General features: G+C 37.5%; 1 protein-coding gene and 1 long non-coding RNA gene across 4 annotated transcripts; one reads left to right on the plus strand and one right to left on the minus strand.

Moving 5' to 3' along the window:
* Positions 1-29262: 29262 nt before the first annotated feature.
* kcnc2 (potassium voltage-gated channel, Shaw-related subfamily, member 2) lies at positions 29263-97998 on the minus strand. 3 transcript variants are annotated; one of them, XM_066724124.1, is made up of 5 exons: positions 96800-97998; positions 42361-43294; positions 40436-40600; positions 32335-32428; positions 29263-31302 (listed from the first exon to the last, which is right to left on the minus strand). In XM_066724124.1, exons 1-4 carry the CDS (start codon positions 97364-97366, stop codon positions 32367-32369), a joined length of 1728 nt encoding a protein of 575 aa, XP_066580221.1. In that variant the 5' UTR covers positions 97367-97998; the 3' UTR covers positions 29263-31302; positions 32335-32366. The 3 variants fall into 3 exon arrangements, with proteins under 3 accessions (XP_066580221.1, XP_066580220.1, XP_066580219.1); XM_066724123.1 differs by having other exon boundaries at positions 29263-32428; XM_066724122.1 differs by lacking the exons at positions 29263-31302; positions 32335-32428 and adding an exon at positions 32497-33273.
* A 27251-nt stretch (positions 97999-125249) lies between these two features.
* On the plus strand, positions 125250-127272 carry LOC136771553 (uncharacterized). The gene is made up of 4 exons (XR_010822341.1): positions 125250-125403; positions 125938-126010; positions 126309-126374; positions 127145-127272. It is a non-coding gene; the product is annotated as an uncharacterized LOC136771553 (long non-coding RNA).
* Positions 127273-129171: the final 1899 nt, after the last annotated feature.

A 129171-nucleotide genomic window follows, 5' to 3' on the forward strand; every position in this document is an offset into this window, starting at 1 on the left:
CACCAATCCGGTTGTAAGAAAATCCTGGCAAATCCAGATATGACAATATTGGATTTACCCAACCAATGAGTGTTGATGTGAGCGCACGAGAGAAAGAGATTGCTCAGTTAATGACTGTGTGTAATTCTCAGCATGTAACGGGCAGAATAAAAACAATTATTGATATATATATATATATATATATATACACTCACCTAAAGGATTATTAGGAACACCTGTTCAATTTCTCATTAATGCAATTATCTAACCAACCAATCACATGGCAGTTGCTTCAATGCATTTAGGGGTGTGGTCCTGGTCAAGACAATCTCCTGAACTCCAAACTGAATGTCTGAATGGTAAAGAAAGGTGATTTAAGCAATTTTGAGCGTGGCATGGTTGTTGGTGCCAGACAGGCCGGTCTGAGTATTTCACAATCTGCTCAGTTACTGGGATTTTCACGCACAACCATTTCTAGGGTTTACAAAGAATGGTGTGAAAATGGAAAAACATCCAGTATGCGGCAGTCCTGTGGGCGAAAATGCCTTGTTGATGCTAGAGGTCAGAGGAGAATGGGCCGACTGATTCAAGCTGATAGAAGAGCAACTTTGACTGAAATAACCACTCGTTACAACCGAGGTATGCAGCAAAGCATTTGTGAAGCCACAACACGTACAACCTTGAGGCGGATGGGCTACAACAGCAGAAGACCCCACCGGGTACCACTCATCTCCACTACAAATAGGAAAAAGAGGCTACAATTTGCACAAGCTCACCAAAATTGGACAGTTGAAGACTGGAACAATGTTGACTGGTCTGATGAGTCTCGATTTCTGTTGAGACATTCAGATGGTAGAGTCAGAATTTGGCATAAACAGAATGAAAACATGGATCCATCATGCCTTGTTACCACTGTGCAGGCTGGTGGTGGTGGTGTAATGGTGTGGGGGATGTTTTCTTGGCACACTTTAGGCCCCTTAGTGCCAATTGGGCATCGTTTAAATGCCACGACCTACCTGAGCATTGTTTCTGACCATTTCCATCCCTTTATGACCACCATGTACCCATCCTCTGACGGCTACTTCCAGCAGGATAATGCACCATGTCACAAAGGTCGAATCATTTCAAATTGGTTTCTTGAACATGACAATGAGTTCACTGTACTAAACTGGCCCCCACAGTCACCAGATCTCAACCCAATAGAGCATCTTTGGGATGTGGTGGAACGGGAGCTTCGTGCCCTGGATGTGCATCCCACAAATCTCCATCAACTGCAAGATGCTATCCTATCAATATGGGCCAACATTTCTAAAGAATGCTTTCAGCACCTTGTTGAATCAATGCCACGTAGAATTAAGGCAGTTCTGAAGGCGAAAGGGGGTCAAACACAGTATTAGTATGGTGTTCCTAATAATCCTTTAGGTGAGTGTATATATCAAACATATACCAGCGGCCCACACAGGTCCAATCAGACCGGCCCACCGGGGATTCTCCGGCACTTCCCGATTGCCAGTCCGCCCCTGCGTATGATAATTCTCTCTAAAAGTAACCTAGTTTCCAGTTCAATTGTACTTTTTGTTTTTATTATTCATAAAATTGACAATATTGGATAATGTATGGGTGCACTTTTTGTTATTGGTGTTTGTTTTCTTCAATATAATTATTCTTACTGTTTAAATGTTAAAGTTACTTACAATAATTTGCTAGACTGCCATAAAAACTAAAAGGTTACCAGCATTCCCTGTAGAACCAAAACCTGGATGGCTAAAGGCTTAGTAACTATTAATCTAAAGTGAATTTGACGGTTTCTGGCAGCCATATGATGTACAATTACTTCTTTATTACAATTTACACCAATTCAAACTAAATTATATAGGACCTATAACTTTTTTGTATTTAAACAACCATTATCATATGCTAATGACATTTGCAAACACCTTACACTTATCACAAACTTCTGATTAAATATTAAGTCATATTTTTACAAAGAAATACCACAAAGAAAAAAAAAAAGTTTGTTCCTATTAATTTAGAAAACATTTGCAATACTTTTTGTCAAGCAAACAAGTTCAATAGGTAAAATAACCTCTATGTGACAGCAGTTTGTCATCTCTGCATTACCTGATAGACTGGTCTCGCTAAGTACTAAAGGGAAAACTGTCAGAAGACATCAATTTACATCTAATCAGGAGAAAGAGAACACTTTGCTCAGAGATTGCAGCAGACAAAAGTGCACATTGAACATCCCCTAGCTTTCCAACCATCATGCACAGCACACTTCACCCTCTAGATGTTAAAAAAATAAAAAATACAAGTCTGATCAATTGAAGTTGTATGATATTTAAATATTACTATTCATAGCTTAAAAGAAACTATTTTGATGCAAAACAATTAAGATATATTTTCATACCTAATGCCATTCATAAGATTAATGAGATAGGTGCAGACTAATCTACCTCATTAAGAAATGTGTGTACTGTGGATACCAAGAGATGAGAAATGTGACCACTTAAAAGATGGGAAGATTAAATTAAACATAGCAGGAGTGACATGGAAAAGAGAAGCTGTATATCGAGGAAGTGAAAACATCTTGGGGAGCATTCATCAAGCAGTGGATCACCTCCGAGTACACACAGCCCCAATAGAACTACAAACCCACTATACCAGAAGACCCGTTCCCTGCCATGCAGGGTTTGAATGCTTTTCCAAAGGGAATGACATCAGTGGAACTGGCTAATTTTAAACACTATAAGCTTTATTACATATATAGTTTACAAATTAATAATGAGCCTTACTTTAAAAAAAAAAATACTTCTCATATCATGCTAATGATTCATGTATCGTCAAAAAGTATAACCTATTACGCAAAACCATAAAATTGCGAACTGAGAAGCCCAATTTTATTTTCTAGTTAACAAATACAGAATATAATGAAGCTACTTTTAACTGCCAAGGATCTAAGGTTAGATAAAATCTTCTAAGCTACCGTGACATTTTCAATTTACACAGACCAAGAAAAACAAAAGGTTGAGAAGGATCACATTACTCAACACGTCCAAAACATGATTTTACTTTTTAAAACTAAAATGTAACCTATCAAATTAATACTAGTAGTATGGCAGGGTGAAAATGTATAGTTTTAAATAGTTACAATATCTCTGTATAATTTTCAAATTATATCTGTAGGATTAAGAACACTGATAAAAGTATGTATGTCTTTTTAACCCACTTTAAGTTTATTCTCATCTTATAAGTAAACATTCTGTAAACATGAAACCCTAACTCTTACCCTAATCCTAGCAAGGTCCTTATAAAAAAAATGAAAACTATCCAAACAGGGTAAAGTTTTCAAGCAATGCAAATCATTAACTGATTGCAGGTTAACTTATTTATTTATTATGTATTTGCTTGGTTTTACATTTTATGGTAAACAAATTTAGAGAACATGTTTTTATGAAAATACAAAAAAAAAAAGGTCAGCATTACTCTGTACAAATAGGGTAGGAACAGCAAAACAAAATTAATGAAGTAAAATCTCAAAAGGCCTAGCAGCCACACATCTAAACATCACAGTTTGTCTTCAAAATGAAGAAAAATGTGTCAGTAGCTTGAGATGTGTTTTCCCTTTTGTCTGCTGGAGCTTTGATTGATTCAATCTTTCTTTTCCCCTGAAGACATTTTCCCATTCACATTAGATTTTGTTTCACTACCAAAATAAGGACTGATACCAGAAACCAATGAACTGTAGAACATTTAGAAAAGTCTGAAATAATAATATAAAGTATGTAAAGTTCAAAAATACTGCCTGTTATTTATACTATTATGGTCATATTCTGACAGGGACATGTCAATGTGCTGATAAAATACTACATACCATTACATTAGCATATGTAAATGAAGAACCAGATGTTTAAGGAAAAATCTATTTATTATAAGTAATTGAAACTAGTCAAATATTGGCAGCAGCTAGTACACATTTTCAGTTGTTTTAACCCTAGTAAATATATACAAAACAGTATACAATACAAAGCATTCTACATTGTTACAAAATTAAACACATTGCCAATTGAAGTATATAAATATTGAATCAGACTATCAGTAATATTTATTAGGTCAGTTTCAATACCAAGGTCAATATAATTGACTTTCAGTCTTGTTTCCACTTGTTCTGTGAGCTGATTTATGTCAGAACTGAAGAGTACTAATAATATCAATAATTAAGTCTGCTTAAAAAAATGTCTTTCTTCCTTGATTTTTATCAGTTCAAATACTAAAGTAAATCATTATAAAAGTTTAGGTAAAGGTAAACCTTATTCCTAAATATCTCATCCGCTCTAGTAATTGTGTTATTCTCAACCAGACAATATTACCCTTTTGGTTTTGTTATCCTCTTTTTTATCTGAAAATTCAATTTGCCATGTTATCAATCAAAACCAGCTAAGTGTCACTTATTGGAACTGCCCGGGTAGCAGTGAGAAGGATGACATTCAAATTAAAGTTTAAATGCTAAAGTGTTCTGCCAAAGGCAAATTGCTCATGTATATAAATAGTTATTGGATGAAACTCCTTAAGGCAATATTTTAAGTCTTAGCTGCTCTTTTTTATTTATTTATTATAACATCATATCTGTAAACCCTTACAGACATAATTAATAACAAAGCTTAAGTTAATTAGGTTACATTAATGTTTGGTAATGAAAATAAATACTGAAATACTGAAACTAGTTTGCACTGACACAGGAAACCTATTTTTATTGAATTCAATAGAAAATAGCAAAATAGTACCAAACGTGAGATTTATAAACAGTTGAGAATATGATTAACTAAAACCAAATCCACATGTTCTATAATAGAAAAGCAAAATATACATACACATCAGAATGTACTCCAAATTGTGTGCCTTCATGTTACACCTACCATTCCTATTTTAAATGAAAAAGAAGCACCCAATGGTACACAATGAAAATCATAAGAACATAAGAAAGTTTACTTACAAGTGTAAGTAAGTGGTGTCCATTAATAACTAAGTGATCCAAGGATCCTATCCAGTCTTGTTCCCAAATTGTCGGCTTCAACCACATCGCTGGGGAGTTTGTTCAGATTGTGACGCCTCTGTGTGAAGAAGTGTCTCCTGTTTTCCAGGGTGCCGTGTGTCATTGCTGATCTGGAAAATCTCCTCTGGTTTGATGTGGTCAATGCCTTTCATGATTTTGAAGACTTGAATCAAGTCCCCACGTAGGCTCCTCTGTTCCAGGGTGAAAAGGTTCAGTTCCTCAGTCTCTCAGTAGGACATTCCCTTCAGACCTGGAATAAGTCTGGTTGCTCTCCTCTGAACTGCCTCTAGAGCAGCGATATCTTTCTTGAAGTGTGGAGCCCAGAACTGTCCACAGAATCCAGATGAGGTCTAACTAGTGCATTGTACAGTCTGAACATCACTGCCCTTGTTCTCTATTCTGCACTTTTGACAATATATCCTAGCATTGTGTTTGCCTTCTTTATTGCTTCCCCACACTGTTTGGATGGAGAAAGTGAGGAGTCCACATAGATTCCTAGGTCTTTCTCATGCGATACTTCATCTAGTTCTATTCCTCCCATAGTGTAATTATAGTGGACATTTTTGTTACCTGCATGTATTACCTTGCACTTGTCCACATTGAATTTCATCTGCCAGGTGTCGGCCCACAACTGAATATTATCTAAGTCCCTTTGAATAGCCTGTGCTGCCGAGATTGTATCTGCTGAGCCACCTATTTTAGTATCATCGGCAAATTTGACAAGTTTGCTAACTATCCCAGAGTCCAGATCATTAATATAGATTAGAAAAAGCAAAGGCCCTAGTACTGATCCCTGTGGAACTCCACTAACAACCTCACTGCAGTTAGAAGCAACTCCTCTAATCGACACCCTCTGTTTCCTATACATCATCCACTTTATAATCCATCTACTTATATTACCATGAATGCCTATATCATATGACATTTAACCCTAAGAAACAGTGAGACATTCAGCCGAGACCTGGTAAGGCCCTGCAAACACTCTTAACACTTCCCTCACATTCTCAAACTGAACTGCCACGCAGGAACCAGGGCACCCCAATTTATGTCCTTGTGCCCCTTGATTAACTCCAATCACAGCGCCCCCCGTCTTCCTGCGTGGGGCTAACCCTCGATCCAGTAACAATAACAGTAATAAACACAACCATAACACATGAACTGGTCGCCCCCAACACACAGATAGACTGACACAAACACAGCCCCACATGTTCCCCAGTCCCAGATCGCTACAATACATTTTAATATACAGTGAGGGAAAAAAGTATTTGATCCCCTGCTGATTTTGTACATTTGCCCACTGACAAAGAAATGATCTGTCTATAATTTTAATGGTAGGTGTATTTTAACAGTGAGAGACAGAATAACACATTTCAAAAAAGTTATAAATTGATTTGCATGTTAATGAGTGAAATAAGTATTTGACCCCTTCGACTTAGTACTTGGTGGCAAAACCCTTGTTGGCAATCACAGAGGTCAGACGTTTCTTGTAGTTGGCCACCAGGTTTTTTGTCCCACTCCTCTTTGCAGATCCTCTCCAAGTTGTTAAGGTTTCGAGGCTGACGTTTGGCAACTCGAACCTTCAGCTCCCTCCACAGATTTTCTATGGGATTAAGGTCTGGAGACTGGCTAGGCCACTCCAGGACCTTAATGTGCTTCTTCTTGAGCCACTCCTTTGTTGCCTTGGCTGTGTGTTTTGGGTCATTGTCATGCTGGAATACCCATCCACGACCCATTTTCAATGCCCTGGCTGAGGGAAGGAGGTTCTCACCCAAGATTTGATGGTACATGGCCCCGTCCATTTTCCCTTTGATGTGGTGCAGTTCTCCTGTCCCCTTAGCAGAAAAACACCCCCAAAGCATAATGTTTCCACCTCCATGTTTGACGGTGGGGATGGTGTTCTTGGGGTCATTCCTCCTCCTCCAAACACGGCGAGTTGAGTTGATGCCAAAGATCTCGATTTTGGTCTCATCTGACCACAACACTTTCACCCAGTTCTCCTCTGAATCATTCAGATGTTCATTGGCAAACTTCAGACGGGCCTGTACATGTGCTTTCTTGAGCAGGGGGACCTTGCGGGCGCTGCAGGATTTCAGTCCTTCACGGCGTAGTGTGTTACCAATTGTTTTCTTGCTGACTATGGTCCCAGCTGCCTTGAGATTAACAAGGCATTAACAAGATCCTCCCGTGTAGTTCTGGGCTGATTCCTCACCGTTCTCATGATCATTGAAACTCCACGAGGTGAGATCTTGCATGGAGCCCCAGACTGAGGGAGACTAACAGTTATTTTGTGTTTCTTCCATTTGCGAATAATCGCACCAACTGTTGTCACCTTCTCACCAAGCTGCTTGGTGATGGTCTTGTAACCCATTCCAGCCTTGTGTAGGTCTACAATCTTGTCCCTGACATCCCTGGACATCTCTTTGGTCTTGGCCATGGTGGAGAGTTTGGAATCTGATTGATTGATTGCTTCTGTGGACAGGTGTCTTTTATACAGGTAATGAGCTGAGATTAGGAGCACTCCCTTTAAGAGAGTGCTCCTAATCTCAGCTCGTTACCTGTATAAAAGACACCTGGGAGCCAGAAATCTTGCTAATTGATAGGGGATCAAATACTTATTTCCCTCATTAACATGCAAATCAATTTATAACTTTTTTGAAATGCGTTTTTCTGGATTTTTTGTTGTTATTCTGTCTCTCACTGTTAAAATACACCTACCATTAAAATTATAGACTGATCATGTCTTTGTCAGTGGGCAAACGTACAAAATCAGCAGGGGATCAAATACTTTTTTCCCTCACTGTACGTATATGTGTACAAAAAATGTTGTGTTGTATATACTGTAAATACTTAAAATCCTGTGGAAACTCCTCAGTATCACCTTTTGAGATAAATATCAAGTGAAGCGCTATACACGTCATTCTTTTAAAAACCATTAAAGACAGTTACATAAGCATTTTTATTCCCATAATCCAGGCAAATATGACTGCCTACTCTGACATTTTTTTTGACATTCATCTTCTTACAATACCTACTGGCAGACCACCAGAATGCTTGAATAAAGCCCATGAGAATTAATGAAGAATTCAAATGTTAAATTACTGACTTAGGGCTAACGGGGAGAGGACATGGCTATGTTTCAGTCATCTCCCATTTCTTCTTCACATTAGCATTGGTCCCTTCTTTGGAAATAATTAAAATTTTGATCAAGTGTTTTATTATTCTCTATAACAAGCTTAAACAGATATTTTACTATGTGATAGATACCGATTTGATTAAGTATTTCCACTATGAGAGGCCAGTGACAAGGGAGTGCACACGTGGATTTATTGAGGTGCTGAAGTTCAGATCTGCTTATATTTGATTCTATGAAATGGAAGGGAACTTTGTGCAAACCCAGCACCTTCATGGAATTAATTTTTGAAACCTGAAAGAGAAAAGAGTCACCAATATGATCTGATCTGATATGATATGGTATGGTATGTGACATTATATCATGCAGGTGGGGGGTACCTAAAACTTTGCCAAAGTCTGATATTTATAGGTATATTGGGACATAGCAGACAGTCCACAATATACCTATCAACAACAAAACACACAAGAAGCAAATAAGTGTTCTGGAAACCAGAGAAGGGGTGTTAGCCAGCTCCTACTGTAACCTCAGTGAATGCGGCAGTAACTCAGTATCACCTTCTCTTAAGGTTTGATAGAAAAGCTCTGTGCTCATCAACACACATAACCTTCGCCCACAAAGCTAAGAAGCAAAGGAAGAAATGGCTTCCAGGGGCTGCACTATCCCACTGAAGATCCTATCAGTGGTTTTGTCATCAAGTCTCAAATACCTCCCACATACCTGACACAATATCATAAACCATATCACATCATATTGGGAACTTGAAAGAAACTGTATTATATTCACATGTGCATAGTGAGTGGAAATGATAATGAACATGTGTCGATAGAGATATGGTATTTGACAGCTGGTATTTTAAATATTATTTGAGGTGCACGGCAGCCACAGAAACCGCAGTAGCAAGTGTAACCACAGGGCATATGGAGGATCTCCGCCTGCCAAATATACAGGATATATTTTCAGAGTGGGTCTCGCACTGAGAAGTCGAAAGAGAATGTTTTCCAGACTAGGTTGATTTTAACGCCACTTGACCTTCATATGTGCTGCGATATTTCTGTTTATTGATGCCACTGATGCATTTTAGACTGAGACAAGTTTTTTTTCCCAAAGCAAAACAAAGAGAACACATTTCTTTCTCCTGACTGATTCACAGCAGAGCTGCAGGGATTTGAACAGATTAGCATTGTGTACCAGCACCCTCAAGGGTTCAGGCATTAAAACAAAGCATTAACTGCATTACTGTTCTTTGTTTAAGACAGTATTGTTTCTAATTAAAAATACTATTGACAACGGAACGATATGAACTGAATAACTAATAAATAAAAGTTTGACTCTTAACTAATTCTCTTAACTCTGTAATCTCAAAATATGTTTTTCTTTCAAATTTCACACATATAATAGCATTGGGAGCTCTGATAAATGTTGAGTAAAAAAAAAAGATTTCCAGCTGTTTGCAACATCATACTTCTGGATATAAGACACAATTTGCATGTGCTTTATGTTATTAAGCAATCACACAATCCCTCCTTTTGATTTTTTTTAAACTTAAAAAAAAAACCTTTAAAAATGTGTTCCCTTAACTTCTAAGTGGAATCTAGTTTATATTCCTGTTCTTGGATGACATAGGCATTTTTGCATTTTGGTATTTAATGAATTTGCTTAGTGTAGTTAATTTACTAAAATATTATTCACCTGAATTGATAATTAACTGCAATGTAAATAGGTATGCCTTTAGAATGAATACCATTACATTTTATTCAACCTTTTTTTGGCAACATAAATTATAAAATAAAATGTAAAGATGTCTTGTTCTAAAAGCTTTACAGGTCACTTCTTTCAAACTTTAAGGAGAAAACTATGCCCTTGAATCCATTATGATTTTATTAATTTATGTTTTTTTGTTTTTTTGTTTTTTGTAATTGATTTGCTTTGTATCATATACAGAAGTGATTACAAGCCTTAGCAGAAACCTTTTTTTTTTCTCAAAAACATATTTGTATAATGTGTCCTTGATCCTTTAATATGAAAACAAGGTTATTGTTGAGTTGATTAGATCTCTTGATTGATACTATTTGCAAATCATAATTAAGTTCGCCACAATTATAATTTTGTTTTGTTACTTCCACAGGGGGATACAACCCCCTTTTTTCCCAGGACTGTAAATCAGCACATTTCGAGGATAGAATACTTAGGAAGATGAAAATGAAAGCTGCTAAGAATCATTCTCGTCAGCATGTGGCTAATCCTTTCGATGTGCTTGAAAGCTCTATTTCCTTCTTCATTTGGTCTGAAATGCTCTGCTCTCAGCCCTTGCTCTGACCTGGAAATGTCCACCCTGGTGTGCGTGGGATGATGAAAGTCTAAGAAGGCTTCTGCAGTGACTCAGAAGCACGGAGCAGGTTGCAAGCAAAAAAGGAGCTATAAAGAAGTTCTATATTGAATTGAACGCAACATGGGAGCACCTATGAGTCATACTAGTGGATACCCTGCAGGATTTCTGGGAATGAGATAAAACAAGTTGGTCACTACATCACACAGAAACAAACAAACAAACAATCAAACTAAATTGTATATATATATGTATATACAGAGAGAGAGAGAGAGAGAGAGAGAGAGAGAAAGAGTGTCCACCATAATGTTTTGACAAATCTAAATTGGAAAACTACTCTTGAAATCATGGTCATGTATTATGTATTATGTATTATGTATTATGAGAACTGAAACATGAAAAAAATCCTTACACTCAGACACACGTGGTGGTACTGGTACCAGGTTTCCCGCTATGAAAATGGTATGGTTTCCCTTAGGACCAGCCTTAGGCACAGAATATGCTGGCATGCATCCAAAAAAGAAAAACGAAATAATATTTTAAAATATTTAATTTAACGTTCACTGTACAGCAGCTCTTTCTTAGATGCATAATGTTTACTGTTTTGAAGATACAGCCGACAAAAATGTTGGCTTATTTTCAAAGCAAATCCAAACAATCGACACAATAACATGTAAACAAACACATATTTCCTGGTGAGTACCCCACCATGAAGGTGCAATTATGGAGTAATGTTCAAAATAGGAATTGTACAAATTGAAGAGGTTTTGTAGAAATGCAATACTAAGACTAATTTGATTAGCTGCTGCCAAAGAGCATGGACAGCTGTAAGGAGTACTTACTAGAGATTGAGCCCTTACTCTAAAACAGCAGTAACTGCAGGTTAGTGTCACATTTCGGTTATTGGTTATTATTGCTTCCCCCTTCCCCATGTAGGCATCTGGGATGGAGCTGAGTTCCAGTTGGAAGTCTGAAACATAATGATGCTTAAGAGACATTGAATATGTATAACAATCATAATACCAATAATAATAAAACATGGAAGATCATTCCCAGGACAAATACAAAATAGCCAATTATCCATTTTCAATGACCACTTCTTCCAGTATTGAATTTAACCTGGCAGACGCAGGGTGCAAGGCAGGGTGCACCCTGGAGGGGACCCCAGTCATATACACAAACCAGACAAGCAGCATGTCTCGGGATGTAGGTAGAAACCAGAGCAGCCAGTGAAAACCAATAGGGCCAAAGCCATGGGGAGAGCATGTAAACTCCACATAGTCAGACCCCCAAAACTGGAATCAGACCTGGGTCCAGGAGCTGTGAGGCAGTAGGGCTAACTCAGAGCACCACACCACTGTGATGCCCTTGAGATGTATGTATGTATGTATGTACACTACCGTTCAAAAGTTTGGAGTCACTTAGAAATGTCCTTGTTTTCCATGAAAACATACATGAAATTAGTTTGAATAGGAAATATAGCAAAATGTATAGGAAATATAGTCATTGAAAAGGTTAGAAATAATGATTTTTAATTGAAATAATAATTGTGTCCTTCAAACTTTGCTTTCGTCAAAGAATCCTCCATTTGCAGAAATTACAGCCTTGCAGACCTTTGGCATTCTAGTTGTCAGTTTGTTGAGGTAATCTGAAGAGATTTCACCCCATGCTTGCTGAAGCACCCCCAGCCTATCATATTGCCTCCACCATGCTTGACAGATGGTGTCAAGCACTCCTCCAGCATCTTTTCATTTGGTCTGCGTCTCACAAATGTTCTTCTTTGTGATCCGAACACCTCAAACTTAGATTCGTCTGTCCATAACACTTTTTTCCAATCTTCCTCTGTCCAGTGTCTTTTGATCTTTTGCCCATCCCAGAGTCGCCTCTTCACTGTTGATGTTGAGACTGGTGTTTTGCAGGTACTATTTTATGAAGCTGCCAGTTGCGCTGTTCTGTGAAGGGAGTAGTACACAGCGTTGTACAAGATCTTCAGTTTCTTGGCAATTTCTCACATGGAACAGCCTTCATTTCTCAGAACAAGAATAGTCTGATGAGTTTCAGAAGAAAGTTCTTTGTTTCTGGCCATTTTGAGCCTGTAATCAAAACCACAATTGCTGATGCTGCAGATACTCAACTAGCTTAAAAAAGGCCAGTTTTATTGCTTTTTTAATCAGCACAACAGTTTTCAGCTGTGCTAACATAATTGCAAAAGGATTTTCTAATGATCAATGGCCTTTTAAAATGATAAACTTGGATTAGCAAACACAACGTGCCATTGGATCACAGGACTGATGGTTGCTGATAATGGGCCTCTGTACGCCTATGTAGATATTCCATTACAAATCAGCCGTTTCCAGCTACAATAGTCATTTACAACATTAACAATGTCTACACTGTATTTCTGATCAATTTGATGTTATTTTAATGGACAAAAATGTAGCTTTTCTTTCGAAAACAAGGACATTTCAAGTGACCGCAAACTTTTGAATGGTAGTGTATGTATGAATGTATATATTTATGCCCTTAACCAAATACTGTAAATGTGTCAGGATTAAATGTGTACCATGCACAACGTAATTTACCATGTCTATTATTTGCAGATGTAATGTAGCAGTACAAATTAGAAATGGGGATATATACCATCACCGATCTCAACTATTTCAGCAATCAGTTTGCAGTTTGATGGACAGTTTGCATAACCATTAATACTGAAGCTAAAGCATACATGTATTATAAGCCATTTGAGATATTTATCATAATTCATCTTATTTTGGCCAATATATCATCCCATGATATGACTGACAATGTCAGTTTTTAAGCAAAAATGGCTGTTTACTGTTACTCATGACTGTTTTCTCTAATGTTTTACTTAGTATTATCAAACATATTTAAGATTTAGAAATAGTCACCTACACTGAGTGAACTAAGCACAAGTACATGCCATAAAATACAAAGGAACTCAATGTCAAATTAATTTTTTGCCTGTGAACATTAAACCACTTAGGTTAATGCGGACTGTAAATCAAGTTGTCATTACAGATGTTTAAAACCAATTAACTTATTTTAATGTTCTGTAATGACTGTAGAACTGCCAACCGCCATTTGATATATTTAACAAGTAACAGTAAGACAAACAGTAAAACATTATGGTATAATAATTATTATATAACTGTGTATTTTTCTAATGATGCATATCCAGGTAAAATATTTATGTTATCTGACAGTTACATGAATTACACAGACCTATTAAAAAAGCATGGGGGAGGGGGAGCATGAAACCAATTCTTAGGATGTTTTGTAAATTAAAGAAATACAAGCTGCATTACTATAATATATTTTTAATCAATTAATATTATTAGAAATAAAATATGCACATTTTATTTAATGGTAGGAAACAATTGACAAGACAGATTATTTATTGTATATATGTATATATTATTATTTATATACATTTCCATTTACATACTTTAAATTATATACAAACATTAATATATAGATACATTAGATTGTATTTCTGCTGAATGTTATGCCTCTGTTGCTCTTAGCTTTTTTTAAGATACTAATATGTAATGGAGCAGAATTGTCTGTAATGGAAATTCAGGTTTTTACATCATTTTCAGGTAGGGTGTCACAGGAGATCGAATGACTAACAGGGACATGCAATTTAAAACTTAAACTGCTGGAGCCAAGATTTGTAAGGGCATCCAAGGTCATCAAGCCTATCACTCATTCTGCAGTTTCACTTTCATAGTTCTCCACCAGAAATATTGGTGTTTGGTGGGCTCCCTGCAGCTGCATTATTCACAGGTAATTAACTGTAATTACCTGCAGTACATTTTAGTTGGCAAAAAAGAGCCCATTTATAAAAAATGTGAACTGTTCATGTCATGCATTCTCTGTAATCGTGATCACAGAATCCCTGCGAAAAGGTGGCCAATTAAGACAGTAAAGACAGTGGTATCTTTGTTACTGGCTGAACGTATTTTACTGTACATGATAACATTAAATCACTCTGATAATATACATTACCTGCAAAATTTGCTATGTATTTATTTGAAGAGTATAGGATTAAATCAATCATAATTAACAAGTAAGCACATCACTTTATAGGAGTAAATGTACTATATGAAATACTTGTGTTCTTTTTGTGAAGCTCGGGCTTTAGTTTCCAGGTTGACTGCCAAAGCTCTGCTACTCTCTCTCTCTCTCTCTCTCTCTCTCTCTCTCTCTCATGTGCAAATCCTGATTTATCCTGCAGGGAGGACATTTTTCTAATAATTTATGTTATTCATTATAAAAAAGTAAAACCCTGAATGTGAAAAAGCAAACAAATATTGCAAATATTTTACTATGCATTACGATATCAATGATTAATATGTATAGTTTAATTAACAATGTTTTTTCAAGTAAATTACTAAGCTGAATTATAGTTTCAAATGAACTGTAGTTAATAACATTCAATAAATAGTGATTTTATTTACGTAATATATTATACTTCAAAGATCAACTGAATATAATCAGTATAACTATATAACTATATATAATCAGTATAACTATATTAAAATCTGCATCATAAAACACAAATACCAACAAATGGTGCTTTATACACATCTAGTTAAAACTGTTGAGAAGACCAGAAACAATTATGTACTTAGATTGTTTGATCTTCATTTCAATCATTACTTACATTTTGTGGCCATTGTTGGAACTAGCAAGTGTGAAGAATTGCGTCTGATCTTGATCAAGAAATCTGAAAATAAGTCTACACAGGTAGCGTGCAGTGCTACGCTCTTGCTGGCTGTAAATTCCCCACCCCCTTTGGCGTTTAAATGGAGAGATACGGACTATAGGAGTTTTTGCAGTGAATTATATTTTTCAATGGAAAAAGCACATACTTCATCAGGAAAGCACACAATATTTCAGTGACAATTGGAAATCCACCACAAACCAGCCTGGATTTCATAATTCTGCAGTGCTAGGATAATCCTTTCCTCTGCATTACTTGCTGCTAATAATGTGCAGATGAAGATTGCTATAGTAATAATAGCTTTCAGCCTCTGGGGCAGTCAACATAAAAAATGTGATTAAATACTCTGATGGTAACCTGGAATGCTGTCATTTAAAAACTGCAAGTTCATATAGTAAGTAGGACCATGTTTAATCCATCAGTGGGATATCTGTATGGATGCATGTTAAGCCAATTGTTTGATGGATGTTAAACTGACCTTGTTTTCAGACAAAATCTTCTGAGTTGCAAAGCATGTTTTCATTAACAAGCAAGATGTAGAAATGAATGCAAGCTACAGTGGTATAATGTTTTAATAGATGTTAATGTCTTGCATAACTTTTTTTTCTGCATTTTAGTGCATTATTGTTATTTATAGAATGGTTGATCTGGATCTTATAATCCAATAATATGACAGAAGCATACAATCTGGTACTGGGTGTGGAAAATGCAATTAGTAAATGTTTTATTTTGAATTGTGTGTGATGATGTCTATCCGTATGCTACTTGTTGGAGAATTAATCAAAATCTGCAATCGATGCTCTTAAAGACATGTTATATATAATACTGTATATATATAACATGTCTTTAAGAGCATCGATTGCAGATTTTGATTTTGAGCATATATTTATATATACTACTGTTCAAAAGTTTGGGGTCAGCACATTTTTTGTCCATTAAAATAACAACAAATTGATCAGAAATACAGTGTAGACACTGCTAATGTTGTAAATGACTATTGTAGCTGGAAACGGCTGATTTGTAATGGAATATCTACATAGGCGTACAGAGGCCCATTATCAGCAACCATCAGTCCTGTGATCCAATGGCACGTTGTGTTTGCTAATCCAAGTTTATCATTTTAAAAGGCTATTGATCATTAGAAAACCCTTTTGCAATTATGTTAGTGTAACCCACCTCTGGTTACTTTTCTTCCTAGGTCTGTATGAGTGGTCAGAATAATTAGAAATGAAACAAATTGTGCAACAATACAGTTGTCTTAAACAACCAGCACATTTGTTATAGTATATTGCTTTATCATGGTACCATATACCCAGTACTGGTAAATAAAATGTATTGTGTAAATAAAAAAAACAAAGTCCCAGTGAAATAATGTCCTTGTGGCTGTGTGTGTAGTGTAGCTCAATACTCCTACCACTTGTAGAGATCAGAGGACTGTTGTTAATGTCTTTGAAATCCAAAAGGAAAAATCCAGGAAAAAAAAAGAATGTGAATCGTCCAATAAGTTTGGCTCGCCACTCCTTTGCGGGAGACTCTCACTCCATCAAAAAAACCAGATCTAAGTCAGAAAATTGAGAATCATTCTAACAGTGTCCAAATTCAATAAAACACTGCATCTCAACCAGCATAGAAATCAACATTCATGCACACACATACAAAATGCAACGCATTACCATCTGTAAACTTAAGAACCACTATTTACATTCAGACCGTTGTTTACTACTCAACAACCTGCATCCTTCTTGAAATAGAACTACTGCACTGAGTTTTAAATTAAATGTCAGTTTCTCTTGCTTTTTACTTCTCATTACCTCATACATATTTTCTTTATATAAAATGCAGCACTTTAACAACATACTTCCAATGCTGTGTTTAAAACAGCCTTCTTTTTAAAAGACATGTATTTTTTCCTTACCATGTGCACTGCAGTTATTAGATATTTTATTTTTATCCCGTTTATAAAATTAAACTGCTTAAGATCATTTGCTCTAAAAACAACATAAAAATCTAATTACAAAACAAAGAAAATACATCCTTTAGTTTTTTTCCCATTTCTTTCATAAACACACAAATATGCAATGCCCTTGCAAGTATCAACATTTTACACATAAATAAGTTTTTTCTTAATTATCATAGAAGTAAAACAATTATTAAATACTGTTATCAATTTTGCTTTAGTACTTTCAATACTAAACATTCCTGAATTTTAGCAGGAAATGCTCCCTTTTACATTCGCTCATTTCAATTTAAAACACAGATATCGAAACTCACCAGCTTGAGGTGGTGCGAGTGCATCCAGGCGGAAATAGCAGACAAGCAGGAAGAGATGCGAGAGGGGATGAGAGGGTCAGAAGAGGGAAAAAACAGGAAGATCTGGGCATCATCAGCGTAGAAGTGGTAGGAGAAACCATGGGAAGCGATGAGGCGGCCCAGGGAGCGAGTGTAGAGACAGAACAGGAGCGGGCCCAGGATGGAGCCTTAGGGAACGCCTGTGAGGAGAGTTTGTGGGGTGGATGAGGTACCTCGCCATGTCACTTGGTAGGACCAGTCACTGAGGTAGGAGGAGAACCAGGTGAGAGCAGTCCCAGAGATCCCAAGGTCAGCGAGGCAGGAGAGGAGGATGGAGTGATCGACGGTGTCAAATGCTGCGGAGAGGTCAAGGAGGATAAGGTCTGAGGAGAGGGAGGCCACCCGAGCACAGCTGAGGGAGTCAGTGACAGCCAGGAGAGCCGTCTCAGTGGAGTGAGCTGTGCGGAAGCCGGATTGCAGAGGATCAAGGATTGAGTGTTGGGACAGAAAGTCAAAGAGCTGATGGTGGACCACCCGCTCGAGAGTCTTGGAGAGGAAGGGGAGTAGGGAGACAGGGCGGTAGTTCTGAGGAGAGGTGGCATCAAGGGTTGGTTTCTTGAGCAGTGGGATGACAGCAGCTTGTTTAAATGCAGAGGGGAACAGCCAGAGAGGAGTGAGGAGTTGAGGAGGGAGGAGATGAAGGGGAGCGGTTGCTTGGAAGAGACGAGAAGGGAGAGGGTCCAGGGCACACGTTGTGGGTTTGTGACGTAGGAGGAGAGCAGAAAATTCAGCATCTGAGAGAGGTGAGAATGAAGAAAAGGAAGCTTGATCGGTGGGAGGTTTCGGTGTGATGAGAGATGAGGGTGGAGTACTGAAGAGCCTGCGGATGTCTACAATCTTGGAGGAGAAGAAGGAGGCGAAATCATCAGCAGTGAGAGATGGGGGAGGAGGAGGGGGAGGGGAGGCAAGGAGGGAAGAGAAGGTGGAGAAGAGTTTGCAGGGGTTGTTGACAGTGGATTCGAAGAGAGATGTTGGATGTTGAAGTCTCCCAGGAGGATGGTAGGTGAGGACAGCGAGGGGAGAGAGGAGAGAAGAAAGTCAAGTTCATCCAGGAAGGAGGTGAGTGGACCAGGTGGACGGTAGAGAACTAGAAGGAAGAGGTGAGAGGGAGAGGTGATTTCCACTGCATGGAATTCAAAGCTGTGGGGGGGATTGAGGAGAGGGGGGGGACAGAGAAGAGGAGAGAAGGGGAGAGCAGGAGCCCTGTTCCTCCTCCCCGCCCGGTAAGAGGAGGGGAGTGGGACAGGACAAAGAGAGAGGATAAGGCAGCAGGGGTGGTAGAGTTGTCTGGGGAGATCCATGTCTCGGTGAGAGCGAGGAAATCCAGAGACTGGTGGGAGGTGAAGGCAGAGATGAAGTCGGCCTTGTTGGAAGCTGAGTGGCAGTTCCACAGGCCTCCAGAGAGTGGAGTAGCGGGGAGGGAGGAGGAGGAGGAGGGGAGAGGCAGAGAGATGAGGTTGGAGGGATTAGGGAAACAATGGCATGCAGGTGCACGCCGAGAGGAAGGAGAGAGCAGGACAGGAATTGGAGAGATTGTCATGGTTGCCTGTTGTTGCTGTTGCTCTGCAGCGTCTCCTCGCAGTCTTCTCCTCGCTGGAGTCGCCGCAGCTAGAGTCCCTGCCCTTAAGTGGGGCCCTTCAGAAGGGGGGCACTGAAGGCTGCTGGTGCTGAAAGGCTGGTCAGGATGGCCCTCCCTCCCACGCAGGACTGCTAATAGCACAATTAATGGCCGCTTAATATCTGAATACAGACAAAGACAGTGCCAGATACACGCAGTTACATTGAACAATAGCTCGTAGTAATGTTAAACAAATGCTAAATAATCACAGCCTACACAGTGTAACGCTTCTGTTTGCAGACAGGGCGTGTCAAGTGCGCTAAGTTACTTGCTGAATTCACTAACAAACAGTCGCTGCTCTTCCTACAAAACAGGTGCAAGATATACAATTCGTAGCTAAACAACAAACCACGTAAACAGTCAATGTTACTTAACTAAACGAGGAAACGCGAGAGAAAAGCGATACTTAGCTGTGGCGACTTGAGCGACTTCTCAGCTGGCTTGTCCGAGAGTCCAGTGTATCCAGAGTTTCTGGAGCATCAGCAATTGTGGGTTTGATGACAGGCTCAAAATGGCCAGAAACAAATAACTTTCTTCTGAAACTCGTTGGTCTATTTTTGTTCTGAGAAATGAAGGTTATTCCATGCGAGAAATTGCCAAGAAATTAAAGATCTCGTACAACACTGTGTACTACTCCCTTCACAGAACAGCACAAACTGGCTTTAACCAGAATAGAAAGAGGAGTGGGAGACCCCGGTGCACAACTGAGCAAGAGGACAAATACATTGGAGTGTCTAGTTTGAGAAATAGACACCTCACAGGTCCTCAACTGGCAGCTTCATTAAATAGTACCTGCAGTCTCAACATCAACAGTGAAGAGGCAACTCCGGGATGCTGGCCTTCTGGGCAGAGCAAAGAAAAAGCCATATCTCAGACTGGCCAATAAAAAGAAAAGCTTAAGATGGGCAAAAGAACACAGACACTGGACAAAGGAAGATTGGAAAAAAGTGCTATGGACAGACGAATGTAAGTTTGAGGTGTTTGGATCACAAAGAAGAACATTCGTGAGATGCAGACCAAATGAAAAGATGATGGAGGAGTGCTTGACACCATCTGTCAAGCATGGTGGAGGCAATGTGATGGTCTGGGGGTGCTTTGATGGTGGTAAAGTGGGAGATTTGTACAGGGTAAAAGGGATCTTGAAGAAGGAAGGCTCCATTTTGCATCACTCCATCACTCCATTTTGCAACGCAATGCCATACCCTGTGGACGGCACTTGATTGGAGTCAATTTCCTCCTACAACAGGACAATGACCCAAAGCACAGCTCCAAACCATGCAATAACTATTTAGGGAAGAAGCAGTCATCTGTTATTCTGTCTATAATGGAGTGGCCAGCACAATCACCGGATCTCAGCCCTATTGAGCTGTTGTGGGAGCAGCTTGACCATATGGTACATAAGAAGTGTCCACAAAGCCAATCCAACTTGTGGGAGGTGCTTCAGTAAGCATGGGGTGAAATCTCTTCAGATTACCACAACAAACTAGAATGCCAAAGGTCTGCAAGGCTGTAATTGCTGCAAATGGAGGATTCTTTGACAAAAGCATAGTTTGAAGGACACAATTATTATTTCAATTAAAACTCATTTCTGAGCAATATTTGATTTCCATTGTAGAAATAATACATTGAGACATTAAACTGCGTACATTTAAAAAAAAATGGAAAAATGTAGGTGTTCTAAAACTTTTGACCGGTAGTGTACATCTCATGTACTGTATATCATTGGCGGCGGCAGAGTATTTTTTTTTTGCTAAACTACGGTGGTCAACGTCTGAATTTCATTGTGAATACACACACAATGGAATAGCACCCTTCTCAGTAGCTAGAAATACCACACATTATGCTATGGGTTAGATCAGGGGTTCCCAAACTCAGGGACCCGCTTTGCGCCCAGATTTTGGCAGGGTACCCACACCGCATTTTTGGATACGCTTACCACAGTTTGACTACCAAGGGGTTAGATGATTGCACTGACTGCTTTTTTCACATGCAAAATTACATCGAGAACTCACTACTGAGTTTAGGCAATATTATTTGTGCTATTTCAACTCGTTCACGTTGTCTGGCAAACCTGTCCGCTACAAACCCAACGCATTCCACATCACACGTCACACTCCTCACACACAGAGAGAAAGTAAGAGAGACACACACACACAGAGACACACAGAGACACATAGAGAGAGAGAGACATTGAGACAGAGAGAGACACAGAGAGAGAGCTACAGTAGTTAACAGAGAACAGGTGGCCGCCCCCAGTCCACACAAAACGCGACAAAGTCAGCACAGTTTCCAAATCAGCCCTATTATTTAAAATATATTCAAACTCACTATTTACATTTTCAAAGGAGCACAATCCGCCGGTTGTTGTGGTTTGGCTGGCGCTTATTCTGCTTGGTGATATTCCTGGTTGTTCCATGGTGGGGCTAACATGATTCTTGGTGGGGCTGTAGCCCAACCAAGCCATACCCTGCCGCCACATATATATATATATATATATATATATATATATATATATATTCCTGAAGTTAAACAATAACAAAAAAAAGTATAAGGCGTTTAATAAGGCTTTTACACAGCTTCTCTTAATTACACAGCTTCTCTTCTCTCAATTAACTCATTGATCTCCAGTTAGAATGGATCCTTAATCGAATTCAGCAAAACTAAATGTAATAAATAAATAAACAAATAAATAAATAATAGGACATCCACTGAATTAAATAACATCACTTAAGTAAAATAAATAAATAAATCATCCCCTTTGTGCACTGTAAATACTGTATTTTCAAAAGATAAAAACAAGCTTACTTATGGAAATCAAAAATGGCAGATATGGCAGCTACACAGCACTGCAGTAGGTGCTACACACCTGTTTTGGACACACAGCAACAGTAATGTACATAATAAGATTATGTTTGAGTCTGTGACGACCACCATACATACAGACAATTATGAGTATTGGGTAATATTTATTACTACGTCCACTTCAATTAGACAGAAATTATGTTTCTATTGAACAATCTATCATCTTTGTTTTCTATATGGAATTAGTGCTAGAGCTCAGACCTATGTCACTGTCTATCCAGGATGGATATACCTCAGAGATATTCCTTTATCATAGAGTTATTTTCCTGAATGTACTGACTAAAGTATGAATCCACAAAAATGAATATCAAAGGTGGCTGCCTTTTCAGTTGAAGAAAAACAAAGAGACAGGATTTTCTAAATGTTAACTAATTTAACTCATTCAGAGCCCATTTTCATTCCCAGAGCTAAGCTTTCTCTTGATCATAAAATGAAATATGACACGGAATATGGCTCAGTGTTTTAGTTCTTGACCACACTGTGTGAGTAACATGGAATTTATATTGTTGTCACCAGGAACCAGAGCTCATTTTAAAGAGGGTTGTGCCATTTAATAGATTAATTATTTAGAGAATAGCACCATTTATTTATTTATTGAATTAATTGCAGATATCCCTAAATTAATATCTCAAAATTATTTCCTGTATGCTGCCTGACAAATATCACTTCCTGTTCACTAAGGCATTCATTTCTAAACAGGAAGTGGGAGATATTTCAAAATGTTTCTTAAAATTAATTTGTAGCGTTAAATTAAATATCTCAAATTCATTTTGAGGTATCTCTGAACGATTTAAAGATTGAAATATTTCAAGATATCTCTAAATATCTATACATTTTTTTATTCAGCACATTGTCATATTGAATTGGAATAGTAAGATTACACTGAAATATTGAAATTAAGTAGAACGAAATGAATAGCCTTTCTATTTCTATGGTCCTAGTAGATAATACTTAGAGAGTACCATAATAGTTCAAACTACTTAAAAAAAATGCATATCATATTGTTTAGTATCACACAAGCTCTTAGGAAAACAGTGTCACATGCTGAGGCCTGGTCAACTGGGATAATGTATTTTTGTCAAGCCTGGGAAATGTACATGTACAGTTATCTTTTAGTGTTAACTATTTTAAAAGCAAATTATTTTAAATTATTTCTACTATTCACATTTATATATGAAATCGATACATGTCCATTTAAATAATAATGATAATTATAATGGTTTGTGAGCTCCTATCTTGGAAAATAGACATGTAGCTTGAGGGTACGAACATTGGTTATTTTTTTAAACTGATTTATCTTACCATCTGGCTAATGTGAAACAATCCAACACCAAATCTTTATGAAACAGATGTTGCCACGGACACCATCAAAGATTATGACATTCGACACTACCTTTTTATTTGTTTACTTTACAAGCCATTTGGCATCATTAAAATCTAATTAACCTTCAGTACAAGGAATCTAACAAAGGACTGTTATTTTCCACTACCCTGTGTTACCTGATTGACTGTAGGTGCTTACTCAGAAGATGTCTTTCTTAGTTCCCAATTAAAACAACTTGTTTTCTGATGCCCATAGGTTAAGACCTATTTAATATATAATTAAAACCCTCTACCAAAAGGAATGCATATTCTTTATATGCAATTTATAATCCCCACACCTAATTTCTGAATAGTAAGCATTCTGAATAATAAAATAAAACAATGTATATAGGGTCTGTGGGCTCCAGAGGCAATTTCCATTGTGAAAAATATTGATTGTTTTTTTAAAGTGTAAATTATAAATAACAAATTATGATTGTTGATGTTTAGTATTTGGATTAAACAAGAACTCACAGTGCTGTAGGTGCATCAATGGGGGAGTTCACATGCAGTGTTTTTAACTCGTGAAGTGATGGTGCACGTGCACATACAGTGGGGGAAAAAAGTATTTGATCCCCTGCTGATTTTGTATGTTTGCCCACTGACAAAGAAATGATCAGTCTATAATTTTAATGGTAGGTGTATTTTAACAGTGAGAGACAGAATAACAACAACAAAATCCAGAAAAATGCATTTAAAAAAAGTTATACATTGATTTGCATGTTAATGAGTGAAATAAGTATTTGACCCCTTCGACTTAGTACTTGGTGGCAAAACCCTTGTTGGCAATCACAGAGGTCAGACGTTTCTTGTAGTTGGCCACCAGGTTTGCACACATCTCAGGAGGGATTTTGTCCCACTCCTCTTTGCAGATCCTCTCCAAGTCATTAAGGTTTCGAGGCTGACGTTTGGCAACTCGAACCTTCAGCTCCCTCCACAGATTTTCTATGGGATTAAGGTTTGGAGACTGGCTAGGCCACTCCAGGACCTTAATGTGCTTCTTCTTGAGCCACTCCTTTGTTGCCTTGGCTGTGTGTTTTGGGTCATTGTCATGCTGGAATACCCATCCACGACCCATTTTCAATGCCCTGGCTGAGGGAAGGAGGTTCTCACCCAAGATTTGACGGTACATGGCCCCGTCCATCGTCCCTTTGATGCGGTGCAGTTGTCCTGTTCCCTTAGCAGAAAAACACCCCCAAAGCATAATGTTTCCACCTCCATGTTTGACGGTGGGGATGGTGTTCTTGGGGTCATTCCTCCTCCTCCAAACACTGCGAGTTGAGATGATAACAAAGAGCTCAATTTTGGTCTCATGTGACCACAACACTTTCACCCAGTTCTCCTCTGAATCATTCAGATGTTCATTGGCAAACTTCAGACAGGCCTGTACATGTGCTTTCTTGAGCAAGGGGACCTTGCGGGCGCTGCAGGATTACAGTCCTTTACGGCGTAGTGTGTTACCAATTGTTTTCTTGATGACTATGGTCCCAGCTGCCTTGAGATCATTAACAAGATCCTCCCGTGTAGTTCTGGGCTGATTCCTCACCGTTCTCATGATCATTGAAACTCCACGAGGTGAGAACTTGCATGGAGCCCCAGACCGAGGGAGACTGACAGTTATTTTGTGTTTCTTCCATTTGCGAATAATCGCACCAACTGTTGTCACCTTCTCACCAAGCTGCTTGGCGATGGTCTTGTAGCCCATTCCAGCCTTGTGTAGGTCTACAATCTTGTCCCTGACATCCTTGGACAGCTCTTTGGTCTTGGCCATGGTGGAGAGTTTGGAATCTGATTGATTGATTGCTTCTGTGGACAGGTGTCTTTTATACAGGTAATGAGCTGAGATTAGGAGGACTCCCTTTAAGAGAGTGCTCCTAATCTCAGCTCGTTACCTGTATAAAAGACACCTGGGAGCCAGAAATCTTGCTGATTGATAGGGGATCAAATACTTATTTCCCTCATTAACATGCAAATCAATTTATAACTTTTTTGAAATGCGTTTTTCTGTATTTATTTGTTGTTATTCTGTCTCTCACTGTTAAAATACACCTACCATTAAAATTATAGACTGATCATTTATTTGTCAGTGGGCAAACGGACAAAATCAGCAGGGGATCAAATACTTTTTTCCCTCACTGTATTGCCCGAAACCTCTGGAGAATCTCATGTGGCCATGAAAACAGACACAGAAAAGGACAGGGTCAATCCCAAATACTCGAGTAAATGGTGTAAAAATTACAAAAACACACCCATTTCCACATGTAAACCCACATTCACATGTTAATGCTACTGAGCTAATCATATATATCCATAAATTACTGCATTATAAAAGTGCAAGATAACTGGTCAGTTTATTGTGGGTTTTAAGTTAAAGTAAGTTTCTTCTGTAAAAACCTCTGTGATATACTCATTTAGAACATTTGCCATCTTGTTAGTTTTCCAAGATACTTCCATTTTTGCCCTTTATCTGTTTCACTTCCTCCTTGGTTATTGACCTCTTGCTGTTGTAGTATTGAAAACAGCTCTTCGCATTAGTTTCTATTTCCCCCCCTTTTCTCACCTGTACTCTCCTGTGTCTGTCTGTAGCAACTTGTAAATATTGTTTTTTATTAGAATTTTTTGAACATGCAACTGCAGCTGTAGATCAGCTTTTGCTTTTGATAAGGTTCCACATAATGTTGATCCTCAAACTGGAAGCTGTAGGCATTCAGGGTAATGTAAGTAGATGGATTATGAACTGGTTGATGTGTAGGAAACAGAGGGTGTCGATTAGAGGAGTCACTTCTAACTGGAGTGAGGTTGTTAGTGGAGTTCCACAGGGATCAGTACTAGGGCCTTTGCTTTTCTAATATATATTAATGATCTGGACTCTGGGATAGTTAGCAAACTTGTCAAATTTGCAGATGATACTAATATAGGTGGCTCAACAGATACAATCTCGGCAGCACAGGCTATTCAAAGGGACTCAAAGGGATAATATTAAGTTGTGGGCCGACACCTGGTAGATGAAATTGGGAGGAATAGAACTAGATGAAGTAACACATGAGAAAGACCTAGGAGTCTATGTGGACTCCTCACTTTCTCCATCCAAACAATGTGGGGAAGCAATAAAAAAGCAAACAGGATGTTAGGATATATTGTCAAAAGTGTAGAATTGAGAACAAGGGCAGTAATGTTCAGACTGTACAATGCGCTAGTTAGAGCTCATCTGGATACTGTGTGCAGTTCTGGGCTCCACACTTCAAGAAAGATATCGCTGCTCTAGAGGCAGTTCAGAGGAGGAACCAGACTTATTCCAGGATTGAAGGGAATGTCCTACTGAGAGACTGAGGGACCTGATTCAAGTCTTCAAAATCTTGAAAGGCATCGACCACATCAAACCAGAGGAGCTTTTCCAGATCTCCTATCTGGAGTTGTGTTGCTGAGGCCCCTGGCGGTCACCGTGGAGCAGGCTCCCTCATCAGCTCCCTGCAACGGTTTTGTTATAAAGTAACCCCTCCCCCTTGGGCAGTGCTTCCAACTTTAAAGATAATGATAGGTTGCGAATGCAACCCCGGTTACCTGAAAAAGGAAGCACTACCCAAGGGTTGCAAAGTGGCTCAGGAGGTCAAGTCTCCCAGCAAAAGAGGAATTGCAGACATCACTTCTTATACAAACAGGAAGTAGGAAGGGACCTGTTTTGACTGAAGTGCATAGGGGCCAATGGTAGCTTTGATATAGAGATGTTTCAATTGGATTCCAGTGGAAGTGCGCTGTAACCCCTCCCCCTTGTGCAGTGCTTATTTTTTCAGATAACTGGGGTTACATTCTCAACTTATCATTCTCTACACTGGGGAATGGGGAATGTCTAGACATACAGAGGGTTGTTTTCAGAAATGAATAGTGACATCTGCAAATCTAAGAAACAAGTGAGTGAATAAATACCTGGGACATTGCATTGGCTCCACTAGTAGAAGGCTGTGTCGAATGACCTTGGATGACCTTGTGGTTCACATGTAGGTTCCTTCCTGAGGTATTTCATTGGTGCCATTGTTGATTGACAGAGACCAAGGAAACATTGGGATTGGCTAGGGATGTAGATATGCAATTCTTGTCACGTGAGTATTTTCATCCAGTGATGGAAACCCTGATATCCCAATAAGTTGTCCATAGCCCTGGTCAAAATTTAATTGCGTAGGTCTGACCATTAGCATACCCTCTTATGAGGTGTCTTATAACAGCCAGAGTCATGAAAAGGCAACATTAAATGTTATTATTATTTTGCCAAATCTATATCTTTTCATGCTTGCCTAATAATAATATGTCCTCTCAGTAAGCTGGTAGTTCATTCATATGTATAATAATTTGAAAGTTAACTGCCAGTTTGGTTTCACACAGGAATATGTATTTGTTGGTATTTCTTATAAGTTGGGTGCTTAATCAGTACCAGAAATTGAATTGAACTTTCTACATTTGAAATGCATATATCTTCACTCTTTATGCGTAGGCTAATGTTTTAGGTTTGTTTAAACCGATAAAGTGCTTGTTTTTATATTCAGTCTCATTTGTTAGATGATAAACTCTCACAGTTCATCATGTGAAAATATGTTGACTTCAGTTTGATACTCAGTATCAACCTATGAAAAATTGGTTGAGAATACCATTATCCTTCTCGAGCGTTTGTGTTACCGTAAGACTAAAAGGCCCCAATGATTAAATGTGTAGTTAAATATTACAAAAGTACATTTTTCTTTTTACTCTAATAACGATCAACATGGTATCTAAGGAGAGTGGAATTCCAATTTTTGTTGTTGTTGATGATGATAGGAAAAAATGCATATTATTTGCAGTTGCTTGGAAGGAGATCAAAAAGAAAACTGTGTAGATTAAATTTGCATATTTTTGATTCACTTACAGGAAAACATATGATTTTTCAGCAGGAGTCAGTGTGGCACTATGTTTTTTTTTTTTTGGTGATTCAATATTCATGGTCACGACTTATGTATTTTTAAAATACCACCCCCTGCCCGAGTGTGTTTCCCAGAACACCCATGGAAATCAGATGTGTTAATCTCATGAGGTTTCTTCCCTGTAAAAATACATTGCATCCCCAGCTGTTTACATCTTCTTGACTTGGGAACTGTTACCATGGCAACGGGAATAAGGATAGTCTGATACAATGGCAAGGATAAGATGCCTCTGAGAAATTATATGTATTAAAGCACACAGGGAAACAAATAGAAGAATCAAACTGGGAAGAAAAGACACATGATATAACATGTAAATTTGATAAACATGACTGCGAACTGACAACAATCAGGGACTTCACAGGACAGGATCAATGTATTCCCCAATTTATCTTTTTTTTAAAGATGTAAATCGACTATCATGTCTGCTACTACCTTGTGCAACCCATTCATTTTTTAATAAAGCATGAATGAATTAGTAATGAAATCACTGGAAATCAAAGGATAGACAATTTTGAATTATATTTTTAAATTTTAAATGTTTGTAATATTCAAAATAACTATTACTTCCATCATATATAAATGTTTGTATGTGTGTATGTAAAATATACCATAGTATTCATTAACTATAGCCATATAAGACAGCCATCAGTGTGTTTTTACTTCTTGGCTGCCTTTGGGATCTGAAAGACATGTGTTTGAATTTTTTGTGTACCACTGAAGATTTTCATGAATTAAGTTATTTCATTGTTTATTTATAAATGTATTTATTTCAAATGTATTGTTTCTATTACTGTATTTTACTTTCAGGATTATGGGTAATATGTTACATCCCCAGCAGCTGAATAGATAAAATATCTCTACCATATTATTTCCCAGATTGTATTTGTTTTATTCTTTTTTTTATGATGGAACTTTTTTTTCATACATTTTGATTTCATATCATCAGGGGTTGTGCATGCACCTTGGAATGATAACAACAGGTCCACAATACAAAACTGCAGTTGGGATATGCCCCTACATTTATGGTACCACGCCACACAAATAAGTCCGGGATATCAGCTTCTGAAACAAGGTGGAACATAGAGAAGCAGCACAGCATTTGACTACAATGATATCAGAAACAGACAAATAATCAGACTACTATCTCCACAACACATACATACAAATGTTATTGTTTAAGAGAATATTTTCTTTTTGCAAAATATACATGTTTCTCTTAGATACAAACATTGTATTAATCTGATGTGCCCCAATGTTGTTTCTCAAAACACAACCCGTTCATGATTAACTTGAAAAAGCCACTGTAAGACCATTTAGTGAGCACAATGATAGAATACTAACATATTTGTGTATTTAATTCTAAAGTGATCACTGATTTGAAAGGATATGAATGCCTCAGATGAAAGGAATTAATGTGGCTCCATCTTCATTACAAAAGAGTAAATTATTACTTGAGGGTCTTAGGAAAATCCATCTAGAGAAATTGTGTGTGTGAGGGAGGACATTAGTATCAAGTGTTGATTTTTATTTTAGTTTGCCACAATATTTAATGATTTAAAAATCTGAAAATGCAGCACCACTATTCCTGATATTTTGCTAGGGACACGTAATCCACCCATGATGTTCACTTTATGCAGACAGACCTGAAAAACAACCCCAGGAAACTAGCTTTTACCTGACCTGAATTGATCCTCTTGTAAGTTTTTTGACAGTGTTCTTGCATCTTTTCTGAACTCCAGATTGTGGAGACAAATTAGAGACCAGTATGTGACATTCATCTAAGTAAATCATCAAATAAACTGGGACCATAGTAATTATGTTTTTCAATGTCTGTGATGTGGTACTTGTGAGATATTTAAGTTGCAATGCCTTCAGGTATCTGTTGTTTTTCCATGTGATTTATGGTTGTGTTTGTGTGAATTACAAAGCAAAAAAGTCAATTGTTTTGAAATCGATTAAATATAGACAGCCAGATCCTACAAAATGCATGTTGGACAAGAAGAAATGCAGCTGTTTTACTTGTCTTCAACTCTAAGTGGACAAAAAGATTTGCTTTGTTGATAGAGGCTTGAAGGCAGGGGGTACCCAAATTTAGTGTAATATGAATCTAAATAATAATAATAATAATAATAGTAATGGGAATTTAACCTAATCCAGGTGAGCTCATATGCAAATGAGCATTTCTTAAATACACAGGAGCAAACTAGTCCCTATCCTTTTTTTATCTGCAAGGAACATGGACTTTTGTACTGTTCACCAAAGGAAAATCTCCTGCATATAGCAGATCAACCAGTTTGGTATTACATACTGGGAACAGAAACAAATACAACAAACAAGGGAGAACAATGAATTTACCAAAAATGCTAAAGGAAATTAAAGAAAGTATTGATGACCAGTCACATTTATTAATCTCAGCACATTTTTAATATATATTTTTTTTCATTTTCTTGTTCTTCTAATGATGTGCCTTATTTATATCTACAGCACTACAGTGTAGACTTATTGCAGGGGTTTCATGGATAGCAGAGTTAGATATGTGGGTTTTGCACACAGTGTCAATGATGACTTTGAATTCCACTAATTGACTTAACCTCAAAACAGAGATAGATTTTGGTAGCCCATGTGCAGGTTGTTATATACAAATGTGTATATATATAGTTGTTGTTCAGTGTATGTCCATTTATGGTGTTGGAGTTTGATCTTGACTGTTGCAGCAGTGGTCAGATGTCTGATCCTAACTAATCTCCAACTTCTTTATTTGGGTTGGGCTTGATCCATCCATCTTCATGTGATGCTCTGTTGAGGCGATTTCCAAAAGTGCCTTTTCCTCTGGGTAGAAGTCTTTCCACAACAGTCTTGGTTATGGTTTTAATCCAACATCCATTATGACAGCTGTTTTAATCCATGATAAATACTGTATAGCACTGTAGTCAATAACAGCAGCACCAATATTATATTAATTCCATTGCTAATGGCCTTATTTTAAAATAAATATCTCTGAAGATGTCAACAAAATATAAACAATGCACATCTCTAAATATCAGAAATGTATATCTGGAATAATTTGTTTTATATTACAAAGGATTTATGACATGCAGATTCATGCTATAGGGTACAATTATATACAACTATCATATCATTTAACAGTAACATATATGTATATATTTATATCTCTCTCCTCTTTCTCTCTCACTCTCTCTCTATATATATATATGTATATACATATTTATTTTATTTGTATTATTTATGTAAATGTAAACTTTAAATTCCTCAACATCACATAAGGGGTAATTCAACAATTTAAATAATATTAAACAACAGTTTACAAATGTTCCCTTAGAAGTATTATTTATTATACATTATGAATTGATGGTATTCATTATACATTACAGTTAGCAATCACTGACAGCAGAAACATCTCACTGATTTGAAACGAGTCTCTGGAGTGAAAGACATATTAAAGAGTGTGCCAGTTGCTAAGCAACCATGTTGCTGTTACTACAGGTAATGGAGAGGACAGATTTCAAGTTGGGGAGGCTCAATATGATACATATAGTTGAACTTAAGTAAAATGAGTGTGAAGGATAGCTGTATGGTTAATACAAATTATAACCATGATATCTTACATGGGGATTAAACTCACTACCTTTTTGGTCATTGTCTGAATTTAGGAAAGAAATACCTACTTAAACTGTCATCCTTTGAATCATATTTGACCTACTTCAGTTCATAAACGCCCCCTAAATAAACTGGTAAAAGTGAGCACCATAACAAAAATGCAGCTCTTTGATAGGGTGCTAAAACCTTTATGTCATTAAACTAGACTAAGTATTGCCTTAAGAGATTGCAGCAAAAGTGTTGAATTACCCCTCTACACATAGAACATCATTAACAGCTGTATAGCACACATAATTGTCTATGTCTTGATAAAATGTATACCAGGAAGTCAGTGTTACCTTTATGTCATGACTGTGCCTTCCTCAAGCCATTAAGAAAGAGTGCTGGCCTCTGCTTGCGTGTAACCAGTAAAGACAATCTCTTTGCAGTTATCTGCATATAAACAACCGGAGATACTCAGTTCGATAACCCAGCCACAGCTGGAACTGCAGAAGTATTGCATACCAGCCACACACTATTCTCCCACATGCAAAAACAGCTGGCCAATGCATTTTTTTTTTTTTTTTTTGTTTTCAGCAAATGCTACAATGCACACACATGTCCAGTGCCATCTGCGTCCCAGAATTATTGTTTTGCAACATTGCTTTCAGACGATGAGACAGGATGATCCATGCAAAAAATGATGTGGCCCAGGTTTGTGAGGCGGTTTGTGTGATTCAAGACAGGATCCAGACATCTTCAAAATGGATAAAAGTCACAGACATGAGGTCCAATGGAGTGATATAATTTGGAAGCACATTTTTTTCTCTCTAAATATAGGTATATACATAATCTCCCTGATTAAATACATGTGTTATTTAATACATTGGCTGTATAGAGAGCCACTAAAAGTCCTTTTATTGCCATAAGTAATGCAGGGCTATAAGGAATTAAAGATGAAGCACTATGCTAATCACATTAAAAGCCAAAGATAGGCATCTTCCATTAACAAAGCAGTAATTTCCTAATATTTACATTTTACTCCATGCACAATTTATATTAAACTAGTAGTGTCTAGACTTAATTCTACATTTAATTATGTCCATTATGCAGTTACAATACTCAAATGGATTTTGCCAGGCCCATTGATGAGGTCTAGGTTTACAAGATTGATGGAATGGGAGATCGAGAACGTCTCAGTGGACAAGGTGAGCTGTAGGGGGAAGTTACTGGAGACAGTCTCAGAGCATTACCAGCCAAGCCAGCTATGTTGTTTAAGCTTCTGGATTTTTCATATCCTTTATGCAAGAAAATGCACAAGACATAAATTTGAGTCAGCCAAGGAAATTAAACAAGACACAAGACACACAGTGCAACACCGTAGTTCATGCTGTTATCTTAAAAAAAAAAAAAAAAAAAAAAAAGTTTATCAATGCTTCATTTCCAAGTGTCCATTAATTTAAATGATTAAATATAAACTAAATTGTATTGGGAAATATATTTGTTTAAAGGAAATAGTTTCAAGTTATTGCATTTTATACTGAATTTTTAGTGTGCATCTCAATCAAAATTCACCACATGAAAAAATTACATTCATCTTAATTAATGGACAGAAATATTGTATAAATTATGCATATAAATCATTTGCATTCACAAGAAAATTTAAGTAAACATATAACATCAATAATATTGTAATAATAATAATAATAATAATAATAATATAGATTAATTGTACATATTAATTTTAATATACACATAATATGCAATAACTGAAAACCATACTTGAAATAATATATAGAAAATGTAATTATATACATGAATACTTTATTCTAAGTATCTAAATCCATCCTTGTTATAAGTATAGGTGCTTATTTACATAAGAACAATATTTAATTATCTACAACTTACACCAAATGCCAAATACACCAAAAAACATTGTAGACAAAAACGATATTGCTTGTTTATGAAGTAGATATTGTGTAGATTAAGGTATAGTACGTTATTACATTAAGGAACACCAGAGATTTAAGAAACATTTAATATTTGAAATATACTTCAAATAGATATTGATAGTTGGAGCTAATTTCTTCCCACCCAATAAAGGGATTGGAGAAATAATGCAATAACAATAATCTGGTGGAACATTACAATGTCACAGTTATACACCAGTGCATATCTGTCATGTTTGATATTATTTTTATAACATTCCATCTGTGCCTTTTTATATTCACTGTGACAATGTACTGTTCTAAAAAAATATATAAAATTCAGTTCATGATGAACTTTAGCAAAGGGTAAACTATTGTTTCATGGGTTAAAATCTGTTGATTAAGTTATAAAAGGGAGTAAAAACATAATGGCTGCTAATAATCAAATTAAAATAAATAATTCTAGTGAAGTATTTCTCTAGGGATTCGTAGCTCAGTTGGTTGGATTTATCTTTTGAGTCGAGGATATTACCCAAAGGTGGAGCCTATGTAATTACTATGGGAACTCTGTGAATGTATTTTTGTATAACAAAGCTGCCACTTTTTGGCACTGTGTGCTGTTATTCAAGCAGTCCTCCACCACATGTGTAAATACTTTGATGCACAGTGACCCAGCCTCTTTTTGCAGTTCATCCTCTCTTCAGACTCATGAGCGAACAATTTTGAAATGTATACAATTAGTAGTTATATTAGAGCAACCTGCCACAGTACAACATTTAGGCATATTTGAATTTGAAACTGCAGCTGCTGAGTAGTGCATGGCCCTGCATGACACAACAGTTGTCCACTCCAGGGCAATCTGATGTCCTGGCACAGATCATCATGCAACGTCCCTGCAGAATTAAGGGGTTTGCAATGTGGTGCAATTTGCAGTGCAAGTCTGTGCAGCATATACAGCGGTGGAGGCAGGGCTTAATTTGTACTGGAATACGCTGGAGCAGAGCTCAGGCACCTTTAAATTTGAGACTGTCCGCGCTCCGGGACCTCTAAGCACAACTCCGGCACCTCCTCAAAACATGAAAAAAATAGAACACGCACATTTATCATGCGGGACTAAGCAGAGTGACAGGCCAGGAAGTCTCTGACATGTTAGAATTATTTGAAAAAAAAAAAAAAAACGGGAGAAATAACAAAGTTTCAAAATGTTCTGGAAGCAGCAACCAGCTGTAAGATCTTCATCATGAAACCGTGAAATATGAGTTAAATATACTGATCAAGTATAGTGCAAATGCTGTGAACACCATTCAATGTGTTCATAATCACCAAAATGTGCAGCTTATGGGGGTCCAAAACGCACCATTACAGCAGGACGATTGGTCTTGATTTTGTCCCATCAATGAATGGACTGATGACAGTTAGATCGGGTGCACTGTTGCAAGTGGCAAGTGCAGCGTTTCAAAAATCCCGCCAGGCGGGACATCTTCACTGGTAATAATGTACTTTTGCTTTCCTGCTGTCTGGTGGATGTTTTGGGGGGAGTTAGTGTACAAATTAGAATGATGTCTATATTTTGTCAAAGCAAATATAGATAGAATCCAGTTTAAGTTTCACAGAGTCAGAGACGTGATTGTTTTGTTAAGCCTTCATGGTCAATGGCTGTACTGCTAAGGTTCTCGAATGGTGTGTCGTGTTTTTTTAAGGAACCACCGGGAGGGGGTGGCTAATTGTGCTGTCGCTTAGGACGCAAAAATGGCCAGGGTTGGGGCTGCTGTATACAGTATAGTTGGGAATCTCAGTGGGAGATTTCATTTCAGATTCTGAAATCCCATGGACCCAACGACAAGTCCTTGAGAGTTTAAATGTTTAAAATATAATCTAGGCCTAATAGCATATGATTATGGTATTTGTTTCCTTGCTAGCATGTTATCTACAGCGGTGGCTTGAAAATGTGTTGAAAGTGCATTATATTGATTTTAAGCGCTCCAGTGCCTCTGCTCCGCTCATACCTCCACTCTGTCCCATTCACACTGTGCTCTGGCACCTCATAATTTACAAATTAAGCACTGCTAGCCACATGTGACTGAAGTGAAGCATCTTGGTGGTTAGAGTGCCACAGGTATCCAGGGGTCCACACTGGCTGGTGTGTGCACTCCCACATGACCTGAGTTGCTTAGTGCACAGAATGAACTCTTCTTGCATTGACGGCCATCTTCAGCATGCTAACTGGCGTCTGCATGCACACACCTTTTCAGTGGAGCAAAAATGTCTCCCCATCTCTCACAATGGAGCACTCAAGCAACAACACTTGCCAAGGGTCACAGGACAGACTGGTTCTAAAGCAGCTCCTGCACCTCAGCCTTGTCTCCGGGTTTTCGACTCTCCTTAACTCCTCACTGCCATCCACCCAAACTGAGCACTTACGCATAGCACTGCACAAAGAAGACCCCACTCTCTTGGCACACCCACGACTAAGTGAAGATCATTCTGGTGTGCTGGAACATTCAAAAGGTCTCCTCTATGTGTTTCCTAGGTCAAACTAGAGAAGACCAGCTGTAAGTAAGCAACAGTGTTGCTCCCTGCTGAGCGGGGGAACCCTTGGCAGTTTCCCCTTCAGGAAGATCTTCTGATGCAAGCTCAGGGTGTGCCGTGACAATTGAACCCAGACCCTTTGCAGCTCCGAGTCTGGCCACTGAGCAGGACCACCTCACTGCTGCTCTAGGGCTGTCTGATGCCATTGTGGCCACCATCCAGTCAATGAGAGCTCCCTCCATGGCAGACATTCCAGATGTGGTGTCTGGACAATGGACCCTCTCACCTGCCCTATAGCAGTGATTTTGCAGTTTCTGCAGGAGCTGTTGGATGAGGGCCAGACCCCATCCACTGACATTTTTGCTTCTCATGTCTAGATTGATGGTGAGTCGCTTGGAGCCCATTTCCTGGCCTCACAGTTTCTGGAGGGAGCATGCAGGCTCCATCCTTCTGGCTCACTTTCTTTGTCAAGGCACCATGCAGGTAAAGAGCTGGATGTACTTTCCAAGGCCCCCTTTGAGCTACTTCACTCTGCTGAGTTGAAGCTGGTTTCCATCATGTCTGCAAATTGTGTGAGTGAGCTACACACTACACGGTGAACCCTTTGAGTGTGCTCTTTGCGGGTCATGGCTCAGGGGATAAGCTTCGGCCTAACCCTGCATTCCTCCTCAAAGTCATCTCTCTCTTCCATTTGAGCAGGCCGGTAGTGTTGATAGCATTCCACCTTCCTCCATTGCCTTTGGAGGGACACAAAGTCAGGCACTGCCAAAACAACGTTTAAAAACAGGCTTCCTTACCAGTCCACTGCTTTCCTCCTTTGCGACGGCTTTGTTATATGATAACCCCTCCTCTTTTGGGTAGTATCCTCAACCCCAATGATAACATAATGGATACTAGCCAAAGGCTGCAAGGTCACATGAGCCTCTTCGCTTCTGCAAAAAGTGGCTGAGTGACAGCGCACAGTGGCCAATAGGCAGCCTTGTAATACAACAATACATTCACTGACATCCAATGGTAAGGCCCCTCCACCTTTGGATAGTATACGCTCTCTCAGATAATCAAGGTTGCATTTGCAACATAACGTTAACCTAACATTTTCCCAGGTGACAGGGCAATACTCTGTCACATTCAATTTCTGTCATATTAAAGGTGTGTTGGTCTGATTTAATGCTTGGTGCGACTGGACTCACATTCTATTAAGTTTGCTTCTGCTTTCCATTATATCATTCAACATTCTATTGAGTTCCCATTGCCTATGGCTTTACCAATAGCAACATTCTAAATCACTATTTAACACAAAAGCTAATTTAAGATTTCTTCCTCACAGGACTGATGTAGATCCTAAAACATAAAACATTTCTATGCATATTTTGGAGGTTAATTGACAGTAGATAGCAATAAATATCAGTTTTTATGTAATGTTTCAATTAATCTTATTTGAGACTTTGTGCTTAATGTAAGAAATTTGAACAGCAAGTTTTTCAATTAGTCATATTTGTAAAGTGTGTAGTAGATTGTTTGAGAGTGATCCAAGTTGAATCAACCAGAGTTCTTATGTAAATAATACCAAACTATGAATACCATAGAAACACATATATTGTATATTTACATATTTTTTCAGACTTCTACACGGTGAATCCCTCTATGACTGTAGTTACACTGCTTAAGCCTTTTGATGAAAAATGGACATTATTCAGTTAAATATTTCAAGTGAAGTCCTTTTCTTTTTTCTTAAACAAAGTTTGTTCCTTTTTTGCTCCAGTTTGGCCTATTGATTCTGCAGTAGCTTGCACTGATCCAGCAGAACTGAAGAGTAGAAAGAATATGTATCAGAACACTTGATTCTTTTCCCACTGTGAACGGACACAGTGGAGGTTAAGTACCAACTGGAGGACTGGCACAGCCACCACTGATACTGGAGGGCTCTATGGGCAACTGGCCAGCAACGCGAATCACTGTTGCGTAGCAAGCCAAGGATCCCCTAGTTAACTCCAGCTCAGCCAATCAAAGTGGCACATTCTCTACCACCACTAGGGACTCCCTGCCAAAGTCAGCAAGTGTTACTGCTTGGATAGTATCCTGCAATCTGTGACTTCTGCTGCACTCCAGTTGGCTTTTAATGCAAGAGTCAGTCAGCTTCGATTGCAATTTCAGTATCTGGTGCCCAGTAATATATCATCTGCAATACAACAGCACATATTGTACACCAAAATAAATTCTGTTGCAAATCACACTGACTGAAAGAAGTTAATCTGTGTAAAGTTTGTGTTGTCATAAATATATATTCTCATCTATATCAATATTTATTTTCATGGATGTATGCACACCTTAAAAGCAATATGTCTCAGATTTAAACGGAATATACTCTCCATTAATATTTTAGTAAAGAACCAGGATTTACATATTGTAGCTAACTAGCAATTATTTTACAAATGTATACATCTAATTACTAATATTCACAGATTGTATTAATTGTGTTGCTATACTGAACACTTTTAGAATGTCATGGCAGAAGTCTATTTATCCAGTACTGAATCTAGGTGACATTGTGAATTAGTATGACTAGTTTGCTCATTTATATGAAGTAACTGGAATACTATGAAAACTAAACTAAATCTAAATTAAAAGTGCATAAGCAACACTCAATCATCTTCCTACAAATTGAGTCCTGTATTCACCTGAGGATCAATTCATGTGAGCACTTTACTTCTGCCAATGAGAACACAAGATTTAGATCACTAGCTTTACAAGCAATTAGTAAGCAATTAGCAAATATTAAATGGACTCTGATATTGCAGTAAATGTGTAATTATAAGTTAAATACTGAGATACCTGAGATAATGATTAATTACAACTTAGCTAACATTTTCTTAATGTTGTAGTTTTGATGACTATTCTAATTGTCAAATAATTACAAAAAATGAAAGTGTATTCTTTAGTCATTGTATTTATTTGAATTAAGAAGACAACTAAATAAAGTATGTATTTGCTTAAACCTCGAATATTAAAACTGGCGCTGCCATAAATAGAGGAACTGTATAAATTCCCCCACATTTGAAATACCAGCCATCGGCATGATGTTGCACAAGAAGTCCTTAATGATGCATAAAGCCAAAGTACCAAGTTTATGTGTACTGTTGTTGACTTATTTTTTTCCTCTGGTGTTTTGTTACACTTATATCTCTCTGGACATTTTTATATATCAGATTAATTAGGCAATGTATCTTCTTACATATGCTTTATACTGTTTGGGGTAATTTGTTCCCTCATTATTTGGCATCACGCTGTATAATGTAAACATCTTAAAACAAGCAGGAAGGTACTGATTACAGAGCATTCAAAACATGTCACCATTCCTTGTAATTCTAGCAACCTCAATATTCAATTGTAATATGCAAAATATTATAATTGATTGAGCAAAATATTCAATGAAATGTCCATTTCTCACCCATATGAATGTTCATCTAAGCTATATATATATATATACTATAAGCAGTGTTGGACTTTCAGTCTAATGCAGTTAAAGCATGTTAAAGCTGTGCCTAAGGCAATTATGCATTATTGACCACCAGACACCAGAATGAAAGCATTTTATGCCAAGGGTAAAATAGCATCCTTCTCAGAAAGCTGTGCTATTTTTCATGTTCAGAGTCTAAGAGATTCTTCTCTCAACACCCTAACGATAAAGAGCATTCCTGGGTTTTACAATAACAATAATGCCTTTCTTTGACATTGTTGTTGCCCATTGCTGAAGTATAGCATAACTAGCAAACTAGATACACTTTTATTTATTGTCTATACGCATGACAATGCCAGTACAGAGACATGCTTTCTCGAAAATACTGAAATTGTATCCCTGATGCCAATTTTGTGGTCTAGACTACAGTTATTGATTTGTATTCATACTTCCATGAGTATATATATATGAATGACCTAACTATGCTCTTGCTAGGGTGAGGCTATTGTCATTGATGTAAATGTATTCGATAAAAGATACCCATACCTTTCCTGATCCCTCCATCTGCAGAACATGTGTAATCGCCTGCTGCCAGTAAGAAACATGTCCCCCCTCTTCTGTTTTTGTCTCTGGTACTAGATCTCCTCATTGGGAGTCTTTCCTCAGGTGACATGGGGTGGTCACTTCCTCCACTGTCTTCACCTGACAACACTGGTCAAAGCACCACGCCATTTATGGACAGTAATGATACGGACAAAGAGTTACAAAGAGTTGTGTAATTTCTGCACAGTTGAACACAGCAAACAGCAACATCAAGCTTGGGGTACAAAAGGCATGAAGGCAATAGCACAGTGATTAAGGGTTGCAAAAGGAATTGAAATACATATTTATTTGGATAATTATATGTATGATATCAATGTATGATCATTCTCAGAAACCATACTGATATACAACATGGAAGTTTACATAAGATTTCAGATAAATGCATCAAAATCATACACAATATTCAAACTACTATGTGAATCTTGCCTTACCTCTTACCCACTCTAGTACAGTTAAACCTGGTAGTTTACTATAATTTGTTTCCCATTTTTCCAGTGTACTATCAATTAGCTTTGGTTTGCACTGTATTTTATCATGGTTGACCATAACTATCCATGCTGCCCAGTTATTTATTACACTTAACTGTGCTTTTACTACTATAATCCTTTATAAGATAAACAATGTAACACTGGAAACTGATTGGCTAAATAGGTATTTATCTAATTCTAGATGGCTGTCAATATTTTAAAACAAATACAGTTTCCAGTAACCCGTTTTGCTCAAATTGAACCAACTATTATCTCAAACCATGACCTAAAAAATTAAGTAATTGTTAATATTATTTTTTTCTTTGTATTATGGAAGTTATGATCTGACGATGTTATAACCTTTGAGGATGTCAATGTTGTTTTACATTGCTGTGATTTCTTATCTGGCTATACCCTGTTGTTGTATGTTTTCTGTGATACTCTGAAGATTCTTCTGCCTACAAAATATACGAACTCCCTATTCCAATAAAAACTGTTTTTGAATATACATATAGAAACAAATTGCCCAGAGGTAGTTAGTGATGAAGCCAAAATATAAACTAAACTACAATGTAAGAGTATTAAAAATAATGTTCATCTTATTGCAACTCTCACTTACAATGTATACTCCCAATAAATGTATTTTAATACATTTTTTCTGAAGCTATTTTAAATAGAAATCTTAATTATGACAGCTTAATTAGAGACAACAATTTAACATCATTACAGGGATATGCATTACTCCACTGACACTCCTGATTGTTTTCTAAACAAAAATGTGCTCAAACTTTTTGATCCAATCTCTTTTTCAATCACATGAGTAATCAGTTTTATGATAACTGTACCACATGGGAGGACAACACAGATGCATAGTACTGTGCCATGTCATAATGCAGCAAGCCTCATGCATCACACCAAGCACAGCCACATGCAACTTTAGCTTTCAGCAAGCAAAACAGGAACAATGCATACATGCGGAATTGCCATCCATTTCAAACACATCAGAAGTAACAGTGAAAACCCTTCTAGAATTCAGAGACTGGGTGGGCAGAATTAAGTGAGCGCCAATTCAATTAAATACAAACTCAACATGTAAAACAAGTCTATAATAAAGTAAAGCCTAAATCATATCTTTGCATAGTTTTTGTGCCTTACACATTCAATATGTCAATTTCCCTACAAACCGGAGGTGAACAGCTTATTTATATTTCACAAATGAAGAAATAGAAAGAAAACCCCCTGAATCTCTGATTCCACGATTAACATATTACAGATATATATATATATATATATATATATATATATATATAGCTATAGCTATAGATATAGATATAGATATAGATATATACACTAAAACAGGAGGTGTGCATGGGCCTTATTTTGATAATGTATACACCTTACCTGATCTTTTGCGTTCCATCAGCCTGTTTTCTTTGCCATGACAGATGTCACTTTGGGTACTATTGCAAGCCATGTTCAAGTCTGTCTTGCAGTATGTGGGTGAGCCTCCCTGAGGGGCTTGTGGGATATGCTTCTTTCTCTTGCGTGGAAGCTTCTGCTTTGCCATGGCAAGTGAGTAGTACATTCCAAAGTTATTGACAATGACCGGGACAGGCATGGCTATTGTGAGCACCCCAGCCAACGCACACAAGGCGCCCACCAGCATCCCTGACCACGTCCGAGGGTACATGTCCCCGTAACCAAGGGTGGTCATAGTGACAACTGCCCACCAAAATCCAATTGGAATATTTTTGAACTGCGTGTGATCACTAGCAGTTGGATCATTGGGGCTGGCTCCTATTCTTTCGGCGTAATAAATCATAGTGGCAAATATTAACACTCCCAGCGCCAAAAATATAATAAGCAGCAAAAATTCATTAGTGCTAGCTCGGAGTGTGTGTCCAAGCACTCGTAGTCCTACAAAATGGCGGGTTAGCTTGAAGATTCGTAGGATCCTGACAAACCTAACGACCCTGAGGAAGCCCAACACATCTTTAGCAGCTTTGGAGGAAAGTCCACTGAGAGCCACTTCCAGGTAAAATGGCAAGATTGCCACAAAGTCAATGATATTCAGGAGGTTTTTAACAAATTCAAGCTTATCAGGGCAGAAAACCACACGCACAAGGAATTCAAAAGTGAACCAGAGTACACAAATGCCTTCCACATATGTAAGTGCCGGGTCCGTTTCAATCTCATATTGTGGGACCTGTTCCAATTGGCTATCGTTCCTTATAAGTTCCGTTTTGTTTATAATCGTATTAAAAGCTTCATGAGTCTCCAGGCAAAATGTTGTGATTGACACGAGGATGAAAAACAAGGAGGCAAAGGCGATAAACTGCAAGAGAAAAAAAAACAGAGTTAAGAAGCTCTCCCCCCCTCTGGTACCCTGCAGAAAATTCATTAACACCTGCTACTTGTCAAGGCAAAGACATATATGCTTATTTTACATGAGCTACAGTACCAAAGCTGAGTTGAGTTTTTTTTAGGTAATGAGGATAAATTAACATTCATTACAGTTACATGGTGATTTTGTTCCAGAATAACAGACAAATTCTTTACCTGGTCAAGGAGTAAATGTAAACCTTCAAGGGCTTTCCACTTAAACTGCAGCTGTAAGTCCATTGTTTTAATGCACCTGATATGTTGTATTGTGCATCTGTGCATTTTACTTTTTAATCGTATTCACACCTGAAGCTGTCATTCAAAAGTTTTGCAAGACTGAATTACCATTATTCTCAGTCACGCAAAATTATACATACATTCAACCAAAGAAGAAGCGTGCAAATAAGCAGAGCAATTCAGATTCAAGCATTCTGTAAAACCTTGTGACAGGAACATTTATCAGTCTCAGGAATAGTATTATTTTTTGAAAGCCCATCTCAGCAGCTCTTAGGAGGAACACAGTCACCAGTTCCTTATGCTCATGAATTCTGATGAGAGATATATCTCTTAATAATATTCCTGAGTCAATACCTATGTAGAAAAATGTCTTCCCTAGGCCTACCTTGTCTATAATGTCAAACAAAATGCAAATGTATAGTCAAATCAATTGTCCTTTCTCAGTAGTATGTGACTGAGGACATCAGAGTAAAACAACAACAAAATCTAAATGGTTAAAAAAGGCTTCCATGATGTTGTTTTTGACCAGTGTATATGTTAAGAACTCAAGCTGAAATGCAACAATACCACATGGGGTGAGTTTAACTGACATTTAAGCCATTTTGCATTCAGCATCTTGCAAATGATTCCACCACAATGGAGAAAATGCACTTTACCCCAGGCCGATCTGAAGAAGAAAATCTGATTATTTCTTTTAAATTGAAACAGAAAGGTATGTGTTAATAACATAATAGAGGCACTCCCTGGGTTACGTAACACCTGACTTAAGTAAATTTGACTTTACGTTAAATGTTCCCATTGGCCCCATTATGAAAAATTCAGAGTTAATAAATGTTATGTTAGATACATGAAGAGCAAGCAGTTCATTTTCGAGTTATGGAAAAAACTATTTCTTTAAAGAGTTGTGCAATGGACCCCTTATGTAAATCTGGGAATGTTTGTATTGTTGACATTAAGAAATACATTGTATCTTCATTCGTATTACCCTACAACTTCTCAGAACCAATCAAATTGTGAAATTCTCTAATTATATTGAAAAAATATAGTTATATATATATAGTTCAGTGCCATGACAAACACTTTTTTGCTGTCTTGTGCATTCCATTGCTTTGTTTTATGCAAAAAATTCAATGCACAAAATTGTTGGCCAACATTTGAAACACAACCTTTGTTCTTGTGGATTTATGTCAGTACATAACCAACATTACAACAGCAGGAAGGAATGATGAACATGTTGGAATAAACAAACTGTGCCCCTTAGGGCCAAGAATATATGTTGGCAAAGAGATGGAAGGATTTGTGGGATAATCAAAACATCCAACAAACCTGAGAAATGACCTTGTACTTTATAATCTCGAGTAGTAAGTGGAGGACATATTGTTTCCAGACAGTTATTATAAATAGTCCATTTTAATGGAAACAGGGTACACATTAAATTAAGTAGTGTATTTCACCTCCCCAAAGTGTGACATTGAACACACCATATAATTTGTAGGGCTGTAACATTTTCATCATGACCTTGAAAGGTGTAGGAGGGAGGTTCAAACCTTTGATCTTGCTAATTTACATAATAATACATAATTTACTTGTGGCATCACCATCACAACATTTACATGCAGTTTAAAAAAATGTATAGAATAATCCAGTAATCAGGTTTTTTCACATACTTTAAATAATACAAATACATTGCTCTTGGTGATTTGTTGCGTTAGCAGTTTAGATGTTTCTAGGACAATGAACTGTTTTCTTGGACTTTTACTCCTTGCCTTTAAACTTTAAAATATAAAATATTAGCAACAATTATGAATTTCCTTAGGCCATTATAATTTTAAGATAATTTAAGATAATCGGTCTGTACATTTTAATGCTGACATCATCATTAAAGCATTATCAGCAAATGGAGTTACATCTGGTAATGACAGTCTTGCTCTCATAGTAAATGCAGAAACTAGATTATGAAAGTAAGAGTTACAAAATTGAAATTATTAAATATATATATTTTTTTCAAAATTAAGTAAAATAATATAGCAACATATTCTATGTTTCGCTTAAACCATCACCACAGTATCGTATTGATCCGTTGCTGGATGAAGGCGTCCGCAAGATGTTTCCACTTGCTTCGATTTTGGTTTGTTCTTCAAACTTCAAACGTGGAGAGGATCAGATGAGTTTGATTGGGAGACCTGTGATTATTCTTGCATTGTTGGAAAGTGGTGAATGCAATCTTCAAAGTATTTGAATAACATTTCAAATGCATTTGACCCCAAGTCTGGTTGTAATACAGACATATACTACAAATCAACAGGAAATTCACAATATTAGTTAATCCATTATTATTTTAACAACTATTTTACTTAAACACATGCATATTTTAAACAAGAGAAAATAATTGCAATTACTGTACAGGTGGTATAATAAATGGGTAACCCTTCACAATTAGTCTCCCAATTAGAATAAGAAAAAACATATTTACAAATGTTGTTACAAACGTGTGTGTACTTACATATACCGTTAATCATTTTCACATATTAAGTACATTGTGATAATGCATAATTACACTGTTCTAATGAGTAATTACAAATGTAGTTACTGAGTACCTACAATGTAAATACACTGTAACTGGGAGACATATTGTAAAGTGTTATATAATTAATTAACAAAACTAATGGTATTCTTTAGTATTACATGGTAATGATTATTAGGTGCAGGAGTAGATTCTGTCTAGCTTTCAAAAACCATGTGAGAAATTATAAATGTACAGAAGTATGTCCTGTATCAGCTGATGCATGATGCACTTAGAAGGAGATATTATGCCGAAGCAGAGGACTGAATTATGAATGCCAAGGGGACTCCGGCTCCTTCTGATGGATTGAAGGACCTGTTTAATAACCTTTGATGTTAAAAGGGAATTACATCAATGGGATCTCTGTATGGTGTCTCATCTAATTCAGACAATTTCACACCCAAAGATTAATTCCTACAGATATGTTGTAACCACTGGAAAAGTCAAATATATTATTTTGTATGTTTACCAAGCAAAACACAATTTACTAAATTAAACCAACTAAATGCTGAACAGTAAAGTACAGTTAAAGTATAGTTTAAAATGCCTATTCATATTTATAGGAGAGGCTTGACCAGGTTTCTAATGCTGAGGCAAGATTAACCATGGCTAAACGTTTTTTTCTACAGGACACTCTGACAGCAATTGCAGTTACATGACTGTAATACTAATTTCTGCAACTGTTTCGCTACAGTGTACAGCCCTAATAATTTAAAAAACTTTATTTTATCTCAAAGGCAGTTGTTGTTTGTGAAATGAGTCAGAGCTATGTAAGAGAATGTCATTTTTAGCATTCTGTCACAATCCAGGGCTAACCTACACCACACTGCTGGTTTCTGCAAATAATCAGTGGTTTATTTCTGCTGATAAAGTTACAGAGTTGAATCTATGCTTTGAGGCAGATGCAATGCATTTATTCTTACACATATTTTTGAGCTGCTGAATAACAAAAGCACTATGCTTCAGTTCCTTCTAACAGTAATAATTGGTAGTTATCGGCCCCTGTTTTCAAACACACTTTTGAACGGTAACGGTAACGGTAACACTTCACAATAATGGGCATTAATTCCTCATGAATTCCGATAGTACAACACAGGAAAAACACATGAATACATGATGTAATTCTTGTGAACTCAGATGAAATTCATTTGTAATTCAAGTATGTGAATTCATAATGATTTAAAGGCTCTTATTCATATTGAATTCATTTTTAATAAATTAAGTTGATCAGATATATAAATCATGTCTTCACACATTGATTCATGTTTTTCACAACCCCCTGGCGAGCAAGTAAGAGGGTATGAATTCATTATGATTCATGGTTATTAAGGGTCTTTTTTTCTCCAGTATGGTCCTCATTAATTCATGCGTAACTCCCTTGCAACAAATGGTGTTAATCGGTACTGGCTATATGAATAAATGCAATCAAAATTTATGGATTCATCTCAATATTTAATTTTTAAATACATTTTATTCATGTTATTTCCTAATAAACAGTGCATGAGCAGACCATTATAGTAAACTGAAATATGTGGGTATATGTGCTTCATGTTATGCTATAAGGGTATAGTTGAACGCCTGCTTGCATAAATTCCAGTTATATTTAATTTGTATTATTATATAAAATAATTATTTAAAATAAAAACCCTGGAAGAAGTAATACAGGAAACTGGAAACATTATGCAGGCAGATCAGCTATAGGAGCTTCATGATGAAATATCAGTAAATTATATTGTTTGATATATTAATATGTTGCATATAATTAATACTGCCACTGTTGGTTGGTTGTACAGAAGAGATATATTGATAAATATATGCGTAAACATTTTTTAAACATTTTACCTCTGTTTATAATGTCTGTAAAGAGCTCTGAGCACTAGCAAAAAAAGCACTGAATAAATAATGGTATTATTATTATTATTATTATTATTATTATTATAATTATTATTATTATTATTATTATTATTATTATTATTATATTATACCATGGAATGCGTTGATGATCACCCAGCGGACCCGTGTGTGAGTCGATTCACAGTCACATCGGGGCACCGTTTGTAGTAATACATCCCAAACAGCATGAAACCCCTATAGCCACATATTTCAGCATACATTATTGCCCCTAGACTAAGGACTTAGACTACTTAGACCCCTAGACTACACTAATGGTCTGCTCATGCACTGTTGAATTACAAATACATTTCATCTGAGTTCACAAGAATTACATCATGTATTCATGTGTTTTTCCTGTGTTGTACTATAGTAATTCATGAGGAATTATTGCCCATTATTGTAAAGCATTTCTGAAAAGACATCAGTAAAGCAAGGCGAGGCAACTCTGTTGGAGCTGTAGCCTTTTTCCTGGGAGACCCATGGCCCAGTGGCCACAGTGCAACATACCTGTGAATTGAAAGGTTGTTCTGTGTAAGGCCTCTGCATGAATGGGTGATAAATGTTGTCTCACTTTTATATTACAATGTTTAGCACTATGAATTGAAAGATATTTGGAGAGATATATCTGTAATCAACCAAACTAGACAAAGCAAAGCTAAAATGACAGGTTCTAGCAATGGTCACCAAACAACAAATCGAGATCTCTTAGAGTTCCCTGTCATGCCAAGTCCTGACCCATGAATCTCTAAAAAAGTATTTTCTACACAAGTACAATAAAAAAAATTAACAAAACAATGCATGAGGAATGCAGCAGGAGGAAGACATGATGCATGAAAAAAAATGTTTAGCAGGTTACTGGAGAACATAACTGCAAACTCTAAATCTAAATAACTTAGCAGATCAGGTATGTCAAATGCCAACCAGGATTCTTGGCTTGAGACCTAAGGAAAAAAACAGGCTGGGATGGTTCCAAGTGTTACATATCTGCCTTCGGTTTCTCCCTGTAATGTAGCCAATTTATGTATGTCCACAGCTATGTACATATATAATGTTAGTCGTTGCTATGTGGTTAGAATTATACTCTGTTTTTAATGTAAAGTCCAAACAGAAGAGTTTGTTTTCAGTATAGTTTGTCTCCATTTCTATCACTAGAAGAGAGAAACAAATGTTGGAATATTGGAAGTGGTCGTAATTATTAATTATGGTTTATCAATGGTAATGCATAAATCATTATAAAGCATTAATAGTGCACATTAAGGAACATGTGTATGATATATCGCAATGGAAATACTATTGAGTGGAAGTGGGGAGCAAAGCTAAACCAAGAACATCAACTTACAGACATAATTGAGTTTGCCTCATTTACCTGTCAGATTGACTTTCCTCACATTCTTACAAAATTGTATAGACATTACTTTTACATAGCAGAGAATTGCATAGTACAAATAAAATAACTGTGTATCTGCTTGTTTCTCGAAGGTTAAAAATATAACATATCCATAAATACAATTAGGTTCAAAACCATAAATCTCTTAACAAATACAGATCTTAAAAGTAATATCTGGGAACATGAAGAAACATGGAAAATAAAAACGAATTTGTTACCACGTGTGGCAAGTAAAGATGTAAGTGCCATAGATACAATTTGAAGAAATGTTTAAGATGGTACATTTATGTGTTTAGATTTGAATCACATGAGCTCTTACTGGAGTGGTATGCTATGTAGATTATAACATGAGTGAGCATAAAACATATGTGGTATAAAAGTGACTAATGCATTTATACACATACCAGGGGATCCTCTGTGAGCTAGTTCAACCATGAGCCAACAAGTCTTATTTATAGTCACAACAAATTGTTATTATTTTATGCTTTATGTTATACAGACCAATACAACAAAGATGGATAGACTGTCTACAGATCACAAAGTAATGAATGTGAAGTTTCCTCTACCTGGCATTGTTTCAATATAACAATGAAACTTTACACTACTTAAATTGGTCCTACACATATAATCTTGAAAAGTAGCTTGTTCCATGTCTCCATCTAACATATTTCAAAAGGGCAAGCTGTAACTTCTCTTTGCACAGCCCACAGCGCCGTCAATGTGGTGGCTTAATTGTTCCATTACCATTTAGATAATGACTTAGTTGTTTAAATGTCAAGATCATATTTTTTAATGTCAGACAAAATCAGTGAAGGTGCCCCATGTGTCAAAAGACATATTAATGAAAAACACAAATTTAATACATTGACATAAAGTGAGATATGAGTTATATTTCCGATCTGATTTGAAGCCCTGGAATCTTGCAAAAGAGAATAAAAAATAAATGACAGCAGACTGAAACTGAACATAATATGAGAGAGTAATTTAATATAAAATATGTGAATGCATTGTATACAAATATAATGCAGGATACAAGTTAATAAAGAGTTCCATTACATATTGCTACGTTTTACAATGCAAGGAATCGGTGCATAGTTCGGTGTGTTAAACCTTCAAGTTAAATGTGTTAATGAAATGTGATACAGTCTTTGAATTGGTCTATGACTTCTTTTTTTTTAATCAAGATAAACATATGCAATTATAAATATACTTAAAAGTCTTGGTTATAAGCCAGAATTCCCTTTCTGTAGATTTTACTAACATTTAAATGGTGTTACTTTGCCTTAAATAGTAGCTTTTGAAGTCTTGGAAGGGGAACAATCTATTTTCATAATCCTGGGAGATGTACTTAAACAGAGCTTCGCTTCAAATATGTGGTGCTTTAAGAGCTGTTCACTAGTGACATGAATCAAAATTAGATTGCTTGAGTCTCAAAACAGAAAGCCAAAAATGTTAACCACTGTTTAATCATTTCATTAAAATATTAGTAATAATAGTAATACTGGTACACTAATCATGTTTTTTTGTAGATTTTGTTTTGATCAAAGTTACTTAGTTTTATTAAATAACTGAAATAAAAATACAAATTAAAATAAACATAAGTACATATTTTATATATATTATATAAAATATATATTATATTATATATTATATTTGTGCTTAAAGATTCATGTATTTACATCGGAGGCACAAAAAATTGACTGTTAGAGTCAGTTCCAGGGAAGTCTCCAGACCTCCAGAAGCAATTTCCCATTGTGATGATTTTGGTAGTATGACTCACACAGTTTCAGAATCTGTTCAGAATATGTAGGTCATTCTACTCTAATGGCTTTCCTATTTTTCTGTGTGCATATGTGTGTGTGTGTGTGAGGGGGGTTGTTTTATTTACGCTGATGATTCAATATAGACATATAAATAGACTGACAGAAATAAAAAGACACAGAGTAATGTAAAAACTGTCTGGTAACTATTACAAAAAACAAGATTACTTTATTTTTTGACAAATCAATTGAAATGTTCCAGATCTATATGAAATATTGTGTAGTTGGGAGTCCATGCATGTACAGTAAAGCTGCTGCAAACTTTCTGGTAACTACTACAAAAAATATGACTTTTTTGGAAAAATCAATTGAAATGTTCCAGATCTATATGAAATATTGTGTATTTGGGAGTCCATGCATGTACAGTAAAGCTGCTGCAAAGTCCTTGAAGTACGTTTCTGACCAGGAGCCATAGTGATGTATTCCCTATTAGCAGTCTCCTCAGAAGAAAGTTCACTGAATGCATAATTCAGCTGTACTTCTCCACAAGGAACGATCAATCAGCAGCCTATCAGTACATAAACATTTGATGTTGAATATGAAAAAAGTGGCAGAGCAGACAGAGCATTTACTTGATAAATTACAGCACTTTCCAGAGGTAATATTGCAATGCGTGGCCTATGAGGGTCTATCTGGAATTCTGCTTAAAGACATCATAAATAAACCAAAAAGAAACAAATTTACAGATCACAGCAAAATAATAAAAAAATAATTTACAAAGACACGCCAAATCTAAGTAGATTTAAACCCTTTGATCCCAATATGAAAAGGGCCGCTGCTCAACCAAATCACAGGATCTGTCAGCAGTGCAAATGTGGTGACGGCCATATAGCAAATGTATTTTATTGTGGAAGTTATTTTAAACTTGTTTAAAAAAAAAGTTATTTTAATGATGAGGCTCAGAAAGTTAAAAAAAAAAAGTTAATTCTCTTCCTTTTTGATGAAGTGAGAAATACACCTCCTTTTCTGTTAGGGGATTCTTTCACTCTTTCACACATGGAGATGTGACAGGTGCCTTGCAGTATTTAGATTTCTAATAAATGGCTTCACTTACATTCTTATATTCATCATGAGTTAGCACATTCTTCATTTAAGGGAATGGCAGTTGGTAGGATTGTTGCATCTGTCAGACTGGGCCTTGGGTACCCACTGGTATTAGTTTCAGATCATGTGGTGGTGAAATAGTTGTGCTAGCAAGTTGAGAGTGGTATGAGTAGACATAATAATTGAAGAATAGTATTACAGAGAATAAAATATAGGAAGAAAAATGTTCAAAACTATCTAAGCAGCACTGCAATAGCATTGTAGTCATCAGAGGAACTGATTGATGTCAAGGTTGAAGAATTCTCATATAGTATTCCAGCACTGAGCTACCACACACTGCAGTAGAAATTAATCCATTACATGACCTGGTAATTACAATTTGGTGCTCAGTTATTCTTCCTATTAACTGAATGCAAATATAAAGCATTTCCTATTAGAAACCATTGGGTATTTTGAGATAGATCATTTCCCATATTACCCAGATCAGTGCTCTAAACAAGTAGTGTACATACTGTGGTCATACAGAGGTCTCTTGCTAACCCCCAAAAAATAAAATCCCATTTTGAAATATCTCTAAATGTATGTACAGAATTAAGAATCTCATGGTTGTTTTTTATGATGATTATTATTTATAAGATGCGATATCAGCTAAATCATGTGCCAATGAAAATGGACTGAACTGCTACAGGAGTTTAATAACTTGGAATCTGTCTTATTAAATTATTTCATAGCAAAGCATTACAAAGAATGCTATCAAGACATAACTGTGACACTTTGTCCCATTGTTAAGTGGCAGTGGATTAGAAAATGTGCTGGTGGCTACCCAGCTTTCTCTTGAGCTTTACTCAAAGGCAACAATAAACCATGAGGCATTTCATTCATTTATTATAAAAGGATTCATTTAGATTTCTAAAGCTGTAGGATTTAACAATCTTAGGTCTTTTGTGTGTTTTTGAAAACATGGAATATATTTGTAGCTGTCTTTCATTCAACATTTATTGTGTCAGTGAAAACTAAAATGGAGGGAAGGACAGTGAAGACAGTACTCTACATGTGGTCAAGCAAAATCTTTCATTTAAATTCTATGAGCGTATTCTCAGACCAGAGTCTATGAGAGTCCTTTTCTAAGCTTCAGAGTTACAAAAGAGACCCATTTCTCTTCACTCAAGATTTGGGACTTTATAGCCGACATCAAGGTTTTCACATTTTCCTTTCTGTCCTTTTTCTTTTAACAATTACCACAACCAAATTCGTAGTAATAGTAATAATCAGCCAGGACTTGTGTGAGCTGGAATTCACACTGAGGAAAAAGGTCATTTCTTTCTATGCACAGCAGATGTACTTGGACTTGCCGCTAATAGGAAAGTATACAAAACTCCCAAGAGTGAGAGTACAGCTGCTGCTAACAGTCTGAAATGACTGGCAAGATTGGTTTATCTCCACTGTCTGACACACTATATGGTCATGATGTTTTAGTGCTATGCATTTCATACAAAAATATCTAAAATATCCGAGATGATGTAGACCTATGAATGATATTTACAATCCAGATTAAATTAAATATCATATGTTAAAATGTAAAATCTTTATGTATTTAATTATAATTTTTGGTCATTAAAACAATGCTGTGCCTTTTCTTCTCAGCTTTGCTTTCTATCATTTGATTTCCTTGGTAATTATACACTTGGAAATATGTGCTTTTCACTGTTTTATTCAGTTCATATATATGTATGATATAGACCACTAACTTTATGACCAACAATTAACTAAATTCTCCTTAAACTAATTCATAAATGGCAATGACCTGATTAAGATGTGAACAATGTATTTTTCTTTCATTGGAACATATTAATAACAACAACATACATCTGAAAGTAATCTTACAAACCTAAGCATTTCACTCCAAAGTATTTTAGGGTAAAAATGAATAATAGTGACCATGATTTACTGCCCCTGTTCGTTTCTTCACATTATACTTTTCCAGAAGTAATTTCTCATGCAAACTGGCAGTCATAAAAGAAAAACACATAGGATAACACATAGATGATATAGTGTAATACAATATAGGGATATAGAAACAAACAGGAATAGCAGAAGATACTTGGCCCTTCTTTAAGGCTTGTCATTTTTGTAATTAAATAAATACACTTTTCATCTGCCATTTGACATATTTCGTAGTGCTAACCTTAAAATGACTTAAAAATCATTTTATTTCTCTGTTTGGCTGGGCTTGCTCTGAACATGAAAATAAACATGGAAATAAAATAAATAATTCCAGGTTGAGTAGCCAAAATGAATATGCCTTTTGGCACAAGTCGTGTTTTCCTTTGATATATTCTTTATTTAGTGCAGCCACATTAGCATCAAATTGCGATCTCTTTATAAAGAAGTAAAGAAGCTGAAACCAATACTACCACTACTATTATTACTTCTAAAACTAATACTAAAATAATAATAATCATAATAATAATAATGATAATAAAAGTGGTTTATTGTCTTTTTTCTAAACTAATTATTTCCCTTTTAGTTTTTTGTATCCCTCATGACAGCCGACTCGCTTGGGGAAACCTTTCAAATCCACAGCTTTTGGCAACCAACCAGTGGCATATTTAAAAATAGGATTGCACAACACACTCAGGCTTACAAATTTAAATTATTCATTCCAAAATTATAGCTAAGGAAATAAAAAGGGAAAGAAATTATGTCCATAAGACATATTGCTCTCAGACACATTAATTAATCACAGTTTTGAGGAAAGTGGGAGATGGATTCTGAGTTAGCTATCTTCATTCAGAAAACTTGCACTTTCATTTTTATTTTTTGTTAATGTGATTTTCCATTTCTAAACCATCTGAATGTCACTGACACGTGGCTCCCTCTGAGAGTAGTACAGTCACCATGGGATCTCCCAAAACAGTCGGGGATGTATATCAATATCATCAGCAGAACCAGATGTCTCATCACAAGCAACAATAATGCACAGAAAGACCATGGTGATAGCTGCGGGAATTCACTCTTTCATGTAACATATTGACAGGCAAGGGAACTAGCTATACATTTCCACCTACTGACAACAGCAGACAGCCTTTTCACCAGTATTGGCCGAGAGTGTTGACATGTACGTACATTCAGAACAAACTGAGTGCTGATTCAGACATTGCTTAAGCGGCATGAGCTTGGTTATGTAATATTTTTTTAATCCAATCTCCATCTTGCAGAGAACTCCGTACGTCCATTGTTGCATCCTTTGAAAAAAAACAATCAATATATATGCCTTCAAAATTAATGAAATGTTATCATTTAGTTATATAGCTCATAAATAGCTATGTATGACACTGCATCTGTATTGAGTTCCTTACCTAGCTCTTCAGTTTAAAGTTTGTGAACAGTGTCCATTAATACTTAATACTTTTTATATTTTTTATATTTTTAATACAATCATTTGGTATTCATCTCTCGAGTCGAAGACACTGTCTATTGTGCCGTGTGGGGTCATGCACTACTCGGCATGGGAGACACCAGAGTGTCCGTGTGTCAGGCTGCCCCCAGGGGGGGTGCTGAAGCAAAGCCGAGGCTGATTTAGAGATGAGCTCAGACTGTGCAAGAGAGCAGCTGAATCTCAACTCCTAGAGCGCCAGGAAGAGGCAGATCCAGCTATGCAGACCCTTGGATCCAGGCGGGTATAGATAGATTATCTATAATAATATTAATAAGACATAAATAGTGATAGCCACATGGAGCCCCATGGGTGTAAACAATAATATTACTAAAATTATATTGTGTTTTACTATATATATATATATATATATATATATACACTCACCTAAAGGATTATTAGGAACACCATACTAATACTGTGTTTGACCCCCTTTCGCCTTAATTCTACGTGGCATTGATTCAACAAGGTGCTGAAAGCATTCTTTAGAAATGTTGGCCCATATTGATAGGACAGCATCTTGCAGTTGATGGAGATTTGTGGGATCCAAACCAAGGGCAAGAAGCTCCCGTTCCACCACATCCCAAAGATGCTCTATTATGTTGAGATCTGGTGACTGTGGGGGCCAGTTTAGTACAGTGAACTCATTGTCATGTTCAAGAAACCAATTTGAAATGATTCGACCTTTGTGACATGCTGCATTATCCTGCTGGAAGTAGCCATCAGAGGATGGGTACATGGTGGTCATAAAGGGATGGACATGGTCAGAAACAATGCTCAGGTAGGCCGTGGCATTTAAACGATGCCCAATTGGCACTAAAGGGCCTAAAGTGTGCCAAGAAAACATCCTCCACACCATTACACCACCACCACCAGCCTGCACAGTGGTAACAAGGCATGATGGATCCATGTTCTCATTCTGTTTACGCCAAATTCTGACTCTACCATCTGAATGTCTCAACAGAAATCGAGACTCATCAGACCAGGCAACATTTTTCCAGTCTTCAACTGTCCAATTTTGGTGAGCTTGTGCAAATTGTAGCCTCTTTTTCCTATTTGTAGTGGAGATGAGTGGTACCCGGTGGGGTCTTCTGCTGTTGTAGCCCATCCGCCTCAAGGTTGTACGTGTTGTGGCTTCACAAATGCTTTGCTGCATACCTCGGTTGTAACGAGTGGTTATTTCAGTCAAAGTTGCTCTTCTATCAGCTTGAATCAGTCGGCCCATTCTCCTCTGACCTCTAGCATCAACAAGGCATTTTCGCCCACAGGACTGCCGCATACTGGATGTTTTTCCCTTTTCACACCATTCTTTGTAAACCCTAGAAATGGTTGTGCGTGAAAATCCCAGTAACTGAGCAGATTGTGAAATACTCAGACCGGCCCGTCTGGCACCAACAACCATGCCACGCTCAAAATTGCTTAAATCACCTTTCTTTCCCATTCAACATTCAGTTTGGAGTTCAGGAGATTGTCTTGACCAGGACCACACCCCTAAATGCATTGAAGCAACTGCCATGTGATTGGTTGGTTAGATAATTGCATTAATGTGAAATTGAACAGGTGTTCCTAATAATCCTTTAGGTGAGTGTATATGTACATGTATATATATAGTACTGTGTAAAAGTTTTAGTCAGGTGTGAAAAAATGCTGTAAAGTAAGGATGCTTTCAAAAATAGATGTTAATAGATTATATTTATCAATTAACTAAATGCAAAGTGAGTGAACAGAAGAAAAATCTACATCAAATCCATATTTGGTGTGACCACCCTTTGCCTTCAAAACAGCATCAATTCTTCTAGGTACACTTGCACACAGCCTGGGGATTTGCTAGGCATATAGTCAGGTGTATGATTAAACAATTATACCAAACAGGTGCTAATGATCATCAATTCAATATGTAGGTTGAAACACAATCATTAACTGAAACAGAAACAGCTGTGTAGGAGGAATAAAACCGGGTGAGGAACAGACAAACTCAGCTAACAAGGTGAGACTGCTGAAGACAGTTTACTGTCAAAAGTCATACACCATGGCAAGACTGAGCACAGCAACAAGACACAAGGTAGTTCTACTGCATCAGCACGATCTCTCCCAGGCAGACATTTCAAGCAGACAGGGGTTTCCAGATGTGCTGTCCAAGCTCTTTTGAAGAAGCACTAAGAAACGGGCAACGTTGAGGACCGTAGACGCAGTGGTCGGCCATGGAAACTTACTGCAGCAGATGAAAGACACATCATGCTTACTTCCCTTCGCAATTGGAAGATGTCCAGCAGTGCCATCAGCTCAGAATTGGCAGAAAACAGTGGGACCCTGGTACACCCATCTACTGTCTGGAGAAGTCTGGTCAGAAGTGGCCTTCATGGAAGACTTGCGGCCAAAAAGCCATACCTCCGACGCAGGGCTGGTTCTAGACATTTGGAGGCCCTAGGCAAATTTTATGTTGGAGGCCCCCCGTCCTGGTTGTCTCTGGTGAGAGGGCTGGGGAGGCCGGGTGCTGACGGAGTTTTCTCCGTGAGAGCCAGGGGGGGGGAATGTTCTCTCCTTGGGGGGCCCTGCGAATACCCAGAGGCCCTAGGCAATTGCCTACTCTGCATATAAGTAGCGCCGGCCCTGCTCCGACATGGAAACAAGGCCAAGCAACTCAACTATGCATGAAAACACAGGAACAGGGGTGCAGAAAAATGACTGTAGCAGAAGGCAGTTTGTTCACTGAAGGGCTGGAATGGCACACGAATGAGTGTCTGCAGACAACAGTGAAACGTGGTGGAGGTTCCTTGCAAGTTTGGGGCTGCATTTCTGCAAATGGAGTTGGGGATTTGGTCTGAATTAATGGTCTCCTCAATGCTGAGAAGTACAGACAGATTCTTATCCATCATGCAATACCATCAGGGAGGCATCTGATTGGCCCCAAATTTATTCTGCAGCATGACAACGACCCCAAACATACAGCAACAGTCATTAAGAACTATCTTCAGTGTAAAGAAGAACAAGGAGTCCTGGAAGTGATGGTATGGCCCCCACAGAGCCCTGATCTCAACATCATCGAGTCTGTCTGTGATTACATGAAGAGAGAGAAGCAACTGAGGCTGCCTAAATCCACAGAAGAACTGTGGTTAGTTCTCCAAGATGTTTGGGCCAACCTACCTGCCGAGTTCCTTCAAAAACTGTATGCAAGTGTACCTAGAAGAACTGATGCTGTTTTGAAGGCAAAGGGTGGTCACACCAAATATGGATTTGATGCAGATTTTTCTTCTGTTCACTCACTTTGCATTTTGTTCATTGATAAATATAATCTATTAACATATCTATTTTTGAAAGCATTCTTACTTTACAGCATTTGTTCACACCTGCCTAAAACTTTTGCACAGTACTGTGTATATTACTAGCCTGTCTCTGTCAATCAACTATGCAGTTATAAACTGTATCAATATGAGTATAAAACCATCTTTAGAAAGGCTTATAATGGCTATTTGTGCTTAGAGGTGTGAATATAGGATCTCCCAGGATAGATGGCAAAAAGAGGCAGTTCCACTGTGCGTCAGATTCTTTATAAAAGCAGGAGAGGGTTACTTGAATGACAGCACATTCACTGAGGTTGCATGTTAACTATAGGCTCCTCCCCCTTTGGGTAGTATCCTCTCTCAGATAACCAGGGTTGCATTCGCAACTTAACGATTTATTTCCATACTCCCTTTGTTTAATTTGAGTAGAAAAAATAAACCTGTTCACATTTTATTTTACTGTTTCCTGTTGCTGCCTCTCAGCCCAAGTGCAGCTCAGTGGGATTAATGAACCTCAAACAGTTTTCTTTCTTCAGTCCACAAAAGAAAAACCACAGGAACAGTACTCTCTATGGGTCTGCAGCCACAATCACCAGATCAGCACAGTAACACAAATCAGCATGAAATAGAATTACTCGGATGGTACTTCTACCTTATTGAGCCACTGAACAACCTTTTCCTGATGTTTTAAGTAAAACAGCATTAATGTGGTGGGGGAAAAACTGTGCTAGTGTATTGTTTCTTCAAATTACTATGATCACCTAACATTACTGTGACATGGTGTAACTGAGGCCAAAGAGTCAATTTTAATGAGGCTTGAATTTACCATGTTTGAACTGGTGATCAAATGTTCACTGCAGGTGAAAACAAACAAAAAAACTTTTTGCAATTAGAATATCAAAGTGATAATTTCTTTGAAGTGTCCCCCTTATCATGTTATTTAATTTCTGACTGCAGATATCTACAGATTTTATATGTTGTCTGAAAGCTGACTTATAGTGTGCCGCTTTGTTTCTGCTTTCAACCAAAACATGCAATGCAACTATACCACTAAATTATTTTAATTTAATGGAAACCAAATTGCATTAGTCAGATGATTTTCCTCCCTCTATATAGACATGAATTCAAATTTTATGTGTGGCTCTTCAAGTACCAACCCTACATTAACGTGAAATGTGCAGTATTGCCTAATATTGTGTGTAAAATTATAAGCAATATGATGTGCTGTTAATTAATTGTTGAAAGAGGACAACAAAGTGAATCTCTAAACAACACATTTAAAGAGAATAATATGTATAATAATAATAATAATAATAATAATAATAATAATAATAATAATATTTTCTTAGCATATGCCCTTACCCAGGGCAACTTTATGAAGCAAACTCAGTTCACTTTATTATGTGTAAGCGACTAATGCCTATCACTGCCTATTGCAATCTAATCACTGTGTACAAGTTGATTTGGTTTAATTAATAAGAATTGATATAAAGTTGTGATTCTTTGACTCTTTTCCCTCTCCAGATCTCTGACACTTCAGAGTCTGGTCAGTTCTATCAGGCCATAAAATGCATCAAACATGCTGTGTGCTGTGTTGTCTCTGAAGTCCACAGTTTAGGGGGGGGTATGGACATCTTAAAAGAAAGGCATTATTCAGGAAAAGGGACTTCAACCAGCTCTGCGTCAGCTTCACACTTTCTCACACAAACGAAACCTACGATTCTGTTGTGGAAGGTGTCAAACACTACCACCACATCTCACCATCACAGACGACATGAGGTTGTAGATCCTGTGACCGCTACCTGATGAGCAGCCAATCAGCAGGTGATGTATCTATCCCATGTGGGATCTACCAATAAGGAATGTAGCATGAGGGCCTAGAGTGCGGCCCACTGCTGGAAGTAAACCAATCAGTGTTTGTATTATTTTTCCTTAAAATGCGGGATCCAAAATTATTCAGCTGCTCTGCATGCTCTACACAGGTTCTCCAAATACACAGACACCTGGGACTACACCAAGTACTCAGCTCCCTTCAAGATGCAACAAGATGTCAAGATGTCTGTGTTTCGTGCTCCTTGAATCTCAGAACGAACTCTGAACCCAGTCAGCAGTCCATCCTCAGCCATGGAGACCATATCAACAATTCTTCCCAAAGGCATTATACTTTGTGTATAACACATTCCTCAAGCTAGCATTCTTGCCTGAGAAACGGCACTGCTCTTAGTTTAAAAATTCTGGAGCATTTCATTGAACTGAAATAATTCAGTCCAGTAGCTACTCACTCTCCACTAAAAACTATCTGTCCTCACTAAACCAGCAGAACAATCATCCTGCCCAGAGTACTGTCTTCAGATCCCCGCCAGAGACCTGTACACCCAGAGGAAGAGCCATCACTTCAGTGGAACATGTAAGTGACCAAACTCCTTATTTGCGTAATTTGAAAGATCGGAGGAACCTGGCATCACCGGACCATCATTCCTCACAATTGATAAACTGCTTGATTCCCTGCCTGCATCTTTATCAAGCTGCTGACTTGGGTGGCCAACCTATTTGGAAATTTTGATTAGTATCTGATATTTGCTATTCATGAACTTGAGAAAAATTGCAATATAAATGATTAAGTGTTGCCAATACAAATTTCTGTATTTTTGCATAATCTTGTTCTTTTAAACAATTGAATGTTTGTTATACATATATGAGTGACTATCTGGCAAACATAGATATGTGTTTGCGTATCAAGAGAGATCTTCACCATTCTGCCATTAGTTATGTTAGACTTAATTTAATATTAGCTAATAATATAGAGGATTGTTATCTAGTCTATATTTAACGCAGTGTGCCCAATCATAAATTGAAAGGTTCCCTATCGGCAACCTGTGAGTGGCATTGTGAGCATCTCTCCCAAACCGGTGTTTGAAACTAATAATATTGAATATTAAGAGTAACCTTCCCCTTACGTAGGATATTGTCACTGTTATATTTTATCCTTTTATCATACAATTTATCTAACTTTGTATTTTATGTAATGTTTTATTAATTTAGCATTATTAGTGTACCTTTTTTATAATAAAGAGTTGTTTTTATCTTTTGATCTTTTGTTTTGTGTTAATTGAGCACAAATTAATTGAGCTCTACTTGTCAAGCATCTTACAAGAATTATTTAATTTGGGAAAACCAACTATGTCAAAGCACTACGCTGCTGCTTATTTATGTTTAATATACTTTGTATTTGTGTCTCACTGACTTGTGAGTCTACTTACGATTAGGAATGTTTTATGAATTACTAGATGACACTGTTGCATTTGGACTGCACAATGTAAACACATGCCATGATACACTCAGTTTGATATTAACTTTTATATTGAATAATAATAAAAAAAAAACATTATAGTATTTAACACACATCACTTTGCTCAGTCAAACAATATTGAGTGCCAACACCTTTTCACATTCAGTTCTCTCTAATTCGAGTGTGTAAACATTGAACTTTCATAAATAATGTTGTATATTGTACACAGTAGGTTTATATTGTGCGTTTGTATCTGTGTTCCCTACAGGCAAATACCTTTTAGAAATTAAATCAAGTAGTCCCCCTCCCTTCTTTCTTTATATACTCCTAGCTTAGACAATTGCTGGCAAGGTTTTCACATGGCTTTCGAAATCAATGTATACTTTACATTCAGTTAAACTACTTATGGTTTGTATGCTTCTTGGGCAAGTTGGCAAAAAATACAACCTTGCAAATGTTGAATAGTGAGCAAACTGACATTTTTTCAGATTACACAGTTAATAATCTACAACAAAAAAGTGACTGCCATCTCTCCTCATACCGTCATGAAAGAGGCAAGAGGACTGGGCTTCAACTGATTTCACTGTCTCATTTCATCACGTACCAACCTCTAAAAGTCATTTAGTCGTAATGGCACTCAGAACACCTACCATGAGTAAAGGCTGGTGGGGTAAATTACATGTCTGCACTGTCGACAGCAGTCATACTCCAGATAGAAAAACTGTACCACCTTTGGATCTAATACATAAACTATAAGGAATAAAAGTCTTTCAAAGCACAATTAGCTGGAGGGCAATATCATCTAGAACACAGATACATGTTTTAACATTTCTGAGCTTAAATGTTATACATTATGAGTATCCTATATGTGTTTCTTGGTAGATTGAAGAAAACTGGTACTTGCATTTGCAGACAAAATTAAAAAATAAAAACACATGTTTTCAGGTATGTGCTGCAACTCCATATTATGGTCAAAAGGAACTTCCAAAATGAAACAAGGCTCTTCAAACAATAGTCAAGTTAAGCCTCATAGCTAGTGTACTAAACAAAGCACCTAGCCGATACAATTTGTGACAGCACTGAATAAATTAGCATCACCACAAATCTGATTTACTAAGACGAGCCTGTCACTTGTCAGAGAGCTTCACCTCTCTGGCACGTGCCTTGTGTCAGTGATGAACAAGTGGAATAATCCCTCTAGTAAAGTTAACAAGATTGATATTCTATAATAATAATACTTATGGAAAATGGTATTGAAGTCATTTTCTATATCAGAACTTTCTGAAAAAACTTTATATATCAAATAATGTAAAAACTATTCGATATTCACTGTAGATAGGCATATTTTCTAGAACATTATTATTTCTTATCAATATCATCTTAATCGTTTTCTCTGTACTGTTAAATACTGGTTGGTTATTTCTTCATTACACCTTCCTCTAACCATTTGCATCTTCTGGAGTGCTGCACTTTACTGTCAAATATGTAGGAGCATTTTCAGTGCAAATCATACTTTATTCATAAAATATAACCAGATCCAGCTCAAAATAAAAAGGGGGAATTAGTATAATCGCAATGAACTGCTATTTTAATCTGCTGTTACATGTGTGGCACTATAAATAAGACCTTCTTTCATTCATAGCTCTGTAAATTAATATTTCCTTGCCATGGTTTGTAACAATGTTTTCACTCATGTCCTTCAGGTAAGGATACATTTACAATTCACCTGAAATATATTTTTGTGTTGGTGGCAGTGGATTTTTGATCAAATGCTTCAAGTTAGAGTACAGTTAATCTTCAAGTCTAGTGCATAGGCAACATAAATTAATGGAGCATATCATGACCTGGAATATTCCTTCAACCTGGAATATTAAGATGTTGAATGTGTGGCTACTCTTCATGTATGAATTGCTGACATGGGATAAATGCAACACATTTTCTGGTGGGATAACTGTCTGTTTCACATTATAAAAGAGCTGCGAGTTAACTATTTTAAGGGGCAAATCTGTTTCATTACCAGCTGAATTCACATTGGTTTTGTACTGACAGAGTTTGGCTGACAAATTTAGAAAAAAGAAAAGCATAAGGCAAGTGCATCCATCCAGGGATGTGCAGACTGCTTGTGAGAGCTCTGCTACTACTGAAGTGCTAAAATTAACAATATTGGTTGCTGCCAAAACAATATTTTTATGCTAATGCAGATTTGAAAGGAATCCTGAAGTATGAATTTGCAGCAGAAATTCTCAAATGTTCTTTAATCACCTTTTTTTTCCTGCACATAATCTGAATGCTGCAGCCCACTGATATGCTCTGTAAAATAATAGATTCAGCTGTTGCTATGGAGATGGGAACTGCAAGGAGTTACATAAGTCATAATAAAGTGTAATCTGCAGATGAGTGATCAGATGAAGACATAAGGCGTGACAAGACAGTGCCTGTTTAGTTTTTGTTGTTGTTTTGTTTTAGTTTTTTTTTAATTATGTAGAATTTAATGTTTTCAACAACTGGAGCTAAGACACAGAATTGTGTTCCTTTGTCATCTCATCAAGAAGAGCAGTCTGAGAGCACACTGTTAATATTAGATGAAGAAGCAAAATCTCATCCTGTACAAATTTGCAGAGGGTTTGTGCAAGTAGCAGAACTAGTTTGTGTCAACTTTCAAATGACCTTGTAACTGTTTTACTGTATTTCAGGATGAAATAACGATAGGTTGCGAATACAGGCCAGAAAGAGAATGCTACCCAAAGGGGGAGGGTTTAACTGACACTATAAAATTCACTGTAGCTTATTGAAACAGCATTCAAAACACTTAGTTGACATTGTGGTGGACCATGTGTCAGACAGTTAAGAACAAGGAGAACTACTGTCAAAAAAACGTTTTGGGACAAACAGCCAAAATCCAGAACAAACAAATGTGATAATTTCACTGTCAGCACTCAAAAATAAATAAGCTAAACTAATCCTTGTAACATGTTCAAAAAGGTAAGGATATCAGTCTTCAGCTCTCTCTACTGACCTCCTTGATCCCCCTTATATACCCTTTTGTCAGTCTAGCCCCTCCCCTTAGACTCTACCATTAGCCCATAGGGACAACAAAAGAAACATTAAAAACAATTACCAATATCCCCCTAAGCTATCTACTTCCAAAATATATTATTTTCATGAAAATAACTAATCTAGAATTCTACCTCACCTCTACACAAAAAAGATCTAAACTATAAATAACAAAAATAAACCACTGCAAACAAAGTAACACATTAAACCCTTCCCCATAGTAAGGCAACTCCAGGTCTATAAAACCCATTAGCAAGATGGCCTCTGTAACCTCCTTTTCCTTCACCAATATGGCTGGTCTTCAATCACACCCCAAGCCAAGTCTTTGATGGTAATAGTAAAAGTAATAGTAATGAAAAGAAAACCTAATCAACCCCTTCTGAAATATGCTTTATAATAAATCACATTATGGTTTTGCATCCTATGCATATGGTCTATAATGGCAATATAATAATACCTAGAATGATACCACCAAACGTGTTAAACAAACATATCTAATACAGGGATTGGCCTTGCTTCATCACAGACATCAATAAAGATTAGTCAGTTTTTAATTAGTAGGTATAAAAATCACTCATGACCATGTGTTCTAATAATTGAGTCAATATAGGCATTTCTTTAGTAGAATACACCAATAAGAAGTAAACATACATATTGAATTAAAAAATATAAAATGATGAGCACTCATCAACATGCCTGCCATGCTGCCACAGTGTCTGTGATGTCTCTCTCTCTTCTTTCCAAGTACCAGAATCACAGTGCTTAAATAAGAACTTGACAGTATACGCCAGAGATATGAATCCAAACAGACCATGATTACTCTGCCAATCTAGCTAGTAGTGGTGGCTTCCCTTACTCATCGTTTGTTTAGCCCCACTTGATCCAAACATGAAAGAGCACTTGATTCTGTTATTTAAACAGCCACTGCATTCTGCACAAAGCATATGTACTTTTTGGTTGCCAATGCTATAAAATCAAACACCTGTGAGAGTCATTTTCCTGTGAACTGGTTGGTGTCACAGGGATAGGATACTGAATGAATGCTTTACTAATGTTCATTACAAAGTGTGTGGGCAACTATGTAGTATATGCAAACAAAATGAGAGCTGACATATTTAGAGCAAAGGTTGGTATATTTCATTACATTTTTATCTCACTGTTTTTTTGTTTGATTTATCTTAATACAAAATTCTCAAAGTTGTTTCCAGGTTAACAGCATGTTTGTGTCTTTGGAGTATGCAGGGCCTCAAGCAGGTGGTATACATATTAATCTTACATATTAAGTATATTACAAGGGTTGAAAATTGGTTATTTCTTCACCTTACTATGGAGTTAGTGACATTCTATTAGGGTAATAATATGATAATATGATTTATTTTCTGTTATATGATTGGACAGAGAGAATAATCATATACACTTATTGTTGAACTAAGTATAACAACAAGGACAAATATCAAAAGAGGTATTTTGTTAGTCCTCCGACTACAATTTTTTTTTATGCAACTTTCTTGTTACAGTATAAAGTATTTGAGTTTAAAAGAAAATGTCATTTGGAGTCTGCTTCCTCAGACAAGATCAAAGAAAACTGAAAGACAAGTTATTGCAGTTCATTCAGAGCAATGATTTATTTAGCAGGTATGCATTATACATTGTGGCACTGTTCATAAACTCATCTGGAAGAAGCACTACAAACTTTAAATAGTTCCCTTTGATTTAAAAAGTTATGACACATTGTTCAATGCAGGCCATTGTTTTTACTGTGTTTGTTCTCTGATCCTATTTCTTTGATTGAGGCACTCTTTCAAAACCATCCATCCAGAAACGTTTAATCATTCGAAATTAGCTCATTTGCATACGTCTGCAAGAATCACTGGTTTAAAAATGTGTTAAAAAGAGGTGCAAATTTCATGGTTATATGTATTACAATTTCAAACAACGGCTGCACTCCTAACAGCACTAGAAAAAGGTTGGATGTCAGATTCTCTCAAACAGTATAAAAATTAAGTCTCTCGAAGGGCTCTGCCATGTCGATGTTTTTATTTTGCATACATCTGCATTAATGTGTGTTCTAATCAATTAATTTAACTATAAGTGGTGAGATTAGAAGGTGAATTGTGGACATGGATGTTTAGTGTTCTTTCAGGTGTGTTAAATGTTGTTCCCCCACTCCTGTTTGATATCTGCAATGTATCCAAATATTTTAAGTCATCACACCATACAGACATTTCTAGTGTCTTAATTGCAATTTACATTTTATGAACTTTTTTTAAATATTGAAAGCAGCTCTTGAATCATTTATCAGATTTTCTTGAATTGAGTGCAATTTGCAGAATGAATATGGATGATAAGAATATTTCCATTTTTATTACATTATTAAAACAGAATTCGATGATAGATTGTTTGGATGACTTGCCTAAACCTCAGCTCTTTAGACATTTATAATTCACTCTCATTTATTCTGGATGTCTCTAAGTCTTCTTGTAGCAGAGGTGTATTGGAATACAATTAAAATGATTCTGAAGTCTCTACTTAGAATTAAATACTGCATTTCTCGTCTCTCTTTTTTAGATATATTAATGTTCATTAGAAAGCAGGCTACATGGTGGTGGTGGTGGTGGGGAGGAGGGTTATGTGACAGTTATCTGTAAAGGATTTAATGACAAAATAATCTCATCTGTGAAATCCTTGCAGTTTCAGTCACTGCTTGAGGAATAATGAGATCCAAACAAGGGCAGCAGCACATATGAGACAAATCTTTAAACTAGGGCTGTGATCAAATCCAAATTGAGAACTATCTACCAGTCACACGATATAATTCCAATATTTGTTCACATTTTTTTATCTGACAGAAGATCTGTCCTCCACCTGGATGTGGAGGACAAATTGGCAAATTAGCCAAGTATTGAGTTTTTCATTGAGATTAAGGAGTGGATAAAAGTTTTGGAATATAAGGAAGAGTTAACAATTTGTTAAAGACATTGGAAAACTGTGAGCTGGAGAAGAAAAAAACCTTTACAGTATAGCTATATTTAGATCAGGTTTATATTATTCGATACATTGACACAAAGACAAACATCCAACAAACAATGTGTATAGCAAAGCTACATATAAATATACACCAAACACAGTGACTATAATATGTCATCCAAAATATACTGAAATGAAGATTCGAAGTGACATTTCTTATATTTCACATGGAAGCTTACTCCTTAACCATAGATAGCAAAAAGAGGATATGCTTTCATGGGGTACTTTAAATTATTTTCACTTCTAAATTTCATACGTTACCGTATCTGAAATTCTTGGTTAGTGTTGGTGCAAATGTTGTTATGCACTGTGCCAAGAAACTATTTTAGCAATCTACTCAATTTTGACAAACATATCATGGCTGCTTCTGTGAAACTAAAGTGTGAAGGTAAAGTGATACAGCAAAATATTCAGTAGCCAATCGGGATAACACACTGAAAATCCTGCATACTTTCCTAGACAGATTTTTGATTCTTAGAAACTTCTGTTCATCCTCGGGACCCTGCTTGAAGCATTTGTTTTATGTGAATTGAACTCGCTATGGTAGCAACTTATGTCGCCTTATGTTTAAATGTTTTCGAAGAATAATACAGCAAGAAGTATTGAGCCTGACCATTTTTTTTTACTATTAAGTAATGGAATGATGTGCAATCTGTTAATAAGACATCACTGACACTACTTTTGGACATTAACAGATGAGCCAGCTCAGTTTTATGCCATTCAATTACACCACGATCCATGGTATTGGATCCACCACTCAGACCCAAACAAAGGCAGAAGGGACACGGAGCCAAAGTTTGCAGTCTTCATATGCCACGGAGGATCCTCAGTTCCCTGAACACTGCAATTGTAAACAAGCAAATCACAACGAAAGCACGTCAAACTTTTTAACAATAGTAATACTTTCATAAGTGAAATGCACAGAAAAACACATTGGAAACATATTACAACACAGTCAAAACAAAAGGTGTTTGAAGTGTTTCTGAAATGCACTGTTAAGGACATTAGCTTATCATTAGCTGCAGTAATGATTCTGCCAGCAATTACCATGGGAGGTTTCAACACACATTTCTCAGTTCAGCCCCAGACTCTCCCTAGTTATTGAGTTCTGGGCGTCTGCCAAGCGAAACAGATTTGGAATCGAAAGACCCCCATACTACTTCTACAAACAGCCTTAACTGTACATGTATTCAAATCTTCCACATTCGAAAAGACGAATGTATTTAGTCAATGTGCCCTTTAGCCCAGGCAAAGTATTTATAAAGTCATCGTGATGAGCCCAGACCAATCTGCCTAGGTTTCTTGAGATAATTGTTATGACAGGTAATGTGGTATGTATTGGAGAAATATGGGGAAAGCATTTTTTTAAGTTTTGTGGTTTCAGTGTTCACAAAATTACATCATGGAACAATCACAAATCATGAGAAAGCCAGGGTAGAACACATAGGAAGAGTATTCCCACACCAAAAATTGTTATTTTATAGAGATGGAAACAAATATATCATTTTATTTCTGGATTTTTTCCTTCAGTATGCTTTTCTAAGAAAATAAAAAAAACATGGTCTGGAAATAAAGCCAAAAGCATATTTGGTTTAGAGTCTTACCGAGACTCACAAAGCCAGCCAAAATCATATACTGTATTTATTTCTTCTGCACATTACATAAATTAATACTGTAATATTTTGTATAGCTTTTGGCTAGCTAGCTACATTTCAGAATCATAGAATGTATATTATTTTATGAATTAATTAACCTTGACTTAGTCCTAATATATTATTGTTAGGATGAACAGACTGAAATACAATTTAAATGTGTAGTGAGGGGAAAAGGGAATAAAAAAAAACATGTAATATATTCTGTACTTACTATACATTCAAAAGGTGGCATAGATGTATTTTCCACAAGTAAATCACAAATAAATGAATTTTAACATTTCTATGCTACATGGAAATAGCTCTTAATTAGCACACAAGTGAACTGAACCAGAACTCAAGTAAATAGAGTATATGCAAGAAGGAATGAAACCATTTTAAGAGAGAAAAACACATACAAATACAGAGGGAAATCAATTTGCATCCTATTACGTGCCAAAGCTTTATATCTTGGTTTGCCTTTGCCCTTGAATATTTGCTAAATATCACCTCCTGTAACTGAAGCACAGAATGTCAAGCCTTTGTACCTCCCCAATGACCACTGAATCGTTTCCCTGTATAAACGGCTGTAATGAATCACCTAAAATGCTTGATCAATGCCACCTCTACAAAATGGAGTTTCCTTTTTATCTAACACAAGGTCATGGTCTCAAAAAGTCAGGGAGACACACGGAGCATCATTCTGTAAGACTATCCTTCCACTGCGGTGCTCTTTATCTCCAGCCTTTTCCCAAATGCCAAAACACAGTCATCTGTCACACTATCACTCAACCTGTACAATGGACTCCGGTCAATGGAAAGTTCAGCTGCAGAGTAATTAAAACACATTTCCACACACAGGAATATTCAGTAGATAACATAAAACCTCAGAGCTAAAATTGTCACTTTTAAATTGATTTTGCAGCCCTAGGATTTCCCTAACAGTACATTTTGATGAGCTTTGCTTCCAATTAATAATTGCGTCTAAATTAAATGTATCATATTTAACATTGACATATGTCAATTTGGTTCACTTTTGGAGTCCCGCATCAGATTCATTATAGAATTTACCTAGACTAGTTAACGGTATACAAGTCCGGCATCATGTATTTTTATCTTTCATTTTTTTAATGGTAAGATCCATTTTGCATAAAGATTTGTAGATGTGTTTATTGTAATTAAAACAAATACAAATATTGGTTTTGAGAAACAAGCTCCTGTAGGTTTTATAGGTACCTTTCAACTGTTAAACACCTGGAATCAACAGGTGAATGGACTTAAGCAGGACAAAAAAACGAACAAAAAATCACATTAACCACTGACATCTGGAATTGCCTGTATCCGATATAGAAATGTACCAGTCACCGTGGTTCCAGATACCAGGTTTACAGCAAACATACGAGTATGCAGTTAGTTACAGCTATGTAGACAAATACTTAACACAGCTGTGGCTGGAGGCAGATCTGTAGACCCCTGAAAGAATCGCCAGCCCAGCAGTGTTAAGCACCTACTCAAGAACTTCATTTCATTATTGAGACAGAATGTTACATTTTTCTTTCGAGAAGCAACTCAATCCATTTTGAAAGCAGTGGAAGTGAGGGACATGCCCAAGGTCTTTGCATTTGCGATTAAGAAAGTTATATTTCACGCAGTCACTGCCTGCCGGATATAATCGCTGAATACATTAATTTATAATAATGCCAGACATCACAGCCAACACTTGCAAGAAAATCGACCATGGTGATAGTTAATCTTCCTGAGCTTAAGGCTTAGTTTGCATGAAAGGAAATCCTATTTCAGTCAATTTAAAGGGAACGGTAGTGATTATTTCAGCATTTAAGAGGTAAAACATATCATATGCACATAGTTTGTAGATCGATGTTGCCCCAAAGACATATCCTTAGGAGACTTTATTGAAGTTAAAGTGCCATGTGAACTTTGAAGGACTCACAATAAATCAAAACTTAAAACAAAAGGATGGAATAGATAAGCCCTTACATATATTAATTCTAATTTCCAATCATCTGTACTATACAAATATATAACTTGCAAAACACATGTTTAGGGTTTAACAAAAATATTTATTTCTAAACAAAATATTTTGTAAACCCCAGATGTAAACAGCAAAATCTTGATTACATAAATAAATGTTTAATTCATCAAAATCTACAGATTTATTTTATAGGCTGGATTTAAATATTATGATTTCCTAAATTTTTCAGATATTAAAATTATATCTGGAAGTATGCATTTACACATTTATAAAGGTTTTTCAAAGAGTATCAACCTGGAAAAAGAATTAGAATATTGTGTATTTAATCTGGGAATAAATACAAGATTAATGTTAAATCTGGGGATAAAAGACATTAAAATTTGGCAACCCATATATTACTTTCTGTTTGAGAAAAGGTAAATGGTTTATACCTTAAATGGGGATGAATTGTAAGTTATGAATAAAGAAAATAGACTGTTTTGACAGATTGTCATTTTGAAAGTATTTGCTTTTTTATTATTCTTATACCCATTTTCAATCATATCTGCCTACAACGAATTTTGAGGATGACCCACTTTTCCCTACTGACAGCTGAGATGGTTGTTTAAATATATTTTGAAACAGGGGCCTGGATGAAATCCAAGCTTAAACCAATCACAACATATAAACATATTACTTAATGCCAGGTTTGAAATATTCAGGGGAAAGAATTCTCTGTCAAGCAAAAGGCACCATCAAGTGATAGATCTGAAGTTTGCTATAGGCAGGTTGGTCAAAGTTTTAGTCTGGTACAGACCATATTTCCACTTGATTTGATCTGTAGTTTGGCATTTTCTGCCTCAGTGATGCAGCATTGTCTTTGTTATGGACACTGTTTTTCACTGATTTTAGATTTCAATAAAAAAAATCTATAGGAACAAGAAAATTGCTTATTTTTCACTCAAGATGTGTTGCATTCTGCTTGATATTTTAAGAGAACTCCACCTATCAGAAAAGGCTGAGGGGCCTGAGGCAGCTTCTGTAGTGTTAAGAAGGTCAAAAAAAAATGACGTCAATAAGACCAGAGCCTCAGTAACCTAGACAACAAACAGGACTAGAGAAGGCAGTCCTGGAAGACTCCGATGCAGCTTTCAACTGTACAGAGATCCCTTTTCACTTGCATACATTTGGAATAATGCTGAATTCAAAGTTGCTTATTTTGTGCTTGATAAATCCATAATAACTAATAAAATGTAGTAAGAGCCCCAAAATGGTCTTCTCTCTCTCTCTTTTATTTTTTTTAAGTTAATTCCAATTACATGTAGACTGTTATATGTATCTAAACCCTTTTAATAAATCACAAGAGTCTTCAAAAGATTATTAACATAGTGTGTCGCTGTGTTACCATTATTCATCTCATCCTTGCATTTAATACCATAAAAACCAAAATGCTAAGAAAATCCAAATTGTTCACAATACTCACAAAATAAAAAAAGAAAGAGCTTCTTCTGGGAAGGAAGAAACTCCACTGCGTGATCTGCGAGGATAAAAGAGTTACACTATTTGCCTTATTATTTCAAGCAACAGCATTTCACACAAGGTCATTCTTAAATTTCCAGATTGACAGTCATGTACGTCTGGAGTGAAACCCTATATGCCTGAAACCTAATGTCAGGACCACAGCCGTGTCCCATGGAGAACGCATTTGTACTCTAATTGCATCCAAGAAAATAAATAGTTTTGGATGACTTTCCATGGGAACCTGCATACGACTGTGGAGTCAGCCCTTAAAAACATCTTGACCTTGGTGGCACAGTTTGATTACTGATTATTAAAATACAACTATAAATATCCAAAGGAGCTCCTTTTTCCCATCCATATCAGAAATATTTGTTGCCTCCTCCCTCCCAAAGCCATAGCTGTAACTTATGTGATTTTGTGTTTTCCCACTGATACTCAGGTGACCTGACTTTAAAATGGAAGCATGTATTCAATCCGTAGAAAAGCAAATAGTTCTGCTTGTCACCTGCTTGTTAATCTAGACCATTGGAATAGGCCTGGATGCATTGTCATATTTTTCACTTTACCCAATGACTGGTTCTAAGGGGTTTGTCAACTGACACAACTGACAACCCCCAATTTTAGGGGCTCCATTATGTTAGTTTGTTCAAATTCTTTTCAGCCCCTAAAATTGGGGGGACCACATATACAAATGGGTGTTAATCCTACACCATTCACCCAATTTGGATGTACTACCCTAAAATTAAAGATGAAAGTCTGCACTTAAAGCACATATTGTTTTTTTTCCTTTCAAATCCAATGCGGTGGTGTACAGAGCCAAAATGGTCACAATTGTGTCTTTGTTCAAATATTTATGTATCTCTAACTATGGGGCACAAAATATAAAAAACACACTTTGTGTGTCTTTTTTCACACATTTAACTTAAATCTTTTGTGTTTTTCCAGATTTAAAAATGATTTAAGGCTTTTTTGTATAAATATTTTGACCTTTAAAATAAATACTTCAATAAATGCAAAATCTCTACCTATAATACTCTACCTTTCTATGTATAACCATCCTACCTACAAATAGCAGGGATGGATATCATTTGCCAATAAATTAATTCTAGACTTGCTTTTTCATGCTTTAGGAATACGTTAGCAAAGAGTGTAGTCTCCTCTTCATTAATAATACATGTGAAATGGGACATGCAGTGACTCAGCCCAGCTGTCAGACAATGCTTTTTCCACCTGAAATCTTCAGATAGGAACAGTGCTTCCTGACTTCTTCATGAAAACTAAACTCTACCGTTAGCTGAAAGAATCTGAGAAGGTCAAAGTGAGACATTAAAGATCCAAAGTAAAGGTTCTTAGAGTTTGAATTCATATATCCCATTCTTATATGAATATTGGCAGATTAAGACCACACAAGAAGTGGCAAGAAAAGAATATCCTCAACAAACAATCACAAGTGACTGAGGAGTAATCTCTTTGCTAAAGATTTAACTGTTGGCACAATGATGTTATGTTAGGTGACTAGACAGGCATGTCTACAATGTATACCATTCACATATATGTATTGGGACAGCCCATCTGTTTGCTTGTAATATCGTGTATATGAAGGGCTTAAGGTGAGCTACAGAACAGTAATACTGTATAAATGTATTGTGACATGTTTTACTATATTATGCTGCCTGCTCATATAGTTGGCAAAATTGTATTGTGTAGGTCTACACAACATGTCTGCAAGCATCATAAAATCTACCAGTAAGATGCTAAGATGGTGAGACAGTAGTATGGATAATAATATTGACAATTTTGAGGAATCTGCCAAGAGGGTTTATCCATTCAAATTACTCTGCAGTGCCCTAGAATATAGTTGTTAGGTAGAAGCTATACATAGGTCTAAATATCCTGAAGAACAATGCCAAGTATTGTCAAGATAAGGTACAAGCTGCAATGGTAGCCAAAAAGATCCACAAACTTACAATCTTTATTCTGTTGCATACAAATTAACTGAGGTTTGTTCATAAAATGCATTGTAATTTAATACTTTATTCCACCACCAGTGAGTGTTTGTTGCAGCAATAAGGGGAGATGAATTATCTTGTGATCTTGAGAAAAGAGATCTGAAATCCCCAATTCCTTACGGAAGTTATCTTGTGATCTCAAGAAAATGGCTTTGAAATCCTGAAATGCTGAGAGAGATTAACTTGTGATCTTGAGATAACACCCTCAACATTGTTGTATATCAAGATACCTGTCGTATCTGAAGACTAAATGTCTTCCTCCCTTTCCTTAGTTCTGTATTAGCTGGCTACTTGCTTATATTTAAATGTGCCTGTGTGAAATTCTCTATCTTGACAAAGAGCTCTAACAGATCGAAACATTGATCTCGTTTCTGGGTTAAATAAAACTTTCAGTCGCATGTATGTAAGTGTCCTGGTACTTTTCTATTTTTACTTATCAGACAGTAACACATCAGCAAGACAGTTTTATGTCAGATTTTGTTCCACCAGTCTAACTACATGTATAAAAAATGTATCTTTATTAAGCTATAATTTAAGTCAGGTGACTAACAAGTTATACACCTTCAAGAATCATAGAAACACATTACATTTTCCATATATCACAATGATTATTTTTCTCCCCCGTTACTTATATGAATTAAACATTCAATACACATTATACATTACATAGAAGTGTTAGAAACTACCCTTTAGTCTAACAAAGTGCTGTTATAAATATTTTAGTATTATAAAAGTGTATCTTTACCATACATTGGCAGCAAGAGTGTAAATGCCAGGCTGATGAACAACATCCATCTTGTCAAACCCTTTGTGGATGGTGGATGTAGTTTTTGTGTGTCTGCATATACTGTAGTTTAATAGCGTTAATACAAATAATAAGATAATAATTTAAAAGTGCTTTTTTAACAACAATAGACTTAAAAATATTATTATAATGTGCGCTACAAACAGTATATTAAAGCACGTATGTCTGACACAGTAGACACATTGACACATTGTTGGCTGATAACCACAGTGAAAGCTGAATGTCACATGCCGAAAGTGAGGACATTTAATGAAAGCCCAGGTCAATTATCAGACCATAAGGCCCACTGTGGATGGCAACAATGCTATTGTTTCTGTTGTTGTTCTGTTGATGACAAATTACATTAAGACTTTGATTTCTCCCTGCTTTCATCTGAACGCTGTGGGCGGCAGCTGTCTTTAACTTTCACGCCGCCTTCTGGGATTTGCTGGGGCTTTGTGGTTATAAGAAACTGTAAAGGATTCAGATCCTGTCCCAGGCCTTATATGTCTAAGTAGGTGTATATATTTGAAGAAAGCTCTTTGCATATCTTCACGTACTAATGCCGAATGCTTCAACGCCAGTATATGTCTCCCAGGAAAACAAGTCCCGTAACACAAGGGAGCTCCTAAACACAGTACAGTAATTATCTTTAACACAGAAAACAACAACTCGGGACAGTGCACCAATTATCAATTATCACAAGAAGAGTCATGCTTGGAGGTTCAGTGTAATACAAAACAAAGTCTGGCTATATTAGAAAGCCATAGTGGATATCTAAGAGATGGGGTGCAGAAAACAATCTGCATCGACCATCACCTGTAATTTGGAAAACTGGCCTTTTTATTGTGCATTAAATTTAAATTAGAGCAAATGTGCCATGATTGCGGACGTTTTCCTTAACTTGCTTTAGTCATATGTGAAGGTTTAATACCGGCTTCTGCATCTCTGCTACTGGATTTGATACAACAAATTAATTGTCAGCCAGTTCAAAATGCAGAACCTGACGTGTTCAGTCAAGTAAACCACAAGTGCACCTCTGGACTGACAGAAGGGATTAGGCAAATGCCCAAGGCCTCTTTTTCTTCTGACTTCCCAGCAATATAACTCTTAGTATTTGGCAAATTCTAACTCTGTATTCCTCTAAGGGTTAGTGGATGGTTTCTATAATTGGCACTATTTTATCCACCAGCTTTTCAGTCTGTACACTGAGCTCACTGAAGGGCAGGCACTGTGCAGATGGTGTCCCTGCTGGACTTAGATTGTACCAAACCCCCTGTGGAACAAAACAGAGACTGCCATTTTTATGCAGGTATGCACATTCTGCATTTAAAAATACTCCAAATACCACAGAAAAAACATCTGGTGGAAAGGTGAATTAGGAGCTTTTGTTTATCTAATTAATCCCATAGAAGGTTAAATGAAAGGAGATAGACTACGTAAGGAAAAATGGAGGACAGCTGAGGTTTACATTCCTAGATTTATGGCAAAAGATTACCATCAATGATGAAAAAAGAACAAGGAGGATGTTATACTTGCTTTATTACAAGGAGTTTCAATTACAGCATTGTGACAGAAACAATAATAGTAACAATAATAAGCATGTAATAACCATGCAGAGTAATACTTGGATTATTTTATAATACTCGGAGGCCATTGCCAAAGTGTGGTAAAGCTTGAGCAGTTTACGTGACACTAAAAGACCTTAATGTGCAGTGCAAGACAACTGAAAAAATGAATTTATATGATTTATTTAAGTCAAATATAGAGAAAAAAGTATATTACTGTGCTTTTATTAAGATCAAATAATGCCTTTTACAAGTTTAAATGTAGTCAATATTGCAGGTAAATAATAGAATGTAAAATGTTTTAAATGTATTCATTTTTTTATATAAGCTGATTCATGGCAATAGCTGCCTTCCTCTTTCAGTTCAGAAAACTTAACGTATATAGTAGTTTTAATGTCATACAATGACCACTGTTAAAACAAAATGAAAACTGATAGTAATAACATACCATCAGGCAAATGTGCAATTAGCCAAGTGCTTTTATGTGTTCCTATCACTGAACTCCACTGCAGCACTTTCGCTATTCCCTGATGAAACCTGACTCATTGTAAAGCATATTGTGATGGTACTCATCATGAAAAGGTTCTCCACAAAATAAAGTGTAAAAGTTGATTGATTTTCTCCTGCTGCCCACTCACAGTAGACTAGGGAACTTCTGTCACACAGATAGGATGTACTGTTCCAAATATGCCTCAAATTGACACTTGAAACTATTGTGCGTTGCAGAAGTTAATGATTAATTAACATGGTTTCAATGAAGGAAACAATGCAATCATCATTTATTTTATTTTAATGCCTTAACTAAAGTGATTCCATTTGCTTCAAAACAAAGGATATTCTGCAAGGAAAACTGAAACAGATATTAATGTTTTACTTCTTGGAGGACATCAAAATAAACAGAAACAGCAATAAAAGTTTCTGAGAGACAAAATTGGAAACAACTAAAAGAGAAGACTGTTCTAATTAGTCCACAAACTAATTTCTCTTACACATCAAATTATTAAAAAAAGGAAATAGTAAAAATATTTGAGATGCTGGTACAATTGTATAACAGAGCTGGTTTACAGAGCATTGGATAAAGGTTTTTAAGACCAAAGCTTTACAATTGTAAGGTCTGAGGGGAAACCATTTATGAAGATATACGGATGAGGGATTGACAACATGTTGTATAGTGACTTCATACAAACATGGGGGTGTAATGTTAAGGTTGTGTGCAAACAAGAGATAGTAAAGGCACAAAGTATTTTAATTAATCAGCATCACGCAATACTCTAAACAAGATCCACTTGGTTTATTTCTTTAATATGATAAAGACCCTAAGTGCTTTGCCAGTTTGCATCTAGATTACTGTTGTCCTGACCTTGTCAGTGGTCTAGCCTTAATTTGGTTGAAATGATGAAGGAAATATGACAATGGGATGTTAAACGTGTGTTAAAGAATGCCTACAGTGATTGATAACAATAGGGCTAATTTAAGTTTTCAGACAAATACAGTACCAGCAAACCATGTCCACTGCTTCATTTTCTTCAGACAGTATCCTGCAAATCAAGTTTATTCTGAATATTACAATATATATATATATATATATATATATATATATATATATATATATATATATATATATTATATATTATATATGATGATATATGATGAGTGCAGCTGCTCCAGGACTGCTTTTCTTTCTTCTCTAAAGATGTTTTCTTTTACCTAACAAAATGCTTCTGTGAGGTGTATGTATTAAAATATAACTATTGGTCCATGGAGACTTGGTTTAATTGCCCTAGCAGTAACCTCTACACTACTGAAACTAAAGTCGTGTTAGCTTGATTTGATTGATTCAGCATCAGCATGAATGTGATATCTTTGGTCATTCAGATAAGAGACTGAAGGTCAATGACTTTGCCATTTTCATCTGACTAACTTAACTTTCAGGGCTCATAATGTTACACTCAGTGCAGAGGCTGAAGATATTTCAGGACTTTCTTTAAAATTTAATCTTGTTGAGAGATGCCCAGTTCCTGAAAATTGTCTCAAAAAAGACTTATCTCTCACAGGTCCTTCATGATTGATTGCTAAAGATTGAAAGCAGACAGCCAGTGGGAATGCAACAGATTGCAGACATTACAGTTATTTAAATGTAAATTTAGAAACAGATGCTGTTCTTTTCAGATATTCTCAATTTAACTAAGTTAACCAGCATAGTGGTCAGTGATTCACACACACATCTAAGCCAATAAACAGAAAATAATGTGCAGGCAAAAGTATAAGAGATGATGTAGCTGCAATTAAAAAGGCCCCTGGATATAAAGGACATTAGGAGTGTAGACAGAAAGAAATTAGAACAGACAGGCAGAGAAAAATACCTTGTGCACAACAATATCACCAATGTGTACAATTATTTCATTAGAATTATGTGGCCATTATAAAACCAAGAAAATCCTGTGAATTGAATATTATCCCCTACACAACTGAAATATATTGATATTTAATAATAATAATAATAATAATAATAATAATAATAATAATAATAATAATAATAATAATAATAATTGCAGCATGAAATCATACACCGATCAGCCATAACATTATGACCATCTGCCTAATATTGTATAGGTCCCCCTTTTTCTGCCAAAACAGCCCTGACTCGTCGTGGCATGGACTCCACTAGACCTCTGAAGGTGTGCTGTGGTATCTGGCAACAAAATGTTAGCAGCAGATCCTTTAAGTCCTGTAAGTTGCGAGGTGGGGCCTCCATGGATCGGACTTGTTTGGCCAGCACATCCCACAGATGCTCGTTAGGATTGAGATCTGGGGAATTTGGAGGCCAAGTCAACACCTTGAACTCATGATTCATCAGACCAGGCCACCTTCTTCCATTGCTCCGTGGTCCAGTTCTGATGCTCACGTGCCCATTGTAGGTGCTTTCGGCAGTGGACAGGGGTCAGCATGGGCACCCTGACTGGTCTGCGGCTACGCAGCCCCATACGCAACAAACTGCAATGCACTGTGTGTTCTGACACCTTTCTATCAGAACCAGCATGAACTTTTTCAGCAATTTGAGCTACAGTAGCTCATCTGTTGGATCGGACCACACGGGCCAGCCTTCACTCCCCACGTGCATCAATGAGCCTTGGCCACCCATGACCCTGTCGCCGGTTCACAGCTTTTCCTTCCTTGGACCACTTTTGATAGGTACTGACCACTGCAGACCGGGAACACCCCACAAGAGCTGCAGTTTTGGAGATGCTCTGACCCAGTCGTCTAGCCATCACAATTTGGCCCTTGTCAAAGTCGCTCAGATCCTTACGCTGCCCATTTTTCCTGCTTCTAACACATCAACTTTGAGGACAAAATGTTCACTTGCTGTCTAATATATCCCGACCACTGACAGATGCCATGATAATGAGATTATCAGTGTTATTCACTTCACCTGTCAATGGTCATAATGTTATGGCTAATTGGTGTATGTATATGTATTATTATTAAAGAATGACGGTTCTTGTTTAAACTCAGTTCTGAGGGATAATGTTTTCTTTGTCGTTTCAAAACGTTTCAGGACAGAATTTGGTATGTTTGCTGTCATTGACAAAATTGCAAAAAAAAAAAAAATATGTACGAATAGTTAAAACCCCCTAATAAGAAATATGTATTTTTCTTTGCACATGCGTGTTTAGTTTTTTCCATAACTTTGAAAATACAATTGCACTTGGGTACTTGGGTCAGAACGTTGGCCTTATTGCATGTTATGAATGAGCTGAGACACAGTGATCACACACAGTGAATTGCAGTAAAGCTTTGCAGTTTGCCATCCAACACTATTTTATTCAGTGCCGGTTTTCATAGTGGAAACAGTGTGTCAAGAAACCAGTCTGTACTACAGATAAAGAGTGGAGACAAAGATTACAGAACAGGACTCAGAAGTAATACCAATAACACATCACCTTAGTAACCCTTATATTAAGTATTTTATATGGAATATTATGCAGTGAGTTGAACTGCAGGAAAGATTGTTAAAAGCAATCTTCTAATTCTGCTGTGATACACTTCTGGGATTTTCAAACATTTCTGGTTGCAGGACTTTATTTTAAGCTATCAGTCTCAATTAACAGCCCTTTCAATACATCAAAGTAACCTGAAATACACGTCACACTTATAATTATAAAAAAAATATTATCACAATTGCGGGTGAAAAGATGTACCATAACCATTTTCTTTGTATTGTATGAATAAATCAAAAATAATTGTGATTTATATTTTATTATTATTTAAAAATGTACAATCTTAAGTGAAAAGGTTCTGTGTATTTCTGGGGGACCCTCAGGACTGTCCCCAATGACCCCCAGGGTCCCCTAATTTGCGAAGCACAATTATACGTCATAAGTGACAATTAGTATCATAGAGGGCACTGCACTAGAGCAGCTCCTTCTGAGAAACCTTCATAATTACAATAACGTTCCCCTCAGAAGCGCTCCTCAAAGCAATAGAATCTATCCCCCTGAAACCTGACAAGATCAGATTCAAGAACATGCATGCATGCAATCCCTTTCCACACATGTTAGGGTGATTAGAGATGGGATCCCCAAATCTTAGAGGTCCACATATTTTTCTCACACTTTTGCTTCTGCTACGCACTACAAAATACCAACGACTAAAGAAGTGGCAGAACATATTTAGAACATATTAAAGCTTTCAACACTTATGTTATAATGTAAATCCTTTCACAAAAAATGTCTGACACACCATGGCTTGGAACAGAGAACATGCATTTTGCCAAGGGTATTTTTTACACCCCAATGATATTCTGATAAAGCCCTCAAACTGATCCAGCCAGAGTAAGAAGATGCAGTTTAAACCCATCCTCTTTTAACCTTCCTTTTCATTAAATAATGAGAAAATATTTACATTTCCAGGAAACATAAATTGTACAGAGAGAAAAAGATTTAGTCACCATAGGCTGTTTCTAAAATGTCACAGGAAACACATATGACAGCATCATTATATCTTAGAACTTGACTACCTTCAAATTAACAAACTTATCTAACATTTGAAATGTTACATGTAACAACAAAATTGTGATGTATATTTAAATCCAAAGGGGCCTTCTCCCAAACCTCCATTATTATGGAATAGCAATCAATTTTGTTATCTATCCCTGAATTGCTAATTTAAACATGAATTTCAAACTGAATTTAGCCTATTATAAATAACCTTCCTATTTTATGGTATTTGCATTATTTTGTGAAGAAAAAAAATACTCTGACCGCCTACCTATGCATAAATTACCAGCTTATATTAACACTTTACAAATCTTTCCCTCCGTGAAACCTTTCATGGACATTTTTGGTACACAGTATGAGTAACACTAGAGTCTTTTCCTGCCTTCCCTCCTGCAAAGGAAACAGCATGATATCTCCATCCATTACACACTCCTTTAGTCCCAATACTGTGCAAAAGCAAAAGACAAACAAGTCTTCTGTAATATTATATCTAAAATTACCTTTTCTAATTTTACACTAGACAGATACCCCCTGTGGCTCATCATTTGGTGTTTTATTTAGGCTCAGCTCAATAGCATGCTATATAAAACCTCTCGCATGTGCCCTTTCCAAGATCCAAGCCAAAAGGTCATATCGTGCTGTGCTTGTGTGGCTGCCAAATTCCATGGAAGGCAGTGTAATGGTGCCGCTTATTTAACTTCACTAATCATCCCTCTGAAAACGAAAAGGCTTAGGATTGAATGCAGTCTACGATAACTCTGTAGTGTGATGTCACCATGGGATATCCCTTCAGTTGTAATAAACAGCAACAGATGATCAAAAGCATTACACAGCTGCGCTCCACGCCTTCACCAACTGCCACCTAGAATCTCGGCATCCCTGTTTTTGCTGTTCATTGCCAGTCTTTCATAATCTCACCAGTCAGGGATTTTGTTTATTTATTTATGTATTTGACTAGTATTTTTTTTTATTAAGATGTGAATGTGATATTAAAGAGTGACCTTGCCAAGAAGATGATGTTGTATGAATCACATCTCAGGAAGGGAACATCCATTCGTTTATTAATGACATTGATTTACTTTGATGTGTGTGTGTATGTGTATGTGTATGTGTATGTGTGTATATATATATATATATATATATATATATACACTCACCTAAAGGATTATTAGGAACACCATACTAATACTGTGTTTGACCCCCTTTCGCCTTCAGAACTGCCTTAATTCTACGTGGCATTGATTCAACAAGGTGCTGAAAGCATTCTTTAGAAATGTTGGCCCATATTGATAGGATAGCATCTTGCAGTTGATGGAGATTTGTGGGATGCACATCCAGGGCACGAAGCTCCCGTTCCACCACATCCCAAAGAGGCTCTATTGGGTTGAGATCTGGTGACTGTGGGGGCCAGTTTAGTACAGTGAACTCATTGTCATGTTCAAGAAACCAATTTGAAATGATTCGACCTTTGTGACATGGTGCATTATCCTGCTGGAAGTAGCCATCAGAGGATGGGTACATGGTGGTCATAAAGGGATGGAAATGGTCAGAAACAATGCTCAGGTAGGCCGTGGCATTTAAACGATGCCCAATTGGCACTAAGGGGCCTAAAGTGTGCCAAGAAAACATCCCCCACACCATTACACCACCACCACCAGCCTGCACAGTGGTAACAAGGTATGATGGATCCATGTTCTCATTCTGTTTACGCCAAATTCTGACTCTACCATCTGAATGTCTCAACAGAAATCGAGACTCATCAGACCAGGCAACATTTTTCCAGTCTTCAACTGTCCAATTTTGGTGAGTTTGTGCAAATTGTAGCCTCTTTTTCCTATTTGTAGTGGAGATGAGTGGTACCCGGTGGGGTCTTCTGCTGTTGTAGCCCATCCGCCTCAAGGTTGTACGTGTTGTGGCTTCACAAATGCTTTGCTGCATACCTCGGTTGTAACGAGTGGTTATTTCAGTCAAAGTTGCTCTTCTATCAGCTTGAATCAGTCGGCCCATTCTCCTCTGACCTTTAGCATCAACAAGGCATTTTCACCCACAGGACTGCCGCATACTGGATGTTTTTCCCTTTTCACACCATTCTTTGTAAACCCTAGAAATGGTTGTCCGTGAAAATCCCAGTAACTGAGCAGATTGTGAAATACTCAGAACGGCCCGTCTGGCACCAAAAACCATGCCATGCTCAAAATTGCTTAAATCACCTTTCTTTCCCATTCAGACATTCAGTTTGGAGTTCAGGAGATTGTCTTGACCAGGACCACACCCCTAAATGCATTGAAGCAACTGCCATGTGATTGGTTGGTTAGATAATTGCATTAATGAGAAATTGAACAGGTGTTCCTAATAATCCTTTAGGTGAGTGTATATATATAACCTATTTTACCTGTTTACCAACAACTGCTTCAGGAAGTTGATACAAATGATGTACATAAAGTAATAAAACTCACTTATCACTTAAGGTAGGCAGTGGGAAAGCATTTACATATTTTTCTATTCATTAGGCAAATGCTGAATATGTAGCGAGGGGAAATCAGCTGATCAGCTGAGCTGAGACGACCTTCTATAAAAAAAATTAAAAACAACATCTGGATTGCTATTCACTGCCATTTTACAAAATAAGTTATAATTCTAGTTGAATATGAATACCTAATTGCAAGGCAATTACCACATGCTCAAACTCAATTGTCATTGTAGATAATTAACAAATTGGCAAAAATTTGATTTAACAACACATTTTGACCTGCCTATACTTTTTGAAAGTAATTATGGAGAGTAGAGGAAACATGGAATCTGGCTTGGCCTGTGTTAACTTTATGCAAAGCAAAGCAGACAGAAATAAATACTTTCTGACTTGCTACACTGAGCAAAGCCTTATTCATTCCATTGCAAATGTCTTCCAGGTTGTAAGCAGTGAAGCAAAAGACGCATTCAAGCTTGGCCCTTCTAAGGAGCTGTCATAAAGAGGTAATCCAGGAGCGAACATGCTTCATCTTGCTTAAAGTGGATGAACTCTTCAAAGGGTTGTTTAATAGCAAACATACTCGACCTACAGTGCTTTACCAGGTAACTTAACAAACTGCAAGTTGAAACTGACAATTGGCAAGTCTGAGATCTATGTTTAACGCAAAGGGGATTGACTAAGACAAAACCTGTGACCTCAATCATTTTCAAAACTGTTTACAGCAGTGGTCTTCAGCCCTTGTCCTTGCGAGCCACAGTCTAACAGATAATAGGTGTCTTCAATCAGTGACTAAAGATAATGTTAACCTTGACCGCTGGTATGACAATAACTTGTTGAATTATGTAATCGTGATACCAAAATTCAAACAGAATACCCTGCTGCTTTGTAGCACCAAGATGTTAGCATATGTTTGCCCTCCCTTTTCAGTATCAGCATGGATATTTCTGTGGAAATGATTATTCCTGATTGTAAGGAACAAAGCAAGCATTTTCCATCATCAAGGAGGTGAGAGGCTGCCTATTAGCAGAAAATAAGACTGTCTAATAAAATTCTATTAAAGTCTCTTGGTACCAAAGAGAGTTTGTAGATCTCAGATTCATCAGACAGAAGGGTCACCCCTCTAACTTTGATGGGGTGACTGGTTGTCTTCCGGGAGATGGGTTGAATATTAATTCTTTACAGGCAAAAACCTAAAGCTTTGAGTGGTTACAAAAGCTAAAAATCCTACTGTAAGAACCTCTGCACAATCAACTGCAACACTAAAGTATAAATGCTTCATAGAGATGCCAAACGGTGTGATGTAAGATTGGTGTATCAGTGAACACGGTTTGTCCTCTTTCTCCCATTACATCATGTATGTACAGAGAAATTATATGTATCAAAATACAAACTTGCAGCCTTGTAATAAAAATAAAACAAATACATAAACACCGAACAGTCCATGAGTATAAGCTCTTTTTGAGTCATTCAAAAAACGATTGCAATGGCTATGAATAGCAGCACAACAGCCCCTTGGCAATCATCTGTATTATATTAAACTAACCCATTACCTAAGCGATGTAACTCCTTTCAACCATCCTGTACGAAATGCATACCCTGTAGCATACTCATTACAGAAGAGTTATTTTGTTAGTGGCACACACTGGAGCAAGTTGTAGCCGTAATTGTCGAAACCAGTACCTGGCATAAGCATGCTGAAATACCACTATTGTAGGGGAGTCTTTTTAATTACTTAAAGGACAGCATTGTCTTTGTAGTAATCTGAGTCAAAATATTCTGAAAAAGGAAAAACAATTCTCAAACAGCAAGATTAAAAGACTCTTTGTTGTAAACAGAGGAACACAGAGAACCAACAACACAAAAACAAAACAAAAAAATAGAACAATCTTCGTAGATTTCTCCAACAGTGAAAGTGAAGGTTGAATAAAACATTATTTAAACCCATATTGCAAAAACATATAATTTAAACATATTATAGAAATGTATGATCACAATATTTTTCATATAACAGAATTGGCTCAATTGTTGTATATTTAAAATACGTGAGATATATTTTTAAATATATTAGTCTGTAATCAATATATTTATTTCTACCAAATTTTTTATAACATATGGATTAGACTAGATCCCATATATTTTAATTATGCTACAGGAAAAATGTAGGACATATAAGACATTTCTACCATATTTGTGTTCCATAAGAGAAGCTGTCTGGTTTTGTGTTTGTTTTTTTATCTATGCTATATATAGAGAGAGAATGTTTAATATAGTTAGCCTTCAGACATCATCTACATAAGCTGCCCTGTTGCAAATGTCTGAATGCTGGCTGATTTGTTAAGGTTTTCAGTAGTTTTCAAATTGATTGATGTCCACAGGGAGAAAAGCCCACATTAGAGATGTCCTTGTTTTCATGAGCGGGGCTGTCCGTGGATATTAATGATCAGTTTGCCTTTTTCCATCAGTATGTTCTTCACTGTTGATGGACATTCTGTATTGACCACAAAACTTACATCCAAAACAGTAAATCAGCCTTCTTAGCTTTCTCTGTATTGTTCATTTATCATCAGTGGCATGCACAATGGAGCAGCAAGCATTATGTCACTCTTTCTAAACGCAACCATTGACCCGTAAAGTGTTTGTTTGTAAACATATGTATTTATATTTATATTACTTAATTTTATTAATTGTAGTAGGAGGAGCATTCTTTGTATCCTGGAGGGAGAAAATAATACAAGTTTGTGTCAGAAATTAATTGGCAGTTTATTTATTTATTTAATTAAGGTAAAAGTTAAGAATGTTATTTCTGTGAAAGTGTAGTAACTGTAAAGTAAAATAATAAAACACTCATTAACATCTAGTATCCAGAAATTAGTGCAACAGCAGTCATTCAGTAAATTGAACCAGATATATTAAACAAGATAGTAGAATTGTACAATACATACTGCGACCAATGTGTCAGATTTTACTGTTCCTGAACTTTCTCCACCTTTTACAGGTAAACTTGCATGATTCAAACCAACTGCATTGTGGTTAATGTTTTCTGTAATAGAGATACCTTAATTAAATGTATTGTCCATTGGTTCACCGCCTGTCAAAGCATTATTTTCACAAAAGAATTGCATTGATAATTTGATTGGAAAAAGGAAACTTCAAATGGCATCAGTCATCAAGAACAGAGAGCCCCTTTATCATTACATGTTGAAATGACAGGCCTCCTTTAATGATATTAAATGAGTGTAATTGCATTACTGCTCCCACATTTGATGTGTGTCATCTGGCTTCTGTTACATCTGTGAGTTAAAATAAACTAATTCCACTCAAATAGCTTTGAGGGATTAAATATGCATTTTCTATTTTACTCAACATGGCCACTTACCATGAAGACAACAGAGACTTGATTAAGATGAGACAATTGTTTGTGGTTATCTCCTCCACTCATTGCACAAACAATACGGACCAATCACACTATATTAATCTGCACACAATGGCATCAGCTGAGACTCATCTGAAAGATTATTTTGGGATTTACAGCAAATAAAAGTACTGAGCCAAATACCTTATTACAGTATGCAGGCAATGAAAACTATACCCAAAATGTAGCAGGGAACATACAGTATATGAACGTGACATATCTATTATTAAATAAGTATTCTAAATTATAGTATTTTAATGTTTAGTTTTTTGTTTTTGTTTTTATCAGACACCCAACTTGCCTCAGTTATGAAATCAGTTTTTAAGGTGTAATATGTTACCCTTCTACTTTGTTCATCATCTTGAAGGCTGTTATTTATTAATCATTATTTTGTCTCTGGAAAATGCTTTTTTCCATAAGAGTGAATAATAAAACATTCATAGTAAAGCTCCCTCCCAGACAAATGGTATTTGATTAAATAAAAACTAATGTATGTAAGATACATCGTTGTCTTGTTGGTAGTCATCTAATCTTGTCATATTTGGTAAAGTAATGCTTGGCTCAAACCTTTTGTGTTGAAACTCTTAGGCCACGTTGAAAGATATTCTAAATAAATGCGCATACAACATATACTGGACGTGATCCTTGGACCACTTAGTTACTATGGACATCTAAGGAGCATGATGGGTCAAATGGCCTCCTGTCGTTTGTACATTTTCTTATGTTCTTATGTTCTTATGCCATGCATTTGAAATTTAAAAGGGTCTACTGTCCACCAGTTGATCACATCCTCAGTCACTGATGTGGAACAAAGACAACACCACACAAGACTGTGCTGATTTGTTGCTCCATTCCTCCTTCATATTCAGCAATTCTGTCATGTTAGAAGTCAAAAGAGTTATCTGAGATGTAAAGACTGCACATGACCCATAACTTTACACCTTCCCAACACAAGGTCTAATCCCAAAACATGAAGAAAACAGGCATTGTCAGCGAACGTCACAGAGCTTCTTGTTTACTCCTCTGCATCAGCCACGGATGGTAATGAATCTATTATAAGGCACCAGCTCTGTGATTCAGCTTCACCTGACTAAATTAATTGCCCTGTAAGGAATGTTTTTCTTTCAGAGTACTAAGTGCCCATCACACATAATACTATTGGGACAATGCATTTTGGTCAGCCTCTATTATATCTGCTTTGACTGCTTATATCCGGATCCTGGCGATGCAGGTCATACAGTCAGATCCAAATCAGATTTATCCTCCTTGTGATGCTTATTCTTGCAACAATATCTGTTCTTCCTGATTGCTTTTGACCAATGCCTTGAGTCATAAAACTAGCAGAGTACATTGCTGAACAAGGTCCTTGAAATCGGGCATAGTAAAAAATCATGCAAAGTGTGCTCAGTGCTTTTAAATAACTCTTTCATAGGCATGTAACTTGCTCATGCATATGGTAATTCTTCTTCATTTCACAAACATTTCATGAATATGCTAATATGGAGTAGCTAGTAAAAGCTGCATGCTTAAGATAAAGCTATGGTCAAGGAAAATTAAAATGTTGAAACTCTCAGGCCATGTTGCTAGATATGCACGTACAAAATAATGTCACTCTTTCAAAATGCATTAGTGAACCTTTTGAAGACCTTTTACTTAAAAAAAGAAAGCATTTCCCCCATTTAAAATAGGAAGTGATTTTCAACAAGCCATTGGGTATTTTACACAGAAAAAGTGATTCCATGTCAAAGTATCCATACATGTTTCAGAACATGCATATGTTTATGAAATGGATACAAAGGATTTGTTTGCTTTTTTAAATAAATTACTGTTGTAGTTTTAAGGTTTGGTGTCTAGCTGTTGACCTCCATAATAAAGGCATATATTACATTAAACATTCAACCTACAATCCTATCAAAAATAGCAAGGACAATGCTTGATGGTAGCTTCCCATTGTTTAGCAGCAAGAAACCCAGTGCAATGTAAGTCTGGAAGTGTTAATTTGCATTTCCAATCTAAGTTTGGGCAAAGAATGGATTCACGTGTGTCCTGTGACTTCTATAAATGATCAGAAACACAGTGGAAAATGCCTGACATAATGCATGAAACAGCCATTGGAAAACCCCATTGGATCAAACTTTTCATCCTTCATCCTGTGAAAATCTAACAAGTAGCAAATTGAATGAACATTAGAATAGGATTAGTTTGGGAAATTTCAACGACAAAGTTTATCTTCTATGCTTTTCCACCTCCACCACTTCTGTTTGCATAACTACCAGTTTTTCTGTATCATTTGATATGCTCTGCATTACATGATGTGACAAATTTATTTTCTCATGATTTATTTTCCAGAATATTGCATAATTTTCTAATAAATATTAAACTTTTTTTTCTTAAATTAATATGATTGTTTTGCAATAGTCAATGGTTCAACTGTACTTTTCCTTTCTTAAGAGGATTTCAGTAAGATTTACTGCTGGACTGATAATTTATACCACCAGCATAACACATTTTTTCATTTTTAGCATTCAAAAAAGTTCATTTTTTTAAGAAATATGAAAAGTACTATACTATAGCATACTGCAGTCTTTTTTATTTGAGAAACCACTTTAAATTTAAACTTTTATAGAGAAGTGGTTTATATATAATTGAGTCAGCATCCCTGCTGATTTTTCAAGTATGTGGCTGACATGGGAGTACGCACTGAAATAACCTGCAACTAGACTAGCAAATAAACAAGTACATGGAAACTTTTTAGGTAGTTAGATGGGACAGAAAGCATTGTATAACCATATTAGGGTATCTCATTCCATACTATATAACTATTGTGGACAGGTTTCATTATACTGATACAAATAAAAAGACTAAAATAAATACTGTCTAGGCAGACTTGTAAAAATATTCAAGAGCACACTGTTCCACAGATGTGAACCCCTGCAGCAGTTATCTCAATTTAATAAATTTACAGTGAAATACAGACAATCATTTTTTTTGATAACATCTGAAACACTTTATAGAAGTTGAATGGAAAAATGTATGTGCTTATATATACTATACTACATAGTATATGTGCATATTATGTGTGTGTGTTATTTGTTAATAATGTGTAAAACCAACTAAATCAAATCCAATGATTTATAAATGCCAATTAGTGTTCAAATGAATATTCAAGCATTGACAAATCAAATGCTATATGTAAAGGGATAGAAAGTGAAATGAATGGTTGAATAACTTCCTGAAATCAATTGGTTTCATAGACCGGGCAGTTTTCAATGAAAACAGGAAGGCATGAGCAAACTGTTACCATGACAACAAGCACAGCCTGCCGAGGTAGAATCTTTGAACGTGCAGAGACATCCAGACAGCAACATTTTAACCTTTTAAGTGGTAAAAGCAGGCTCAGTATTAAAATAAAAAACAATGACAGCAGACAAAAAGGAAGATTTACCATCACAATCCAACTGTGGTGAACTACAGAAATAAAAACAAGTAACAGTTTACATTTGCAATGGAACACAGACAGAGACTTCACATAGTATTAGGATAAGCAGCTCCCCTGGTTGCTGATGTATAATTACCCAAATAATTGAAAAATCACTGTGATATTTTGTTTCTGTTACAATTTTATTGCATGAATGTGTATGTGCAATAAGACTATAGAATGTCTACATTGTTGGGGATTATGGCTTTAGATCAAACGAGGAAGAAAACCCATTGGCAAAGCAGGTGATTCATACCGGTATAAAATAATTTTGTACACTGAAGTATAGCAAGGGGATAAAATAATCACAATTATTGTTATTTCACAGGAAACACTTAAGACCATTGTAACTGAGGTACCATGAAGAGATGGTCGCCACAGACCTTAAACTTCAATTACCTGGGAAGTAATGCACATGTACAATAGTCAAATAACAGCTATTTGACCATTTCAACATTGAATCCATGTTGTGATATGTTCTTCATTGAATAATCCCTAATGAATCCAACATGTGTTGCAGTATAACACAATGCCTCAGAAGAAACCACTGAATAAAAAAAAGAAACAAAATGCAGTCTTTAAAGCCTCTGTTTCCAATGGAGAACACATACAACACCTTATAAATAAAACAGAGCATGAACAGAAGCTGATGTAACACCTTACCAAAGCACACAGACACACATTTACCCCAGGAGCTCACTGTTCAAATCATTTGCTTAGAACTCTCGATTGGATCATGAGGCGCACTGTGGGAAAGATGTGATAGATCTATATTAGCCGCAGCTATCTGATCAACCCTGAAGCCTTGCAGAACAATAGTTCCTGCCACCAATCGTGAAATAGGGCAGTTGCATTCCTGAATGTCATTTAATGGCAGAGAAAATGCACAGTGAAGAAAAAAAGAAAAAGTAAAACAATGAGATGAAGAAAGAAAATGTTTTGTTTCAGAAGCATTATAATTGATTCCCGAAACAGCAGAGCTGCAGGGTATAGCCAAAATGAGAAGTTTGTTTTATAAATTAACTTAATCAGGGTCATTTGGAAAACATTTTGCACGAAGTAAGGAGGGGAGTAAATCATGGTAGCATGGCCAAATTTAAAATGCATATATTTAGCCTACCTAAAGTCCCACATACTTGTACTTGATTTAACTTTTAGATTAGATTTAGGGATTCCTCTCTGGACTGTCTTCTGTGCTGGTGCAAATATGGCTTCCAAAAGTCTAGCACAGGCACTGAGAGCAACCTAAACCCTAAACATAACTGTTATGCATGACTTTTTTTTTTTTTGGAATGCATAAAGAACAAAAAAAATGTTCTTTCTTTACTAGATGACTTTATCCATTACTTCAGATGGGACAAAAAGAGAAGCATTCACTTCACTTTAGCCCTGAATTTGTCACTTCAGATAGCTTTCTTTTGCTCCTCAGGATTGCTGAAATGTATACACGAGCCATGGGAACATCAGTCCCACAAGTGTAAACACATTCCACACATGGAACAAGGTCAAACGTTTATTACCATCTCGTTAAAAAATGCAGATTGGCCACAAAGCCTGGTATTAGGAGGCTAGAAACACAATTAATTATTGATTAGATCAACAGGGTAGGAAAGTGCTGTGGTGTGTGTGTGTGTGTGTGTTTTCTTTTTTTTTCTTTTTTTTTTTAACAAGATCAGGAAATGTAAATCTTATTTTCACACCAACTAACTAACTAACTCTTCTTAGCTGAGCCATATGTTGTTGAATGTCACAACAGTAAGGAGGTTTATCCTAGTTAGATTTGGGTTGATTTCTTGTGTATTTCAAGATGTTGAATGATGATGTTGAGGTTGGCACAGTATTGTCCCCCCTGTTGGTGGATAGTGGTACTTTCCAGCTTGGACCGTAGAGAATAGACACTAGGAATCTCTAAAGAAAATGCACACAGAAAACCAAAATAAGCTATTATAGTCCCTACCCTTGGGAGAGAGGTTTATATGGGCTGTATATAAATAACACCGTTGAGGGTAGTGATGCATTGCTGGGCTTAGCAAATGCGACATTCTCAATGAATGAATGGATACACGCAAAACATAACAACCATAACAGAAATTTCCTCCTGTTTTTCCATTCCTGTGATTGCCAGTTTAAGGACAATTTATTTATCCATCAACTAATAACAGTATTCAGGCTCTGGGATCTTTAACCTGCATCCAGAAACAGAGGAGTCCTGACTGTTCAGTAACAGGTAGAAGGAAAGGCATTTTTAAAAACAAAGAGTTGGGGTTGTTTAGTTCTGCTAGCTTAGTCATGGTCATACCAAGACAGAAATAGACCCACTGGAGCCGTCAGTCTCAGTGTCACTGCTGCTGGATTGTTTTCCCCCATTTAGAATTAAAATCTGTACACCACAACAAATATGTCTGCAGTGCGGCTTCAAAAGCTTCTATGAAAAAATAAATAAAAACAAACATATACATGTGTCTAACATGTTCCCTTGGTAAATGGAATGATCAAAAAGATGTTGTACAATCGCCACAGGTTTACTATTTGTGTATGAGATACTTCCTTGCCATTTACCCTAAGATATTATATTAAATATTATAATATTAATTGTTCAAACTATGCATTTCATTTATTAAGGCACTAATGTACAGGTTAATCAAACTCAGATATTTAAACTGAGATTATGATAAATATAACCCTGTGTTCATGGGTGATATATCAATTGAAATGCTTCTAATGGCATGGCCACTGCTAAAGTATAGACTACTTAAATTGTAATCAATGTTTTAATAAAGATTGTGATAATGTGGGTATACTTCAGAGTTCCTGCTCTATGAAATTAATGCCACACAGGTGAACTGTTGCACCTCTTTAAATCGGAAGACTACAAGATATGAAAACTTGTGATATATATATATATACATTCCCAAAAGATGAAAAAAGAACCATATAAAGACTAAATAAAAGATGGAACAATTAATCAAAAAGAAATTTAGTTTACCTTGATGAACAGGTGTCAGGTGTCTTTACTTCTGTTTAAAAGGCTTATTATTGAGGTACTATGTATTTTATAGACCAAAACAATATATTACTGGTACTGTTTTTTCTTGTGAATGCACATCCCTCTCCCCCCATTTAAATGTAAAAAAATAAAAATACTGTCTGTTTTATGTTTTTTATTATTCTGAAAAAGTTGTCTTTCTTATGTACAAAGGAAAAAATTACATGTTAATAAATACTAATCCCTGGGCCCTGTTTTAACAGTCCTAATTAGATTATTTTGATTATAACATAATGCAGTTTATGATGATAATGATAATGATGATGATGATGATGATGATGATTGTTATTATTATTGTTATTATTATTAAAGAGCACCTTAAGTTGCCTCTCTTGAAAACTTGTTGTTGCTCTCTATTGCGACGTAGCCTAATTATTGTGTGCTGTCATTTTGGACAATTTGGATTTTAATCTCACAACTGAACTCATGTATTATTATTTATTGGTATTGTTAAAAAAAATGATGCGAATTATTTTATAATACGTTTGCTTTTTAAGTTTTGTTGCCAGCTCCTCTTTCACATCAGTTTCAGCGGGTAATTGTCTGGATGTGAGCAGCGTTTCTAAGGGTTTGTAAAACCTATATAGGCCTAAATGTGCCTATATACCTGTACAAAACAAACAAAAATTAAAATTGAGCTGCTGAGGTTGGAAGACCGTTATATCCAATATAGACGTGACACCTCAGCTAACAATCAACGCTTCATCGAAATCCCTGAAATACATGCAACATGGAAAAGTGTGCATGCTGTACCTGTTCAGAAAGTAAATACAAAATAAAGCAGGTGTGGACTTAATATGAATACGAGATCAGATCTCACACTTTTCAGTCTGGTTTCTGCGATGTGTTCTTGATGAAGTCCATTGATAAATCCTCCCCCCGCCACCTCCACAACAGGTTTCCATAACAACCTGGCTGCGCGCTGTACTATTAATAGCGGCGTCGCCTCCCTGCGCGTTTCAGGGCTACATTGTATTATTATAGTGTGATCGGTCAGAACATGTTTTTAATTGTGTTGTTTAAAGGATGCAATCACACCTCATGTTGGGTCTTTTATGAAACGACAGAAATGTGCGACTACGTAACTCAAACCTACCTGCGTAACACATATGTATGTTTTATGAACGCTCTTATTTTGTATCTAATTAAATATGTTTCACTCTAATCCCACTCAGATGTGTTCTTGTATTGTGAACTATGAAGGGAAAGAGATGGAAACCTCCCACACTTGGTGCAATTCCCATTTAAAAGCCTCCTCTTAACTGGTAAAATATATTCAGGGTGTCGCATGTTTTGCTGCGAGGATGATGATTCATACTTCCTAATTGGGACTTAATCCATTATTAAACCGAGTCCTTTTGAAGTTGTTTCATGTGAATACCGCCTATCAAGTGCCAGGGATGATTTAATATATGAGTTTAAAATAATAAATCAACTTAAAATTAAAAAAAAAAAAATGAAACCACTCTTCAGTAGTTAAACCGCAAAGTGCTTTAACTTTTTATGCTGCAGTTGCTGTGTATCTCGCCAGTGTCTTACCCTTGCAGTTCTGGAAGAATAGGGATCTTCAAATAGAGCCCAGATCACCGGTTGCCACTTTTTCCAGCGGCTGACATTGCCTTCGGGGGACAGCACGTCCTCAATGCCCAGCCTCTTACTCAATTCATCTTCCTCCCCGTCTCCAGGCCCCGGCTCTCCGCTGATCTCAAATATATCGAGCGCCTCCTCGGCATCCCGGTGCTGCCGGTAGGTCATCCAGCAGCAGGGCTCCACATCGGTCTCATCAATCCCCCAGAAAGCCAACTCTTCCTCGAAGAGCGGACCGCACACATCCGCCGGGCAGTGAAGTTTCCCGGTCCTGTAGTAGTTGAGCACATAAGCAAACACCCCCGGGTGGCGGTCGAAAAAGTACTCGTTGTTCTTCGGGTTGTACTCGATGTAGCCCGAGACTTGTTGCTGCGAGTCCACGCCGGACTCTGTGTCGGACTCGGAGGCGAGCAGAGCCAGCCGTGTCCCCGGCAAGGTTTTCAGGGTGTTGCGGTAGGTTTCGTGCCTGGTCCCCCCCACGTTGAGGATTATCCTCTCGTTGTCGTCGAGCTTGCCCATCGCTCCGGATCAGACATGACTCGATGAAAAATGGGAGATCGAAGCTTTTTCTTTCTTTCAAAAAGTAGCAACTCGCAGTTCCTCCTGGTTCATTAATATTAGCAGATGCATTGCCCTTTTAATTCCCCAGAGGAGAGTCTGTATGGTTTTATATAACGTTCACAGGCTTTGTTTTAATCTTATTGCTTGGTTGTAGGTAATGGAAAGGGAAAAGCCGCCTGCTGCATGTCAGACTTCCCCTGGTCTCTCCCTGTGCAAATGATCCCAACCAGCAGCTCTTGGCAAACGTGCTGTTGCTGTGTTGCCTGTATCAGTCCCTTCCCTTTCTTCTCACATCCAGGCAGGTGAAGTCATACGGAAGGACAGCTATACTCACTATTTATCAGTCACCCTTGGCTTTTTCTTTTACCCCTGGGTCTGTATCAGCATCTGCACTTCCACTGATCTCATTCTTGCTTCTTGCAACTCAGATTGTTCTGTTTGTTATTGATTGTTTTTCCCGACATGAGATGATGGGCACACCCTGTCAAATGTGTTCTTCACCTATCGCTTCTTCCAAAATACTGTGTGAAATGAGAGACAGGCAGTTTTCTTCCTCTGTGTTCAAGCTATCTTGCTCACAGGGTCGCAGACATGGTTTATAGAACGCACAGAGTCATTTGCAAAGATAGTAATATCCAAGCTCTACCCGATGACGAAACTTCAATCAGCTCTGCTGTCTTGTTATTCAGATGGCATAGGTTTTTTTTGTTTAAGCGTTGTAGCCCAGAGGAAAACTGATAAGCAAAAGCTGTTAAGACAACGTGGTGGATATAGTGTATATAGATGAACAGAAATAGTTTTGGTTTCCAAGGTTTAGTGGGCGTTTTATCCACGCTGTTTTAATGCGTATACTTTCCTACTGCGTTGCGATTAGACAACGGTATTTATTTATTGAGGATGTGATGTACCAAACCGTCAAAGATCTGGATATGTGTCTGTTTATGTTCAACTCTTTCTTGTATTAAGACAATGTCTTCGAAAGTGTTGCAGATGTTCTTCCAAAAAACAAAACAAGAAGGGGTTTAGCTCCAGGGACCTGGGACGAGGGAGCTGTCCTTTCAGCACTCCCCTGCCCCACGCTGACACCGAATTCATTCAGCGCAAGTAGAAATACTATCTCCTTCTAAGGACACGTTAATGTGTCCCGCTTGATGCTGATTCTTCTGTTCCCCCAAGATCTTTGCTCTGGATATACACTGAGTGTTTGTGAACATTAGAACTCTGTGGTTTTCTTCTGTTGACAGTGGGGGAACAATTCAGCATTTTAGCTATGCATTTGCCCCCGTCAGCGCCCCAACTTGCTTGATAAAGCACACTAGTCTGCACTAATTGCGGTTATCAGCACAGAATTAACAGCATACATATCTTTGTTACGGTGAATCTTTTACTCAATATGTATTGGTTTTCAATAAGTATTAAGACCAGCCAATGTGGCTGTATGAATGTATGTATGTTTGTTTGTAGATATGTATGTATATTGGTAGAGTGACATTCATCATTCAGTAATGCTATCTGGATGTGTACATTTGCAATGCGACACCCTTTTAACTCACACTAATTTACAAATTATCTTAGCAACGTATTGTTATATCTTGCTCAATAAAAGTGCTGACCAGACAGTAGACTCTATTATCGGTTATAATACAGAAAGCTGCATTGTGTTTGCTTTTTTGTATTTATCCTATATCAAGTAACATTATTATGAGAATGCAACAGGTTATCCTTGTGTGATTAATACCTTATTTCTGTCAGTACTGTAACAGTTAAGTGTGCATGGAATATGGAAATAAAAATCCAAATTGAATGATGCTATACTTTACAAAATTAATTCCCTGAAGAAAAATGCTCGCAATTGTTTGAACACAGACTCTAATTAATCCATTGCTGTTATCAGTAAAGAGGCTAATTGCTCTATGATTTAAGTTGCTGTATTTGAGGAATTTCAGATGCAGATTAAGATGTGCAAGAGAACAGTTTTAGAAAGTAATATAATGTGTTTGACAGCCTGCTCTAAATAGAAACAGGCCTGAAAAAACCTTGGAGCCATATCTCATTCTGGAGGTTCGGGAGAATTGGTGAACTCTGAAGTAGGCCTCATAGTTGGTCAAGGGACAGTGATTGGAACCAGAGGGAAATTTCCAAGGCACTGGATGTATTGCTGCCTTGACATCCTGCCATTTCTTTCCAACAGAAGTCAGAAAGCTTCATGTCTGCAGTTCTCTCTTACTCACCATCCCACTTCACCTCAGAGGTATTCTATGACGTGGAGGTCTGGAGCAGACAATTAAATGTCCTTCCTGCTACACTTCCTAAACTTGTGACATGATGTATTACAAATGACTGCATAGGGGTTTTAGGTATTGAAGCTTTTTCAAAGTGAGAGTCTCTGACATACTTTGTTCTGGATATGTTTTATGCATGTTTAATACAACATAATTAAGACATAACAGCACATTTAATGGTCTTACAGGCTAGCTTTCATTTTGCACATGGTTGATTGCAACACTCTCAATATGGTGTATAAAACTAAACCATCAGGGAGGTTTACCTTACATTCCCAGACTCTGTCTTGCTATGGCAATACCTAATTCAGTGATTTTCTCCTGGGTATATTTGATAACTGAAGCTTCTAATAGACCTGAGCAGAAATTGAATGTCCCCATGCTTTATGCCTCTCTGGGGTTGACATATTTTCTAGTCTCCAGGGCTCCCTAATAATCACAGCCTGGAGAATGCTACAGGTGATGTCACCTCATGAGCCTTCCCTTTGTTTTCTGTTTCCACAGCTCTCACAGGTCTGGAGAGCAGAACAAAGCAATGATTGCATGATTTCTTTTCCTATACAACTTGTTATTTAATACTCAAATTATTTCACACAACATCTCTTAAAAGGAAGGTGCTCTATTGCACAGAATATATTAATTTATTAAAATCGGAGAATGAGTGCTAGGAATCCAGGAATATGACATTGTTTAACTTTATAAGGAGGATGTCTGGCAGGGGCAATAGTTTGGATTTGTTGCTCTTTGGTCTAAGCTTTATTATACTTGAAGGACTTACTTTGAAAATCACTTTCTCAATATAAATGATGTATTATGCTCTCTATGAGGACTAGCTATATTTACTGGTGACCCAGTGATTAGATGGTCTTTCACAAATATATTCATTTCTGCAGCATTATCACCTCTATTTCCCTCTGATTAATTCACTAGTTACTGCCTTTTAAATTCTGGTCAAATTCATTTGGTTTACACAGATAAGTATAATAAGTAAAGAAGTGAAGTCAGTGCTTGACATTTAAGTTTTTGAATGACAGTTGCACCATCAGTTTGATGAAAGTGTGAAGAGCTTTAAGTGGATCTTGTCTTCTCCCAGTGCAAATGCAAAACATAATTTTGATTCCTTCCTAATTCTGTCCTGGACTGTTGCACAATTGCACAACCTTAGTTTTGTCTAGACTCTACTGCTTCCCTGTTTCCCAGAGGACTCGTGTAAAATCTTGCTGACATTTAAGGCTTTGCATGGCCAGGCATTTATAATTCACTGAGCTTTTGCAGTCTTCCATCCTACCAAGTGTTCCGAGTTTGACCTTCCCCTCGTCTCTTCTCTCCACACACCTTCTTTAAAGCCTGACCCTTCAGCCATTTCAAACCACAGGCTTATCTCTAAAGGATATAACTTGGGAACAAGTCAACACTTTAAGACAAAGCTGAATGTAGATTTATTGATAATAGTTTAACTGAAAGGGTCCTCTAAACTGTACTAATTAGACTTAAAAATTTCCATGGTGACTGCAAAAGTTCAATTCAATTTAGTTTCAGGATGTGGCTAAATCTGATCTTTAGCTGTAAGTGTCATTGTATACATTCATCTCAATGACAAAGGCTGATAATCATGTACAATCTGTTCAAAAAAGTATAACCCACTTTGCTCTTTGCTCATTGTTGTTTACAGAATGTGCTTATTTCCCGAAGAGTTATGAACACACGGTTATGCTCCCAGTTAAGACTGAAAGAGGTTGCACATTTCCCTGCAGCCTAACATGTCATTTCCACTCTGCAACAGTGCTCTCTTAACCAGCTTAGAGCGCACAGGCTGCCACGGCTTCTCACAGCATGAGGTCTGCTGCAATCTGCCTCCCCCCAGCAGCCAGATCTGGAACAACACTTTAAAACAGCCTGACAACCACAGTTACACTTTAAAACTACACAAAGACATACATGCATTTAAATCTACATTTCAAACATTGTGCACACTGGAGGTCCTCAAGCAAACTATAATTGTGCTTTGTATACAACACAGAGGTTTGTTTAATATACATGAATAAATGCAAATTTGGACAGATTTGTCAACATAACTGATGCCTCAATTATTTATATGATGTGATTGTATGGATAGATAGACTGATAGATAGATTCGGACAGAGTTATGGCAAATGGGTGAGTAGTTGATATTAAGTCAAAGTAGAAGATGGGTGTTTTCAAAGATAAGATTTTTACTTTTTTAATTTTTACTATTATTTTCAGAAATAGCCAAAGGCAATTTCTGTTACAGTGTTTTTGATGCATGATTACATTTCGTTGATAAAGTAGCTCTTTATAACCCCCATTGAAAAATACTAGAATTGTTATACTAATAAAATATATTTCTAAGCAGGCTTATACTTGAATTTTTTATTGTATCAGAAGTCATTATATTATTACAGTTGCTTTCATTCAAAGTATCAGTAAGTTTTGAAATGCTGTCATTGAGTTAAGCAAAGTGCATTTCAATATTAACATATATTTAAGTATTTTACTTCTGTGTCCTATTTTTACTTACGGGAATATACATTGTTTTAAATAAGTCTAAACTTTGTGGAAAAGTGAAGAAAAATCTGAATATTTTGTTAATGGGTTTAATATTGACTGCATAATGAATCATTAAAGTCTGATGCACTACCAGAGCCAATTATACCTGATGAAGCAACAAAAGGCAATCATCTTAAAACAAGAAGGTCGATCTTTTCAAGGAGACTGATTTCTCAAACAACTAACAATGAATAATATATGATAATTTAGACTTTAACTTAAGTAATTTTAAATTATTTTCCTTTATGTAAAATAGTCATAAATAGCCCTAAAGTGTCTTAATTGTGCTTGAAATCAATAGGTTGAATTCATTATTTGTAATTAAGATAGACTGTTGAATGATTTAAACCAATGTTCTCTGTGGACCACTTAAACATAGAGAATGATCATGTTCAAAACAATAAAGAGTATAATTTAACAAAACAGAATAAACACCAATAATTAATTATTAACACTATTACCTCAAGTCTGAAATAATGATTATACTTTGGGTTTCACAGAGTAGAAATCCTCATCCCAAACAGAGTTGTAGTCCAACTTTAAATCCAACCTTAGTCTGGACCCTTAGGGATTCTCAGGAGTGAGAATTGTGAAGTGACAGTCTTTGTGGTGACAGATGTGTTTGCTTTGTGGTCAGGGATGCTGTAAGTTGGCACTGGAGTCAGGGTTTTTATGATCAGAATGACAGTAGAGGGTAATTGTGTATACCTGTTTTTGACATTTCCAAGAAGCAGCCCAGTAGATCTAAATCCCCCATCAATATACATTTAGAAGCTGCTGTGATCTCTTCACATGAGAACAGAGGCAAGTGAAGAATGCCATATAGACAGTTTCATGGACAGTTTTCCACTTCTCTACTTCAAATGATATATTCTTACATTTGTGATGTTGTTTCCGTTTCATTTTTTAAATTTGGTCTTCCATTGACATTCATAAATTCTGCTGCTGCTCTTTTCCAATTCATGTAAGGTTCCCATGGAGCAGACCAGTTTGAGAACCTCTGATTTAAACAAATTTTAAAACAAACAAAAACATAAGTCCACTTTGAAGATGCAAAAAATAGCAAAGAAGAAACAGTGATAGGACTTGTCAAGGTTGTGTCACTTCTAGACATTGTACACCTTTAGGAACACTCTAACATAAATCTAACATAAGAGAGCTTCTAGATTAAATTCATAACATTTTCAGGTAGAGAAACATTAAGATACTTTTGTTCATATAATACCAACCCATCGTCATACAGCCGACACTTCAGGATCGATTTTAGAAAGTATGCAAACATATTGATATTCAAGCCCTTAGTTCCAATATTGGAATTTACACTGAATTACATATACAGATTTTCAAGTAAGTAAAGCAAAAGTAAGTAAAGTGCCTTCATTAAGTGTAAGCATGTGTCATTTCCTAATCTAAGACATTTGATGGCAGAATTGGCATCAAATAATATGCCATTTTCAATACAGTGTAGCAAGAACAAATCCATCCAAACCTTAAACTCATCAAGTCAATGGTAGGTTTCTAAAATATATAGTATGATCATCACTATAATGCTACAACTTAGGTGCCTCTAATGTTTCCTGTGACATCAAGACAAGTTATAATTTTTGTATGTGCAGTGCTGTATATTCTGGATTGTTTTAAAAGAGAATCAAAGCTTTTTAATATGGCCAGCAAACACAATACTTACTTTGCTTAGTTTCAGTGTACATACAGATAGGAAGTGATTGCCAATAATCAAGGAGGTGACAATTTTAACTAAATAACATTTTATTAAAACAGAATATAAAGTAAGTTTCTGCATTCCCCAGTCTTCAGAGACGTGTGGTTCTGACAGTTCAGCATCTAATGTTTTGTCTGTACTTTCACTATACAGAATGGCACACTAACAGCTGTTACACACAACAGCTACTGTATAATTAAATTACATTAACCTATAGCCACACAAATTGAACCTCATGCACTGATATGTGCTTCAGTTCGTTACGTCTTGTTGGCGTGTTATTATTGAGTATAGTATTGAGTGTTATATGAAGATTACAGCTTACATTCAAGCATTTAATAGGAAGGTCTACAGGGAGTGATACATTGCCAAATTATAACTCTGTTGCCTCAAAAGACTATGTATCTTATCAGCCTTCTACATTAAGGTTACCCTTGAAGCACATCAGGTAATAAAATGTACATTCATTGCATTTATACTGTAACAGGATATTTCAATATGAAATCCACACCACAATTAAGAGAAAACAATAGTACATTTTCCAGCAAGTGACGGGAATATTCTTCCATTTGTTGCACAATAGTGACCTCAGCAGGCACTAGCTATCAACAGCAAGCAATAGTGCCAGCAATGGGTTTTATTAACAAAACAATCTATTCTGCAATACATTATCTCTAAGGACCAGTTATACTGGGTTTCATCGTTTAAACATTTGCTTAGGAAATGATCTTCTAAAACAGTATTATGGAAAAAAAACTAAATATATTTTGATACAAGTTCTTAAAATGTGTATACACTCAAAATACATTTCTATCTTCATAGTGCATAGTTTCCTTGGACTAAACCAGTGCAAAACTGAATAGTGTTACTGAAATATTACAAAATTCTGCATTTGAAATATATGATGCTCTTTTAAATGCTGCTGCTGCTGACATTGAAATATGGTCAAGGGCAGGAAATAGATATATACATTCAATATTTTGTGCATAAACTCTTAAATAGTATACTTCATCACTTTATACCAAATTACTTAATTTAAATGGAATGTGGTAGTATCAGTATTTTAAATCTATTTTTAATGAAATATGCATATTTGTAATCTGCACCCCCACCCCCTCTTCTCCCACCCTGACAACTATTACAACAATTCACCACCTCAACAAAAAACACATTTGTCTGGTTGGTTCACCTGAATTCAACATAGGCAAAGTCTTCATCAGCAGCTATTCCAATACTTAGTCCTTCATAATAGTCTTCAAACTCACAGTATGAGACTTCCCTGGGGTCTCTGCAAGCTCCCTGCAGCGTCTCCACGAACCCAGTCCTCAGCTGCTCCTCAGTGGCTTCACCTGCATCAATGTATGTGGCATGTATGTTACAATGGCGAGACAGAACCATGAATATCCTGGTTTATGAATTACTCAGCAGGCCGAGTTCACCACATGTGCCAACTGTAACATGTTCAATGTAACAAGATGAGAGAAGGCAAGATACATATTGTATATTCCTTAGTGCCTGATTATTATTGAATGGACTATGGTCCGCATTACATCAGAAATGAGAATCATTTTGCTAATGTGCCGCTTCTAAAACCAATCATGGCTGATGGCATGCAACTGAGCATATGAATGAGCCTGGTATTGGCAGGTATATTGATTTTAGACACACATTTAGACACGCTACCCTGATTGGAAGTGCAATAAAGCACAAAAAGGACACAGGCAACAAAATGAAATCTAGACAGACCAGTTTGAGTTGTACAGTAGTGTGAAACAGAAAACACTTCTGTCTGCTGACTAACTATATGCACAGAACAAACACAAAAACGTGTTCAGTTCTACATTCTGTACATCATTCGTTCAACTTCAGCGCTGTTAACTTCACAGGTCTCTTCAGGGGACAGAGCAAACCATTTTCAGTCACTTTATATTTCTGTATTCAGTCAAACTGCACACTAGTGCCATTAAAGTTTTTCATGTCATCTAGGCCTGACAAATCGTATGTGACCCAATATAAAGAAAAAAGCTCAGAGCTATATATATATATATATATATATATATATATATATATATATATATATATATATATATATATATATATAAAGAAGTTAAAACTGAAGCTCAGCAAATTAAGCTATTTCTTGTATGTGTCTATTCTTCTAAGAGTGCTTTGCCATATCTACAAAAACAATACAAATGTACTTACAAAGAGTTTGAAAACATATATTAAGATGAAATCCCAGAACTACTGCTGCTTATTATTTCAGAAAAAGATGCTTCATGAATACAGGCCTGCATTTTATGCAATCCCACTTTCTAGGGCTACAACTCATGGTTATGTTATCTTCATAATTAAACCACTGATTAAAAGAAAAAAAAAACACTTTAAATCATTTCAATTAGTCCTTCTATGAATGCACATTAGTTGTTGATTAAGAGACAGCAACAACAGATATATAGTCATGCATCCCTTTATTACTAATAAATCTTATTTAATTAGATTTCTTAGAGTGTAAATCAATACATTTGTTTCAGTGAACTAGTAGGAACACAGATTTGTAATTTGGATTACAATTTGCTATTGAATTGAAACATTGTCAGTTGGTTAACCCTGCCTTCTTTCATAGTGACGTTCTGTAAACTTCAGCATGAGAAGAAACTCATTCAGCATCTACAGAATTGGTAACAACTGACATATAATTTTAGCTCTTACATTATCAGGCTTTAGCCTTTATCATTAACATTACATATAAACAAAAAAAAGGTGAGATGCATCTAAATACATGTATATTTCATGCAGAAGTCTTTTCATTACAACCATCTATAAGGTGTCTTATCTCACCTGACAATACTTTTGGATGACCCTTGGCGCAGTAGAACTTTTCAATGTCAGTCATAGGAGTAGTGCCAGTCTTGTTTGGGTCAAGCTTCATATAGGCCTGAGAAGCCATCAGATAGATGTACATATTCAGTCTGTGAGGTCCCAGGTGATGGAGAATGGACTTGTCACTGAATATAATAACTGTCCAAACCTGTTCTCTCAGGTATTGTAGAAAGCGGCCATGACAAATTGAGGCAACAGAGTCAGCATCATTGCGATGGGGAAAAAAACATTACTTTGTCTTTAGAGTCCAGACAAAATCAATTCAAGAAAACATTCTTGAACCAAAAAGGTTCCATAAATTCAGTGAAAAAGAAAAAAAAGATGAAAAACAAAGAAAACAAACTAAACCAGTACTAATGGGAAAACTCTAAATAACAGTAAAAACTGCATTAGGCACACCACAAACAGCACCACTACTTGCTAGTGACCCTTCCTCTTCAGCAGCAGAAAGAGAAGGCCTCATTCTTGTCTGTTTGTACAGCATTTATACTCATTCCCAAGAAATGGAGGAGTCCACCCCCCATTACAGAGGGAGGGAAAAGAGAAAACAAAACAATCATTCTATTTGTACAAAACCTAAGCACAGAATAATCAACATTAATAATTATTTCTGTCAGTCTAACGGGATAATACCTTGCATGCAAAGTTCCAAGTGATTATGTAGAGAATGCATCTTCTGGTACATCAGAATCTGCCAAATACAGCAGCTTCAATATTCTCATGAGGGGAATATTATAAAGTATGTATATGTGGCAATTTGCAGCCAGCCTGGGCCGTGACTCGCACAGAACCTCACTTCTGCCCAGGACTAGCTTAATCAATCGACTACGGCACCTTGGGATTTTCACCCAATAAATAGTTGAAACTAAGGCCTAGTCCCCCAGTGCAGTTCCTTCTTAAGCAAATAAGAAGGAGCAGAGACGTGAAATTAAAAGTAGTAACAATTTCTTAAATGATAAAGTATTTATTTGTTTCCTGAAGAGATTAAAAAACATACAACAAATTCAAATCTGACAATCACCACCAGAGGGCGACCAACACACACATCAGTCCAACCAAAGCAATAGACTACAAGTGTCATTACAATCAATCTTAAACACCAAGACCACTGGTGAATAAATATAACAATGAATGATAGTAAACCACTCAACACATACTTTCATAAAGAAAACACACCATGTATAAACCAGTGAAACAAAATAAAGAATATCAAAGGAGTAAGTGTGGCAATTGGGGGAGTCGTCAGGCACAGGCATTATTACAGTCTCCTTATTACAGTCTTATTGAACAGCGTGGGCGGTAATAAGCAGTTTCCTATGGACATTAACCGGCTCGTCAGGCTCTGTGCGGCTGTTTGAACATCTACCGCTCTAATGACTCAATGACAATCATAAACCTTTCAGAAAACTATACTATGCTATTGCTGATGGGTTTATTAATTAAAAAAGCTTAGCTGTTTACTGCGTTTCCCAATGTATGTCAGTGTCAGAGTGATTATCGCTGCCACTGGGGAAGAGCAGTTTATCACCAGCGAAAAATCCCATATCAACCAACATTATATATGCAAACTCAATGCATTTTCAGGTGCTTGTCAATCACAGATCTATGTCAGTGGGTCTCTGTGATTGAAACAGGTGAGGATGCACACTTTTCTATTTGTGCTAGAAATATGCGTCTTCACTGGAAATCAGCTGTTTCTACCCCTGACGTAGGACTTTCCAGGTGAATGGCACCGTGAGCCCTTCCCCTCCCTGGTCATGTGTATGCACTTTTGTATTTTGGAGGTGAGGTTGAAACATGTCCACACAACAAACAATCCGCAGTTTAGCTGTTTATTTATAGAAATCTGGAAAACAAAGCGAATTGCTGTGTTTTTGACAAGTACAAAGTGCCGCTCTTGCCCCAGTCCAGACCATGTATAGAGACACAGAACCGGGAATCTGTGAGCAATCAACTCACTGACTGGAACAGCAACTCTATTGGACATCCCATATTAAGACGTCACATCCTATTGCTAATAACCAGGAAGGGCTGCTACTAGGTTCCACAATAACAAGCACTGAATGCAACAAACCTCAATAACAATACATTATATATATATATATATATATATATACAGTGAAGGAAAAAAGTATTTCATCCCCTGCTGATTTTGTACATTTGCCCACTGACAAAGAAATGATCAGTCTATAATTTTAATGGTAGGTGTATTTTAACAGTGAGAGACAGAATAACAACAAAAAAATCCAGAAAAATGCATTTCAAAAAAGTTATAAATTGATTTGCATGTTAATGAGGGAAATAAGTATTTGACCCCTTCGACTTAGTACTTGGTGGCAAAACCCTTGTTGGCAATCACAGAGGTCAGACGTTTCTTGTAGTTGGCCACCAGGTTTGCACACATCTCAGGAGGGATTTTGTCCCACTCCTCTTTGCACATCCTCTCCAAGTCATTAAGGTTTCAAGGCTGACGTTTGGCAACTCGAACCTTCAGCTCCCTCCACAGATTTTCTATGGGATTAAGGTCTGGAGACTGGCTAGGCCACTCCAGGACCTTAATGTACTTCTTCTTGAGCCACTCCTTTGTTGCCTTGGCTGTGTGTTTTGGGTCATTGTCATGCTGGATTACCCATCCACGACCCATTTTCAATGCCCTGGCTGAGCGAAGGAGGTTCTCACCCAAGATTTGACGGTACATGGCCCCGTCCATCGTCCCTTTGATGCGGTGCAGTTGTCCTGTCCCCTTAGCAGAAAAACACCCCCAAAGCATAATGTTTCCACCTCCATGTTTGACGGTGGGGATGGTGTTCTTGGGGTCATTCCTCCTCCTCCAAAGACGGCGAGTTGAGTTGATGCCAAAGAGCTTGATTTTGGTCTCATGTGTCCACAACACTTTCACCCAGTTCTCCTCTGAATCATTCAGATGTTCATTGGCAAACTTCAGACAGGCCTGTACATGTGCTTTCTTGAGCAGGGGGACCTTGCGGGCGCTGCAGGATTTCAGTCCTTCACGGCGTAGTGTGTTACCAATTGTTTTCATGGTGACTATGGTCCCAGCTGCCTTGAGATCATTAACAAGATCCTCCCGTGTAGTTCTGGGCTGATTCCTCACCGTTCTCATGATCATTGAAACTCCACGAGGTGAGATCTTGCATGGAGCCCCAGACCGAGGGAGACTGACAGTTATTTTGTGTTTCTTCCATTTGCGAATAATCGCACCAACTGTTGTCACCTTCTCACCAAGCTGCTTGGCGATGGTCTTGTAGACCATTCCAGCCTTGTGTAGGTCTACAATCTTGTCCCTGACATCCTTGGACAGCTCTTTGGTCTTGGCCATGGTGGAGAGTTTGGAATCTGATTGATTGGTTGCTTCTGTGGACAGGTGTCTTTTATACAGGTAACGAGCTGAGATTAGGAGCACTTCCTTTAAGAGAGTGCTCCTAATCTCAGCTCGTTACCTTTATAAAAGACACCTGAGAGCCAGAAATCTTGCTGATTGATAGGGGATCAAATAAAATTATAGACTGATCATTTCTTTGTCAGTGGGCAAACGTACAAAATCAGCAGGGGATCAAATACTTTTTTCCCTCACTGTATATATATGTGCTGGTGAAGTGTTCATTTGAAAACCAGTGGAAACATACTGGGGAGGCCTTCATCCAGCAGCAGGTTGACAAAGGCTGCTGCTGCTGATGATGATGATGATGATTACTGCAGGACGAAGCACTGCTTCATACAGAGCTGGTTAGGTTGATCTACAGTTTTGACCAAATGATTTTAGTTGACCTAGTATCATTAGATAAAACCACACCTGTATATGTAGAATTCAAATGATCAATGTTTGACAGAAAACAGGAGACACTTCTTCACACAGAGATCTGAACAAACGATCTGAACAAACTACCCAGCGATGCGGCTGAAGAGACAATTTGGGAGGATTCAAAAATAGACTGGATAGGATCCTTGGATAACTTAGTTATTAATGGACACCAAACGAGGACGATGGGTCAAATGGCCTCCTCTCGATTGTACACTTTCTTATGTTCTTATGTAATGTAAATGTATTTACTGGTTCTAAGTAGTATCTATTTTATTAGTCAGTGTTTCCACTGGAGGGCAGTAGAGTCCTTGACAGGCAATGTTCTGCAAATTTCAGGGTGAATGTGAAGCTAATATTGAGGAACGAAAGTAAATGATATTTGCAATGTATTTATAGTTACAAAACAAGAGGCAACACTGATTTCTAAGTATCTGCTTTCCCTAATTTAGTTTTCTTAAAATAGTGCCTCACAATCTACAAAATGCCTCAAATAGCAGATCTTGTAAGATTTACTTCAGGCTTGCATTTAGTAATAAGGAGATCTTGGCAATGTTAGCACATGGTCATGGTGTTATTATGAGTTGCAGAACTTTGAAGAGAGTTTGCCAGAAAAACAGGAGAAAACACTATTGGGACTTGGGTCAAGTGCTGATGTTTATACAAAATGGAAGTGAGAAATCCAGACACATGCAGGGTTATTGGAGGTTTTGTGCAATTCAAAGAGGATTACTGTGACACAGGATATGATTATAATCTATTTATTTATAATTATCTATTAGCAGACAACTTATACACTTACAAAATATAAGAGCATTACAAAAGTGCAATAATACATTATAACATTTCAGATCAAGTGCTTGTTTTGCACTTGTTGTTTCCCGTTCATCCCAGGAGGCGTAAGCGGCACAGCGGTCGTAGTCACCGAGCTCAGCTAAGTACCGGCTGTTTTAGCTTGTTTCATTGAATATATATTGCCCCTGTATAGGTAACCTTAGCACGGCAGCTAGTTACTTAGAGCATTTTCACAATTTAATCGACGCAGTTTCTGTAAACAGAAACAGTTGCATTACACATTATTGTTGTGATATTTTACAGTGTAATTGTGCGTTTGGCCCGTCTGCAATCAGAACAGGCTGTTCATTGTGTTAGCATTCCTGACATTCAGACACTTAGTTTGCATTCACCCAGTCACTGCACTAGGGAGGGACTTGCACGCTCTCGCCAAGGCAGTGTAATTCAGTGCAGTTCAGGAGTGCGCTCTCCCAGTTAGTTACAGGTGGACTATTTAACAGCCTCCAGGACCTCTGCACCAGCCATCAGCACCAGCAGCCTTCAGTCAGTGACCCCCCCCCCGAAGGGCCCCACTTTCAAAGGGCGAGGACTCCAGCGAGGAGACACAACACATCAACACTAGACAGCTATGACTATCTCTCCAATTCCTGTCCTGCTCTCTCCTGCCTCTCGGTGAACACCTGCTCACCACCACCTCCCTAATCCCTCCAACCTCATCTCTCTGCCTCTCCCCTCCTCCTCCCTCCCCTCCATTCCCCTCACAGGAGGTCTGTGGAACTGCCACTCAGCTTCCAACAAGGCCGACTTCATCTCTGCCTTCACCTCCCACCTCTCTCTCTAGATTTCCTTGCTCTCACTGAGACATGGATCTCCCCTAACAACTTGACGACCCCTGCTGCCCTGTCCCACTCCCCTCATGTTACCGGGCAGGGAGGAGGGACAGAGCTGCTGCTCTCCCCTTCTCTCCTCTTCTCTGTCCCCTCTTTTCTCTCCTCTATCTCAACTACCAGCTTTGAATTCCATGCAGTAGAACTCACTTCTCCCTGTCACCTCTTCCCTCTAGTTATCTACAGTCCTCCTGGTCCACTGGACTTCCTTCTCAACTCCCTCCCTTCACTTTCCTCCCCTACCATCCTCCTGGGAGACTTCAACATCCACCTGTCCAACCCCTCCCACTCTGCCATATTTCTTCCCCTTGTGCACTCTTTCCTGTCACCGTCTACCCCCACTCACAGGCCATGATGCCAGCTGGATCTTGTCTTCTCAAGAGGCTGCTCCCCTTCTACTCTCTCTGTGACACCCCTGGACATCTCAGACCACCTCTCTCTCTCTCTCTCTCTCTCTCTCTTTCTTTCTCTCTCTCTCCCTCCCTCCCTCCCTCCCCACCCACTCCCACTGTCACCTTCTGCCGTAATCTCCGCTCCGTCTCCCCTCCACCCTGGCCTCTGCTCTCACTCTCTTACCTCCCATCAGCTGTTTTTTCCATCAGTCTGTTAGCTGTGCTACTTCCACTTTGTTCTCCTGCCTCACCTTCTCCCTTGATTCCCTCTGTCCTCTCACGTCTCGTCCTGCCCGGCCCTCCCCTCCTCAGCCTTGGCTCTCTGCTGTTCTCCGCGCAACCCGAACTAGTCTGCGTGCTGCCGAATAGAAGTGGAAAAGGACCAAACTCCCAGCTGCCCTCAAACTCTACCGCTCTCTACTGTCCACATTCTCGTCCTCTCTCACCTCAGCCCTGGATCTCCTCCGTGCTCCGCTCAGCTGGATCCAAATGCCCAGCTGCCCTCGACCTCTACCGCCTCTCTACAGTCTACATCAGGGGTGTCAAACCCTGGTCCTGGAGAGCCCCTATACAGCAGGTTTTAGAGATCACCCTTGTATCACCAGTTTATAAATACCTGGAAGTATTTAATTCTAATCAATGAAGCAGGCGGTAAATTCAGTCCTTTAGAAAATATTGGAGCAATTATCTGAATACCTGCAGCCTCCTGAAGGACAAATTGAATTGGTTGACTTACTTACTTAATTAATAACTCCCATGTGTTCCCAGTATGTAGATACTGGTGATTTAGGGTGACCTATCAGATGAAGTGGATAGGGGCTCTCCAGGACCAGGGTTTGACATCCCTGATGTAGACTGTAGAGAGGCGGTAGAGTCTGGATCTGGCTGAGCAGAGGACGGAGGAGATCCAGGGCTGTGGAGAGGAGGGACGGACAGGACGAGACGTGAGAGGACAGAGGGAATCAAGGGAGGAGGTGAGGGAGGAGAACAAAGTGGAAGTGGAAAAAACAGCCGATGGGAGGTAAGAGAGTGAGAGCAGAGGCCAGGGTGAAGGGGGAGACGGAGCAGAGATTATGGGGGAAGGTGACAGTGGGAGTGGAGAGAAAGGGAGAAAGAGATGAAGTGGTGGTCTGAGATGTCCAGGGGTGTCACAGAGAGAGCAGAAGGGGAGCAGCCTCTTGAGAAGACAAGATCCAGCTGGCATCATGGCCTGTGAGTTGGGGGAGATGGTGACAGGAAAGAGTGCAGGAGGGGAAGAAATATGGCAGAGTGGGAGGGTTTGGAGCGTTGGATGTTGAAGTCTCCCAGGAGGATGGTAGGGGAGGAGAGTGAAGGGAGGGAGGAGAGAAGGAAGTCTAGTGGACCAGGGGAACAGTAGAGAACTAGAGGGAAGAGGTGACAGGGAGAAGTGAGTTCTACTGCATGGAATACAAGGCTGTTAGTTGAGATAGGAGAGAAAAGAGGGGACAGAGAAGAGGAGAGGAGGGGAGAGCAGCAGCCCTGTCAATCCTCCCCGCCCAGTAGGATGAGGGGAGTGGGACAGGACAAACAGAGAGGACAGGGCAGCAGGGGTGGTCAAGTTGTCAGGGGAGATCCATGTCTCAGTGAGAGCAAGGAAATCTAGAGAGAGGTGGGAGGCGAAGGCAGAGATGAAGTCGGCCTTGTTGGAAGCTGAGTGGTAGTTCCACAGACCTCCTGTGAGGGGAATGGAGGGGAGGGAGGAGGAGGGGAGAGGCAGAGAGATGAGGTTGGAGGGATTAGGGAGGTGGTGGTGAGCAGGTGTTCACCGAGAGGCAGGAGAGAGCAGGCCAGGAATTGGAGAGATAGTCTGTCTAGTGTTGATGTGCTGCGTCTCCTCATGGAGAGTCCTAGAGTTCTTGCCCTTTGGATGTGGGCTACTGAAGGCTGCTGGCGCTGACTGCTGGTGCGGAGGTCCTGGAGGCTGTTAAATATTCCACCTGGAACTAACTGGGAGAGCGCACTCCTGAACTGCGCTGAATTACACTGCCTTGGCGAGAGCGCGCAAATCCCTCCCTAGTGCAGCGATTGGGCGAATGCAAACTAAGTGTCTGAATGTCAGGAATTCTAACACAATGAACAGCCTGTTCTGATTGGAGACGGGCCAATTACACTGTACAATATCACAACAATAATGTGTAATGCAACGGTTTCTGTTTACAGAAACTACGTCAATAAATTGTGAAAATGTGCATAACTAACAAACAGTAGCTGCCGTGCCAAGGTTACCAATACAGGTGCAGTAAATACACAATTAAACAAGCTAAAACAACCGGTACTTAGCTGAGATGGGTGATGAAGACCGCTGGTCCGTGAAGGCGTCCTGGGATGAACGGGGGAACAACACAAGTGCTGATATGATAAGACACAGGGGGGCTGGCGGGTGGGTGAGTTCTGCCTTGTAAGGCTCAGAAGCAAGACACCCATGTGACCAGTCCTCTCCTCACCAGGTTCACTGACCGAGAGAAGAGGGTGGGGTAGTCAGAGACAAGTGGAGCACCTCTTTCAACTAAAAAGTGGGAATGAAAAATGTATCAATAAGAAGCTACAGGTCCCCTAAAGGACAAGGGTCACTTTATAGGATTGACCACAAATCCCTCCTGAATGAACGAATGCCCAGAAGAATAACCCCTGGCTGTCTGGTGGGATTCTTCAGAGTTAGTCACGTGGGTGACAGTTACGGATAGACACAGGGCTGCAGAGTAGAGCTGGGTTAGTGCTTGTAGGATGTGAATGAGATGTTCAGGTGTTACCCAGGAATCACCTGAGGAATTTGCAGTGTGCTTTAGAGCTGGGATAATTAATCGAGTTACTCAAGTCATGGCGATTATTTTAATACTCGACGATCTTTTTGGTATTTGAGTAATCGCCTTAATATATGCATACAGTATACACTCACCTAAAGGATTATTAGGAACACCATACTAATACTGTGTTTGACCCCCTTTCGCCTTCAGAACTGCCTTAATTCTACGTGGCATTGATTCAACAAGGTGCTGAAAGCATTCTTTAGAAATGTTGGCCCATATTGATAGGATAGCATCTTGCAGTTGATGGAGATTTGTGGGATGCACATCCAGGGCACGAAGCTCCCGTTCCACCACATCCCAAAGATGCTCTATTGGGTTGAGATCTGGTGACTGTGGGGGCCAGTTTAGTACAGTGAACTCATTGTCATGTTCAAGAAACCAATTTGAAATGATTGGACCTTTGTGACATGGTGCATTATCCTGCTGGAAGTAGCCATCAGAGGATGGGTACATGGTGGTCATAAAGGGATGGACATGGTCAGAAACAATGCTCAGGTAGGCCGTGGCATTTAAACGATGCCCAATTGGCACTAAGGGGCCTAAAGTGTGCCAAGAAAACATCCCCCACACCATTACACCACCACCACCAGCCTGCACAGTGGTAACAAGGCATGATGGATCCATGTTCTCATTCTGTTTACGCCAAATTCTGACTCTACCATCTGAATGTCTCAACAGAAATCGAGACTCATCAGACCAGGCAACATTTTTCCAGTCTTCAACTGTCCAATTTTGGTGAGCTTGTGCAAATTGTAGCCTCTTTTTCCTATTTGTAGTGGAGATGAGTGGTACCCGGTGGGGTCTTCTGCTGTTGTAGCCCATCCGCCTCAAGGTTGTACGTGTTGTGGCTTCACAAATGCTTTGCTGCATACCTCGGTTGTAACGAGTGCTTATTTCAGTCAAAGTTGCTCTTCTATCAGCTTGAATCAGTCGGCCCATTCTCCTCTGACCTCTAGCATCAACAAGGCATTTTCGCCCACAGGACTGCCGCATACTGGATGTTTTTCCCTTTTCACACCATTCTTTGTAAACCCTAGAAATGGTTGTGCGTGAAAATCCCAGTAACTGAGCAGATTGTGAAATACTCAGACCGGCCCGTCTGGCACCAACAACCATGCCACGCTCAAAATTGCTTAAATCACCTTTCTTTCCCATTCAGACATTCAGTTTGGAGTTCAGCAGATTGTCTTGACCAGGACCGCACCCCTAAATGCATTGAAGCAACTGCCATGTGATTGGTTGGTTAGATAATTGCATTAATGAGAAATTGAACAGGTGTTCCTAATAATCCTTTAGGTGAGCAGCTACATTCAGTCAGGTGGGTTCTTAAATAATAATTCAGATCAGCTGTTCACTTGTCTGATCTAGGCAGGAATACTGAACAGTAGATGGCTATTACTGATTTGGTTGAGAGTTAAGGTGATGTATTAGTAAAATATGAAATAAAAATGAAGATGGCATTTTTTTGGGGGGTTTAAAACTCTCTGGGGTCCGCCCTTTGCAAAACATCCCAGAGGGCAGGCCGAGCGTTCTACGTCATATTACTCTAATCCTGTCTCCCATAGGTGCTCAAAGCTGTCACTCCCAAAAACTGCAGGTCTAGCTTTCGAATGAGCCTAGTTACGGCCATTTCCGTATAAGCAGTGCTGAGATACCGGCCCTTTAAGAAACAAGTATGGTTTTCTGGTGAGGGGAGAGGGGGGCTGCATTCCATGCACTGTTACCCGAATCCTGTCCACAAGTAGGCCAGGCTGCGCTGAGCTGTGTGTTTGTGTGAGAGCTCACAGACTGCACATGTGGAAGCAGGGCGCTTACAGAATAGGATAGACGCAATTCTCAGACAGAGCAAAAAGACACAATACAGCAGGAAAACCAAATACAAAGTAGAAAAATGGAATCAGACACAAAAAATAAAACACATTACCCTTCAGAAACAAATCATAGATGCTGAGTCTGTTTACAAAACTATAATAGCCACTGACAGTATATTCTGTATAAGCCCTGTAAAAGAATAACATGCCATGGCAGCTTTGTGGCTGGAATGAGTTACTACAACAACAGTAAAGAATAGCCTGTGTCTATATAATACCTAAAGTGACAATATTCAAAAGCCAGATGTTTGGAATTCTGTTTCCCTGTTTAGTATTCTTCTTTACTTGTATATAGTTATTCTGGCTGTTGGTAGTCTAATATAAATGGCTGTAATTTCTGTTCTGGAGGTCAGATTTGAGTAGTTATTTTTTACACAAGTTCATAAGACTTTGAAGTGTCACTGTACAGTGTCAAAAGTCTGCCTGGAAGCACTAAAAAAAGTGTTATATTGACCATAAATTCACTTTTTTCTTATAAGCGCTTTTGTTTTTCTTAACTTTCTTGATGTCTTTATTAACTCTGGTAGGGCAAACACAATGATTTATGTTATTTTCTCCAGTTTGTACTGAGTGTTTCCATATAAGACACTTGCCTCTAGCCCCTGTAGTTACAGAGTTATAAGTAAAAATATGTAAAAATTGTAAAATCAGGCGAAAATGGGGGGAGGACCTCAGAGTACTATAGACTTTTAAGTGAATAGTGTCTGTTAACTATTTTTGAAAATAAGTTATTGACTTTAAAGGTTAATGAGTTGACTTTAAAATAATTTTGCTCCACTTGTTCAGCAAACAGCAAAAATTCCAAGTACAGCTTTGTAAAATTAACATTGATTTCTGAACTTGGAGTGGTCTCTTAATTTTTTCCAGAGCTGTAGGTTGAAGTGACAATTAAGTTTTACAATTGCCTTCCAAAAATTCAGGAGTACATTTTGTACTGTAGTTATTTATGTGACAAAGCATTTTCTGATTTAATAAAACTGAAGAAAGAAAAAAAAAAATGTTGTGTTGTCTGAGTGAGACTTGCTATTTTAGATAGAGACCATCAAAAAAGTAAGACAAATGAACCAGTACTCAAGATAATGTTACAGAATATCATCTACTATATAGGGGGCGTGCCTTTTCTGCATTATTATATGCAAAAAATATAATTAATTGGAATTAACAGATTAATCGATGAATCGTAATTATTAATCGTATGTGTGTCGATTATTTAAATAATTGCTCAGCACACCTCTAGTGTGCTTGTCATACTCTGTGACCTGATTGGGGGAGCGGAAAAAGACTGATGGGATTTATAGAGGGGGTTTCCCTTTAAAACAATGACATGCTGTAAGTCAAGCCTACTTTGTTATCAATACACAAGTTAAATGCAGGATTGGAAAGCAAAGGCTGAATAAAAGCCGAACAAACTGCCTGTAGTGGAGCAGAGCTTCACATCACATAGGCTCTAGACACAATTCACTGGAAACAATGTGTGGCTTCAGATTGAGTGAAGTCCTCCAGAGATGAGGAGATTTCAGACATGGATCTCGGGGGGGTCTCCAGAGGGAACCCATGGCTGTCTCACGAATGAGCCACCAGACCAAGAGATCAGTAGATCTCTAGAATGAGCACACCTTTATTTAAGATTTTTTTGTGTCTGTACACAACTATATTCCTGCAAAATATATATATATATAAAATGATTCATTTTTTTACCTGCTGGTAGTTAATTTCTTCTCATGCCAATATTGCCCCTTAGAATACGGATGCTCTCCTAGAACAAAGGAAAGTAGGTTTTATTATGCGCTCTATTCATTGGCTGTATTGCTGTGTCAGGTAACAAGTGTGAAATGACTTCAATCCAGACAGAGGGCGAGAACACATGAGAAGCGGCTGCTGCACTGGATTCCTTCGCACACACCTTGTAGAACCGTGTTGGAAATAAGTGGAGAAGTCACGGAGATAAAGCAAATAGAACTTTAATCAAGCCGGCTTGGAAGCTCCACGTCAGAAATAATTCCTTCAGTGAGACTTAATGTTTACAAACATGAGTACAACTTTATAGGAAAAATGACGTAACATCTTATGGCCGTTCATCCAATCAGAAGATACAGGTCCGGGTCTGTTTTACGATCTGTCCTCCCGTGAAGAGGTGATGGATCCAAAGCAGATGTCCATCTTTGATGTGCACTAGGAAGATGCGATCCCACGGTCGTCATTTACCTAGTGTCAATCATTCTTTAACAGAAACATTTCCTGCCTATCTAGAGAAATGATTAAGTCATAAACAAATTCTCAGCAGACAGCTGTAGGCTATTTCGGCACTGTCTAATCTTTCATTACTGACAGGAGTTTCTAACAAATCGACCTTGTTGACCCTTTACTTGTCCTGCTAAATCGAATCTGCTCAGTCTGTATACAAAACTACTTCTAATGCTAGTATTAATATAAAACATTATATAATAATCACAAAACACTTTCTTCAACTTCCTATACAGAGTCTTCACACCTGATTACCAAACAAAAAAAGAATTGCAGATGCCGGGTTTTAGCATCGATTGTGTACCTGGCAGGGGCGCGGTACAGTCCAATAAGACTTCTGCTTCATCGGGATGTCACTTCAGGAACATTTATCTGAAAGACAGATTAATTATTATTTTTATTATTATCATTATTGTTGTTGTTATGTTAGGTAGGTTGATGAAGCCTAATATTAGTATTTATTCATTTATCTTGGAGTATCTTGTATTAGACCAGGTTCCCTCATTGAACACCCCACGCAGGTTCTTTGGCTGGACATACATTTGTGAGCAGACAATGTCTCTTGTGACTCTGAACAAAAGTCGCCCGAGAACCAGCTTGTCTGACTCCCATCAATGTGACATTCTGCGAGTGACAACGACAAACTTTTCTCTGAACTATAATGAAATACTTCTCACAAAGTCACAGCTTCACTGCTCTTGGCTGTGACACCAGTGGGTCAATTCCCCCAAGACAAGCCTAATGTTTTTGTGAGGATAAGTCCATTGCCTGTTTTTTGTATTAGCTATGATGATTAGTAGGCTATTAAATACATTACTATTTTGTCACTGATCTGGCATACCAATATGGAAAAAACAATTTATATGTAGGCCTACATTTAAGACAAAATCAACAGGAGTTTGTTCTTTACATTGCTGCCGAGTGGATTAAGGGCAGGGACTGGCCATGACTTCGCTCAAAGCAAGTGCTCACCGAGGACGTCATTGCAGTGGCAGCAGCGGAGGAGGGGTGTAGACGTTGGCAGTATCCAGCTCTGGAAATCGCTCGCGAATCACCATGAGGGCTGCCTCCACCTGCTCCTGGGTACCTGACAAAGAGAAACAAGAAAACAAAACAAAATAAGTTATTACCAGACAGTTGAGAAACAAGAGACGGGGCATTGGGCTCCGTCAGAGATTTTCAATAGATTTGGCAGCAACGTAACGGCAATGAATTCAAACTCTGGTGTCTCAGCAGCAATGGCTACAGCAGAATGACTGGGACCCACCGATCAAGTCACTCACACTATCATTAGAAATGTGTTAAATATCCAATTTTTACAGTCTCCCGTGGCCACTGTGTTATTTCTATTTCTGTACAGGAAACACATCTAAAAATATGACACTTTTCATTATAAGTTATTTTGTTAAGCTGTAGATGTTGCCACACAACACAGGGCTGATCAGGATGCCTCCTAGGGGTCGAGTAAGAGAGTCAGACGCAATGGGGGTCATTCACCACACAAATCTCCACCCACCATCGATGTGACACATCTGAAACTCCTGGGTGTCAGGCAGTCTTGAGAAGTTGATTTTCGAAACACCCGAGCACCGCTTTAGGTACCTAATGTGTCTCCGGTACCTTCCGATGAACCGCCCCACTGAATTCTGTTTAAAATATATAAATACATAATTAAAAATGCTCATTATACGCTCCACACAGACCACACCACACTCAGTGCCGATTTCAATAATTATCTGTCAAACTCCCGTGAAAGATAATAATACACCTTGATCTCAGTTAAAATCCTGAAAGCACAACCATACCTGCGCCCAAGGTTTTAATTAACCCTAATTAAATGCAATTACTTAGGAAATGTTTGATGTCAAAAGAAAAACACAGGAAACGAAATGTCTGAAAGTCCACACGGGCCCTGCCCTTCACTCTCACTTCGCCCAGGCAAACTGTCAGGAAGATTGATGAACAAGGCTGCCATAGAGATGATGCAAATTCTCTGAAATGGTTGGAGAAATACAGACAGTCTGGCAAATTACTTAAACGTAACCAATAAATATGACGCTCCAATTTGCTCAGTCTGGTCTACTTAAGGTCTGGGGTTTCCCTGCTAGCCTGCCTCAGACTGTCTGGCCTCTATTCAGGCGCTCTCACCTGGGGAACCTCCATCTCCCAGATAATTAGCTCCAGAGTCTGCGGATGTGATGCTTCCAGCAAGCTGTGATGCTTCCTTGCTGTCCACATCGGAGCCCACAATGTGCAGGGATTCCTCTGCACGCAGCACGGCGCCCTGCCCCTCTGGTGCTCCTTCAGTCATGCTGTCATTTACCAGGTCTTTTACGCTGCTGCAAATGGTGTACAATACAATATCAAATGAGAAATAAAAATAGTGATTAGTTTTTAATAACTTAGTTTTTTAATGACATACATAGTACTGTATATTTCTAAACATGGTTATATAATAGTCTGCACTGGTGCAAGATGCTTCCATAGATCAGTGCTTCTAGGACCCATCTAGAGAACTTAGTTCAAATGTTAATGCAAAACAGAATATGATGATAAAATCCCAAATCTATCTATCCATCTATGCACGCATTATTTGGGCCAAAATGAAAATGCAATGTCAAATGCTTTTGCAAATGCATGATCATCCCCGCTTCAAGATGGACAGGATGATAATGATGATGCATTGGTGAAAAGTGAAAAACAGCACCTCCTTTGCAACTGCATTTCCTAAAGACCAGCACACAGCTGGGAGGCGCCTGAAAGGATGTGTAGATTCACACCTATGACAAATCGCCTCAATCCTACATTCTCCACATGAGCAATTTTAAGTATGAGTGGATTAACTTACTGTAGTACTTTAAAATAAACTTTATTTTAAATGTAATGGTACTTTATTGTACTGCTCTACATACTTATTCAATAGTATTGCTCCCTTGTTTGTGTTGTAGGCACTGGTATTTCTGATACAGTTACTGATACACAGAGACACAGAGAGAGAAACACACAGAGACACACACACACACACAGATACACACAGAGACACAGAGAGAGAGACACAGAGAAAGAGACACACACACACACACACACACACAGAGACACACAGAGAGAAAGACACACACACACACAGAGACACAGAGAGAAAGACACACACACACAGAAACACACAGAGACACACAGATACACACACAGAGAGAGAGACACACACAGAGAGACACAGAGAAAGAGACACACACACACACAGAGACACACAGAGAAAGACACACACACACACACACAGAGACACAGAGAGAAAGACACACACACACACACACAGAAACACACAGAGACACACACACACACACAGAAACACACAGAGACACACAGATACACACAGAGAGAGAGAGAGACACACACAGAGAGACACAGAGAAAGAGACACACACACACACACAGAGACACACAGAGAAAGACACACACACACACACACACACACACACACAGAGACACAGAGACACAGAGAGAAAAAGAAAGACACAGTTGAAACACAATACACACGTTTCGCGATTAATCCAGATACAATATAGCAGGTTTAAAGTGTGCACACTTCAGTCATGGCGTTTATGGACACATTTATAAACCAGTCCAGCGGCTCGCCAGTCATATTTGCCGGCGCTGCAGCTTTTGAGTGCAGCTCCGAATATCATTTTAATATCTCGACAAAAAGAACCAACTGTGTGTGAATGTGTGAGAGAAAGCACCGCCAGCAGAAATAATTTGAGATCAGGGGACATTCATAAAACATTCGGGGCTGAAGCCCCCCTAAAACATGAACCAGTCCTTAATATTTTAGAGGGAAACCCAGATCTGCTGTAGGTATTTATTCATTCATTTAACTTGTAAAAGGACACACGTTAACTAAATTGTGTTCGCCTTGATGCTGATTGTCTCCGCGGGGCTGTTATACATCAGACTGCAGATATTTATTTTATTGAGGAAAAAGGACTGAAATGGATTTTACTTAATTTTACTGATGCATATTTCTATGTTTATTTTTATCATAATTTTTTTGAACCTCAGATTTGTGAAATGATCCACTGTTTGGCAAGTGTTTGTCATGTTCTGACCATAAAGAATAGTTTAAAACCACAATTAACTGTCTGGTTTCTTCAACTTTCACTCAGGAGCAAAAATCAGCCTTTTAACTTGAAAGGAATAATGATTTGACATTCATCGTGAAAATTATCGATATGGACTGATATGAAATATTTGATCGTGATAACATTTTTGGCCATATCGCCCAGCCCTACATTCAAATAAAGATTACTTCCTTATTTATATAATTGTATTCATCGTCTGATATTAACAGACTGCTACATAGATTGGCACAGCAAGAAAAACATTGAAGAGGCTGAAATAAAATCAAGATTTTCCAAAATTGCAAGATATCTTACAAAAACAAAACATGGACATTAACAAAAAATATAACTGTGGACCAAAGACTGGTCTTGTTATTTTTAATTAAATGTATTACATTGCACCATATAAGTTACTATAACATACTGGGCAGAGCTTTTATGTTTGAATTGGTTTTATTGCTTGTTACCTACAATTTCACGTAGTTTGTTTTTGTAATAGACGTTTATATCTGGTCTAATTATTGTACATTTGTTTTTGTATTTCAATTGTTTTTTTATTTTTTTATCAAGCATGTCATAGCTACTCAAATAAAATATCACATGTAAATACTACATTTATCTTTAAGGGTCCTGATAACTTCTCCGTAGGATGAATCAATACAAATTGTGCTGTATCTTTGATACATTTTCTAGCTTTTCAGTCCATATCAGTAATATTTCATATTTAGAATTTGAAATGAAGACCTAAAAATATCTTTAGTATCTATAGTATATGTATGTGTGTTTCTGGTCAAAAGGTGGTCACAAAGTGGTCAAACCAGCAAGAGCTAGTCAGACCAGCAAGAGCAGGTCACAAGGTGGACAAACCAGCAAGAGCTGATCAAGGTGGTCAGACCAGCAGTAAACCAGTTGTTCCAAAATACAAAATACAAGTCTAATACGTCTCTTGCTATGAAAATGTGGGAAGCTCTGACCTGGTGTGTTAAAATGGGTGTTTTAAATCCTGGAGGTTTCTTTGGGAAATGAAGTCCCTTTGCCCATATCTTAAACATAATGATTCAGGGTTTCCCACAGCTATATACAAAAAATCGGTGACCAACAGTACACAAGAACCTATATTGAAACAAGTGCTCTTACTCCAATGAGGACAAAACATGCCACCTTGTTTAATATCAAATTAAAGGGGATAACTTAAGGATCTCATAAATGTGAATACTAACCACACCACATTCATACACAGACAATTATCCATGTAAAACACAATTTGAGAAACTATCTAAAACTCATGGAGGTGGCAACTTTCCAATACACATTATTAGGGTGGAGGCGGGCAGAAAACCCAACAATAGGATATTTAAATTGTATGACACCTGAACCAACCAATCAGCAATTTGGAGGGAAAGACATTAGAAACTCGTCTAAAACATATAAAAGCCGTGGTTAGGGACCAGCAATTTGGAGTGGAAATCCAGGAGGATATCAGGACCAGAACTTCTCCACCAAAAACCTGGAAGCTTGGCAACCAAGTCCCCAAATCCACACAGTCTGCCAGCCCTCCCCACTATTGAACGTCTGCATAACTGAAGCTACACAGGTAATACATTTCTGCATACTATTCAAGGATTACATAAATCACAATTACATAAAACCTAGTAGTGCATGGGCTCTGAATTGTAGGAACAGGTGGCATTTAACTTTTAATTGTATTATTTTACATATTTTGTGCCTCGACATTTTCAATCAACTGAGTTTGTATTAGTAAGGTATTGTGGTCATTTACCCAGATGATTCAGAGGATGGCCGCTGTGGGTTATATGTATAGGGGTCACTAGAAAGCAGGACTTTATTCAGCAATTATTACTTCCTCTGATATTGATCCAAGACAAACAAGCCACACTCCATCTAATGGTCTTAGGCCAATAAAACAATTACTAAGGAGAAATGAAAGGCAATTTGTCCATTGCAATATTTTGGATGCATCTTAACAGATCAGCATCCATTCACTCAATAGACTAACTACACAGCATTTAAATATATGAAATGATCACACTATGATAACAGGCCATGAATCAGCTGCTTTGTTAATTAAACATGCAAACTATTAAAACACAATCCCTCTGCTCCTCAGCAGGACAACACTGAACCCAGAGGCACCATGAAGACTATGATCATTCTGTTCGTCATTGCCGCGCTCTACAGCAGTAAGTGAAACCTATGACAATTCATCATCAATAACTTTGTATTGGGCCACCATAGACTGCTTAACAGTGGAATATTTAACGAAGAAAGCAATGTAGACTTGTCCAAAATGACTACTGGAAATGTGAAGATGACATTTTAAACAGAAATGATAAAGAGCTCTTATAACAGGCTGCCCTACAAATATATACAATGTCTGAGAAATACAGAGTAATAAAAGCCGAGTCTGTGGTTTATGTATCTATTTGGTAACTCTATGCACAACATCTCCTCATCTGCTTTAAATGCTCTTCTTTTCAGTTTCAGCTGTATGTGCACTGGCCTACCAACCTGTCAGTTTCATGGGAAATCAAAAAGGGAAGTAAGGTAAGTCGAATTCAATATTTACTAAGTATTATTAATTAATAATATTGAATGTAGTTTACTTACACAAGTTCCATGACAGCTCCATCAGCATCAGACAACTTTAACAGTGGTTCCTACAGCTATATACAACAAGCCATTACCCACAATTCTCATTTTCACAGCAAGAGGTGTATTGGTAAAAAAAACCCATGAACTGCATAGCAGGTTTTAAGTTCAGAGTTTGAAATTAGTTATTGTGTAAAGTCAAGAACAATGTAATGCTACAAACATTCTTATTTAGCTCATAGGAAAATACTTGAATTATTGTTATTGATATCAGATATAGTGCTTGATTTGGGAACAATAACCCATACATACTGTATGGTATTTCAGATTGAAAAGTAATTATACAATGTTACATTTTGTATATATAAAAAGGTCACATTTTGGTACTTGAATAACTGAAGGATAGTACATTTCTACCATACTTGAAAATTGATCCATCTGGGTTTGTAGTGCAACAGAGAAATGTGCAAAAGCAACAGATCAGTTAGCATAGGATCTTAAAAACATATATAGGTGTTTTTTTTCACATCCTATCATTAACAATCTGGTGATTTTGAAGATACAAAAATTAGCATTTCAGCAACAAGAACAGATCTGCATGGAGTTCAAAAAGTGACAAGCGAGTCTTTTTAAGGAGGAGAGACAGAGAGTGGCTGGTGGTTCAGGGACCTAAGAGTTACAATATTATTATTATAACCTATTTGTCTGCCTCTTCCTTTTTCTAGAGTTCATCGGAGGCTGCTGTAATCAAGACCATTCCAGCCTCGCTCTATTGAAATAAGAAACTGTGTAACAGTCTGTATAGTAGAGAGAGTGATGAGAGCATTAACTAAATAAAATCCCTGTCCACAAAGCTGTGTTTCTGCCTCTCATTACCAGTGCCGAGAGCATCCTGTGTCTGTAAGGAAGGGTGCTGGCAATGCTGTGTAACTGTGCACTTGCACAACTGGGCTCACACAACATTGTGCAGCCTGTTCAAACACAAACAAGGACTTCCTAATGCCTTGGAAAAACTCGGGCCAATTTGACGTCATATATGTACTTTGTCAAATTCACACTGTTAGAGTGCTGATTACTGTATTTGTCTTTAATTTACAGTAGACACACATTCACATTAGTTGCATATGGCTCCCATGCTCTGTGGTTCTGTGTTTTGAATGTTGCCTATAAACATTTTGGTTGTTTCAATTGTTCATTTAAAAAGTATGAAAACCACACATTTTCTATCAACATAGATTAGGTGACTTGAAACAAGGCTTAAATGAAACTTTCAGACAAATGAATATAAATCCGCCACATTGAATATGAATAGCAGGTTACAAAGCGAGGCAATTACATAAACTTTAACAATGTAGGTCAGCTGGTACTTCTGTGAAATCACACAATCCTTCAATGAATTCTGAATTCACATTTGATTGAGCTGTATAAATACCAATAGGAGAACATCTCCGAGTCTTCTCTTGCTTCTTCACAGTGCGTTTCAAAATGCTCTTCATTACAATCATGCCAAGCAAGGTTAAAAGCAGGAAGTCATCAAATTGTAGCGCTGAACCCATCGAAATCTATCAAATAAATAAGTAACTTATTTAATTAACTTATATAATGTTGAAATTAATAAATGCATAAACAAATGTTGAAATATAGACAGAAAACATTATACTGTAACAGTTTATCTCAACTGAAAACCCTTCAGCGCTCAAAGCAAGGAGTCGCATATGGGCACAAATTAGCACCATATGTAACGAATTCAAACCAAAATATATTGTAAACGAGAAAAATAAAGTTGAGAAAAAATGTATGTTGAAAACAAAAAGAAAACAATCGAAATCAACATGTATACAATTGTAAACAAAAAGAATTATATCAAAATTAAAACAAAAAACCTGAAAGAAAATAATGTTAAAGCGAGAGCACTGTACGCGCTCAAATTAGCGCCATAAGTATCGCATTCAAAAAAAAAAATATTGTAAACAAAAAAAAAAACGAGAAAAAATTGATGTTGAGATCAAAAATTAAAAAATCGAATGCGAAATGTATAGAATTGTAATAAAAAAAAAAGAACACCGAAGACAGTTTGCCAGAGAAACAGGAGAAAACTGCATTGGGACTTGGGTCAAGTGATGATGTTTATACAAAATTAAAGTGAGAAATCCAGACAGCTGCAGGGTTATCGGTGGTTTTTGCAAATCAAAGAGGGTTATTGTGACACAGGATACAATAAGGCAGATTCTAAATGTAATTTATCCACAAGGTGTACAACTCCGATGAGCTCACCATTTACAAGTACTAACACAGTACAGGTCCAAAGATGAAATTGTGTGTTTTAAAGTCAATTTCAAGTCCAAATGTCGAAAAGTCAACTTTAAAAGTTGTTTTTTCATTCACATGGCCCCAAGGCTCTTCTGTAGAATCCCCCCTTCTAGAAACAAATGGCTGCTATGCTGAAGAAAGCTTGTTCCATGGAGACTTCAGCGGTCTGGGCCAATAACGCACAGGCCATCCTCAGGGCACCCCTTCAGAGGGGTGCTGACCACTACTGTCGGATGTCCTGAAAGGGCTCAAGCTCTCTCTCAGGAGATCGCTGTGATGTGGGAGAAATGAGCGATACGACTAGTGGCCGATGAAGACTCTCGAGCAGGATTCTACTTGGGGTACTTCCTGGTGCCAAAGAAGGACAGAGGCTTCAGGCCCATTCTCGAGCCAAGGACCCTCAAATGTCCTCCAGTCTGTCCAGCTGGGCAACTGGTTCACG

The sequence above is a fragment of the Amia ocellicauda genome, chromosome 15 (genome assembly GCF_036373705.1).
Source record: "Amia ocellicauda isolate fAmiCal2 chromosome 15, fAmiCal2.hap1, whole genome shotgun sequence".
Lineage (NCBI taxonomy): Eukaryota > Metazoa > Chordata > Actinopteri > Amiiformes > Amiidae > Amia > Amia ocellicauda.

Excerpts from the sequence above, each read along its gene's own strand:
- kcnc2 (XM_066724122.1), bottom strand. The coding sequence starts at position 97,366 with ATGGGCAAGCTCGACGACAACGAGAGGATAATCCTCAACGTGGGGGGG. Across the intron at positions 43,295-96,799 it reads ATTCTTCCAGAACTGCAAGG|TTTATCGCCTTTGCCTCCTT; the intron begins GTAAGACACTGG and ends TTTCTCTTGCAG. Across the intron at positions 40,601-42,360 it reads GATGGAACGCAAAAGATCAG|TGTTGTCAGGTGAAGACAGT; the intron begins GTAAGGTGTATA and ends TGCTTTGACCAG.